At 47.6% G+C, this 130,082-nt stretch overlaps 5 protein-coding genes and 1 non-coding gene across 11 annotated transcripts; 3 read left to right on the top strand and 3 right to left on the bottom strand.

Annotated features, from left to right (window-relative positions):
* The first annotated feature begins 22,976 nt into the window (after positions 1-22,976).
* On the top strand, positions 22,977-25,134 carry LOC133343698 (cholesterol 25-hydroxylase-like protein 1, member 2). Its single transcript, XM_061553444.1, has one exon. It carries the CDS (start codon positions 23,145-23,147, stop codon positions 24,081-24,083), a length of 939 nt encoding a protein of 312 aa, XP_061409428.1. The 5' UTR covers positions 22,977-23,144; the 3' UTR covers positions 24,084-25,134.
* Positions 25,135-29,131: 3,997 nt separating this feature from the next.
* LOC133343697 (ATP synthase subunit alpha, mitochondrial) lies at positions 29,132-41,720 on the bottom strand. Its single transcript, XM_061553443.1, has 12 exons — positions 41,560-41,720; positions 39,731-39,809; positions 38,783-38,952; positions 36,402-36,575; positions 35,815-35,981; positions 35,025-35,173; positions 33,605-33,756; positions 32,659-32,883; positions 31,925-32,032; positions 30,659-30,803; positions 29,946-30,096; positions 29,132-29,359 (listed from the first exon to the last, which is right to left on the bottom strand). Exons 1-12 carry the CDS (start codon positions 41,620-41,622, stop codon positions 29,278-29,280), a joined length of 1,665 nt encoding a protein of 554 aa, XP_061409427.1. The 5' UTR covers positions 41,623-41,720; the 3' UTR covers positions 29,132-29,277.
* A 1,086-nt stretch (positions 41,721-42,806) lies between these two features.
* On the top strand, positions 42,807-48,856 carry TRMO (tRNA methyltransferase O). Of its 5 annotated transcripts, none has more exons than XM_061553439.1 (7): positions 42,807-42,842; positions 43,866-44,125; positions 44,785-44,945; positions 45,719-45,893; positions 46,502-46,659; positions 47,347-47,811; positions 48,286-48,856. In XM_061553439.1, exons 2-7 carry the CDS (start codon positions 43,980-43,982, stop codon positions 48,534-48,536), a joined length of 1,356 nt encoding a protein of 451 aa, XP_061409423.1. In that variant the 5' UTR covers positions 42,807-42,842; positions 43,866-43,979; the 3' UTR covers positions 48,537-48,856. The 5 variants fall into 5 exon arrangements, with proteins under 5 accessions (XP_061409423.1, XP_061409421.1, XP_061409420.1 ...); XM_061553437.1 differs by having other exon boundaries at positions 42,836-42,937; XM_061553436.1 differs by lacking the exon at positions 42,807-42,842 and adding an exon at positions 42,859-43,129.
* Positions 43,078-43,150, top strand: TRNAR-UCG (transfer RNA arginine (anticodon UCG)). The gene has a single exon. It is a non-coding gene; the product is annotated as a tRNA-Arg (tRNA).
* A 2,183-nt stretch (positions 48,857-51,039) lies between the features above and the next one.
* RGS7BP (regulator of G protein signaling 7 binding protein) lies at positions 51,040-72,360 on the bottom strand. 2 transcript variants are annotated; one of them, XM_061553441.1, is made up of 6 exons: positions 71,068-72,360; positions 56,334-56,500; positions 54,021-54,151; positions 52,889-53,039; positions 52,273-52,343; positions 51,040-51,201 (listed from the first exon to the last, which is right to left on the bottom strand). In XM_061553441.1, the coding sequence occupies exons 1-6, from the start codon at positions 71,185-71,187 to the stop codon at positions 51,107-51,109; spliced, it is 735 nt and encodes a 244-aa protein (XP_061409425.1). In that variant the 5' UTR covers positions 71,188-72,360; the 3' UTR covers positions 51,040-51,106. The 2 variants fall into 2 exon arrangements, with proteins under 2 accessions (XP_061409425.1, XP_061409424.1); XM_061553440.1 differs by lacking the exon at positions 51,040-51,201 and having other exon boundaries at positions 52,133-52,343.
* Positions 72,361-86,228: 13,868 nt separating this feature from the next.
* On the bottom strand, positions 86,229-111,925 carry RNF180 (ring finger protein 180). The gene is made up of 9 exons (XM_061553310.1): positions 111,919-111,925; positions 109,192-109,244; positions 101,944-102,063; positions 101,624-101,728; positions 99,947-100,879; positions 98,304-98,390; positions 95,290-95,515; positions 94,337-94,474; positions 86,229-91,586 (listed from the first exon to the last, which is right to left on the bottom strand). The coding sequence occupies exons 1-9, from the start codon at positions 111,923-111,925 to the stop codon at positions 91,393-91,395; spliced, it is 1,863 nt and encodes a 620-aa protein (XP_061409294.1). The 3' UTR covers positions 86,229-91,392.
* Positions 111,926-130,082: the final 18,157 nt, after the last annotated feature.

Raw genomic sequence — 130,082 nt, 5'->3', positions numbered from 1 at the left:
TACAACAAGTTTGCTCCAAGGAGAATCATTAGAGGGATGTCATTATACGTAGGTGAATTATTGATGGCAATTGGACTGAACATAAACCAAATAAATAAACGAGAACAAGATGGAGGAATGTGCCAAGGAATACCTAGAGAAGTAAAGGTTTACATCAGTACCTATTACGTACCTGCTATGACATATGAGTCCGAAAAATTGACACCGACAAATAAAGTGGGATAGAGACTGAAAGTGTGCCAATAAAAACGGGGAAATAGACGTTGCGATTACACTGAGAAGCCAAAAGAGGAAGTCATTGAAAATATGCCAAAAGCAAATTAGAGACATCACAACGACTGTTGCGGGAAGTACGTGGACTTGGGCAGGACACGTCACTGGTGGGATTGATGGGCAATAGACGAGCCCGATAATGGAATGGCAACCCAAGAGAACACGCCCAAGGGGACAACCACCCTGGAGATAGGAGTGACAAGATGAGCTCAGTCCCCGATAGCTTGCGACATTGCAGGACCACGAGCAATAGGCGTTAGTCTGGCGATCATGGTTGATGATAAAGATGATACTAATGCTGGACTCATGATAAACGTAGTTTATAAGAGTTGTGCGTTTATAAATTTACTTACCTAACTCAACTCCAAATCTTGACATACAGTTTTCGTGACTGCAGGAATTAATATTATTTGAGTCTTTCTGTAGAGTCATGTAGATAGGTTCAAATTAGTAAAAATATATAGTTTCGATGTAGTTTCTTTGTTCACCAAAGTTCCTGTGCCCGACAATATTGGTTAGACACTGCCTCACCAATACATACTTCACCTGGAATGGAAAATTTTACAAACAAGTTGAAGGCACCCCAATGGGTTCTCCCTTATCTCCGGTTGTAGCTAATGTTTTCATGGAAACATTTGAGACAGATGCCATCCACTCTACGTCCGTCCTTGTGGAAGAGGTACAGTACGTAGATGATACGTTCGTCATCTGGCCACATGGCCGACCAGCTCTGAACCAATTCCTCAAACCACATTAATTCCATACACCCAGCCATCAAATTCACCATGGAGGTGGAAAAGGAATGCAAGCTACCATTTTTATATGTTCAATTCGAAAAGAGACCAGATGGCTCAATGGGACACTGTCTACAGGAAAGCAACTCATACGGATGCCTACCTAAAACCTGACTCCCACCACCATCCATCCCAGAAGAATTCCGTCATCAAAACTCTACACCATAGAGCTCGATGTATCTAAGACCATCATCACCTAGCCAGTGAACTGAAACACGTGCACCAAGCTCGCAAGATGAATGGATATTCGGACCACACAATCCGTAAAGCTATCACCCCAACCGTTGGGAAAGAACCATCTGAGGACCCACAAAATGCTCAGGCTATATGGCACTCATTCAGTTTGACTTTCCGTAACGTTTTAACGGGAAAATAGTATAGGGCAGCTGTTCTATCACTCGTGATAAGATGATTGTCCAGATTATGGAGAAGGAGAGTTTTGAAAGACTGCAAAGCAAAAAAAAACACATCACGATGCGGTCAGCTCTTTGCCAATCATTGTTTTGCCAATTAGACAATAAATAGAAACAGCTTTAATGTTTCAACTATTACAAATATAATTTACGATGCTTTCAATGAATGGCCGTTTTTCACTCATGATCAATTGTCCTCATGTCACGTAAAACATACCACAAAGAATTGTTAGTTTCAGAAACATTCACAACATTTTTACAATCTTACCAAACGTAATTAACTCGTCAATAGACCTGCAAAAATATTACTTCCAAGCAGTGATATTTTTACAACGACTAGGAATTCCGAATCTCTTTTCAGCGCTTGCAAAGTAAACCTGTTCATCCTCCCCAGAACCAGGACTGCTAGGATAACCGAGTTCTAGCCAAACATTTTCTATCATGCAGTTTTAAATTCACTCATGCGGCTACGCTGTCGGACATGGGACAGCGTTGTGCTTGCGTACTGTGGGGGCTACTCGGCAAGCAGCTGTCTCGTGCTGTTTCGTTTTGTACGCGAGCGTTCGTAAGAGCGCATCTACTACCGCATAAAACGAGGGAAACCTGTACAACGATCCTCGTTAAACTGAGGGGGGGGGGCGGGGGGGGGGGCGTACTGTCGATCCTGTAATCCCTGGCGCACTGCGAATGATAGACCTAAAATTCGTGGAGAAAAAAAAGACGCTATAGATTTTTGGAGGAATTAGCCACGCGATTCCAATAATCCGTGAACAAAAATCTGGGTTATAAGGAGGATCAGCTCATTTGTACTCGAGTCTACTCCAGTTGGATACTGCAGCACATGGAAACAAAGTATAGTCTTATTCTTTGGTTCTTTCGGTAAAGTCACGTATAAAGATAAAATAATAAATTAAATAATAGCATACGACGTTTCGATTGCAACACAAGCAATCATCATCAGGTATAAATGAAATAGCAACAAAAAATCTAACCAGAAAACTATAGACAGACATATAAGCAGACAGATATCACCAAGATACATAGAGAGAGTAACACAGGCACAGAGAGGGAGATCGTCTCTGTGGCGAGGCCTTAAATAGACAGAGGGGGCGGAGGCAGAGAGAGGGAGGGGTTAGAGAAAAAAATGTACATGTCAATGAGTACGAAGAACGCGTAGTAAAGTACGCAGGCTTGAACATTAGGAGAGAGGGAGAAAGAACACACTAAATTAAATAACCTAGCAAAATATCGAAATGTTATGTAATACAACACAGAGAGTCGGTCAACACACAATTAACGCATAGCCTGGTCGATTACGTATTTCAAAGATTGCTAAGTTAGAATTTAAGTGTGAAAATTCCAAAGAAAGACAAAACATAAACACAAGAGGAACGGAGACACACAGACAGAGCAGAACATAAGAACGACAAAAAACGAGTGTAGACAGAAAAAGTACACTAAATACACAGGCAGAGAGAAAAAACAAAAAACCCAGAGAGAGTGAAAAAGGTAAACTTGGAACTTCCCCGTAGAAATTAAGAAAGTATAGTCTGTTCTCCTAGAATGCGGTAGTTGCTTCCCTGAAGAACACCGCGTTATGAAAAAATCGCGTTACAATAAATTATATATCATTTAGGGTAAAGCACAGTCGGCGATAACACGTGAGATGCGTTTGCAGGCTGAGCAAAGACTGAGGCGTGTGGGCACTGGCGGAGCCAGTGGGGGGGGTGGGTGGGGTGGCACGTGCCCCCCTCCAATGATCCGATCGAAATCCCTAATTTCGATCGGATCATTGGGGTTTATTATTAATACATCGGCATTTTGCGACCCCCACTGCCACTGTGTACCATAATTTTTATGTGCCAGGGACTCTATCAGATGGTATGAAAATAATCCATAATTGACAATAAGTAACGGCAAAGCAATTATAAGTGACTTATAACTGAGAATTGTGAGCAGTTGCGTATACAGTACACGACTTCCCTGAAGGCATTCACCTTCAGCGAGCGCGATGCCGATCACACGACGCGGTTCGAATTCGACCCTCGATCGATGGCTGCGCGATCGCCGCATACGCGTCGAATAAAAAGCAAGGGACAAGTCCTTACTTACTAACAACTCCTCTATCATTTTTCATTGCTGGAGGGGTTGCCTCCCCGCTACCTGAAAATATTGGCTCCGCCATTGCGTGTGGGTAGTATTTAGAAGAATCCAGCAGCATCCCAATGCCTTGTGTGATGCTACGCCGAGGCAGCCGCACAACTGCGAATTCTTACTCGCGCGACGTAGTTATGTTCACGCAATCGCGTTATATCCAATTCGAATCCACGTTATAGAAAATAAAAGTGTCCCCTCATAAATTCATTGTGTTATATGCAATTGGCGTTATGAAAACACGCGTAATAGGAGAACAGACTTTGTACCGAACATCTCCTCCCCACTTGGCAAGATCACCTTCAGCTTTAATGTCAACAATCATTTCTATGCTGACGACCACCCCTCAGCTCTTCGTCGCTGTTGACATGACGGATCCAAAGCTCACTGTGCCCTCTCACATCATCTCTGCCTTTGACGTGGCCGGCCCCGGTAGCCAGGTGGTGGTGGTGGCGGCGCATGCCTGTCGTCCAGCACCCTGGATAGCACGCGACCTCGTGAAAACTCCCTTCCTGCGGGCGTCGAGGTGCTGAAATCCTGGCTCTGCCGAGAAAGATGCAGTACAGCGAATGTGTGGTTCCCACCTGTTATTCCCCCTGGCACGCGTGGGTTTTCTCCGGCTACTGCGGTGTACTCCCCGCATGTAAACACTGGTTAATTATCAGATTTACTGATGAGCGCGTGGGTAATTGTAACACGTCGGCTTTCGTGAACAATATCATTCATAAAACAGGTTTTTTTAGGGGGGATTAGATCGCGTAAATAAAAATGTGTTATTAAACCCGCCACCACCCGACAATTAAAGTTTTTGTCACAAATCTAGCTGTCCGCCTGATGAAGCTAGTTGTAACTACTGGCGAAACGTCGTAAATGTTGTGGCTTGGCTCTCCACCACACCGGTGTTGCTGTACTAGTGACGAATGGGCCACGTTCTGTTTACGTGACAAAAAGCTTCCTAATTGGCTGTGTCGGGTCGTGGCGGGTTTAACGACACAACATTTATATATATTTACGCGATGTAACCCAAAAAAAACCCTCTATGATGACCTTGGGTAGTTTTGACACCGACTGATCGAGTGGCTCACTTCCTGCTGTTTGTCAGGGCCTCGCGCCTCTGAGTCATTCACTCACTTTGACCCTTTTTTTTTGTTCTTACCAGAAGAGACGTGCATTATTTGTTATCCAAGACTTCATTAATGTCATTGTATACTTTTCCAGATCGCAGCTATTTTAAGCACTGATTTTTTTACATAACAGCTGACTGTGCATAGCACACGTGACTAAACCTCTGGGTAAACATGTTTACAAACCGCCCTTAAGTGTTTTGGGGCACATCTACTTACGTAAGATTCTCTACATGTATGTTAAAATATCAACATTTATTGTCAGTACCTTTACAGCACCTCATTTGGGAATCACATTAACAGGTGAAACGTCTTTACCGCTTTACGTTTAATCAACACTCCCTCTCCTGCACCTCACCAATGTCATCATCTGCCCGCTCTCCTCACCACTCCCACGTATCAGCATTTATTGTAGAAAAAAATCGGCAGTAATTGATATACTTCTTACAATTTAAACTTATACCCTTTTTTGTTTATGTATTCATTTTTAGTGATTTAATTACAATTTCCTATACTTTGCACTCTAATCTTTTTTTGTGTTGTTTGTTGTTGTAACGTTCTGACCCACCCCCTACTGGACACCTGTGAAAGAAAAAAGCTTCATAGCTCATCGGGGTTCTCCGTGGATAAATAAAAATTCAGATTCTGTCTCTGGACGTCATCACTCCCTGACGTCCACCTCACCAATGTCGTGTGACCTCATCACCCTTCAATGTCCAGTGACATCACCCCCCCCCCCCACCTTCTCATCCTCCTCCTCCTCCTCCTCCTCACAACATCACCCCGATCTTTGCGTGACGCCAGTCCTCCTCTCCCCCAACAGCCCCAGTGTCTCTAAGCTCATCAGCCCCTCTCCCATCAGCCCCTCCCGTCCATCTCACCATCGTGGCTAAACTAAACCCACCCCCAACTCCCCACCCAGACAGACAAACGCGCGGTTGATTCGTGGTAAAACACAATCTCCAGCCCTTCTGTCAGTCTGCGTCTGGACCAAGGCCTCCCAATGCTGTTTCAGTCATGGGGATTTAACCAAACTTCACGGGATTTCACCAGTGTGGTTAGTCACCGTTGTATGTTGAATTTCTTTCGCACCGTACGTAGCCACCCGTGCACATCGGAGGTGCGGAGTTCAGTTTGGTAGTTTCCAGACAATTCGATTTTTTTGGAAAAAGTGAGCGAGCCAAATACATTGAGGGTTTTTTATACGTTGAAAACCAGTTCTCATTTTCTGTTCATATTTCAACCGAAGGTGGTGCTTGGGATTTTTTAGACGGGGTCATCGGCGTGCAACTTTAATACGAGAAACCCGCAGCGAGTGTCACAATCTCGCAACACGCACAGGCGTGTCTCGCTTAACGTGCGAGATACGTTTCCGCGAAGATTGCTGGGTCAGTGAAAACTCGTTAAACGATCATCGTTTTCTCATTGTCCCACATGTTAAATGCTGAGCTACGTTTCAGCCTCAAAGATATACCACTCTTAAACAACATTTTAAACGTGATAAATACAAATTATTTTGTGAAAATAAAGTAGTAAAACATAAAATGTAACGCCACACATGAAGAACCACAGCGAAAGATGCCCTGTATGGCCTTAACAGACTGTTGGGGCATGTGTCGTTAGCGAGCACCTATAAAGGCCGGCACGGCACACGAGGGGTGGGTGGCCAACGCCACACCCAGCCGCCTTTTGTCTCCATAGTGGCTATATTTACACACACAGCACTAGCTACTAATTTGAGGCTGAGTCGACCTAGGAGAGACCCAGGACCAGTTTACATAATCGTCACTGGTATCGGCTGTGAGTAGGCATCGAACTCGAGTTCGCCGGGTTCGTAGCGCCTTGCGCGAACCGCTACACTACCGCTCCCCACACCTAAGCCCCCGTGCCGTCCACCCAGTGACACCATGAGGCCCCCTTCCCCCACAAGTCCAAACACGAGGCAATCACATGACGGCTGGTAAACAACCAGCTGCGAGACACCATGGCGCCCCCTGCCGCCAAGGGACACATTTTTATCGATCAAATCTCTGCTCGATAAGCGAAACATTTTGCTCATTTGACGAGCAAATGGGTCTCAGATGAAATTTCTCTTTGTAGCGAATTTTCGGAGAGAGAACGCTCGTTAAGCGAGCCACACCTGTACTGAATAAAACTGGGTTATTAGAAAAAACATGATATGTTTAAATGTGGTAGCCTTCAAAAAAATTCAGTTCCAACTTTTAGAATTCTAAGTTAAAAAAAATCATTTACGCGATCTAACCCAAAAAAAACTCTTTTGTAAATATTTGGCTTACCAAATTTGTATTTTTTTAAACCTGATGTCATGAGTAGATTCAGCATCCTCCAAAGCACAGTGCCGCCCATTGTAACCCCAATGCTGCCCGCTGCTGCCCACTGCTGCCCAATGTTGCTCGCTACAGCCCAAAGTTCATGCTTCTCACTATTGCCCACTGTTGCCCAATGCTGCCCACTGCTGCGCCAATGCGTTCAAATACTGTCGAATGTTTCCCAGTTCCTGCCCAACATTGTCCACTGATTCCCACTGCTGCTCACGCCCCGGCATTTATAGAGCCCCTTGACAAAAGACGTTACCTTGGCGACGCCTCGAGTTACTGGGTCGTGATGCATTAGCCCATGGCAGTGCATGCACAGGATCATGGTGAAATGTATTCTACACCTTGATGAAAAATATAACAATCAAATTTGCCGGAAAGGAATGTCTTTTATTTAGCTTTCCTGCTTCTTTCATTATGACTGAGACAAGATAACAGTCATGTCATTTCCACGATTATACTTGTTTACTCAGAAAAAAGCATCTCAGTGAGTCTCATGACGCTGTTTCAGGGAAGCCCTGCAATGCATTTGCAGTAGGGAGTCATGATATCTATGAATATTCCAAAGGAGTAATTTGCGGATATTTTTATTATTGTATTTGTCATCTTTTGACCATGATGCTGGCACACATTGTCCTATTCTTGCGAATGATGTCACGGGATCTCTAACGGCCACTGTGAAGCAGATGGCGCGGAGTATTTTTACGGATAATAAAACCCGCAGGATTTACCAGGGCGGCCGCTGGTTTCGAACCGTGAACCTCTCTGCAACAAGCTATGAAAGCGCTTCCGCAAGACAGCCCATATCACCATTCACGTGGAGGAGAATGATCCCAGTCATGGAAATGTTGAATTTCCACTGCTGGCTCTGATCTTCAAAGATGACCAATTCTAGCTTGAGCAGCGACACTCAAAGAAAACCAAACCAAAGTTATTTATTCCGTATGCAGCAAAAATAAAGGTTTAAATTGTGCCTTCGATATTAAAGAAGCGGATTCCATCCACACGTACATCTCTCTCGCCACCTGGTGGCCACACGGGTTTCTCTGCAGCAAACGCTACATCAACAGCAACGAGTTCAGCGAGATGAGCGTCAGTGCTGCTTTACAACTCCACCTGGTGTAATTAATTAGGTAGTGGCGTAACATGGCATCCGTGTGACCTTCTGTGATACAGCACTGTACAGAGTGGTCCAGATGTCTTGAGACCAGCAATTAATTGACTCCAAACTTTTTTTTCCTTTGCAAATTAATCTATACTCTTTGGTTCTTTCGGCAAAGTCAAGTAGGTATAAACATTTTTTAAATCTATGTTTTAAATAAACTTTACGTAAAAAAATATTAAGTGTTAGAGCATTAAATGGGCGTCACAAGACATCTGGACCACCATGTACTGTAATGATGTTGAGGAGTGGAGTGCTGACGTCGGGTCACACTCACCTCGGGGGGAATGCCGTCAAGGAAAAGTGACGTCATGCCACCCGGGGTATTTGAGGGGAGACCCGTGACGTAGACGGGGTCTTCGCGGTGAGCCAGGAAAGTGAGTGTTAGGGGAGTAGGGGGCTCCGGGATAGAGGGTTGAGAGCCAGGCTAAAGGGCTGCTTTACCTGGCTGGCCGCGTTGGATGAACCCTCGGTCAGTGCTGTGGGAAGAGCCTGATAGCCTGGTAGGGTGTAGGGAACTCCCAGTACCCTTCCCCTGGGGAGATTAGTTAATAACTTTGTGTTAACCCCTTCCCCCGAGTTAGGCGCAAGCCCTTAAATAAAGAGTTGGTGTCAGCCCCTACACGACTGGCTTCAGCGTCCTTCTTACCACGCAACAACTGGTGTTAGAAGTGGCTTCCGTACGCGCGGAAATGTCAAAATCCTGCGCGAAACGGAAGACCATGCCTGGCATACCTCCAGTGGGGGAGGACGAAGCTGCGGCTGGCCTGGCGGAGACCCCAGAGTTCGGAGCCCAAGAGATGCGGCGACTGGGGGAGCCGCGGCGCCGCCAGCTGACGTCTGGCGCGACATGGCGGCCCAGTTGGAGCTGCTCCAGTGGTCGGTGGCGCAGCTTACCGTCGCGCTGGCGGAAGTGGGAGCGTGCACACACGTCGCGGGCGGGGGGACGCGCGATCATCGTGATTTGGCCGACGTCGTGCCTCCCGCCACAACTCAGGCTCCCGCCATTTTCGCATCTGCTGCGCCGGAGCAGGGCGCCGCCATTTTTTCCGCAACGCCGCCAGCGGCCGCCATTTTTTATGCGCCGCCGCTGGCGGGCGCCATTATTCATGCTTCGCCGGAGTCGGGCGCCATGTTTTATGCGACGCCACCATGACAGGGCGTGGGGGCTGCGGCCGCGCTGACGCCGGCGACCGCCGCTACGGGTGGGTGTGCGCCGGGGGATGGGGCTCACCTACGGCTGCCTCGGCTGCCCCCTCACACGCCGTTTGTGGCTAAGGATGGGGACTGGGCGGACTTCCAGGTCCGCTTCGTGGTGGCCTACCAGTCTGTGCGCTGGCCAGAGGATGAGGCCCTACTAGCTCTGCCCACATGCTTGGACGCTAGGGCCTTGCAGACCTTCTTGGGCATTCCACCAGCGCTGCAGTCTGCCTTTGATCAGATGGCTGAGGTGTATGAGCCACCATCCGCGGCGCGACTCAAGTTTACGGCGCGCTGGCGGGAGGAAGGGGAGTCGCCTCTCGCGTTTCACTGCTCCCTCCTTGCGCTGGCTCGGGCCGCATACCCCGATGTGGAGGGGGCCGCGATGGACTCCCTGGCGTTGGACAGGCTGCTGGATCTTGCGGGGGAGTTAGGAGTCGCTCTGTCCATCGCGGCAGAGTCCAAAATTACGCCGCTGGCCACCGCCCAGAACATACAAACTCAACTGGCGCTGCGGCCCCCTCTGGCGATGGCGGCGTGCGCGGGTGCTCCGGCACCTGCGGATGTGGTGGCGACCTGGGAGGAAGAAGCCCTTGCGGCAGCGGCGACCTACGATCGCCGCGGGGTCGGCGGATCTGCTCGCCGGACAGGGGCGGGGCGAGCGGCTCCTTCCCGTTCGCAAGTCCTGGGGCGGGTCACTTGCTTCCGTTGTGGCCAGCTGGGCCACTTCGAGAGGGGGTGCAACAACGCCCCCGGGGCCTACACTAAGGCCTCACCTCCCGCAGATGTCCCTCCAGCGGCGGGACCTCTCGGGCACCAGGCAAGTCGCGACGCATCCATCGCACGGCCGCTCCCTTCACCTCAGGCATCTCGCGGGGTTAGGGTCCATCTTCACGGGCCCATCTCTGGGGGTCCAACTCGGGGTCCGCGGGAGTGCGGTCGACGACTGGCTGACCCAGACGGACTCGCCAGTGGCGGGCCCTCACGCATCGCGTGGTGGCCGGTGCTGCCGGGTCCTCGGCCGTGCTGGGGCGCGTGCAGGGGGTCGAGGTACGGATCCTGGTGGATACGGGGACGTCCGCCACCATGGTGTCTGAGGCCATTTTTTGATTGCTGCCGTGCAGTGTGGGGCCGTTGCGGCTGGTTCGGGGGGCGTGCGTGGCTGCAAACGGGAGCAGCCTGGGTATTTTGGGCCATGTTATTGCATCTGTGGCGATCGGGGAGATCGCGTTGCGGGGACCCGTGTTGGTCTCCAAGGCTTTGGCAGTGCCATGTCTATTGGGCACGGATTTTTTGGCCAAAATGCCCGTTCGGATCCTGGTCGACCAGGGGTGCGTTGAAATGCCGTCGGGGAACCGACTGCATTTCCTGCAGTCCCCCTCTGTGGTGGCTCCCTTGGCCGTTAGTGTTCGTGTGCTGACCACGAAATGCGTGACAGTCCCGCCAGGGTCACAGATCCTACTTCCCTTGAGGCTGCGCGGCCCGCTGATGTTGGAGTCCCCAGAGACAGGCATCCTCCTGTCTCCCTCCAATTATTTTTCAAGGTTCGACGGGCTGGTGGGTGCTTTCACTGCAGTGGCGGCGGGCCAGGATCTTTTTTTGCAGGTCCTAAATTCGGGGCCCACGCCGATCACTGTCCCTGTTGGTGCGGTGTTGGCTCATGCCACCCCAGGCCCTCCTCCCGACGTCCGGAGGCCGCCGGGAGGGGTGGTCATGGGTGTGCTGCCCGTGGGGAGGGCCGATGCATCGTGGATTGATGCGTTGTGCACCGAAAACACCTCGTTGTCCTCCAAGGAGCGCCAGCGGCTCCGCGATTTCATCGTCAGGTTCGCCGATGTGTTCAGCCAGGGTAAATTCGATTTGGGACGTACCACTCTTCTTGAACACCATATTGACACGGGCGACTCTGCCCCTATTCGGCTGAATTCACACCGCTTTAGCTTAGCGGAAAAAGATCATGTCCGCTCTGCAGTCGATGACATGTTGGCGGCGGACATTATCTCCCCTTCCACTAGCCATTGGGGAGCCCCCCATCATGCTAGTCAAGAAACGGGATGGGAGTCTCCGATTCTGCGTCGACTTCCGTAACTTAAACAAGATTTTGGTGGCCGATGCGTACCTTTTGCCTCGCATGAATGATTCCCTCAACGCCCTCTCGGGTGCGCGGTTCTTTTTGACCCTCGATTTGTTTTCGGGCTTCTGACAATTGCCACTGGATGAGGCCTCCAAACCCAAGACCACGTTCCGCATACCCCAGGGGCTGTTTCAATTCAATCGGCTTCCTATGGGTCTTCATTCGGCCCCGGCCACCTTTCAGAGCCTCATGGAATTGGTCCTGGCAGGGCTGTAGTGGGATTCTTGCTTAATTTACTTGGACGACGTCATCATTTTTGGTCGTACATTTGACGAACACTTGCAGCGGTTGGAGGCAGTGTTTGCCAAAGTGCACTGCCGCTTGAAATTCAAACCCCAGAAATGCCATCTGCTGCAACCATCGGTGAAGTATTTGGGCCACATTGTGAGTCTGTCAGGTGTGGCCACGGATCCGAAAAAGACTGCTTGTGTCCGGACGTGGCCGACTCCTACATCTGTCGCTGAGGTTCGTAGCTTTGTGGGCTTCGCATCGTACTATCGCCGGTTCGTCCGGAATTTTGCGACCATTGCGAAGGCACTGCACGCACTCTCTGCCATAGGACAGAAATTTCGCTGGGAGAAAGAGGAGGAGGCCGCTTTTGCGGCGCTTCGTACGGCCTTGGCAGACGCGCGGCCTCTGGGGTACCCGGATTTCTCCCGGCCATTCCTCCTCGACACCGATGCCAATGATATGGGCATCGGGGCTGTCCTGGCTCAGATTGTCGATGGGGTGGAACGAGTGGTGGCCTATGGTAGCCGCGTTTTGTCCACCACTGAGCAGCGGTACTGTGTGACCAGGAGAGAGCTGCTGGCCATTGTCTTCTTCGTCCAATTGTACAGGCTATATCTGTATGGTCGCCGGTTTACCGTCCGGACCAACCATGCAGCCCTGCAATATTCCCTCCGAATAAACCAGCCCTCGGGTCAGCTGTCCCGCTTGCTCGAGGTGCTCCAGGAGTACCCCTTCGATGTCATCCACAGGAAGGGGACTCTGCATGGGAATGCGGATGGCCTTTCCAGGCGGCCCCCGGAGGGCGAGTGCACCTGCACCCTGCGTTCCAGCTGCTGTAAGGCCCCAGTGGATAACGCGGCCCAGTTGTTTGCATCGGCCGAAGCGGCGCCCGCGCCGGGTGTGGCATTGCCTGTGGATTTTGGCCTGGGGCTCTCCCGGGAGGTATGGTCCCAGATGCAGATGGAGGATTTCTCTCTGCTGAGGCTGTGATACCGTGTGGGGACTAAGGGCTGGAGCTCGGCTCCGTCGGTTGCCCCGGAGATCGCCATTCATGATGGCCTGCTCATGCGTTGGGATGCCCAGTTGGAACGATATTGTGTGGTGGTGCCCATTGGCTTGCGAGGTAAGTTGACCCGGGCCATTCACGAAAAACGTATGCACCTCGGCTACCACAAGACCCTGTTGACCCTTAAGCGGGACTACTATTGGCCGGGCTGGGAGGATGATGTGGCGCTCATTTTGAAGGGTTGCCACGACTGTGCGCGGAGGAAGGCCCCAGTTGGTCAGGATCGGGCCCCGCTGCAGTCCAAACCAGGTTTCTCGTATAAATGAGCTCGTGGCGTTCAATATCTTAGGGCCCTTCTCTGCATCCCAATGGGGACACAAATACCTCTTGGTGGGGGTGGAATACCTCACACGTTGGCTCATGGCATGGCCCCTGGTGGACCAATTGGCTTCGTCCATCACGGAGGCATTTGTACAAGGGTATGTTTTTGATAAAGGGGCGCCAGAACGACTCTTAACTGATCAAGGGCGGAATTTTTCTTCACGATTACTCAAGGAGGTCTGTGACCTCCTTGAGTAACGAATGTGTTGAGTTTTTTATATTGTGGTTAACGTTCAGCCAGTATGAGTATTCATGTATAGCTTTAATAAAACAATAATACTACTGTATTGGTGCTGAGGCATTTTCAAGTTCAATGTTTTCCAGACCAGTTATGAAACGTTTAAACATACCGAGTTTGCAAATCACGATAACCATTGCTGCTCAGCAGGATTGTAAATTTGTCAATGAAAATAACTTGCAAAGTCCTTTCATTTGTTTGTGTTACTCTTCTAAATTGAGTCGTCGTTTGCCGCTGTGTCTTTGACGTCTCCTATTTGGCCTTTTTTACGTGAATTGTTTTCCCCATGTAAATATTTTCCCCTTTCGGCCCTGATGATGTGTGGGCATTCATGTAGCTCTGGTTTGTAAGGGATTATTCATAAATCGTGCCCATTGTTGCGAAGGGGCTTTGCCTGCCTTAAACTATGTAATTGCAAGTAAATACAGCGCTGTGCAAAAATAAACCAAGCCTTTTGTGATGTGCTCTACAGTGCAGTTAGATATGCACTGGAAAAGCTTTAAAGGTATTCATGTCCCCGAGCTCTCAATGTCCTGATAGTGCATTGTCTTTGTGCTGTTCGCCTTTTAGCGTCCTCTGGTCTAACACTGTTTGAGACTTGGCTCTATAGAAAGCTGTCCCTGGTGTGGACCAATCAGTTTCAAAGACAATGCATATACTACCAGAGCATGTTTTTTTTGTTTGCATGTTCACCACAAGTATATGTGGTTAATGCAGATGTAGTGGGTAAGCAGGGAGAGCGAGACTTGCTGGAGGCAACACATTTTTATTATAACTAAGGGTGCATAACACAAAGGGGTAACGGCCCCTTACACCCGATACCCTTAGGAGGTAGCCCCTCTGGACTAATGTGCCTCACTCTGGTTATAGCTCTACCCTAGACTGGTAAGCTCTGAACCCGACCCTTGCCAGGGGTTTGGGTTCTGCCTTTGGGCTCTTAGCTTCATGTCTTCAGAGTGGTTCTTCAGATCCCCAAGTCTTCAGGTCTTCAGGTGGACGATGACTGCTTGACCCGTTCAGAGGTCCGGCTTTTATACCCGTTCCAGAGTTTCTCCGCCCCGAGCCACACCTTCCTTCTCGAACTCTCTAGGGGGCCCTGGAATGTAACGGCATCCCCCCCCCAGCCCCCCTCTTGGGGTCTGGGGTCCCTGGTGGCCCAACGGGCCGACTCATCCCACCTATCCTGTCTACCACCCTCTGTTGGCATATGTCCGCTACTGCAGGTAAGAATCAATGGTGATAACCATACCGCCCAACAGTGGCACAACACAACAGAGGTCGCAAACGGGTTTTGATTCCTTACCCGTACCCGGCCGCACCAGGGTCGCAAACGGGTACCCGTACCCGGCCGGGCACCCATACACTACCCGTACCCTACCCGAAATGAGTGACAAACGGTTATTTACCGATGACTCACGGCCTACCCGTACCTGTACCCGGCCGCACCAGGGTCGCAAACGGGTACCCGTACCCATATCCGGCCGGGTACGGGTAGCCGGGTATCGGGTAGGGTACGGGTATCGGGTACCCGGTTGCGACCTCTGCTACACAGACATGATTCCTTGCAAAATGTTTGAGTTTTGTGTTTTAACATCTTAACACAACTGTTTTATTGCCAGAAAGGCTAACACCTATTCTTATATTTTGATACTGACAAGAGAGGTCCCATGATGTGTTAATGATTGTTAGACAATTCGAATGTATTATTAACAAGTCACCGATCATTATCTGGCATGTATGATATTCTTAAAAAAATTAGTGGTCAGCTTCATACATATTGGCTGTCTGCAAACGCTGATTGAAGACGCTTTTGTGCGTATCAATTCATGTCCATGTTGACGTGGGGTACCTTTGCGCAAATGTGGTTTTCATGGCGTAAAAAAACACGACCGGCCCCGTGGACGTCACGAGTGCAAAGTTGCGTGCTTAGGTCAGATTTGACGATAGCGGCTGTGGTTTATTGCCTTAACATGCTGGCAATCAGTTCTTCAACGTGGCCACAAGGCTCTGGGGTTACTCTAGGATATGCCCTGGAGTAATCCTTTCGCCCTACCAGCGCGGCCCCCATCCAAACGTCACCATCGACGTGACGGGTGGTCGGACAACCAGAAGCAAACGAAATAAGTATAACCCGTAAAAACAAAGTTTTTCACTCTAAATCCTTTATATGCGTGGCGGCTAGAGTCCTCTCGTCCTCTGGCTTGAGATGGCTGCCACCTATGGGTCAGATGATTGTCTGCAGTATTAAACAATTGGTAATTAAATATTTAATTTGTTTTCCCTAAACAGCGTAAAATTTTTAAAAAAATTTTCACGAACATTATTTGTCTCGCACAACGAGTCTGTGTACAAAATGTCAGCTCGATTGGATCACGGGAAGTGGGTTAAAAAACGACCGAAAGATTTGCACGGTTGTAAGCAAGCAAGCACGCAAGCAAGCAAGCGAACTTAATATAAACGATTTTAAAAGAACTTTTTTTGGGGGGGGGGGGGGTGGAATTCGGTGAAACAAGAAATAACCACCCCTTCAATATTTTGTGAAGCATCAACATATCTTGGGGCCGACGTCGCTCAGTCCTCTGCATTCCCCGTGCACACCAGAAGTATATTTGTATATGAACGAGGAGTAACGTAGACACTAACGTCGTCCCAAAAACCTGGTAATGGACTATTGACCCCTTCATACAGTATGCTGCCCATGCATGTTTTTCATGGACTCCTGAAATTCCTTTTGAAGACAACAAAACAACAACCAGAATGCACCGCATTGGCGAGATGTTAACTACGTTGCCTGGTATGCAGGAGGTCGTGGATTCGATTCCGATCCTGACGATGTCGAAATATTTGGAGATTGCATTGTTCTCAACGCGGCCGCGTGGATTTTTCTTCGGGTCCTCCGGTTTTCCCCCTCCACATTTATAACATGCATTTACAGCATTAGACCGCTATACATTTCAACACGATGAGCCACTTCGTTGAGCTATTATTGATCGCCAGGTCGCTTCTAAAAAAATAGTTTCTTTAGCTCAGTGGGCTTTACCTGGTAAAATAAAAATGAAACTAGATTTGAAGCTTTCGTGACTGCAAGGATTCATACTCTTTGGTTTTTTCAGTAAAGTCACGTAGGTAAAAAAATCAAAGTAAATAAAATAAATGAAAACAACTAAATTAAATCACGACGTTTCGGGCGCAACACAAGCGTCCTTCTTCAGGTGGGGACAACGTGATTTAATGGAGTTGTTTTCATTTATTTTTTTACCTACGTGACTTCACCGAAAAAAACAGAGAGTATAAAAACCCCTTAGTTTAATAGTTAAGATGCAGGTGTTTGAGGCAAGCATGGAAATGCCTGTGTTACTGAACAGATTCGAGAATTGGACTCCAACATTAACAATGCAATGCAATAACGTGCACAATATTTCACGCGCGTAAACGACTGTGACCGAAGTAGGAAGCGAAGCTGAGTCTCGCTCGAACGCCACGCGAGAGATGTGTGGGGGCTTTTAGTGTCTTCAAAGTCGGTGTGAGTGTGAATGCTGTGCCTGTTCCAGCAGCGCAACGGCGCTCCAGACGGCGGGGACTGACACGGAAAGACGGCGTCCTGCAGTGGCCACGGTCCTGGCTCTGGGTGTAGAGGACGAGGAGGTTGTGAGTCGCGCTGCTGCTGCTGCTGCTGTGGAGGAGCTGTAGTGCAGGGTGACAGGAGCTGTAGTGCAGGGTGACAGGGGCTGTGGTGCAGGGTGACAGGAGCTGTAGTGCAGGGTGACAGGAGCTGTGGTGCAGGGTGACAGGAGCTGTAGTGCAGGGTGACAGGAGCTGTAGTGCAGGGTGACAGGGGCTGTGGTGCAGGGTGACAGGGGCTGTGGTGCAGGGTGACAGGAGCTGTGGTGCAGGGTGACAGGAGCTGTGGTGCAGGGTGACAGGAGCCGTGGTGCAGGGTGACAGGGGCTGTGGTGCAGGGTGACAGGAGCTGTGGTGCAGGGTGACAAGAGCTGTGGTGCAGGGTGACAGGAGCTGTGGTGCAGGGTGACAGGAGCTGTGGTGCAGGGTGACAGGAGCTGTGGTGCAGGGTGACAGGAGCTGTAGTGCAGGGTGACAGGAGCTGTGGTGCAGGGTGACAAGAGCTGTGGTGCAGGGTGACAGGAGCTGTGGTGCAGGGTGACAGGAGCTGTAGTGCAGGGTGACAGGAGCTGTGGTTCAGGGTGACAGGAGCTGTGGTGCAGGGTGACAAGAGCTGTGGTGCAGGGCGGCAGGAGCTGTAGTGCAGGGTGACAGGAGCTGTGGTGCAGGGTGACAAGAGCTGTGGTGCAGGGCGGCAGGAGCTGTAGTGCAGGGTGACAGGAGCTGTGGTGCAGGGCGGCAGGAGCTGTAGTGCAGGGTGACAGGAGCTGTGGTGCAGGGTGACAGGAGCTGTGGTGCAGGGTGACAGGAGCTGTGGTGCAGGGTGACAGGAGCTGTGGTGCAGGGCGGCAGGAGCTGTAGTGCAGGGTGACAGGAGCTGTGGTGCAGGGTGACAGGAGCTGTGGTGCAGGGTGACAGGAGCTGTGGTGCAGGGCGACAGGAGCTGTGGTGCAGGGTGACAGGAGCTGTGGTGCAGGGTGACAGGAGCTGTGGTGCAGGGTGACAGGGGCTGTGGTGCAGGGTGACAGGAGCTGTGGTGCAGGGTGACAGGAGCCGTGGTGCAGGGTGACAGGAGCTGTGGTGCAGGGTGACAAGAGCTGTGGTGCAGGGTGACAGGAGCTGTGGTGCAGGGTGACAGGAGCTGTGGTGCAGGGTGACAGGAGCTGTGGTGCAGGGTGACAAGAGCTGTGGTGCAGGGTGACAGGAGCTGTGGTGCAGGGTGACAGGAGCTGTGGTGCAGGGTGACAGGAGCTGTAGTGCAGGGTGACAGGGGCTGTGGTGCAGGGTGACAGGAGCTGTGGTGCAGGGCGACAGGAGCTGTGGTGCAGGGTGACAGGAGCTGTAGTGCAGGGCGACAGGAGCTGTAGTGCAGGGTGACAGGAGCTGTGGTGCAGGGTGACAGGAGCTGTGGTGCAGGGTGACAGGAGCTGTGGTGCAGGGTGACAGGAGCTGTAGTGCAGGGCGACAGGAGCTGTGGTGCAGGGTGACAGGAGCTATGGTGCAGGGTGACAGGAGCTGTGGTGCAGGGTGACAGCAGCTGTGGTGCAGGGTGACAGGAGCTGTGGTGCAGGGTGACAGGGGCTGTAGTGCAGGGTGACAGGAGCTGTAGTGCAGGGTGACAGGGGCTGTAGTGCAGGGTGACAGCAGCTGTGGTGCAGGGTGACAGGAGCTGTAGTGCAGGGTGACAGCAGCTGTGGTGCAGGGTGACAGGAGCTGTGGTGCAGGGTGACAGGGGCTGTAGTGCAGGGTGACAGGAGCTGTAGTGCAGGGTGACAGGGGCTGTAGTGCAGGGTGACAGGAGCTGTGGTGCCGGGTGACAGGAGCTGTAGTGCAGGGCGACAGGAGCTGTAGTGCAGGGTTACAGGAGCTGTAGTGCAGGGCGACAGGAGCTGTAGTGCAGGGTGACAGGAGCTGTAGTGCAGGGTGACAGGAGCTGTGGTGCAGGGTGACAGGGACTGTGGTGCAGGGTGACAGCAGCTGTGGTGCAGGGTGACAGGGGCTGTGGTGCAGGGTGACAGGAGCTGTGGTGCAGGGTGACAGGGGCTGTGGTGCAGGGTGACAGCAGCTTTAGTGCAGGGTGACAGGAGCTGTAGTGCAGGGTGACAGGGGCTGTGGTGCAGGGTGACAGGGGCTGTGGTGCAGGGTGACAGGAGCTGTAGTGCAGGGTGACAGGAGCTGTAGTGCAGGGTGACAGGGGCTGCAGTGCAGGGCGACAGTACCGAATAGAGATTTGGTGGACGACCGAAAGCAAGAGACGTGTTGGCACAGGCAGGAGGAGATTCTGTGTTGGCTGACCCTGTTGGTGATGGGAAGCCAGTGGAGGGAGCAGATGGAGGTGAGCGAATCTAAAACTGAGGATGAGAAACACCAAGTACGATGCGGGCGATGACCGTGTTTACAAACTTTGGAGTTTTTTGAGGTTTTCTCGATGGGGATCGCATTAGGGACGGAGTTTGCAACAGTCGAGGCGAGACCCGACTATGCTGCACGCAAGGCGCTTGGTGAGTTCAGTGGCGATGGGTGACAGAGGGCCCTGGGGTGGCAGTTGCAAGATCTGACGATGAGTGGGTTGGTGGAGCTGTCAAAGGACGTGCGCGTTGCTCGTGACAAGAACTCGCCTTTCGTGTTGAGTTTCGTTTGTACCCCCCCACCCGCACACTCCGATGAGCACGGTTGACAACGTACGGTGCGAAAGAAGTTCAACATGCATAATTCAATAATGATACAAAACAGTATTGGCAGATTACAACAAAATGCCCGAAACACGTAATACAGAAGGACCATTCGCCAAAATGTCGCCTGTTATGTTTTCTTTTCTTTTCAGAGGCAGCGCAATTGACAAATGTGTAACGTTTTTCTTCTTCTAATAATTTGTGCCAAATGCGCCACTGCCAAACCAGTCTCGCGCACTTGTTTTGTTGGGGCTTTAAATTGGCACGGCACCTGTGCACAGAAAGAGTGAAACCGCTGATTGGATGCCACGCATACATTAAGCAAATTAATGTACGCGGACAAAGGACCGCGTTGAAGCACGAATGGCATCACGTTTCACTTGGGACGATGTGGGGGGGGGGAGGGGGGTGAAACCGAACTCGATGGCTCTCTGTTCCTCCCTAGACGGGTTGTGTGTCTCGATCTACATTCATCATCGTCGTCAGCAATCGCAGCACGGAGGCCCTGCTTTGTTAATGTTTAAATGTCCCCGACCCTAGCAAAAATAAAATCTAAATGTAAATTTGCGCACCAGCGATAGCACCAATGGCTGGATGTGCAATGAACTCACGGACTCAACTGAAAGTTTAATATTTGCTAAGAATTGTACAGTCGAGTTTTAGAAATGCTAGACGCAGCAGGAGGGTGACGTGCAAGAACGTTGCGTTGAAGTGGGCGATCGTTTACCCGAAAGCTCATGCCAATCACTATTCACGCAGCCGCTACACAACGCGGTGCCGTTTACGCTGCTGTGACACTGGACCCTGAACCCAGAGATCAACTCCTAGCCAAGGCTACTCCACGGCGGGGAGCGATATCTGATCGGATCACGGACAACCGCCCCCCCCCTCCTCCCCTGTGACCGACAGGTCAAGAGTGGGCCTTCATCCAGTAGAGGATTGTCATAGGGCTGCAAATATATCTATTCAAGTCGTATTGGTACGTACATAATGTATTTACAGTTCTGATGCCATACTACTTTTGCTTAATTGGAATGTGTGTCGTTCCCACGTAGATCTCGTGAAAAAATAATGAAAATAATGTAGAACTTGTCACGTGCACAGTTTTGGTTTATTATTCCTCCTGAGTGTGTGGGAGAGAGAGCGCTTCTGGGGTGCGGGAACTACCGTAGTGTCGGAGGTATGTGCCTGTAAACTCTCTAGTCTCTACTGATGGTTAAACACAGCTGGGGGGGGAGGGGTTAAGAATGGGAGGTGGGTTAAGGGGGGGGGGGGGTAGAAATGGGAGGGGGGGGGTTAAGAAATTGGGGGGTTAGAAATGGGGGGGGGGGTAAGAAATGGGGGGTGGTTAGAAATGGGGTGAAGGGGTAAGATATGGTAGGGTGATAAATGGGAGGGGGGAGGTTAAGAAATGGTGGGGTCATAAATGGGGGGGGGGGGGAGGGTTAGAAATGGGGTGGGGGTGAGCAATGGGGGGGTGGTGGTTAGAAATGGGGGGAGAGGTCAAGAAATGGGGGGGGGGGGGTGGTTTAGAATCGGCGACCTCCGGATGACATGTCCAGCGTGCTAACTCTGACATCCCTGCCAAGACAAACCAAGCGTCACCAAAGCAAGTTTATTTAAATGACGACGCAATTTTACATTGAAAAATACTGTACGTTGAAAGATCAAAACATATTTAACCTTGCATGCCAGATTAATGCGTAACCTCGTCGGCAATGGCTGTTGCCAAGATCGCGACTTTTTTCTCAACTAAACCACCCATTGTGCCCATTTGGCAGGGCACGAATGGTCGTTTGTTCAACTCTAATTCGCACGGATGTCGCCAGGGAAACCGCAGCTCGCTTCTGCTTACACATTTAAATCACCTAGCACCGAACACCAACAAACATTAGTCATTCACGCTGATGACAAAATGTAATCATCGTCATCAGCCGCCATGGTCAATCCACTGCTGGATTCGTGCCTTCTCCTCCTTGAGTCGTCGTCGTCATCCCTTGGGGTCCTGTGCTGCTCCAGCACGTGGACTTATCTCGTCGCTCCACCCCTCCCACGGACGAGCGGTCTTCTTCGCATTGCACCTCAGGGTGCTCCAAATGCGCGGTCCCCAGGACATCTGGACCACCCTCTAGCAGGAGCTCAATTCACATTCTATTCATACTCGTTGGTTCTTTCGGTAAAGTCACGTAGATTAATTTTGTAATATTAAATTTTATTTTATTTTTCATTTTTTATTTTTATTTTTCATCTACGTTACTTTACCGAAAGAACCAAAGAGTATGGATCCTTGCAGTCACGAAAACTTCAAATCTAGAATTCACATTCTATCAGCGCGTAATACGAATTGGAACACCAACAAAACCTGCGCACATACAAAATTAATTTGCAAAATACTGTAAACTATCTTGATTTGAAGCTTTCGTGACTGCAGGAATCCATAATCTTTGGTTCTTTAGGTAAAGTCACGTAGATGAAAAATAAAAAGAATAATACATTTGTATTATTTAAAAAAATGCATCCTTTTTTTATTTTTCATCATAATAATAACATTTTATTATTTTTATTATTACTTTTCATCTACGTGGCTTTACCGACAGAACCAAAGAGTACTCTATACTATACTAAATGTAATGTGCCTACGTACGGTTAATAATCGGCCATGATATATCCACTGCTGGAGGAATGCCTCCAAAAGCCGCCACCACTACCTCTGGTGGCCTGGCAATGTCAATCCACCTGGAGCACGAGTCGATTTCATGGCTTCATAGTCCCAGGATTATAGCCTCGTAACCATGATATCTGCCAGCGATATGCGATGCACTTTAAACGATACCATCCCGAAGTAATATAAAATAAGTTCCAGCCGTTAAGTGCATTCGTGCACTTTGCAAATAAACACACCGGGAGACAAAACACAAATGTCATGTTTGCTTGCATCTAAATATGTCTTTTTAAACCGTAGCAAAAAAAAGTAGCATCAGCAGGAATATTGTCCGAAAGCAACCCCTGTCGTGACCAGCAGTACACTCAGTGCCCAGCGCACGCACGCAACCATACACCACGCGTCCTGCATTGCACTATGCGAACATCCCTTTATCAGCACCAAGGTTGCAATGGTCAGATTTCTAGCAATCAGAGTCACACCTTTAAACCGATTGTTTCAAGGTCGTTTAGCCAGAAAGAAGGGTGGGGGGAGGGGGGGATCACACAGAGGTTCGAAAGTATATAACGCTCATTCGCTACAGGCATTATTAGGTCGTTGATCCGCCCTCCCCGCGATGATGTCAGCCGCTCTCGAGTGACTGTGAGCGCATATATAGTAGCTGGTTGGTTGGATGCCCGTTGCTGAGCCACGCCGAGGAAATACGCCAAGACGCGCAAAGCCACCGCGCCGTGCGGAGAGAGATGGAATTCCTCAAACTCAACGACAGCGACTGGCTGAGCCGCTACTACGCCAGGAAGTCGGTGCTGCAGCCGGCATGGGACCACCTGCGCCTCAACTACACCGACCAGCTGCGCTCTCCCGCATTCCCGGTCGTCTTCAACGTCGCCTTCTACGTCTTCTGCTGCCTCTGCTACATGCCCTGTAACCTGCTGGGCAAGCGCTGGGCTTTCGTCCACCGCTACAAGATCCAGCAGAACACTCAGCCCACGAGCACGAACTTCGCCAAGTGCTTTTGGCTCACCATGTACAACCACTGCATCTTGATCTTCCCGGCCGGAGTGGCCCAGTGGTACTGGAGGCCACCGATACCCCTGCCCGAAGAGGCGCCGAACCTCGGCGACTTAATTATGGGCGTTGTGGGGTGCCTGCTCCTCTTCGACTTCCAGTACTTCGTGTGGCACATGGTGCACCACAAGTTCCGGTGGCTCTACAAGACCTTCCACGCCGTGCACCACGAGTTCATGTCGCCCTTCTCGTGGTCCACGCAGTACCTGGGCTGCTGGGAGCTCTTCGTGGTGGGCGCCTGGACCACGATCGACCCCGTGCTGCTCCAATGCCACCTGCTCACCACGTGGGCCTTCATGGCGTTCCACGTGTACACCTCGGTGGAGCAGCACTGCGGCTACGACTTCCCCTGGTCGACGCGCCACTGGTTGCCCCTCGGACTCTTCGGCGGCTCGCTCCACCACGACATGCACCACCAGAAGCCCATGTCCAACTTCGCGCCGCACTTCAGCCACATGGACAAGATTTTCGGGACCTTCTCCGAGTGCGTGCGCATCCCGGAGGGCGAGAAGCCCATCCAGGAGACGCACGCCACGGTGCATTCGTACGACAAGTCCGAGTTCAACTTGATGCACGTGTTTGGGAAAACCAACGAGGAGAAAAAACTGGCTTGAACCTTTTTGGCTCCGACATCGGCAGCAGCACACCCCCCCCACCCCCTCTCTCCATGAGCACGGTTGGCTAAGTACGGTGCGAAAGAAGGTCAGCATACATACATAGAGGTAGCAGCACGTGATTTGCGGCTATAGATTCAGGGTGAGAAGGAAAATTAATTCGGCCTGAGGTCTTCTCAGATTCGGGCGATGACTCGTCACACGCGTGCACTAATTGGTGAATGGAACACCGAAGGCAACGTGTGCGATGGTGACGATGGTGATGATGGTGATGCACCAGTGCTGGGCTCCCACCAGATCGGTTCTGTTGAGAAACTGTGTGGGCCGCGTGCGTCAGTTTTGGCGGAGAAAGCACCGACAACGACGACGAAGATGATGAAGATGATGACGACGACGATGATGCTATGGCCGGCGCCTTTCAATTTCTCAACGAATCTACCTGATTACGCGTTAGCAACCGCGGGACCGAACAACCCAGAGCTAGAATTCATTGCCTCCTCATCCTGGAGCTACGATCCGTGCCATTGTTGCTCAAATGCTCGCAAGAAGTGACCCTTGCTCGGGTTGCTAAGAGGCAGCCTCTTCCTGAAATGCACAGTTATATGACGTCTCGAAAACGCATTTCTCAGATTGCGTATGGGGTTTTAAGTGGGTTGTTTTATTCGTGAAAGTGTAAAGTAGCAAGCAGCGCTGCTGAGTAATGTGAATGTTTAAATATTCGATTAAAATCCGAGTGGACAGATCTGATGCAGCACTGCATAGCGGCAGTGAAAATATGATGTAGCAATCTCTACTGATGCGATCTTGTGAAAATGTGTTCCTTCAGTAAATACCAATTTTTTTAAGTATATGTGAAACGTGTACACAAACGACATTGTTTTTACACCATCAGTACTGTCACAACACTACAGGTAAAATGTTAACGCGTAGGCTTTAGCGATCATTATTATGATTCATATATTTTTTTAGTTCAGGTCGCGTGAGTAAAATGTGTGTCGTACACCCTCCTCCACCCGATATAACCAATTAATAAAGTTGTCACGTGAACAAATGTGTCAGTGTTTTACTATTTCAGCAGCGCACCAGTATGGGCACCCGATAGTTAAATACGTGTGGAGGGGCGCCACGGTGGCTAGGAGATGTTAACTACCTCGCCTGGTGTACACGAGGGCGTGGGTTCGATCCAGACCCTGACGCCTGCTGTATATTTGGAGTTTTCGTGTCTCGCTCTCTCATCATCATCATCACGGTGGCCAGGAGATGTTAACTCCCTCGCCCGGTGTACAGGAAGTCGTGGGTTCGATCCCGATCCTGACGCCTGCTATATATTTGGAGTTTTCGTGTCTCGCTCTCTCATCATCATCACGGTGGCCAGGAGATGTTAACTCCCTCGCCTGGTATAGCAGGAGGACGTGGGTTCGATTCCGACCGTGACGCCTGCTGTATATTTGGAGTTCGCATGTCTCTCTCCGTGGTCGCGTGGATATTCTCCGAGGTCCTCCGGTTATTCCATCCACGTTTAGAAACACGCGTTTAGAGTATCTGGCTGCTATACATTTCCCAATGATAAGGCGCTTCGTTGAGCCATCATTTGTGGCCATGGTCGATTCTGAAAAAGCGCTATTATAGCTCAGCGGGCCTTACCCGACACAATAAAAAATATTTAGTTGTAGTGAGTTAACCTAATTACCATTTTAATTGCGCGGTTTAAAATTGTTAATGGAGGATAATTTAAAATATAGCGTCCCTGGATTTTTTTTTAAGGCGCCTTCAAATAAATGAAGTTCGGTTGATGGAGAGAAGGGCGGCTTGCATTTCAGGGGGCTCTCATCTCCTTACCAAGTCAAAACAACGTGTCAAGTAGTAGCTCGGCAGTTTGTGTTTGGTGGTCACGGAGCCAGGTACGTGCGGGAACGCACCGGTGCCGTGGACTGTGCCATGTGAGCCTGAAGCTTGGCGAGAGAAAAACAAAACCCCATCGCTTCATTGACTTTTGTTTCAAAATGCACGGCAGTGACATCACTTATACGCTTTTAAAAGGCACACTTTAACGGCAACTTTGAAACAAATACTTTTTCATTAATGAAGCTTCAAAACCTGTCGTCAGAAAGCACGATGAATTGTAAGCTATTGAGAGCATTAATATAAATATCGACCGTTAACCCGAGTACAGGCCAACGCAATCACATTTAAAAAGAATGATTAAAAAACTCCTCCACTCATATATGTTGAACTTCTTTTGCGCCGTACGTAGCCATCCGTGCTAATCGGAGGTGCGGGGGAAGGACAACAAACTAAACACAAAAAGCAGTTCCGAAGAAATTCGTTTTCAAATTAGATTAATAATACTCTTTGGTTCTTTCGGTAAAGTCACGTAGAAAGAAATTAAATTAAATAATGGAATACGACGTTTCGATTGCAACACAAGCCACCGTCACCAGGTAGAACTAAATTTGAGAGACAAAACACAGACACGGAGACACACAGACAGACACACAAGCAGAGAGAGACAACACAGAGACACAGAGAGACACACACAACATAGACACAGAGAGACTCAATGCCTCTGTGTCGAGGCCTTAAATAGAGAGAGAGGGGGGGGGGCAGAGAGAGGTGGGTCTGTTAGATTAACATTTTTTTATATTTCTGGCCCTCAAACGTCAAGTGGCAGACAGAAGGACCCTTCGAGTTTAAAACTACATCCATTGCCATTCCACCACAGCAAAGCACTGTACTAAGAGAATACAGCCCTTTATATTCTGCAGATAATGTTATTCCGCGTTTCCCAACCAATAACATTCCAACTGGGCAGTCAGCATCACGTCACAAAGCAAAGACATTTTCACTTGAAACTCCTCCTGGAGAGCGGTCCTCACCATCCTGTTAAAGAACATGTCACTAACCTACTGCCCTCAGTGACTTCAACAGGGCTGGCTATTCCACACAAGGGGCATGTCACTTTTTTTATCACGTGTCAAACATTTTTTAATGGCATATGCTGACTTTTTTTTTGGATCTGATGGTAAGTCACTAGACAAATTATGGTACACTGGGGAGGCCAGATTAGGGGTTTGGTTGACCCAAACGCAGATTTGAACCCAGCTTCTCAACGGTGCCACCTGTCAAGCTCAAACGCAAGCAGCGTGCAACGAAACTGTCAACGGTTACTTTAACGACCCCAGCGGCGATAAGCTCACACGCGTTAGCAGTGGGCGCAGTGCAAAGTTTCATTTGGAAAAGCGATAAAGGATTTATTTTTAGTTGCTCCTCTTTCGTGTAGTCGTGCCGTTACTGGGCGTGCACAGCCAGTGGGACACACGCTTCACATCCATGGACTGCAGCGGCTTGGGGCCCAGTTGCGTAGGGGCAGGGGGTGCCTTGCCCCCCCTCCCGCCTGGTGACCAAAGCTACAAGTTGGTGGGACCCCCTTGACAGGCACCCATGTTTTCAAAAGCAGTTAAAAAAATGTATTTTTCTGAAATGTTTTCATTGACGTTCCACGTTTTCCTTTAATTTAATAAGAGCGGTAATGTTGGGTTTGCAATAATCAAACATTGAAGGGCCCCAATCTTGATTTGAAGCATTCGTGACTGCAGGAATCCATACTCTTTGGTTCTTTCGGTAAAGTCACGTAGGTAGAAATAAATCACGTTTCGATTTCTACACAAGCAATCGTCATCAGGTGGGAAAACCACAGCAAGAAAACACATTCCTGCGGAGGGAGCTGGTAGGAACGTTGGGTTGCTCGGTCAACGGCGGCGTGGTGTATTCCGCAAATATGCCCGACTGTGAGGGCGGGCACAAGCCGGCGTGAGTAGGTTAAACGTTGAGTTTTATAAGGGCACCACGGGGTGACCAGCCCCTCCCCACCCAGCCCCTCCCCACCCAGCCCCAGCCCTCCAACCCCCCACCCAGCCCCTCCCCACCCTGCCCATCCCCACCCAGCCCCATGCTCCTCACCCAGCCCCTCCCTGCACGACGGACACAATAATCCCCTGTGGGCTGGTGTAACCAGGAGGTTCCTACCAGTAAAATGTTTTTGCTGAAGTGGGAGAGAGCTCGCTCAGTCTCCCACTTTAGCAAAAATGTTTATTGTAGGCCCCACCTGACCGATTGCCGCACCCCTTGAGCCGATGTCGTTACTACCCGAGTGGGCAGCACTGTTTAATTCGTTGTCATGGCCCATACAAGCCACACCACACTACCGACAACGGAGTTGATGAGCATAATGGCAAATAGGCATTCACGTATCAAAAAACACCGTTCCGACGGACTAGCGTTTGTCGCCCAGTGCGCGGAGCATTCTCAAGAGTGCAGGAGGGGTACCTGTAACCCGGATGACAAGTTGGAGGCAGTGAACTGCACTACACGCTCAGCAAACAGGGCAACTACCGACTCTGAGAACTCGGTGGGCGAGGGGACGACGACTATCAGGAAGCAACTGGAGCCATGCACTTTTAAATCTTGGCCGAAAATTTTTTTCTTTAAAACTGCTTTGTGTATTTGGTTTGATATCTTTCCACCGCACCTCCGAATAGTACGGTTGGATACATATGGTGCAAGACGTTTAAAATGCATTACATAAACCTTGGTATAATTCTGCACGCACAATTTTGCTGGAAAAAAGTGTCACATTAGACATGAGTAGGCAGTGTGAATAGGCAGTTGGAGCAAATAATTGATTAAATGTGTCAATTTTATTGGCCAATATACCAATAAGAATTACAAAGAGTTTAATATTCTTTGGGTCTTTCGGTAAAGTCACGTAGAACAAACATTTTTTTACAAAAAACTACGTTTCGATCGCAACACAAGCAATCGTCATCAGGAGAAAAAAGACGTCGCGATCGAAACGTCGTAGTTTTTTGTAAAAAAATTGTACGTGACTTTACCAAAAGAATATTAACTCCTGCAGTCACGAAAGCTTTAAGTCAAGATTTAAGTGTTTTATATTTATACGTGGAGTTTTAGAATGGAGCCCAACTGATTTATTTCAATGTCACTTAAGTCACACAATCCAACCAACAAAAACCACCAACAACTCACGGTTCACTGTAGGTAAAGTTTTATTTTGCTTTCCTTCCGCACATAAATACAGTCGGGTCTCATATGACAGACGTGGTGCGTGTCTGAAAATTGGATTGAGCTCCTTTCGAGGAAACTCTTCGGCAATGTGTTCCACATGTGCATGCGATCAAGCCTCGAATGTGGACAGGAAGGACGTCACGATCTGCTTCAGCTTCACGTCTGTCGCCTCGGAGATCTTACCCTCAGTCCTGACAGCAAGAGAAAAGAAAAGGTTAAAAAATGTTGTGGACGTTATAAGTGTCACCAGGAGATGTGCAACGTTTCACGATTTCGGTCCAAGAATCCGTTCCCTGAAGCTCGTTTGTCCCATGCCGTTTGTTACATCGGCGTGATGGTAACATCAGCTTATAATCTGCATGTAATGCTGAACTTCTTTCGTAATTGGCATAAAATGTGAATAGATTTTTACGAGCAAATTTGGGAGTGTAAGATCAACAACGCTATAACCTCCGATTAACACGGTTGGATGCGTACAGTTCGAAAGAAGTTCAACATACAAACATATAACCCAAAGAGGAAACACATTTTTACTTTTAAGAATAGAATTTAAAAGGGAGTTTTATTAATTGCAACCTCAACGATTGCTCTTCAATATCACAAACAATATTAGTACCACGCCCATTTTGAAGGTCACTCCAAAGACACAATTCACGACAGTGTACACATTATAAGACCGACGCATTAAAAACGACGACTCGCTCTCATTCCACACGACAAGAACGCGCGATCCAAAGGGTCATCTCAAACGTGAACCTGGCGTCTGTTAGGACCTACCTGATGGTGGCGAGCACCTCCTTCTGCTGGCTCTGGATGTGCAGCAGGAAGGCGCTCTCGAACTTGGTGATCTTGCTGGGCTCCAACTTGTCGAGGTAGCCACGCACGCCCGCGTAGATTATCGCCACCTGCTCCTCGATGGCCATGGGAACTGCTCGCAGTGCGGAGAAACGAGGGGAGGGGGGAGGAACAAACGTTAGGGAGTTAACGGCACAGACGGTTGGGGGGGGGGGGGGGGAGTGTTCCATGCTTGTAATACATATGCATTAATTCCACATCTCCATTTGTTAGCAAGAAGTCCCCTTCACTTTCACAGCACCACAGTGGCGAGATGTTAACTCCCACGCCTGGTATGCAGGTCATGGGTTTTGATCCAGACCCTGAGTTTGCATGTCCTCCCCGTGGTGGTGTGCCATTTCTCCGGGTCCTCCGTTTTTTCCCCCTCCACATTTAGAATCATCATGCGTTTAGAGAATTCGGCTGCTATAAATTTCCACATGTTAAGCCACTTCATTGAGCCATCATTTGTTGCCAGGTCACTTCTGAAAAAGAGCTGGAGAAAGCTCAGTGGGCCTTACCTGGTAATACAAGAATAGTTTTATCGTTCATAAAAAACACAGCATTCCCTGGAACCCTTGAACTCCCTTCGCACGGCTCGGTCCACCTTGACGGGGGGGGGGGGCGATGCAGGGGATGTGATGCAAGGGACGCACCGTACTGGCCCTGCTTGAGCAGCTCGGTGAGACGCACTCCACGGTTCAGCAGCTGCTGAGTGGACGCGTCGAGGTCCGAGCCGAACTGGGCGAAGGCGGCCACCTCACGGTACTGGGCCAGCTCCAGCTTCATGGAGCCGGCGACCTGGGGCAGACGGGGAACGCGCGGATGTCAACGCACATCGCCCGTTCCACGCCGCGGACGACGTAGAACTACCGCTCTCACGCGAGCCACGCAAATGTCCCGCGGGCAGCGGCGGTGGCCGGCACCAAGCCTCTCGTCTCCGCATCGGCAAAGTTTTACACGGCACACGACGATCAAAGTGGGGAACTTACGGGCACACAGGCCGGGATTTATCCCTCCTGGCCTGCAATTCATGTTAATCCGTCAATGTGGGCATCTAAGCCGCACCAATCGGGTACTAGAGCGGAATGTCTTAGACATGGCAAGAACACCGTTTATAAAATTTTTGCAGTCAGTCACTTCTGACAAGACAAAAAAGTGACTGAGGTGTGTAAATTATTGGCCTCCCTTAAGAGGTATTTGTAAGTCCCTATTTGGCCCTCAGAAAGTAAAATGTTACCCACCTCTGCTGTACATTCACGGCCCAGTTGACTTAGAGGCAGCTCGGGACAGGTTCACGTAACAATTTGCCTCCGTTTACCCATAACTAGGGCATCACGGCCATGTTGCTAACCACTGCACAATCTTTACTGCCACCTGGTGGTAGGCGACTTGAAGTACCACAACACACATTGAAAGCACCACAAGTGTCTCAAAACGTATCGGCGCCATTTGTTGTTGCTAGATGCGATATTCAGTGATGAAATTCCACTACGCCACAAAGACACTGCACTCCTGTTGTCAGATACCCAGGAATCTACTGGATATCTCTGAAAAATAACTTTATAGCTCATCGGACTCCGCCAGTGTAAATATTCTGATTCTGAGTCCACTGCTGGACGAGGGCCTCCCCATGCCGCGTGGGAGATATTTGACCATCTTTCGCCATGCTGATCAGTGCGGGCTTATGAAGGTGAGGAGCACGGAAGGGACATAGCATAGCACAAACCATACGCCTTCCTCTACTATCCACCAAGTAGCCCATCGGCAGTATACACCTCGTGTCAATATTCATGGTGGTCGCCCATTCAAGGCAATAGCAAGATATCCACCATGCCTAGCTTCCGAGAGCCGATGAGATTGGCTGCGTTGTGGGTGATTTGGTTGCAGCCGTTGCTCTGAACACGTCGGGGATAATTCACCTGCTTCATGGCCTTGGTTTGGGCAGCCGATCCCACACGCGACACGGACAGACCGACGTTGATGGCTGGCCGGATGCCCTTGTAGAAGAGCTCGGTCTCCAGGAAGATCTGTGGATGAGAACAGCCAGCAAAAAACAAATTACAACCTCTCACAACCAACTCGGTATAAACCAACACTTAATTAAAATTAATAACTACCAAATGGGATATATATATAAATAACAAAATAGCTATTCCCACATACAGCATTAGAGATTGTAAAGGCAGCGAATATCTACAAAGGCCAGCATGACACAGAAACGGGTGGTGTCGCCAGCACTCTGCTTAACATTTCCCATTCTGACGACGTTCATGTATGTCATCAGTTTTTCTTCCGATTCTGAGTACGATGTCTTTAAAAACAACGGCGCTAAGCCTCTCTGAATAAAATTAACGCCAACCGCTTGCGCGTTCCAAGATTCAGCAGTGAACTGACCCACCATGCAACTTGCAGAGGTCTCGGAATGGGAAAGGGTTAACAACATCACAGGCAACAAGGTCTCAAGAACTGGGCCCAGCTGTTTCAAGTTGGGGATAATGACCTTGCTCTTCTTGTCTGCCTATGACCGACCGCCTCTTTCTCACTATAAACATGCCCAACGTTTCTGTACAGCGTCTTGAGATGCAGTCGCATTTTGACGCCGTACGCATCCACGTCGTCGTATAAACTTGAGAGGCACACGAGCAAGGCACACCTGTCCATCGGTGATGGAGATGACGTTGGTGGGAATATAGGCAGACACGTCGCCGGCCTGGGTCTCGATGACGGGCAGAGCGGTGAGGGAGCCGCCCTTGAAGTTGTCGTTCATCTTGGCCGCGCGCTCCAGCAGACGCGAGTGCAGGTAGAACACGTCGCCGGGGTAGGCCTCGCGGCCCGGGGGGCGGCGCAGCAGCAGCGACATCTGACGGTAGGCCACAGCCTGCGGGCGCGACACAAAGATCCCCCACCATGTAGCCTTAACAGACTGTTGGGGCAAGTGCTGTTAGCGAGCACCTATGAGGCCGGTACTGTTGCACACAAGGAGGTGTGGGTGGCCAGCACCACGCCTGGGCCACCTTTGTCTCCCGAGTGACGATGTTTACACACCGCACCAGGTACTCATTTGAGGCAGAGTTGACCTAGGGGAGGCCCAGTACCGGTTAAGATAATCCTCACTGGTGTTGGCGTGAACGGGTGCAACACGCACACACACACAGAGACGCACGTAAAATATTTGAAGTTGTGGAAATGTTTCTGTGCCGTGTACTAGACATGTACTGATTCACCCCCCTAACCCACTCGCTCCCAGAAATTTGGTGAACGGTCACATGGTTAAAGTCATGCACAGTTCAATTCAAGAACTGTTAAATGTCTGTGCCCGTTTGCTTACTCTGTGCTGTTTATACAGCTCTCTTCCAAATGCAAACTTTGTACCTAAAATGTGCAAATATCAAACAGCTGATCCTTACGCATGAGCGTAATAGTTTACATTTCAATCAATTTACTGCCGCATCATTACATGCCCTGTGTACGCTGCGTGCTGAAATTATTCACACACTCAGATAGCCAACTCAAAGCGTTGCTCTCGTGAGCATGACGAAGAGGCCTTTATCTCCATGGGCGACCCCCGAGCTGACGAGGATGAAGGAGTGCGTGCGCACCTGCTTGGATAAGTCGTCGTAGATGATGAGCGCGTGCTTTCCGTTATCGCGGAAGAACTCGCCCATGGAGCAGCCAGAGTAGGGAGCCAGGTACTGCAGGGGCGCGGCGTCAGAGGCCGTAGCCGACACCACGATCGTGTAGCGCATGGCGTCTGTAAATCGGCAAAGCCATCAACGGGCAATTAAATTGGACGTCCGTCTACAGGCGTCTGACCATGAACAAGAAAGAGGTAAGTGGGCTTGGGGAGTACGAGACGCTCGAAGGGATGATGGCCGGTGGTCAAGACTACGCATTTAGAATCAATATGCGTTTAGAGTATTTGGCAGCTGTACATTTCCATGTGATAAGCCACTTCATTGAGCTATCATTCATAATCGCCAGGTAGCTTCTGAAAAGGAGCTGCATACAGCTCCCTTGGGCCTTAACTTGTAAAATTAAAATCATTTGTAGTTTTAGTTTTTACTCATGTCTGAGTAGCGGCCAAAGGAGGGAAATGTGCCAGAGAGTACATCGAGTGCGGAAATGGTGATATCAAATAAGCCCATGTGCAGGATGCAGATGGATGACAAACGTTGCAGCACAGTGAGACAGCAGCGAGAGCTTGGAGAGGCGTTCATCCATCAGTGGATTGATTGTCACTGATAATGGTGCATCGCTACAGCTCATCGAGACACCCTCTTTAAAACGCACAGTGCCAGTTAGTGATATAAGTAACAAAAGTCAGCTCATCATGTGATAGATTACAATGACATATTTTCAGTAGATATCAATACATACGACTCATCATCATCATCAGGTAGTATTGTGTGTTTGTGTACATGTTGTTGACATTAGTGATATTTCGATGCCTTCTCTGCTGTTGTTATTGTTAGTCTCCGCTATACCCATCTACATACGAATACATAGCACGCGACTGCCGGTACATGTAAACGATTGCGACCGAGCGACCCATGAAAGAATAAGAACCAGAAACGTTATCATTTTATCTGAACGGTGGGTTACCGAGCATTATTAGTCTTCTTGGTTCTTTCGGTAAAGTCACGTAAAAGGGAAATAATAAAATAATAAAAATTTTACATAATAAAATACAATTCTCACGACGTATCGGCCACAACACAAGCAGCCGTCCTCAGGTGAAGAACAGGTCTGTCGGAAAGACAGCGTCTGAATGACAGGTGAAGAACAGGCCTGTCTTTCCGACAGACCTGTTCTTCACCTGAGGACGGCTGCTTGTGTTGTGGCCGAAACGTCTTGAGAATTGTATTTTATTATTATTTTTATTATTTTATTATTTCCCTTCTACGTGACTTACTGAAAGAACCACGAAGATGAATCCCTGCAGTCACGAAAGCTTTAAATCGAAATTATTAGTCTTATAGGAGTCGGCGGTCGTGCAGCAGAGGTTGTGGGGAGTTTTACCAGCGTCTGTGAGCCTCTTCACCAGTTGGGCCACGGTGGATCGCTTCTGACCGATGGCCACGTAGATGCAGTACAGCTTCTTCTTTTCATCCGTACCCTCGTTGAATCGCTTCTGGTTGATGATGGTGTCAATAGCAATGGCCGTTTTCCTGCAAGAAACAAGAATAGTGTGTAGCACAAATTAAATTTTCAGACCTCGTGTCCTTAACAAATTAAGACTCATAACTTTTCACCCTCTTTAAGATTATGAACAGTATAACCATTTTTGAAGCCCTATATGTATGAATGTTAAACTTCTTTCGCACTGTACGTAGCCAACCGTGCTAATCGGATATGTAGCCGTTTACAAACAAGGCAGGCGCACAAGCAAGTTTTAGGATAAAAATATAAAGATTGCCCGAAAAATCCTTGCAAAAAAATCGAATCACTTCTGCTACGCAGAGGAACTATGTATGGCCTATAATGCAAAGAAGGCCAGAAACAAAAAGATATAGAGTTTAAACTATGCATGTACATTTTAAAGTGTGCCAACAATGAAAGAAATAGCACGCTTGAGGAAAGATTAATTTTCGTAGGCTTTGGCAGCACTCACTACCGTGACCATTAGGAAGAGGAGCGGTGCTCCCATTTGGCCCAGTTGCTCGTCGCAAGATGCTGACGCCTGCTCATCTCTGAGAGTAACGGCCGTGGTTGTTGGCTGCCAAGCCACATTAAACGAGAAGCATCGTCCCTCTGAGAAAGATAAACAGTGGGAATGTCCAACAGCCCAGCAGGGTTCCTTGTTACACACCCGGTCTGCCGGTCTCCGATGATGAGCTCGCGCTGTCCACGGCCGATGGGCACCAGGCTGTCCACGGCCTTGATGCCCGTCTGCATGGGCTCGCGCACGGAGATGCGCGGGATGATGCCCGGAGCCTTCAGTCCCACACGGCGACGCACCTTGGCGCCAAGCGGACCCTGTCGAAAACAAACGCCAATTTTTTTTACGACTTGTTCTGGTCGGCGTTCGGCCAGGCCCTTGGTCAGAAACTCGACTTATTTGAGAAAAAACAGGGCGATGTTAATTCAAGTAAAGCCAAGTTATTTTGCCTAATTTTATTTTAATGAGTTTATTTCAACTCTACGTGAGCCCGCTACAAAGTACCCATCGCAGAACAAGAAGGGGGTAGGAGGGCAGGAATTCTAAAAACAAAAGCCCGAGATCGGTGCGGCAGGGGGGAGATTGGGCTCACTACCCCACCGAAGTGGGGGGCCTCTAGCAGAGAAGTGAAAGTTCATATGGGGGTTAAAGGTAAGGGAGGAAGATATCTCGTATATAGTCTACTTCTTAATGAAAACTAATTGAACGTGACAGCATTTCTCAAGCGGTGCCCTGACCTTCCCATCGATGGCGTTTCCCAGGGCATCCACGACGCGTCCCAGCAGTTCCTCTCCAACCGGCACGTCCACGATGGCCCCGGTCCGCTTCACCACATCGCCCTCTTTGATCAGCTTGTCGTTACCGAACACCACCACGCCCACGTTGTCCGGCTCCAAGTTCAAGGCCATACCCTGCGAATCAAATCACGAAGCTCTTGTCACCATCTGCCATGGTCAATACATTGCCGGGTGAAGGTCTCCCCAAGTCGTTGCCATGGTCTCACAATGCAGTAGTCCACCAAGCATAGGCACGCAAGAAGATATGTAGTCGACTTCCCCCTGGAAGCCGTCCATTCCTTGGCTGCCACTGTCGCTATTCTTATTCATCGGTCATCACCCTGTTCTAGCGACGTATTCCTCCTCAAACCCACTTACTGTTCAAAACGGTTTAAATTATGCCATTAACCTTCATATGTTCTCGAGCTGTTCCTCTCTATACCCAATAGAAGCTGCCATCACACAACTACTTCTTGAATTATGTTAATGCACCTAAATATCAACACTCGGTGGCACAACTGCCCAGATGCATTGCAGTGTGTTTGTCTCGTCAAACATATACGTATGTTAAACTTCTATCACACTGTACGTACGTAGTCAATCGTGCCAATCGGAGGTGTGGGGGAAGGATAACAGACTAAACACAAAAATCAGTTTTAAAGAAATTAGTTTTCAATCTTTATTTAAAAGTGCATAGCTCCAGTGGCTTTTGAATGTCAAAAGGAAGAGCGTTCCAGACGGCCGCAGAAGCACATCTGAAAGCGCACGATGCAGTGGACCATCTTTGTTCAATGGCGAGCCAAAAGCCGCTGCTGCGAGGTTGACCGGGGGTTTTTGTGATGGTTTATGCTCCTTGACGAGATGGAAGATGCCAATTAAGTAACGCAATGTAACATTATGAGCCGATACAATCACCTCGCTACATTTGAGCACCTGGTTTAATTGTAGGCGATTGAAACCGGGATTTAAACCCAGGATCTGATTAGTGCGCGGCCAATTCCTCTGATGCAGTGTAAGCCTCCTTGAGCCGCCCAGCCGCCTGCAACGAGAAACTCTGTGGCCCTGTGATCCACCTCACTTACGCGCCGGCTAACCCTATGGGCAATATCCCACCTGATCTTCTTTAGACATCCTGGCTTTGCCTTGTTCTTCCACATTTTATAAGATAACGGTTTTAATATCTTTAAAAGTCCAACACAAGAATGGGAAGGCAGAAGAGTTAATCTGCTCCTGTAAAAAATTTTTTTCAATAAAACTACGATAAATTGAACTCCGAGAACTTGGTTATTGTAAGTAATCAACATATAAAGACTTTAAATAGTTGAGAAAATTAATTACACTACCATTGATTTACCTATTTATTCAAGACACTTTCAGATTGGGCAGGCATTGGGCCATTTTAAACCGGAGCAAACTGGAATGCTCAGAAAAAAAAAATCTGCCACGCATATAAGAGAAAAGGTGTGCAGCGATGCATTTACTAACCCACTTGCTGTGCTGTCATCTCCTTGCTAGCTCGCAACTCAGCTGAATTGAGAAATTTTACAACTCTATGCGATTCACAGACCCTTGCCTCTAAAGCAGTGGTTCTCAAAGTGTGGTCCACAGACCACCAGTGGGCCACGATAGTCCTCCGGGCGGCCCCGTGTGCTGTGATGCAAACGCAGGTTGATCCGGAAATAATGAGAATGTTATTCTTGGTTCTTTCGGTAAAGTCACGTAGAAGGGAAATAATAAATATTTTTCTTGCTGTGGATTTCACACCTGATGATGATTGCTTGTGTTGCAGTCGAAATGTTGTGATAATTTTTTATTGTTATATATTTTATTAGTATTTTATTATTTCCCTTCTACGTGACTTTACCGAAAGAACCAAGAATATGAATCCCTGCAGTCACAAAAGCTTTAAATAAAAAAACGACAATGTTGATACGTTTTGTTTTGGACATGAATTAATATTTGACTTACGATATTTAATTTAAAAATGAAGTTAGATAAACTACCCTAATTAAATCACCCTAGCCCTACGATCTAAATGACACCTCTAGAAAAAAACGTCTAGCTGCATTGAAACAAATACTTTTTTTTGTTCTAGTTATATTAATCATTTTGTACTACTGGTATTTAGAGAGATAGGCGAATGCCTTGGGTCACCAGGAGTGGGCAGCTGTGTGGTCTGCGGAAATGTTTGCATTGGCTAAGTGGTCCGCACGCCAAAAAAAATTGAGAAACACCACTCTAAAGCATTGAATCACTATGCCCCGGGGTGGTTGCCAAAGTACCGGTCGAGGTCTGTTTCTGAGAGCTGAAGCCACGACTCTGCGCATGTCGCATCGCCATACCTTCAGGCCGGAAGAGAACTCCACCATCTCCTCCGCCTGGATGTTACTGAGGCCGTATACACGAGCGATACCATCTCCGATAGACAGCACACGGCCTGTCTCCTCCAGCTCAGCTGACATGTCCGTTCCCAGGATCTTATCCTCCAGGATTGACGACACCTCAGCCGTGCCTGGGCAAAACAACATTTCCAATAACGTTACAAACACCACTGCCCCGCTGTGTCCGGGGCTCATTGCTGTTGATGCGAGGTCCCAGTGTTGCTCTCTCCTACGTTCCTACTGCCTCTACTAACACTCCTCCTTGTTAACTCTCGTGATTTTCTTTTTCCAAAGCTTCTTGAGAAACGACTATATTTAAATGAAAAAGGCTGTCGTTGATTAATTGAGAATTATCTAGCCGATTTGTGCGATGGTAAGTAAGCATGCTTAAATCAATATTGGAAGGCTTTGAGTTCAAAGCCTACTTGGGCAGCCAAATCAGTCTATCATAGGTTTGGGTTGATACAATAACTACCACTCTGACAGCAATTTAAGTGGTAAACACATTTGGCAGACTTGTCACTGCCATGGGAATGTGTAATTTCCACCAGTGACTTTGTCCTATCAACGTTGTAAATTAAATGCCCCTGACACCTACATTTAATTGCAATGTTTGGTGATGTATTTTTCACTAAACCTGAATTCTGGTTTAGTAATTCAGTCCAGCCTGTGAATTAAACTTGTCTGGGAGAATTCGAATATTATGTGCTCTAGTATAAAGAGGTAACTCAAGTACAGACTCGAGTTCTGTGGTTTAAAGGCAATAGTGCACAAGCTTCCTGATGGAAAGCCACACAAATGAGAAGCTCGAATACTGTACTCCAGAAAATAGGCCAAGGTCATTAGTCCCAATGCCCCTTTTTTTTGACATGGTCACAGGCACGAAGGTGAAACCAGCACTGCCCTTACCGATCTTCTGGAAAGCAGCAGCGGAAGAGTGGACATCTCTGCTGGCCACAAACCCAGCTCCCAGCGCACCCCTTGCCACCTGAATCACAGCCACGAGCAGTAAAATAGTTAGCTATACCAGTACAGTATAAGGCAGGTCACAAGGCAAATGGTTCCCGTTTTTGAGCGATGGGTGACACTAACCTTAGTTGTCCATCCTTTTTGTGGTGACAACTCCACATGACTATGGTAGGTACCAGTTATCCTATAGAGCAACCACCGTTGATTTCCCACATCAAGTTCATAAAGGTTTTACTCGGCAGTGTTTATTTAATGGTTATGCAGTGATTACATAATGTTGGCAATGGTTATGGCAATTACGTTGATGGTATCGGTCATGATGATCGTTATAACAGTATCACAATCGTGATGTTAATGGTGATAGCAAAAATTGTGGTAATGTTCACGGAAAGCCACAATTTTTGCATAAATAACAATCTAAATCTGTCAAACAAGTGAAAATTCCACGTCAGGTGCTTGACACAACTGTCCACTAACCAATGACCTTAGCACCGACATACCAACAAGCACTATCTCCAGCCAAAATATAAATTGTGAATGAAAACCGTATCACGACAATAATAATGCAATTTCCGTCTCACGCGGTCCGACATTGCTACCATCTTAAAAAATACACATCCACGACGCAATGACACAATTTCGCAGGCTTTTCAAAAAGGTCACACTGTATGAAACATATGCATACAGTATGTACATGCCGTGTACATATAATCGCCAGGCGTGAGCCAAAGTCCTCTATGAAGTCAGAGAGGAGAGCGAAGGGCATTTGCCCCTTCTGACCTTCCCAAGAGCAACACCGTGCCTCTTGCCATTCATTTCACACAACAACAAAAAACTAATTTTACATAATGAAACACTCATCACATTACGAAGCAGCACACCACACACACACACAAGTGAACCGTGGCAAGGCAGCTTTCCAGATACAACCATACGTGTCATTCTAATCCAAAGCCCGGCGAATCCCTTGATCAAGACAATGGAGATAAGGAGCTAAAATACCACGAGGCCAAATCCGTGGCCACCACGAACCTATTATGGGGCCTTGGGCTGGCTCAATGAAGGTCAAGGGACCATCATCACACCTCGCCATCGCTTCCTTCCTTCTGTCAGATCCCGTAGTTGTTGCAAGGTCGACATCCGACATGCAAGGACCACTGTTTTGTTAACGTCCTTCAGACTTTGCAAAGACCACCAATCAAACCCAATGAGATCACGAGATGGTCACGACCAATATCAGTGGTGTCACCAAAACCTCGCCGTCGCTCCCTTCCCTCTGCCAGACGCGTGACCTCCGAATTGTCTAATCTTTAAATGCAGCCGTGGTCTTGCAGTCTTATAAATATCATTAATCACGAACCGACCATCTGAGATTACAAGAGAATATCAACATCAACACGAAGCATAAGATGTTGATATTATATTGTAATCCCTTCGCCCTATTTTTCCCCATGTCAGGCACCTGACCTCCAAAATGTAATTATTTTCACTGCGAATTAAAAGAAACGGCGTCACGAGATTAATCCTAACCAAACCTTGACATTACAAGAACAATTATCACGGCCAAACGCCACCACCGCCACCAACATCGCCATCGCGTCTTCCCCCTTGCCCGGCTCGACGCGACCTCCAAACAGCGGTACCCGGTCCGCTCCGTCACAACCACGAAGCTTCAACACGCCATTTCACCTCACTCCATTCATTCGTTTGTTGTCATTCCCCCACACCACCACCACCACCACTCTCTCCTCGTGTTTCTCTCCCCGTACCGAGCGGCATGAGTGGCGGGCGAGCGCCCTTGCGACGGAGGACGAGAGGCGAGCGGTGAGCATTGCGGCGCGGGGCTGGCGACCAAGAAGAAGATGGAGGAGACTGAAGGCGCGTGAAGGGCGCCCGGGAGACACTGCCACGCCCACGCCCCGCCCCCCGCCCCCACCCGCTACGCCCCGCCCACCACCACCCACGCCCCGCCCCCCACCCGCTACGCCCCGCACCCTCTACGCCCCCCCACCCTCTACGCCCCGCCCCCACCCTTTACGCCCCGCCCCCCACCCTCTACGCCCCGCCCCCCACCCTCTACGCCGCGCCCCCCCACCCTCTACGCCCCGCCCCCCACCCTCTACGCCCCGCCCCCACCCTCTACGCCCCGCCCCCCACCCGCTACGCCCCGCCCCCCACCCGCTACGCCCCGCCCACCACCACCCACGCCCCGCCCACCACCCTATACGCCCCGCCCCCACTCTATACGCCCCGCCCCCACCATATACGCCCCGCCCCCCACCCTATACGCCCCGCCCCCCACCCTATACGCCCCGCCCCCCACCCTCTACGCCCCGCCCCCCATCTCCCACGCCCCGCCCCGACACAGGCGACGTCACTCAGCACCAACACCACAGCCGCCATCTTACTCAGGGGGAACTGTCGGCCACTCCCATTGGGAACGCGTGGAGGTTGTGTTCCATCCCTCCCCTCCTCCCCCCCCCGAGGCGCTATGAATTTTAATTTTCGGGGGGTGGGAAGGGTGAAGGTGGCTGCGACGTGGATGTAAAGGCTCGGCGGGGCGTGCTTCGTCGGCGACCGTTTGGCCTAATGGATAAAGGCGGATCAGAAGATTGCCCACACTACAGCCACGGTCTAACCCCGCCATCTTACTCGGGGGGGGGACTCACGGCCACTCCCATTGGGAACGCGTGGAGGTTGTTTCCCCCCTCCCCCTGATAACGTCATCGATTTGCGGCAGGGAGATGCGTGGGGTGGGGGGGGAGTAATAACCACCCCCCTTACCCCCCTAGCAAAGATGGCGGGCGAATTGTCATCAACCCTCGGTGACGTCATTGCAGTACTCGGCGGTGTCGAGGTGGGGGGGGGGGCACCGGCACCGCGACCTCCAAATCCGTACAGCGGTTAAGCGATGAGCGCGTGGTCGTCCGGGCGCGCGAGCGCCTCCGATTGGCGGAGGCGGCGGCGGTCACGTGCGTCCCGCGTTGAAAGCGGGCGGGGGGGGGGCGGCGGCGGCTTATCAATAGCACGAAATGTAACGTCCCTGCTGAAGGTGACGTCACCGGAGCGTATTTTAACTCAAATAAATTGGCGCGGCGCGTCGTTGCCTCGGGTGGCTTACGGAGTAGTCGCCGAAGCGATTAAAAAGTGGGTGTTTTGTGTGTTTGTCCTATTTAGCACCTCCCCTTCCAGGCGTATCGGTATAATTGTACTTTTTGGGGGGTACGGATAGGTGACGGTGGCTGCGACGTGGATATTAAAGCTCGTTTGGGGCGTGCGTCGTCAGCGGCCGTGTGGCCTAATGGATAAGGCGTCTGACTTCGGATCAGAAGATTGCAGGTTCGAATCCTGTCACGGTCGAACATTCTTTTAAAAGTGTCATTTTTCTCGCACTCCCTTTCCCAACACCCCCCCCCCCCAACGTGTACTATATGGAGTGTAAGGGGCGAATGTATTACGGAGCTAAAAACGAAACGTGAGTTCAAAAACAACGTGGCCACGGGTGCCACGCGGTGACTTGACAAATCGGCCTTCCCCCCCCCCCCCTCTGTACGTGAACGATTTCGACCAGATGAATTTCTTTTTTATTTTTCCAAAGTTGGTGGGTTGGTTGGTGCGCGTTACATGCCCACCCCAAACACCTGTGTGGGTTATTTACGGCGCAGGTAACGGCATTCACAGTGCTGCTGCTGCTGCTGGCATTCACAGCTGCCACATGTGTCCCCCACGGTCTGGCCATTCCAAGATCCATCTCGCTTCAGCGCCCGAGGTTCGTCTCGTTACGAGCATCCCTCTCCTTTGGCTGCGATTCCAACACCAGCCGTCAGCCAATTCATCATCCCGTCTTAGCCCCATGATGTGCCCTGGCCAAGCACACTTATCAGCGGTGAATATAATATCTGGAGTGAGTACTGAGCCACTTTTTGGGTACATCAACAACAGTTGTGCTATGGAATGTGGAATTTATACCACCAATGTTGGACAGTTGTTGGAATCAAACCATGCACAAACCGAAGCAATGCTGTCCTTACCTTGTGATTGATCAATTTAATGTACGAAATGCATTTGTTCGCAGGCGGTGAAAAGCCACAAGCTGCTACCTCTCACTGCAAATCGCCTTGCGGGCAAGACGGCTTATTATAAGTTGCATCGAGTGTCCCAGGGACACCCAAGTGTTATACGGAACTCTATGACCGGGCACGGAGAGGTGCAAGAGCAGGGCCCAGAGATGACGTCTCCTGCGGGGAAGAACGACCAACATTTCGTGGGCAGGGACTCGACTGCACAATTGCTTCAACAAATGGCTGTTTTGCGTGCGGAACTCAAAAATCTACGGTAAGTCCCTCGGAAAGTCGTCTTGCCCGTGAACGTCACCCATCGATTCCCCCACCCACGTTGTGGTCTCCCGTCGACCAGACCGCGTGTCGTCTCTTCCACCCGGTGTTCAACCACCACACCGCAGGTCCTCTGGGCAACACTTCCTCCATCACACTGCTGCACTTTCGAATGTTCTTTAATCGCCTCTTTTCCAAGTTTGTGTAACCTCGCTCGGTAAAAAAAAAGTATGAACGGTTACCTGCTACAATTTTAATCATGCGGCGTTACGTTGGCCGTTTGGCATTTTTGGGCCTTTGGATCTGTGTTTGGTAACTGCAGTAAAACAAATCTATCTATCACTTGAGAGTTTTGAGGATTTGTCATGATGCTCGTATCTAATTGTAACTTTCCAACCCGCCCATACTGGACATCTGTGAAAAAGAGCTTCACAGCTCATCGGATTCCTCCAGTCTAAATTAAGATTCTGATTAATTTTCATTAGCTAGATGCCATTTAATGGTGTGTACATTTTGGTGATAACTCTTATTTCAAGTGGACTTATAATTGTTTTAGGCGTGCCAGGAATACAGAGATTTTTACATTTCATAAAGATGATGTGGCTGCACCCGCACTGATAAGGGTCAAAAACGCATTGCACCCTACGTCCCCGTGAGCAGACTGCAGTTGGATCAGGCCAAACGAGTGCACCGCAAGGACGTGGAGGGAATCAAGGCCACGCTGCGCCAGGAGGTGTCCCCAGCGGTCGGCAACGAGACTGAGGCTCAAGTGGCAGCGCCGAGACGCTCTCCGTCTCCAGGTGTCTCCTCCCTAGAGACAGGTACATCACACCTGCCACATGCCTGCCACGTGCCAGACGAGATTCCCTAACGGCAATCGCAAAAATAACACGTTAACGGCACGACTCGCTTTAAGTGCATCGTAGAGCGTTACTCAGAGTGGTGTAGTGAATGTAGTGCTTTTGAGGCAAGGATCATATACGTTTATGAAACTCCCAAACCCACAGAACTGTGGTGACCAGTTCATGGCAGTACAGCAAGTTGGTTGTGAACCCCCTTTGACTCTGCCTCAAATGAGTACCCGGTGTGGTGTGTAAACATCGCCACTGGGGAGACAAAGGCGTCCGGGCGTGGTGCTGGCCAGCCACCCACTCGTGTGCCGTGTTGGCCTTCGTAGCTGCTCGCTAACAGCACTTGCCCCAAAAGTCTGTTCGGGCTATATGGGGGATCTTTGTCTTTGTGTACCTCTCAAATTTTAACTCCTCGTTTATTGGTGGTGAGTTTTCTCCTAGTGTCCCACATTATCTCTCGCATGCGAAACGTCTTGAAACTCAGTGAAGCTTTCCTGGATAAATAAATGACGTTATAACAGTGAATAAAAAAACAAGGAGATGTTGACTAAATATCAACTGGATGGTACATGTGATAACATCGAGTGATGTGCCTGTACAGCACCTAACAGACTATGAGGGAAAGGCAACAATGGAGAGAGAGTGGCGCCCCCACAATTATGGCGGTGAAGGGATAGATGCTGATGATATCAATGATGACGGTGATTTCCGTCGAGGTAAACGGGCGATTATATTATGTGTAGGAAATCTTATGACGCGGCCAGTTGGCTACGTGGAGTCATGTTTCCCGACCAAGAACGGAACACCTCGACAGCCCTCCGTGTGCGCGGCCTCGCGGGCCCGCGTCCGTCTGGACAGATCCGTGTTCAGCAACGCGGAGCACTCGCTCGCTGGCCTCCAGCACTTCTCACACGTCTGGTACAGCAGCCCACGACACCCGATGCAAATGCTTACTGCCACGTGACAAACATTCCTCACTGTTGGTGCCCGCGTGGGAAAGTGCACCCCCGAGTGTAATCGTTTATAATTTGCAGGAATGTTTCGGTATACTGCTGGACGAGAGCCTTTCCCGCACCATACGGGTAGTGGCCGTTGACCATACTTCACCACGTTGGTCGGTGTTGGTTGGCCAAGTTGGGAAAGGCCCTGGACCGGCACAGATATCATTCTCCACTGATCTTTGCCATTTCTGGGAATCTAACTCGGAACACCGGGTTCATAGCGCAGTGCGAAAAAATACTCTTTAATTGTTCTTAATTTGCAGGAATGTTTCAATACATTGCTTGATGAGAGCCTCTCTGCACCATACGGGTAGTGGGGTTATTTGACCATACTTACCCACACAAGTCGGTGCAGCTTGGTAAGAGTGCACGGATTCATTTCCTTGGCTGCAACTTCTTTGTTAGTCTCGACCACCTGCCACCATCCTTCCTCGCGACACGTGCTCAACAGTGGTGTATAAAATACTTCATCCCTGCCTTTACGTGGTTGCTTAAGTGCATCCTCCGTGCTCTTGTGTCACACAGGATCCTGTTTGTGTTCCACAAGAATGGCCCCTCCGCAGCTAAAGCCAAGGTTAAGCCTCCCAGGCTAAACGGGCTCAAAGTCGGAGTGTTTTCAACGAGGAGTCCTCATCGACCCAATCCCATCGGACTTTCCCTGGCCAGGCTCGAGAAAATTGAAGGTACGGACACAGCTAGAAGATATGTGTGTCCCATATACATAATGTCAATCCACTGCTGAGGGTTATTTGACCAAACTTCACGATGCCGATTCGTGCGGGTTGGTGATGGCAGGGAGCGTAGTTGTGGGTGCATGGTTCAATACAATGGATATCGCTTCCTGGGCCTAAGTTATCTGCAATTTATCCCTTGAGGAGTCGCTAACAATATACTCTTTGGATAGCTGTTTCCCATCCAAGCTGTCTGTCCAACATCAATTCTGCTTAGCTTCTCCGATATGATGAGATCGGGTGCATTTTGGGCGATTCGGTCAGAAGATACAGATACAACAGAAGTATTCAGCTGTGTGTCATGCGAATAGGCTCACCTGGTTAGTACCTCATCGAAGTCATTCATTCTAGCTTACTTAACAGATTGCATATTGTCGGCAATTTGGGTGAATTGTCATGATTTGCGGTCACGATTCGATTCAAGAATCAATATTTTTTGGACATTGTGGTAAATGCTGCCCCAACTGGTAGCAGCAAAGGGTCACGTGATCCGAAAGCATGCAACATATACGAATTTATAATAAATGATTATAACGTGCACGATTTGAGCGTATGAACTGATTAATCGATGCATGCCTGGTTATGTTGTTTGCATTTACGATTGTGATTGTTGACAGTGTGTGTTTTCTTTTATCATAGGTGGAACTCTTTACCTGTCTGGAATTGACATGATCGACGGCACGCCGGTTTTGGACATCAAACCGTATATACCGGAGTACGATGTGCCCGTTAAAGCAGTCGACGGTCACACAGCGGCAACGGAGGACCCGGAAGCGAGAGATGCCAGCCCTGATGGTGAACATCTTCGAGTATCCGACTGCGTTGACAGTGACAACTATGGTAACGTTCACTCATGTGGCTCAGGAGAACCGGTTGTGACTGCCGAGGAAACGGGTGGTTGCAGTAAAGAGCCTCTCGCTCGCGAAACCCTCGAAGCAAGAGAGAACTCGCGTGCGAGCGCTGCGGACCCTGCGACGCCGGCTTCCGAGCAACAGAGTGCGGTGGCATCCTGGGTCAGAGAGGCGCCTGTCAAAAATTTGGCGGTACGCTTCACGCCACACGCCGAACAGGAGCTGCAGCAACTGGCCAACGCTGCCGACAAAGGTGAGAGGTGGCCGCTGCAGGAAAAAAACCCCTTTAAATTAAAAGCTCTGCAAGCCAAGCCTATGATATCTGGTGTTCCCAGGTGATCTATTGATGTACTAATCAGGCTGCAACCTGCTTAGCTGCCTGCCTACCTCCCGCCCTCCAATTTCAATCTTCTCTCACGCGTAAGGATTTCTGTTGAAGCCCCCAGTCACCCTTCACTGAATGGAATATTGCTCATTCTCCTCTACTGTCTGTCGGCTTAGAATTCCCTTCCCCGGCTATCTATGCTGTCAACTCTTTGCTCCCCCCCACCCCTGTTTAAGACCAGGGTCAAGACCTTTTTTTATTCTTCTTTGCCTATGACAAACTGCTTTTCTCTCAACTATAAACATACCGACCGTATGTTTATATGCAGCTTTGTACGCATTTCATTTTTAATACGCTTCCCTCCGTGACGCAGTTTGTGTGAACGTCCACCACTGCTGGCAGGGCGCTCTGCGCTCCGCCACTTCGGCTCCGCGGAGGAGGTGCGGCGCGCGGCGACGGCGGTGCTGTCGGCGGACCCGCGCTCCGCTTACCGGCGACGCTCTTGCCAGGACCAGCTCTTCTACTTCCACCTGGACGGCCTGCACCTCACGTGCTGGTTCGGCGACGGCTTCGCGGAGGTTCTGCACGCGAGGCTCGCCCGCCCCGAGGCCACCGCCACTGCCGCCGTCCCAGAGGGAGAATCGAAGGACTAGCGGTGCCCCCCCCCATCACCGGTGGCCCCCCCCAACCCCCCAAACGTTACTCCCCAAGGAACCGGTGGCGCGAGACATGGCTCGTCTTCATGGTAGACGCAATCCAACGAACAAATGGCTCTTCATTTGTGGATAATTATACAAATGATTAAATAAGTAATCATTCAATATCTTATTACATTTTAATTGTACATAGGCTGTGTGCCTCAGGCTGTTATATGTGAATCTCCAGCTTCAATGATAAGAAATGACTAAAGTTAGGGTCAAGCGTTGCTATTACGGCGCTTTTGTGACGTTACTGTGATGTCGCTCCAAGACATTTGGATGTTGATGCAGTTGACCTTGTGTGGAACCACGACAGGTGAACGTTATTTGCTGTGACCTTTAGAAACGAGTGGAACAAATGAAACGGAACAAACTAAACAGTAAATGAGATGGGCAATCCAAATGAGAGAAAATATTTGAAGAATTTAATGTTGACTCCGAAAATTAAAGAATGAATCAAATATCAGTGGAGGCGGGGGTGAATCATCATATTAGTCGTTGAAATGTGTAAAACTTACATCAGTGACATCACAAGAGTGCTTTTATAATTGTATTTACTCTAACTTTTGGGGGGCTTACTTTAAAAAAAGAGAAGCTTCAAACATGTGTTTAAAAAAATAAAGTGTCCCTTGAGAGGCTTAACAGACTGCTGGAGCAAGTTCTGTTAGCGAGCACCTATGAAGGCCGGCACAGCACAAGAGGGGGTGAGTGACCAACACCACGCCCAGCCACCTTTGTCTTCTAGTGCTGATGTTTACACACCGCACCAGGTACTCTTGAGGCTTAGACGACTTACGTCTTTCGAGGCTTGGACGACTTACGAGACGCCCAGGACCGGTTCAGATAATCGTCACTAGTATTCGTCGCGAGAGTAAATCTAACTCGCGACGCTGGGTTTGTAGCGCAGTGTGCTAACCACTACACATCCCAGGACACACAGCATAGGTATGCATGTACGTACGTAGCTGCAAGGTAAGAGCTGCTTGATTTTTTAGTCATGTATGTTGAACTTCTTTCGCACCGTACGTAGCCAACCGCGCTAATCAGAGGTGTTGGGAAACGGTGTCATCTCAACACTGTCATCTCAATAGGGTCAACAGTGTCAATCCCAGACACTGGTGACTGGGATGTTACTTTGACTTCCGTTGACTGTAAGAACCCACGATCGCTGCCGCCTGCGAAATGACATCTACGTTTCCTGGAAGTAAAGAAGGAAAGCCGTGTATTCAAATAAGCAAAATCAAAGTGTTATTTGGAACCTTAGTTTAGAAACAAAGCATGACATTTATTTAAGGTAGACCTTGGAAGACGAAAATAAGTGATATAAATATGTATGTAAAGAAAGGAAGAAGGAAGCAGCAAACATTCGTAAAAAGACTGCGATTCTGGTAAATTCCTGGACATTGCTCAATTATTGGTAAACTATTGTAGGTATGGTACATTCCCAAATGTGAAACTGAATATCCATTGGCATACTAAAACAGTACAAAGGCCCAAATAAGTAGTTTTTAAAAAAGGTTGAAGTACTTTAATGTTTAATGGTAAGAGAGGAAAACCTGTATCATGTGTTTAATATAGTTTAAAAAATAAATAGGCTTGTCGTATGATTGCACATATGCTCAGTCTATGTTAGGCTTGTTTCAACAACACAAACGAGTTGCCAGGACAGCCCCTCTTGCCATCCGTTAGCCAACACACCCATGCCCTGTCTGGGTGAAGAGAACAGGACGGAGTAACATTTATAGTCGAGAAACAAACAAATAAAAAATATCCACGGACTGTACATTGAATATTGCATATTGCAAGTACATTAAATCTCGTTAGATGCTTACACAAACATGCAGTGGGAGAGTGTAGATGATTGGCATTCACATTTTGGCCCAACTTGAAACATGCTCGAAGCCAGTAAAAATGTTGATTACTGTAATTTTTGATAATATTGTTACATGTGTGTGTGTGTTTTAGGTTTTCTTTTCTGATATGAACACTTACAACCGTGTCCGAAAAGTGGCCTTCAAGGTTCGAGCTGTGTAGACGCACGTTGACCCAAGTGCTGTGAACCCAGTGAATGAGCACAAGACCCCCGAACCTTTACCCTTGATGCGACGACACACCCTCTACCAAAAAGGCACCAACTGGATCCACACATACGCAACACGTTTCCTTTTAAAGTTGAACTTTTCCACGATTTTAAAACGCCAGATTTCCAAGTTCCTTTCCGATGGATCCACAGGTACTGTTTTGATAGAAACTTAATCATTTAGTCGGTGGGGGATCAAATTACACTCCCAACTTTCGTCAACGGCCAAAGGTTTGATGTATTCGGCTAAACGCGTGTGCGAGTGAAATGCATATTCTCTTGAACGATACGGTAATTCCATTCGTGTTCAATGTTCGTCATTTGGAATTGTTTTTGTATACATTGCCTGATGATGATAGCTTACATATGTTTTGTATTTATTATTTGTAAAGCGTTTTTTTGACCTGTGACCTGTACAGCGTAGGCCTGACGTGTGCCGCCCAGCCTAACTGGCGAGCAGACAGCACAGCCTTAGCAGTTTTCTCTTCCTCCGCCTCAGTGGTGGGTAAGATGGTATTAGGCTGAGTAGGGCACTGTCATCTAGAACAGAGGAGGAAAACAACTGTTATTCAATAACAATATGGTAATGGTGCTTTAATATAATTTGACCGTTTGTAAAACATTATGGCTGTACTCTCGTGACCTTGACTTTTAGCCTGTCAAAAATGCAATATTCAGATTCATCCTTAATGATCACCCTGTAGAGGTAATTGAGTAATGAATTACAATCTGGTGGTTTTGTTTTTACTAAAGCAGTTGCTAATTTATTATATGGTGGATTCCTTCTGCAGAGGAATTATTTATCAAAATGTACATGGCTCAGCATTACACCTCGTTTCTGAGTAGCTACATTTTACTGTTAAAATAAAACTTAATGCTTCCTAAACCACCAGTGCTGCTTGTATTTTGGAACCCATGAAATAGCTATTCGTAACCCAGAAGAGAGTATACGATGTCTTTTTTTACGTTTCATTTAAACAATATAATTTAAACTTGTAACTTTGCCACGTAGAATTCATGCACTTTTGATGAGAGAAAAACTCGGAGGCACGAGGAGTTGCAGACAAGTGGGAAAGGCAGTCACTCAGTGAACTGGTGCTAACAATTGCCAACGCTCTGCAGTCCTCCATATATTAAGTTCTTTTCAGCCAATTAATAAGTGCTTAGAGATGTGGGAGGAAACCGGAGCGTCTAGAGAAAACCACCGCATGCAAAGGAGAAACACTTCTATAATAGATGTAACAGGTGGAGTCCACATTTGCTGTTCTGAGCCATGGTATGGGTCCTCGACGCCCACGGGAAAGGGAGTTTCAAAACATTTGTGATCTACCAACCATCGTCTCCACAGTGCTGGATTACAGCTGCCACGTGCGTAGCCACCACTGACCGTCTACACATTCCTCTAAGTAGGTAGTGATTTAAGTTCGTTGCTTTAGTAATTAAACGCACTTATGAATATCAGAAAATGGGATTATGTAAATTCTCGATACCGCACTGATCTTATTCCATTGATCTGCCTTGCCTTAACCTCATGTAAGGGAGAGGAAATTAAAAAGGTTTTAGTTTGCCAATATTTGCCAAAACAAGGTAAAATGTAAGATCTTTGAGTACCTTGGTTTTTAAGTGGAAGTGGCATTGACTCCCTGAGTTTACTGAGCAGAGCTTTCATCTCTCTCAGATCCCTGTAAAAATAAATACATTCAGTTTTAGACACAAAACTGAGTACTGTAATGTCACATTGAAAGTATTCTAGTGTGTGCAATGTACAGTATGTGCAGAAACAATTGTGCCAAACAAGCGTCAAGACATTTTTTAAAAGATTTGATAATTGTTTGCAATTCAGAAAGACAGATCCTTTGTTGATAAACCAGGTAGAGCCCATGGCCAACAGTCTAACTTTGAAGAGGAACATTGTATGTATGCACGTTTTACATGCGAGCTTATGCATTGTAAACTTCCATGTATAACTTTTTCTCAAAGCGTTCCAATTTGTGTCTGCTTAGAATAAGGGCTTTGTGTCTCTGTCTCCATCTATATCAGTGTCACCCTGTGTGTTTCCTTTTTACGCCCATCTGCACAGGGCCCAACATAGTGTCCATCTGACTTGTGTTAAATGCATAACAACTTGCATAACCCCTGGAGTCTTCTCCAATTGACGTGTTCTCAAAGTGCATCTAGTTGATTTTTTTACTGCTCCTAACTGCTGCTGCTGTGCCCGCAACCACACCTCTGGGTGTTGTGGATCTCCATCGGCGTGGTCCAGCCGATCTCGGCGAGGTTGGGCGTCTGCGACGCGGCATTCTCATCGAGGATGGGCGTGTGTGACGCGTCCTGGGCCCCGCGCTGGCCACTCACCGGCGTGCCCCGAGCCTCCCGGCCTGCAACGCCGACCACCAAACAAAGATTCCCCCGTGTAGCCTCAACAAGCTGTTGGGGTGAGTGCTGTTAGCGAGTAGTGCCCTATGAAGGTCGGCATGGCGCACTAGGGAGTTGGTGGCCACCACCACGCCCGGTCGCCTTTTGTGTCCCTAGTGACGATGTTTACTAGACACCGCACCAGGTACTCATTTGAGTCTGAATCGAACGGGGAGGCCCAGGACCGGTTCAGATATTCGTCACCGGTGTTGGCTGTGAGCAGGAATCAAACTCAGGTCGCCGGCTTCGTAGCGCGGCGCGCTAACCACTGCACTACCCCTCCCCACGCCAACCACCACCATCGCCACAAAACGTAGCTGCTCACCCTGAGCTCTCATTACTCTGATAGTGCATTGTCTTTTTGCTGTACGCCTTTTGGCATCCTCTGGTCTAACACTGAGACGAGGCTCAAAAGAAAGGTGTCTCTAGTGTGGACCAATCGGTTTCAAGGACAATGCATATATTATCAGAGTTTGTTTTTTGTTTGCATTCTGACCACAAGCATTGTGGTTAATGCAGACATGCTTCCTTGTAAAAGGTTTCAAAGGGGGAAAACATTATTTTATTTCGGTACTGGCAAAGGAGGTCCCATGATGGTGGTGAAATGTTAACTACCTTTGCCTGGTATGCAGGAGGTCGGAGTTTCGATCACGACCCCTGGCACCTGGATATTTCGGGTTTACATGTTCTCCCCGTGGTCGGGTGTCCTCCGTTTTTTTTACATCTACATTTAGAATCAACATGCGTTTTAGAGTATTTGGCTAAAATACATTTCCACATAAGCCACTTCGTTGAGCTATCATTTGTGGCCAGGTCGCAACTGAAAAAGAGCTATACAGCTTGGTGGGCCTTACCTGGTAAAATAGAAAATAGTAATAGTTTATCCAGGAGTGTATTGATCATGGTTGATGATAGTTTTCAGCCTGATCAGTCTAATGAAGTACCTTTCCCTTGCAGCTGGAAGGACTCCATGAGGCAGATGGACTTGAGCATCTCTGAGATGTACATTTCCAGGCAGCCGTGAAACTGGATGTAGAGCCTGTAAATGTCGTACTGGATCTCTCCTTCCTCGGGCCTGGGGTGGGGCAAAGGGGAACGGCCAAACAGGAGACAACAATGGACCCAGGTTGGTTAAACTTCGGCAGTGCTGGCTCAATGTTTGACTGAACACACGGGCCTAGCGATCACGCTTAGGAGCATATCTAGCATGTCACATCGGTGCAGAGTGCACCCTTAAAATACCCCAACAACCACCACAACTACACTACCACTATCAAAATGGCCATTATTTCCACCAACTAAATCACTCCCACCAACATCACCAACACCATAACTATCAACACGACTACCCTCAACGCACTTACCACTACACTTACGCCACCATTTACAACCATCACCATTATCAATAGGACCACCACTCCCCACGGCATTAATGTTGTGATTGCGCATTACCACTGGCAAAAAGGGATTTACAGGAATTTGAATCCCAGAGGTGTCATAGATTTTGATTGTTGAGCTTGGCCCCTGACCAACGTGGGTACCTCTTGAGGGTGGTCATGCTGGTGAGGGGCGGCCATGCTGGTGAGGGGCGGCCATACTGTTTTACTAACACAAAACAAATAGGTGATGAGGGTGGACACCAGTGGCGGCTCGTCAATAGAGGGCGCAGGGGCGCCGCCCCCATCAATATTCAAGAAATATACATATACAAATTTTATATAAAAATACATAAATAAAATATTTTTTTCATACGATGTGCCGGCTGGTAGTAAGAAAAGCATCAGCATTTAATAAAAACTGTCTTTAATCGGTCAACTATTTTTTATGTTTTTCAATGTGTTTCATGCGGGGCGCCGGACAAATGGATGTCTATGTGAGACTTTAAATTTTCGGACAGCATGTGACCTGAAGCTGGTCTCTAATTGGTTTCTTAAAGATTCTCCTCGGGGCGCAAGTCGTTGCGTCCCTAGCCAATCAGAATTGGATACATGTTATTTTATCCAATCTGATTGGTTCTCGTCACCTGTCATTCAAATTTACGCTCTGGGCCACTACTGCGAGTGCGCAGGCGACACCACTTTGACACTTGCTAGGCTGATCAAATTTTTTGTGTAAACAATGGCAGCAGTTCATCCAAATTCTGTAATTTATTTACAAAAAAACCCTTTCACAAGGCTTTCGCTGGAAGAAATAAAAAAGATAAAGGATCTCGGACCGGACCAACCCGATTTACAAATCCAGCAGCAGGCCAGTGACAGACGACGAAGCTACACACGAAGCTTCACCCGCGCTTGTTATGAGAAACGCAGGTGGCTGGCTGGATGTGATGTTAGCAATTCTCTTTTTTGTTTTCCCTGTCTTTTATTTCAAAGTGTCGGCACTGAAGTTTTGTGGACAACGACGGGGGTAAGAGACCTCAAACATCTCTCTGACAAATGCAAACGTCATGAAAGTAGCCGCAGCCATATTGATAATAGCATGAAACTAACGTTTTTATGTTCAAGTAGGAAACATGCTTTTTGGTACTTTGGTCTGAAATGTATATAAAAGAGAAACATTTATGTTCAAGTAGGAAACATGCTTTTTGGTACTTTGGTCTGAAATGTATATAAAAGAGAAACATTTATGTTCAAGTAGGAAACATGCTTTTTGGTACTTCTTTTGGTCTGAAATGTAAATAAAGATCATCAAAATTTATATTCAAGTAGTCAAAATGGTTTTTGGTACTGCTTTATATTTATTTGCCCCCCTCAATAAAATAAAAAAAATGCGCCCCCCCAAAAATAAATATCACCAGCCGCCACTGGTGGACACGTCATTGTGGGGTGACCATACAGGTGCAGCAACACACCACGACTACCTGTTGAGGTTGAGCATACTGGTGTGCAAACGCAACAGGGCTAACTGTTGAGTTCAGCCATACTGGTGTACTAATGCAACACGGACAGCTGTTGAGGGTGGCCACGCCAGTGAGGGGTGACCATACACACGCCATACCTGTCAACCCACACGGTTTACCCGTATTCTTGTACAGGGAAATTGAGTTTTCAGGTCAATACGGCAAACAGCCGTTTAGAAATGGGCAAAAAAAAGTTTCGTCTATTTGTGTTTCTCCTTTACGATGGGACTTTGTAGGATGAACGTTGAAATTTATAAGGGCACAGGGTGACCAATAAGGTCTGAATTGGTCCGTAATAAGGTAGGCACTGATAAGGAGTTGACAGGTATGTATAAAGGTGCACCACCAACACGGCTACCTGTTGAGGGCCGCCATGCTGGTGCACGTGTCGGTTGCCATGGACGAGCACTGGCCCCGCGAGCGGCGCAGTTGGAGGCGTCCGGCGAGGCTGTCGCTGCTCGCGTCCCCGATGGAGATGACGAGCTCGCGGAACGTGGCGACGTGGGTGTGGAACTCCTCCACCATCTGTGCAGCGGAGGCGAGGCAGGAGTGAGCCATGGAGGAGGAGGAAGAAGAAACCAAACAACGTTACCAAAAACATCCTGGCTTCACGAATCTGACATTGACAGGATCGTAACGAGCGTAGGGGCAGGGGCTAAATCTACGAGTTGGGGCCTCCTTGACAACCACCATTAGATGTATTTTCAACAACAGTGTAAAAAAACAAAAACGTATGTAATGGTGTGATTAGACAGGAAGAGCCGCCGATATTTCATAGCCTGGGTGCGACCGTGCGAGACATTCAATATTGGGGCCCCACCTGACCAATCGCCGCACCCCCCAAGCTGATAGTCACTACTACGCTACTGGCCAATCCATTGTCTCCCCGAAGCGACTGTGAAGTTGTGGGATTTTGCTTCTAGTCTTAAATGTTCTGGCCTCATGCTGGACTTACGATAAGGGCAAAGAGTGAAAGTGGTCGGGGTTGGCAGAGCAGTATCGTGGATAAGTGTGGGGAACACAGTATTATGTGTTATCCATGCACTCCCGTTTCCTTATAAACACATTCCTGCGGAGGGAGCTGGTAGGAACGTTGGGTTGCTCCGTCAATGGTCAGGGTCAACGGCGGCGTGGTGTATTCCGCAAATATGCCCGACTGTGAGGGCGGGCACAAACCGGCGTGAGTAGGTTAAACGTTGAGTTTTATAAGGGCACCACGGGGTGACCAACCTCTCCCCACCCAGCCCCACCCCTCCCACCCCCTACCCAGCCCCTCCCCACCCAGCCCCTCCCTGCACAACCGACACAATAATCCCCTGTGGGCTCGTGTAACCAGGAGGTTCCTACCAGTGATAAACTTGTAGTGATGTCCAACAAGGAATTGGCAGAACATTCTGAGAATATATGTTAACAAACCAAACAGATCCATCAATATAAAAAAAAATCCAAAGTGTCTCTATTACAATATATCATTCACAATTACCATTAGGGTCGTTGTGAATATAACAAAACAATGAGCAGACTGTCTCCGTCATACGAATATTTTATCTGTGTCTCCACATAACAAAATAATATTTTACACAGCCCCTTCGGCTCCACGTTCATTCGGGGAGTTCACAATCCCAGCAGCTTTGACCCGGTACCAACAACACTCTGGGTCGGGTTCGACTCACAGTGCTTCATCATGCTTGCTTGTGACAATAGTGATAAACCGCCAGATGTCATAGGCAAGGACCATCTAAAAAATGTTTGTACGTGTAATGACCGAAAAATTACCACAAGCCATATGCAGCCAAACGGCAATTTAAAAATAAACGAAAGTCTCCGATTGGAAGAAAGGGGCCTCCACGGTGATTGGTCGGGAGGCAGACTTTTAAAGGGATTGGAGAATAAGGTGGTTAAATTTCGATTTAAAGCTTTCGTGACTGCAGGGATTCATATTATTGTTTTTTTTCGGTGAAGTCACGTAGAAGGGAAAAAATAACTATAAAAAATGAAAAAACAATATATTGTAATAGACACTTTTATTGTTTAATTTGTAGTATTATTTTATTTCCCTTCTACGTGACTTTACCGAAAGAACCAAGAATAATAAGGTGTTTGAACGAGAAAACAGGATCCGTTAAAGGGAACGGACAGGGATTGGCTAAAGGTACAAACAAGGACAAGAAGGTTCGAGAGGGGGGCCGAGGGATGAAAAGGGAAGAACACGCGGAGTGGGGACGGACGGAGGAAGTCTTTAGTAGGTCCCTGATTGTGGAAGTCTTTAAACAAAACAGGCTCCTCTTATTACTTTGTTATCGGAGTCGTTATATATGTATGAGGAAGACGTGGTTCGCTTATCAATTGTATTGCTGTATAAATGTTTTATTCTTAATACGTGCGTGCCCGTGGGGACTTATACAAACACCCAGTCGTGTTACATCATGACACACTCGTGCAGCGCTCCAGTACCACAACCAAACACAGCTGCTCTTCGCAAAGCTGACGAGACACGTTTCCTCTCGTCTTGAATCAATGCTGCTGAAATTAAGCGCTCCCAAGTAGCCAATGGCGGCTGACGGATCGTGCAATAAACACGTGGAGAGACGCGCGCGTGATGGAGACGTCTCGTCTCCCTTATTTATATTTGTTATTTATATTTTACGGAAAAAACCCCCACAGACACGAACGAGCGGCCACCCGTCCATGAAGGCGAACTAGGGCTCGCCAAAGGTGTGGCAGGTTAAGTGCCGAATTCGAGGAAAAAAAAAATATGAGCACTAAAACAATACAAATAAAATAACGGAGATGTCATCATTTCAATTCCCGTGTGCGTACAGAGGGAATTAGAATTAATTTGTCAACATTTCTGAGAATGTATTCGTTGGGCAGACGCACGAACAACCCAAGTAATTATGCCTCTGTTTAGCAAACAAAGAAATACGCTTAAAAAACACGTTAAACGTAAAATAGGGGGCAACTTTTTTCCCATTTTACCAAAAACCTCAGCCGAGATCTGCCCTTGGGGGTGGGAGCGCCGATTTTCGCGGCTTTGGGGAGTCCCGTGAACGCACTCCCCACAATAACAAAGACAAAGATCCCCCGTGTAGCCTTAACAGACTGTTGGGGCAAGTGCTGTTAGCGAGCACCTCTGAAGGCCTGCACGGCACACGAGAGGGTGTGTGGCCAGCACCACGCCCGTCCGTCTTTGTATCCCCAGTGGCGATGTTTACACGCTGCACCGGATACCCATTTGAGGCTGAGTCGACCTAGGGGAGTCACAGGACCGGTTCAGATTCCCGTGAACGGGAATCGAACTCGGGTCGCCCCAATAACAAACGGCACCATTAACAGCAGCGGCAACAACACCGCCAACAACAACAACAAGAACCAAAAACATCCCCTTGCCAATTCCCTGGCGTTCATAGCCAGAATGTCCCCTTATTAACGCTCCCCAAGGGCCATCAGCCACTGGGGTCAGAGCGGTTTGGATGAACTCTTCGATGCAGCGGCCAGACGCACGTGCGCCGGTGGGCACGGCGGCGTTGCTGACGAGTGTGCAGGCGGTGCAACTGCACTGGGGCACCACGGAATGTGGAGGGAGGGGGGGGCAAGGGGGAGGGGGCATTTGACTGCTTGCACCAAGGGCCATGCCAACCCACGCAAACGCCATCCGAATAACGATAATGGGAGGCTTGCAGTATTGTAAGCATGAGTGGACAAAGAAAAACTTAACATACTTTCACAAATAAAATATGGTAATGATGAATTAGCCTTTAAATATGAAAGAGGCAGCGGTTTAAAATCCGGGAAGATTTATGAGCAAATTAAATGTATATTTTAAAACATGTGCGTTCGTATTGTCTGTTTCTAGTGGATTCAGTAGCCAGTGAGGGAATGGCTTGTAAGGCCGATGCGATATTTTTTTCAAAGTGCGGGCGGGCATCACGGTTGAAAGAATAATCTCCATAATTTGACATTTACTTTTTGCAATTTGACATATTTACTGGCACGCCTCAGATCGAAAGGGTCTATTTTTTTTAAGACGGGCAAATTGAGGGTAGATCGATCTCTCGCGATATCCGAACAAAAGACGTCCGGTGTGGAGATGTAACCAACCAAGTTTAAAATAGGTACCGGCTTCTCGAAGACGTGATGTCCGTGACACGAGCCAAGTTAAATATAAAACGGCAAAGCTGTGAACAAAGAGGTGGTGCAAAAGTGTCCGAGTTGAAAAGGGATACAAACCGTGACAACTTTTACCGGTCGGTTCCAATGATCGTAATTGGCGTGCCTGAACCGATTTGTTTTGGCTGTGCCCGGTGATGGAGGGTTTCTGATTACACATATTTTGTCAGACGGTGATGTCGCCTAACCCCAAACATCTACTATCTGTAATCATAACATTGGCTGCGGAAACCTACGGGCAAAACAAAGTATTAATGTAATTAAAGATAAGCTTGCGTCCAATTAAAAGTTGTCCTTACTAACAATGCATATACCTGTTAACACCATCATTGCTCAGCGTCGATAATTGCTAAGGAGCCCCACTTTGTGGAGAACAAATCGTGATTGTCATGTCATGTCTAGTCTCTGTCATAAGAATGTGGACTTTCCACTGCTGGCTCAGGACCACCAATTGATATGAGCAACGTTCCACAATCGTCTTAATACGCGTGACCTATTTATTCAGCAAAGTCCGAAGATGATTTGTCAGGAGATTTCTGCATTATGACGTTTAGGCCAACATGGATTTCAATGTAAGAAGCAGAACATTGGTAGGCGAAGAACAGTGGCCCAGAGGCTAGGGATGGAGACAGAATTCCACGTGTTGTGTTTTGTTTATTGGCATACAAAAGGTGCAATAGCAGTCGATTAATTCTGGACACGCCATGTGCTCTGCTGGAACATAAGCTTGCACAAAGTGTTTTTTTCAGTCCAGTGTTAAACCTGCATGGTCAGCCACCATGGCGAGATATAAACTACCTCGCCTGGTATGCAGGAGGTCGTGGGTTCGATTGCTGTATATTTGGAGTTTGCACGTTCTCCCTGTGGTGGCGTGGATTATTTTCCGGGCCCTCCGATGTTTCCCTCCAAATTTAGAATCAACGTGCGTTTAGAGTATTTCGCTGCTAAACATTTCCACGTGATAATCCACTTTGTTGACCTATCATTTGCGATAGCGATAACCCATCATACACACAACCTGAAAACACTTTTAAGGTTTGTACAGATGGATTCAGGAATCCATTTTTTGTACTGCCATTCTTTCAGCAACTCATCGCCCAGCGGATTTGGGAGTTTCACAAATCTATGTGTGATCCTCAACCCTTTTCTCCAACGCGCTGGATCACAGGACGTGCGCCACCACACACGTCTCATAACAGAACGACGTATGATTATTATTAATAATGATCATACGGACGTACGGCAAGCAATCCACTGCTGGATGTGAAGCCTCCCCCCACCATGTTGGCCATCGAGGTCTCTGGGCCATGCAAGTTGGCGACGAGGGGGACCCCAGGACCTTTTCAGTTATCAATCATGACTGATCTTAGTCGTAGCAGAGAATGAAACTCGGGTAACTAACCGGGTGCAGGAAAGCTGACCGCTCACTGTTAACTACGTCGGTATGAGTATCACTAATTGCCTACCCATGGTGTAACAAAGCAAAGCGACATATTATTTTATTAAAATCCACTCACGTTCTCCCAGAACATGAATAGCGCACGGCACGTGTAATATTTATGAGGCAACCTTTATGAATAAACCTTGATTAATAAGGGGAATTTGTTTTTCCTTTACAGAACATTGAGGACTCGGTCTAGCAGACTCACTCACCACACTGCCGGTCACAATAACACACTCATCCACTCACTCACCCACTCACTCACCACACTGCAGGTCACAACAACACACTCACCCACCCACTCAGCACACTGCAGATCACAACAACACACTCACCCACTCACTCACCACACTGCAGGTCACAACAACACACTCACCCACTCACTCACCACACTGCAGATCACAACAACACACTCACCCACTCACTCACCGCACTGCAGGTTACAATAACACACTCACCCATTCACTCACCCACTCACTCACCACACTGTAGGTCACAACAACACTCACTTACCCACTCACTCACTACACTGCAGCTCACAACAAAACACTCACCCACTCACCACCATGCAGGTCACAATAACACTCATTCGCTCACTCACCACACTGCAGATCACAACACACTCATCCACCCACTCACCACACTGCAGGTCAGAACAACACACCCACCCACTCACTCACCACATTGCAGGACACAACAACACACTCACCCACTCACTCACCACCATGCAGGTCACAACAACACACCCACTCACTCACCACATTGCAGGACACAACAACACACTCAACCACTCACTCACCACCATGCAGGTCACTACAACACACTCACCCACTCACACACCACACTGCAGGACACAACAACACACTCACCCACTCACTCACCACACTGCCGGTCACAACAACACACTCACTCACTCACCACACTGCAGGTCAGAACAACGACACACTCACCCACTCACTCTCTCGCTCACATCACTTCTCTTTTCTCTTCTGCCCTAGCACTCTGGAATTCCCTCCTGCGCCTCTTTTCTCCCGGCTCCGATTCTACGCCGCTATCCTTTCGCACGCCTGTAAACTGTGCGTTTAAGAGCCATATGCCAATGTCGAGGTCTGCGAGCGACGAGATGGCTTCACGAGAGAGAGAGTTCGTGTAGTTCTGCCACTCCTCCGTTAAGGTGGCTTACTATGTAAAGGCAGGGCCGCACATAGGCGGGGGTCGGATGGGTGCGGGGCCCGGGGCAACTCACACCGCGTAGGCCTCCCGACCCCTTGTGGCTCTTTGGCTGCCCCCTTGTGATTCTTTGACTGCCCCCTTGTGACTCTTTGGCTGCCCCCTTGTGGCTCTTTGGTTGCCCTCTTGTGACTCTTTGGCTGCCCCCTTGTGACTCGTTGGCTGCCCCCTTGAGACTCTTTGGCTGCCCCCTTGTGACTCTTTGGCTGCCCCCTTGTGGCTCTTTGGCTGCCCCCTTGTGACTTTTTGGCTGCCCCTTTGTGACTCTTTGACTGCCCCCTTGAGACTCTTTGGCTGCCCCCTTGAGACTCTTTGGCTGCCCCCTTGTGGCTCTTTGGCTGCCCCCTTGTGACTCTTTGGCTGCCCCCTTGTGACTCTTTGGCTGCCCCCTTGTGACTCTTTGGCTGCCCCCTTGAGACTCTTTGGCTGCCCCCTTGTGACTCTTTGGCTGCCCCCTTGTGACTCTTTGGCTGCCCCCTTGAGACTCTTTGGCTGCCCCCTTGTGACTCTTTGGCTGCCCCTTTCTGACTATTTGGCTGCCCCCTTGTGACTCTTTGGCTGCCCCCTTGAGGCTCTTTGGCTGCCCCCTTGTGACTCTTTGGCTGCCCCCTTGAGGCTCTTTGGCTGCCCCCTTGTGACTCTTTGGCTGCCCTCTTGAGACTCTTTGGCTGCCCCCTTGTGACTCTTTGGCTGCCCCCTTGAGGCTCTTTGGCTGCCCCCTTTTGACTCTTTGACTGCCCCCTTGTGACTCTTTGGCTGCCACCTTGTGGCTCTTTGGCTGCCCCTTGTGACTCTTTGGCTGCCACTTTGTGGCTCTTTGGCTGCCCCCTTGTGACTCTTTGGGTGCCTCCTTGTGACTCTTTGGCTGCCCCCTTGAGACTCTTTGGCTGTCCCCTTGTGACTCTTTGACTGCCCCCTTGTGACTCTTTGGCTGCCCCCTTGAGGCTCTTTGGCTGCCCCTTGTGACTCTTTGGCTGCCACCTTGTGGCTCTTTGGCTGCCCCCTTGTGACTCTTTGGCTGCCCCCTTGAGGCTCTTTGGCTGCCCCCTTGTGACTCTTTGGCTGCCCCCTTGAGGCTCTTTGGCTGCCCCTTGTGACTCTTTGGCTGCCACCTTGTGGCTCTTTGGCTGCCCCCTTGTGACTCTTTGGCTGCCCCCTTGAGGCTCTTTGGCTGCCCCCTTGTGACTCTTTGACTGCCCCCTTGTGGCTCTTTGGCTGCCCCCTTGTCGCTCTGTGGCTGCCCCCTTGAGGCTCTTTGACTGCCCCCTTGTGACTCTTTGGCTGCCCCCTCGTGACTCTTTGGCTGCCCCCTTGAGGCTCTTTGGCTGCCCCCTGGCGACTCTTTGGCTGCCCCCTCGTGACTCTTTGGCTGCCCCCTTGAGACTCTTTGGCTGCCCCCACGAGAATATTTGGCTGTCCCCTTGGGGGCAGACATTTTAAAAAGAAAAACACTTAACTCTTGCACCAAATTTAACGTAGAGATAATTGCTTATCTCGGGGAATGGGGGGACACTATGGAATATCTTGGTGACAACAAAATCTACAGTCAAACTGCATTGTTAAATAATAACCGGGAGGGGGGGGTCGAAATATACGCAGTTTATTTCATCACCTATTTTGTTTATTGAAGTCAGAATGTGTGTTATCGTCTGCTGTTTACCGGCTGCTGTTTGTGTAGTTCTGCGCGTGATGCGGCTCGTTAACTGTTTTGATCAAAGACAAAAAACGAAAACTCACCAAATGTCACTCTTCTTCTTGGAAAGGTTGCCGACCCCTCGCTCTAATGGATGGCGAATGCAAACGTCCTCGGCAGTGAGTGCACCAAAACAAGCACCTTGCACCTCTATCGGCCCATACATAGTTAATCGGACGGAAGCGAAAACCTTGCGCACAGCCCCACGCGATACATTAGCAGGGTCACAGTTCACTCCCCCACCACTCTCAACCCCGAAAATTGCACGAGGATGATCGCAATCTCAGGGGCACTCGCTTGCATTGAGTTAAATAATCTAATTCGATGTCATCACACTTATACACATCTTGTTGTTGTTGTACCATAATTTTAGTCTGTATCGAGTATATATATCTAATTTTAGTTTTGCTGCGTGAGTCAAAATGTATAATCGAGGCATCATATGAGTACAATGTATGTATCATGAAGTAGATCGATAATCGCATAAGCAACAGTACTCGTTGTACATGTAAATACTAAAGCCCCCACATTTTTCACAGTTTGTCCCTTCTCAAAACGGAGTAAGGCTCTGAGCTGCCGATGGAAAAATTGCAATTTTGCTGTTTAAAAAGACAGTTATATTTCAGGTGTTTGTAACTCTACTGCTGGATGAAGGCCTCTTCACACGCGTGTTTGTCACACGAGATTGTTTGACCATATTTCACCATAGAGATCAATGCGGCTTGGCGAAGACTTGGCCCAGGTGAGGTTTAGTTTCTACTCGCCACTCATTTTAGCCACCATGGCCTTGAATAAATCTCAGGTGGGCTGGGTTTATCGCGGGAGACACGACTGCACTGGTTTGACCTCATGTTGAAATGTCACGGCGTTCAATGTTGTCTATCATAAGTCGGATTTACATTTGGAATAAAAATAATAATAGTATCCATGTTCAAAGCAGTAGATGTTAGGAATGAAAACACGAATGTCTTTTTTGATACGTGGTATTGGATCGATCGCCAAAAAGGGGGATGTGTTCAAGCCCCAATTACACGGCACCTACAGGACCTCTGGGTCATATGCATGAGCATTAGAAACTCAATCCCAGCTGACCGTTTCAAGTTTCATTCATTAGGTATAGCCCTGTGAGCCATTCGGCTCTTGAATCGGGTGCAACCGCAACAAACAAAAACATGAACAAGAAAACATCTTAAAGTGACTATGTGCAAACAGAAAATCCAAGAAAAGACAGCAAAATATTGCAGAAAATGCATACAGACCATGGCTTGCTCCATGTAAAGGCTGAACCCAGGTAAAGCGACCAATATAGATGGCACACACTCACACACACATGTGTTCGCTCTCATCTCCACACACGTACACGCATACTTTAATTACTTTTATGGCCCTTCGTGAGTCCACTGCAGGATCGTCTACTAATTGTTTCACCGTACTGGTCAGTACAGTTGTAAAATGGGGGGGGGGGGGGCGAGACTGGTTCAGACATCGCTTGCTATGGCCAGGAACCACACTCAGGTAGTCAGGTTCAGAAAGCAATAACAGATGCATCCGGACTCTCCATGCTACTTGCACCTTTCAGAAGTAAAGACAACATTTGGTAATTGTTCTTAATTCCAAGATCGTGGTGAATCAAGTATCATCGCATCCCGCGTATGTTTGAAAACTGTTATCCCTTACCAGTCCGACTTTTAATCGGCGATTGGACTCACGTTGCCATCGATTGACTGTGATCGCGTAGGATTACTAAAACATTACTGAAAATGAAATGTCATAACTTCCTTAAAGAATGAATGTCCAGCCTCCCCTCACATCCATGGTCAATGGAACTCCCACTCAGTCACACATCTCTAAGTACATCTATATACATTATTTCTGTACATCAGCACACGGCTGTACCCATAACCAGGAGCAGGCGGCGTCCACTTTCTGCTGTCTTTAGAGTCGCACTCCGCGGGAGGCTAATTACTCGCTTCATTGATAATGCAGCATGACACTGATCACGCTCGAGAACACGAGGCTCGTCCTGTCCTATGAGTGACGTAAATTTCTGTCTCTCTCTCTCTGGGCTGCAGTGTTTTGAAAGCAACGTTGTTATGTTGGTTTTCGCATTTTGTAAATATAGTAGATGCAATTATATTTTCGCCAAATTTCAGCTCTTCTAAGAACATCCCGGAATTTAAACCGGCCACTAAGCTGTCTATTTCTTCGAGAATATCTCAGAATTTAAATCGGACACTCAGCTGCATATCTCTTCTAGAACATCTCAGAATTTAAATCGGGCACTCAGCTGTCTATCTCTTCGAGAACATCTCAGAATTTAAACCAGGCACTCAGTTCTCTAGCCCTTCTATAACAGCATCAGAAGCTACTCTATAATTCTCGTATGTTAGTATTCGGTACAAAGTGAAAAAAAAATGTGTTCCATAATCAATGGGGTGGCCGCTCATCTCCACGAGTATCCCTGATCCGGTCATGGAAATTCCACATTCCCATTGCATAATACTTTCTCTCCATAGGACAACCTCTGTTGGGGTGGTCGGTCTCCTCGATGTTACCTCCTCCCGGGCAAGTAGATGATTGGCCTTTCTGATTGTGAGTCGAGAATTTTTAGCATAGTTGTCACCGCGCCTTATCATACCATAGAGAGGATTGATGTTTTCTGAGGGGCTAACATGCAAACAACATGCAAACAACATGTTACAAAGTGACCGCAAACATCGGAACCAAACGCAAAAAAACCAATGCAGTATTTACTTTGCATGCAAAAAATCGTGCGATTTATTATTTAATACGATATGCTATATAAAACAGCGATAATATAGACATTTCCTTTGTAAATCCACTGCTGAACGAATACCTCCCCATGACGTGTCGGTTGTGGGGGGTCGTTAGTTCGACTATACTTCACCACGCTGGTCAGTACGAGTTAGTGAAAGGGGTACCCCAGTCACGTTATCCCGTGGCCAGGCATCAAACCCAGGCGCGCGAACCACTGCGCCACTTTTCCCTCCCCCCTCCGTATATAACACATTGTCCTGCGGAGGGAGCTGGTAGGAACGTTGGGTTGCTCGGTTAATGGCCAGGGCACAAGCCGGCGTCAGTAGGTTAAACGTTGAGTTTTATAAGGGCACCACGGGGTGACCAGCCCCTCCCCACCCAGCCCCACCCCTCCCACCCCCCACCCAGCCCCACACTCCCCACCCTCCCCACCCAGCCCATCCCCACCCTCCCCACCCAGCCCCTCCCCATCCTCCCCTCTCCACCCAGCCCCACCCCTCCCATTTTTGGATGCACGACGGACGGACGGACACAATAATCCCATGTGGGCTGGTGTAACCAGGAGGTTCCTACCAGTAAAATATTACTTGTAATATAATGCCGGAGATTGAGCGACGGGCAGGACGAATCGCTGTGTCTATGCAGGGGGACAATGACTCGTGTCGTAACTGAGCACAGCTGCAGTCCACCTCCGATTAGTGTCAAATTCCGATGTTGCGCCTCGCTCGGGTCAATCATCATCACCACCACCATCACCACCATCGTCTCCAACGCACGCACGCACGCACGCGATGTGCTCGCCGCTCTTGTCCGTGAGCGTGGCGGCGAGCGAGCGCGGTCACGTTTACAGGTGCGGGGTTTACAGGTGCGGGGTTTACAGGTGCGGGGATTACAGGTGCGGGGTTTACCTGCGGCACGGCAACCCCCCCCCCCCATACGCCTCCAGGACGCGGCCACATCACTTGGCTGGATACGTGCCATCGTTGTTTTAATGTTGTTGTTGTTGTTTTGACTTAAAACTTTCGTGACTGCAGGGATTAATATTCTTTGGTTCTTTCGGTAAAGTCACGTAGATAGAAAAATGAAAAGTGAATAACAGCATCAGGCTACAGTCTACATTATAGACTGTCAGTACGCTCACCGAGGTTAAGAACCAGGCTACACTCTACATTATAGACTGCCAGTACACTCACCAATCTTAATAGCCAGGCTACAGTTTACATTATAGATTGCCAGTACACTCCGATTAAGAACCAGGCTACAGTCTACATTTGTGTTTTTTTTTATTATTTGTATTTAATTTGTTATTCACTTTATTTTATATTATTCTTTTTCTATCTACGTGACTTTACCGAAAGAACCAAATAATATTGTTGTTGTGAAACTTTTTTTTTGTAAATTAACATTCACATTGATTTTCTTGCTCAAATGAGCATTGATATCCCGTTGTTCAACTCCCGTTTACAGCTCCGCAGAGGCGGTGGTTGAAATTCCACATTACTATGGTGGGGGGCGAGTCTATCCATAAAACAACCATTTCCACACAAAGTGGTACTCGCTCTTTTATATCGATCTCCGGACGGATGATAGGCTGAGTTGACCTCCCAAACTGGGTTTTATTGAACTTGCAACCTTCAACTTGCGAGCCGCTCGCTCGCTTTACCACGGAGTGACCTGATGATGGATTCCCTTACTTACCCGGGGGGACCTCACCGACTCGCCAGACTTTTTCAGGAGGGCCCTGCGAAATTTGCGATGTTTGTCCAAATTCCAAAGCGAAGGAAACGTGAGTAACCTGGAGGGAATCCACCACGTGCAGGGATGGGAATAACCCACAAACGTCACCGCAAAGACGTTCTTCACGAACCCACTTGCTCTACTGCCATCTCATGGCCACCTCGCATGCAGCCCCAGCCGGGGTTGTGAGCATTTCACAAATCTCGACGCAGTCCACCAACTCTCGCCGCCACAGCGCTGGATCGCAAGCGTGTGCCCACCACGCCTCCTCGCCTAACGATTTATTATTTGGGGGTCAATGAGCCTCAAGACTCTATTTCAGGAGCGTCCTGCATGGGGGATGTTTGGCCAATGCCAAACAATATTGAGAGTTTGAATTCGTGCCGTAAAAATGCCCACTGTTAACCGGAGAAAACGCACCGCGGATACGAGGGTGTTCGCGCTCAGAGTTCTGCACCGATGGATTTAATAACTTCTCTACCCTGGTCACCTCGCAGCCTATAACACCTGTTATTCCCCGAAAGTCTTCCCATCGGTTAATCCCGCTGTAAATGGTTATAAACGATCCCCTGGTGCGGAGCGGTGGTGCAGCAGTTAGCCGCGAACTGCATTTGCAAACCCACACATACCAGCGTGGTGAAGTATGTCCAAACAAACCCGCACGACCTATAGGGCGTGTGGAGACCTCAATCCTGTATCGCATTGAGAAAAGGGCTGTAAATTGTTATCACATGTAATTATAACTACGGTATTGTTAGATCGTACTAATAGGGGGAGTCGTTATTGGCAAAGCACAGCTGGGTAAGGGAGGGCCTCTGCACGCCATATCCGGGTTGTGGGGGGTTATTTGACCATACTTCACCACGCCGGTCACGGCGGGATGGCGAACGCGGGTAGCAAACCCGAAGCGGAGGCATGACGACGTTGCTCCATTGCTCCCACTACCCTTAGCCACACGAAGCCTAGAACACCTGTTATGCATGGTGGTCGCCCATCAACCCCCTGGCTTTAGCTTCCGATCAACTCCTATTAACTATTTTTTAAATAATAGTAGGTTTTTACCCTTTTAACTGGTACAAAACTGACACCTTTATTCAAGGCATCATGTTTGCAATGACCACAACACAAGTAGTCAAAAAAGCAAAAAAAAATAAGCAACTCTGATAAGGATGATAATATGCACTGTGCATATTATCATCCTTATCAGAGTTGCTTATTTTTGTTTGCTTTTTTGACTACTTGTGTTGTGGTCATTGCAAACATGATGCCTTGAATAAAGGTGTCAGTTTTGTACCAGTTAAAAGGGTAAAAACCTACTATTATATTTTGCCACTGGTAAAAGAGATCTCATAGAGTATTTTTTAAATGTTATTTTTACCAAGTAAGGCCCACCGAGCTATACTATATATCTTTTACAGAAACGACCAGCCTATCACAAATGATAGCTCAACGATGAGGCTTATCAAGTGGACATTTATCGCAGACAAATAATCTAAACCCGTAGAAAAATCCACGCGACCATGGGAAGCAAGAGAGAGACACGCAAACTCCAAATATACAGCAGCAGGCGTTAGGGTCGGGATTAAACCCACGACCTCCTGCATACCAGGCGAGGTAGTTAATATCTCCTAGCCACCGTGATGATGATGAGAGAGAGACACCGCAAACTCAAAATATACAGCGGGCGTTAGGATCGGGATCGAACCCACGACCTCCTGTATACCAGGCGAGGTAGTTAACATCTCCTAGTCACCGTGATGATGATGAGAGAGAGACACCGCAAACTCAAAATATACAGCGGGCATTAGGATCGGGATCGAACCCACGACCTCCTGTACACCAGGCGAGGTAGTTAACATCTCCTAGCCACCGTGATGATGAGAGAGAGAGACAGACACCGCCCACCCCAAATATACAGCAGGCGTCAGGGTCAGGATCGAACCCACGACCTCCTGTACACCAGGCGAGGTAGTTAACATCCCCTTGCCACCATGGTGCCCACAGATGATTTGATGACAGTCGTGAGGTATTCATGAACCCTACCATCTGGCATTCTTCCACGTCGCCCTTGGTCATGTCAACGGCACCGTGGCCTTGGGACGGAGGCTTGCGGACAGAGGGTCGGGGCCGCTGTGGTCGGCAGCCATGCAGTGCAGACGTCATGCAGACGCATCTATGAGGAGGAGATGGAGGTGGAGGTGCAGATGCAGGAGACGGCGACGGAGGTGCGGCTTGAGAAGCGACCGTCACTGACGGGTCTCTCTGCAACAGCTTGGTCGAGCGTGGCAACCTTGAGCAGGTGGTGGCTGTGGTTGCTGTGGTTGTGACGGTTGTGGCAAAGGGTGGTGTTGGTGGTGGTAGAGATGTCCAAAAGAACAGGGCTCCTTTAAGGGACACGTCCGCATCACCCCAACGCTCGCCGCAGCATCAGCGACGACACCCAAATCGCACCTTCTGCATGACCGCCTCCTTCTCTTGCTGCTGCTGATGATGATCCTGCTGCTGATGATGATGCTGCTGCTTCTGTTGTCGCTGCTGCTGCTGATGATGCCGACGATGATGATGTTGCGGCTGTTGCATGAGAGGCAGCGAGGAGCGAGGGTCGACTGCAGGCGACTTGGTCGGGACGGCCCCAGGCTGGACGAGTCGCTCGTGCAGTAGCGGACGCAGCAGCAGGAGCAGGAGCGTTCAGTGCAGCTTCTTTATCAGATGTAATCCGGGCCTTGATGACTTTACGTGGCTGCCCCGTTTAATAGTCATTTAATATCGCCGTTACTGCGACTACTACTGCTGCCACCACCGCGCAGCTTGCTCTTCACGTTATTGTTGAAACAAATCTCTCCCGTCCAGCCCGTCACGTCTTCCGAAAGATGCAATCCTCGGCGCAAAAACCATTTGTTGAAATGTACACGGGACACCACGTTTCCTTCTCACTGCACGCGCCACGCGCACGGCTCATATATATAATAGAATAGATACACGGACACACACACACAGAGCCTACGTTTCGCTCGGGTGTATTCACACGCACATTCTTCGATCATAGACGTGGTTACAAAAGAATATAAAAATAACAACAACCGTTCAGCCTAAACGCCACCCTCACCTACTGCTGCTGCTGTTGTTGTTGCCGCTGCTGCTTCTTCACTGAAACCACGTCCATTATACTGCTGCTGCTGCGATCGCCAGGGATGAGGGTGGAAATGAGAGAAAGCATTGGACATGTGCAGCAGCAGCAGCAGCGGCGGCAGCAGCAGCAGGGGAGAGAGCGATGGAGCGAGCTGGTCGAGGAGGAGGCGGAGACGCGTGCTATGCGAGAGATGATGTCGGAGGGGCTATGCCTCTCAGCGCGCCGGCCGAATGCTAATTCTGCCGGAGTAGGCTCGACCCCAACCCCGACACACGCACACACACGCGCCCCCCCTCTCTCTCTCTCTTAGAGGGGGGTTTCGTTTTGGGGGGGGGGGGGGGAGGAAAGAGGTTGGGGGTAAAAGGAGGTGAGATGGGTAGAGAGTGAAGAAGAGGATGATAATGACCGTGGTGGTGATGGTGATACGGCGAGAGGGGGTCGTGAGGATTACCTATGAATTTGGAATTAGTGAATCGTGATGATGATGATGTCAAATGGGATTGGGATATAGAAAGTTACTCGGATGATGACGATGGTGATGATGATGTGAATTGTGCATTACTGAATTGGTGATGTGTATTGCACATTACGGATAAGATCATGATGATGATGTGAATTCTGCAATCTGGATATGACGATGATGATATCTGTCGTGCATTGAGGAAATTATTATTTTGTGAAGAGATGATAAGATACAAAAAAGTTGTCGTAATGATGATGTAAATTACGCATTATGGAATTGGTGATGTGAAGAGATGATAAAAGAGAAAAGTTATTGGAATGATGAATTACGCATGATGGAACTATCGATTATTTGAAAATAAACTGGGATTTGATGATTATGCATTATAGAAAAATCATTATCGCAACGCTTTATTACCCCTGGTGGCGATAATGATGATGATCATAATAACGATGTTAACAATGGGTATAATGACCATGATGTTCACAATGATGTTCATAACGTTTATGACCATAATGATGTTATCATGATGGAGTTGTCTGTGGCGATAACGACGTTCAAGATGGCTTTCATGATAATGATGATCAATCATAATGATACGTGATATTGGTTTGTGGAAACAAAACACCGATCGCATTTAATGCGTTATTACGAGTTCTCCATCCATCTTGAAGATTAAATAATAGATGAGTGAGCACTAACATAACGTGTCATCACGTCACATGATATATATAGTTCAATGTAATGCACTACACTACGGCGGGTTGGAGAGCTCTTCATCCAGCAGCGGATCGACCATGGCTTCACTACACGACATCTGTGACGATATTTTGGTTGTCGTCGTGACCCCCCCCCTCCCCCAAACCAGCCCCACCCCCCGTGCTCAAGGGAAGGGGCGCGAACTTAAACAGAAACAAAAAGGCGGGGCCTAAAATAAGAATAATAGACGGGTCCTGAAAAGGAAAGGAGCAGGGTCGAAAGAAGAAGCGGAACCAATGGGGCGGCCTGATTCAGGCAAGGGGTGGGACCGAAATCAGGGAAGAGGCGGGGTCTAAAGAGGAGTAGGCGGGGCCTACATCATGGAAAGGGCGTGGCTTAAAAAGGAAAGGTGCAGGGACCTAGGAAATGAGCAGGCCCGGGCATAAAGAATGTGCAGGGCCTGTAGAAGTTGCAATTCTTTGTTGAGTTAAACGTATAGAGTCAGAAAGGCCACCCCACAGGCCAACTAGCAAGCTTCGTCTCAGTCGAATGGGGTTCACAAAACCACACTTAGTGACCACCTCCCTCGGCAGCTGTGCTTATGATCATCATCATGCACAACCATGTTTGTCTCAATCCACTGCTGGATGAGGCCATGTTTGCTTGCGGTGGGGCAGGGTGTGTGTGCATTATTGTGGCCTTGCGTGTATATGGTGGGGCTATATGTGTGCGTGGTGGGGCTGGGTGTGTGTGTGTGTATTATTGTGGCCTTGTGTGTATATGGTGGGGCTATATGTGTGCGTGGTGGGGCAGGGTGTGTGTGTGTGTGTATTATTGTGGCCTCGTGTGTATATGGTGGGGCTATATGTGTGCGTGGTGGGGCTGGGTGTGTGTTTGTGTATTATTGTGGCCTTGTGTGTATATGGTGGGGCTATACGTGTGCGTGGTGGGGCTGGGTGTGTGTGTGTATTATTGTGGCCTTGCGTGTATATGGTGGGGCTATGTGTGTGCGTGGTGGGGCTGGGTGTGTGTGTGTATTATTGTGGCCTTGTGTGTATATGGTGGGGCTATATGTGTGCGTGGTGGGGCTGGGTGTATGTGTGTGCATTATTGTGGCCTTGCGTGTATATGGTGGGGCTATATGTATGCGTGGTGGGGCAGGGTGTGTGTGTATTATTGTGGCCTTGTGTGTATATGGTGGGGCTATATGTGTGCGTGGTGGGGCTGGGTGTATGTGTGTGCATTATTGTGGCCTTGCGTGTATATGGTGGGGCTATATGTGTGCGTGGTGGGGCTGGGTGTGTGTGTGTGTATTATTGTGGCCTCGTGTGTATATGGTGGGGCTATATGTGTGCGTGGTGGGGCTGGGTGTGTGTGTATTATTGTGGCCTTGCGTGTATATGGTGGGGCTATATGTGTGCGTGGTGGGGCTGGGTGTGTGTGTATTATTGTGGCCTTGCGTGTATATGGTGGGGCTATATGTGTGCGTGGTGGGGCAGGGTGTGTGTGTGTGTATTATTGTGGCCTTGTGTGTATATGGTGGGGCTATATGTGTGCGTGGTGGGGCTGGGTTTGGTGTGGCTGCTACTCTGGTTATGTAAGCGGAAGGATCCACTCTGCTCCTCGCCATTAGCATTCGCCTCGTAATCCGAACAGAACCTGCTACTGCCTCCCGACCCAAACCACCAAAATCCGAGTCGTCGCTCAGCCTCTCCAGCCTGCCCTGCTCTCATTCTCACCATTCGTTCAGTCACTTATTCATTCATTTACTCATTATTCAATTAATGGTGAATAAATTACTCAACTTACTCCTTTACGTATTTATTCGCTCACTGGTTCCCCCCTTTTTCATAATTGGATACGTCATTAATTGCCTCGTTAATTAATTAAGTCATTCATTTATTAATCAATGCACTAATTTCTCAGTCATTCGCTCGCTGGTGTAACTTCAGTCATTCGCTCGTGCATTCATTCACTCCTCTACTCATTTGCTTTTTCACTTTTCCATGCATTCACTTGTTAATTGTCTTATGCGCGCTCATTCATAAACCTTGTTATTGACTCAGGTGGTGTGGTTGTGCATTTCTCTGTTTGCTTTGCAAAGATACAAATCAAATCGCCTCCTGTGCTTCAATGGGCCTGGGCCGAAGGAAAGGGAAAATTCACATTCCGATTGTGGAATCCAGTCCGCTCCACGAGACAAACCGCCGTTGACCAACCCACATTGTGGCACTCACTCGCCTGGTATACAGGAGGTCGTTGGTTCAAATCCCAACACTGACGCCTGTTTATTTGGAGTTTGCGGTGTCTCTCTCGTGTGGAATATTTTCTGGGACATCCGATTAACCGCTCCACATTTAGAAATACGCGTTTAGAGTATGTGGCTGCTATACATTTCCACGCGATAAGCCACTTCGTTAATCTATCATTTGTTATAATAGACAGGCCACTTTTGAAAAACAGCTACATAGCTCAGTGGGTCTTACCTGGTAAAAAAAAAAAGTTTAGTTTATAGTTTATCGACACCCTCTAGGGTTTGATTGGCTGAATCGACCCTCAACCTGCATTTGAACTCACAATCTTCCAAGTTCACATCAGCAGTTGAGTTCATCCCACATACGTGCAGTCGCACAGATGGTTGTTGTCAATTCCAGTGATGCGCAATAACGCTGAAACGTAGCACAAATGTCTTCCAAAATACGCGTATTCCAAAACTATATTTTTTCGTGGACTTTGACGTCTCAGAGGGTCGATCAATTGGCTTCACTTCAAGGGCATTCTCAGCCTAAAAGTTAAAACATCGGCGCTCTCAGTCCCGCGCCGAGCACTCGCAGATCAACCATGGCCCATCGTCGGTTGACCGAGTAGTTCGCCTCCCGGGGCACGTGACGCTAACGTCAATATAGAGGCGTGGACAAACATCCCACGAGCCGATGACTCTTGACCGCTGTCAATCAAACTGCCGGATGAGTGGCTTCTTCGCGCCGTTACGGGTGGGTTTCGTGGCTCGGTTTGTTCGATCATACTTCACCACGCCGGTCTTCGCGGGATTGGTGAAAGCGGGGGAGGGGCACATGTGGGAGGCACGGAGGTGATAGAAGTACGGTACAACACCGGATGAAGGAAGACACTCCCCGTGAAAGGACACGCGATGTGACATTTCATGTAACCTGGACAACAACGCCATCCGCTGGTGGCTGGGAGAAGTCTTCATAAAATGGATGGGGATCCAGTGCCGGATTGAGTTAGTGCGGGGCCTGTAGCATATGATATAAAGGGCCCTAAATAATAAAAAAAGCACATACATATTAAAAACACATTTTGTACTTGCATAGCAAGGTAATTGTATTTTTTCATTCGCTATACAGCCAGATAATACGACAAATCGCTAGCCTTAAACACCCAGTCGTTCGTAAAAGTTGAAGGCGGTATAGTACTATAGTAATAGAGCAAGTGCAGAATCACTGAACCGGAATTGATTGCTTGAAAGCATTTAGCGTGGGGCCCTTCAAAGTGCGGGGCCCGTAGCTACTACGCATGTAGCTACTACGCATGTAGCTACTACACGTGTAGCTACTACACGTGTAGCTACTGCACGTGTAGCTGCTGCACGTGCAGCTGCTACACGTGCAGCTGCTACACGTGCAGCTACTACACGTGCAGCTATTACACGTGCAGCTACTACACATGCAGTAGCTACTACACGTGTAGCTACTACACATGTGCCACGAGGATAATCCGGCACTGTGGAGATCCAATCTCTCATCTCAACCTCGAGATGTGGATCGATCCTTCTCTGATGGTCGGACAACAACAGCCGCGTTGAACTTCTTCAAAGCAGTTTTCAGATTGTTCGCAAGAAAGATTTAGAATTACATGGTACTAACATCAGTACAGAACGTTCGTCATCGTCATCAGCCGTGGTCAATCCACTGCTGGATGAAGGCCTCTCAATCCTTAATCCGTCACCATCTCTCGCGATGCCGACACCTGCACACGACAAGGAGATGATTGTATCGCTCCGTCTCCTTGGCTGACGTCTTACAGCTCTCGGACGCATTTCTATTCCTCGGCCGCTGGGATATTTTAATTTTAAATTACAGTCATCTAAAAATAAGTGCGTACAATTTTATCTGAATTAACAGCACAGAGTGGTAGGATTGCAGGAAGCCAGAACACGTCGATCTAAATAATATCCCTGCGGCTGATTACATTATGCGGTACAAAGATCCCTTTAAAGTATTAACAGACTCTGGGGGCAAGTGCTGTTTGCGAGCACTTATGAAGGCCGGCACGGTGCACGAAGAGGTGGGGTGGCCAGCACCACGGCCGGCCGTCTTTGTCTCCCTGGTGGCGATGTTTACACGTCGCACCCAGGTAAACCATTTGAGGCCGAGTCGACCTAGAGGAGGCCCAGGCCTGGTTCAGAGACTCGTCATTGGTGTTAGCCGTGAGCGGGAATCGAACTCGGGTCGCCAGATTCGTAGCACAGCGCACTAACCCCGACGCCACCGCTCCCCACGTAACACACCAATTAATCGACATCTGAAAAAATAATCAGACAATGCAATTACTTCACGTATCCGTCTCTCCACATGAAGACAATAAAAGTATTTCCTGCACAATCCACGCTCAGCCGCACAACCTTCTGCAGAGAGCGCAATAATTTCAGCAGCGCTTTTTCAAATCCAAGCCAAGCGCTGATGATGATCGCAGAGGCAAAGTTCACCGGCATTGATTCAAGCGAGCCTGACTGCTGATGAGACACCGGCTTAGTGTTTTGCTTTTGTATTTCAATTAATGCCGCTGAAATGATGCACTCACTGCAGGGTTGTGTAAGGGGCCGTCCATAAATGAAGTCAAGCACCTGGGTGGGGGGGGGGGGTCAGACATTTGTGACGATGTGTGACGAGGGTGGGGGGGTTAAGAAATGTGACGTCACATCAAAATGCGCAACTTTAAATAATTATAAACACGTTCTATTTAATTAAATAGACTTTTCAATAAATGTTTTCTCCTACAACATCAGAGTGCAGCGCCACATTAAATACGCACTACAATGACAATAGTTTAAAGAGCTTTAAAGCATGTTTTATTTGGGGGGGGGGGGCAGAGCTTTGTGACGTCATATTTGAGGGGGGTCTGACATTTTGTGACGCCGTGTGACGAGGGAGGGGGGGTCAAAAATCGTCCAAAATCGCGTAACGTCATTTATGGACGGCCCCTAAGACGGACTTTTATGTTTTTCGTGGAGGGACAGAGGTATGAATGAGACATTGTCCGCTTATTAGTTTTGCTGAAATTTTGCACAACGACGCTCAGAATTATTTCGAGTTATATTTAAATGAGAATCCACGAACTATGTTTTTTATTTGACCAGGTAAATTCCACTGAGCTATGTAGCTCTTTATCAGAAGCGACCTGGCCACAAATGATAGCTCAACGAAGTGGCTCATCATGCGGGAATTTATAGCAGCAAAACACTCTAAACGCGTGATGTTGATTCTAAATGTGGAGGGAAAACCCGAAAAACTCGGAGAAAAATCCACGCAACTGCGGGGAGAGAGACACGCAAACGCCAAATATACAGCAGGCGTCAGGGTCGGGATTTAACCCACAATTTCCCGTCTACCAGACGACGTAGTTGATATGTCGCGACCCACCGCCTTTCCAAACGTTCTTCGTATGGCCGATGTTGATATTGACTGCGAAGCAACAGCTGTCATGTTACATTGAGCTGGGTGAGCCAGATCATTGCGTCAGCAGTGGCGGAGTGCATGATGAATCGCTGTGATGACGTCTCCTTGGTATTATTTGTGAATCGAGAATTGAGTCGCGTTATTTGTTCCGCGGTCTGCTCTGGATGACAGCCACAGCAGTCGCACGCCGCCTGAGATTCGTGCATCAAATCTCCGCATCTGCTGCCGTTGCCACGGTTTGTGAAGTGGATGCGGTTGAGGGGATGTGGTCCCCCGATCTTCGCGTAATATCAACGCCGGGTGATTGTGGTTTCTTGTCGACTCGATTTCGGCGTTCCAAGCTTCGTCGTCGTCTTTATATCAAGGATTTCACGGAGCGCTTTTGTCCAAGCGCTCTACAAGAATAAAAAAATGGTACATTCGTTATTGGCTGATGGGGAAAAGGGATGCGATTTGAGCGTTAGGGGGGAGGGATGATAAGGAAGGGTGATGCTCGGAAAATGGGGGGGGGGGGGGGGGGGGTCGAGGTTAGGAAGGAGAAGGGGGAGGATGGTTAAGAGGTTTTAAGGAGGACAGGAAGTAAGTAGGAGAGGGATACGCTCTTGAAAAAAGACGAGTCTCAAGGGAGGAACGAAACATAGTTCATGAAGTTGTCTGCGTGATGTGGAGTGGGAGTTTATTCCAGTGGAGGGGAGCCAGGAGGGGGAAAGGAGTGGAAACAAGTACTGAGCACAGGGAGGGAGGGGGGGGGCTTAGTAAGGGACAATGGATATTGGGAACGCAGGGGCCGAGATGGGACATAGCCAGAAATAAGAGAAGCGAGATAGCCCCGCTCACTGACCCTTGGGCTACACCCATCTCAAACCGTGAAAACTCCCTGCCTTAGCAGCGCTCCCACCATATATTCTCAGCAGCTCTCCCGCTATATTTCTCACCTGATGACGATTGCTTGTGTTGCGATCGAAACGTCGTGATATTGTTATCATTTGTATTATTTGTTCTATCTACGTGGCTTTACCGAAAGACCCAAAGAATATCAATTCCTGCAGTCACGAAAGCTTTAAGTGAAGATTTAAGCGAGATAGGGTGGGCCAGTCGCGTGTTTTGACGGTTAAAGCGCGTGAGTTCCAAAAGGGATCGTAGCGCGACATCACGGAGCAGCAGCGGCGGCGGCTGAGGGACCTCGCTGAGACCCTCCTTGTGGACGGGGAGTCGCGCGTTTCCCACGATTCGCTGCGCCTCCCGGAGAATTGCGGCGTCAGATGCATATTGAACTTCTTTCGCACCCTACGTGGCCAACCGTGCCAATCGGAGGTGCGCGGGGGGGGGGGGGGGGGGGTAGCGCCCTGCGACAACAACCACACACACGGGGAAGCCAGGGAGTTGGGGTCGACTCGAGGGTTCCAGTGATGGACCACTGCATTGCAACGTCCGGTTGGGCATCAACAGGTGGAGTGGTGTGGGATCATTCTGCTCCGTATCGGTGCTGCGCGGCAAGGCCGTCGCCATGGAGTCAACATTGGGGGGGGGGGGGACCAAATCTTCCAGGGGGTCTAGGGGGTCCCCCCCCCCAGAAAAAATAAATCGAAATTTGAAAACGAATTTCCTGTCTAAAATATAAAAAAATGCACTAATACATGGGATGGACTTTTTATTAAATGTTTCAATAATGTCTAACAGTGTATTGTATTACATTGCTCTGTTTTTACTTGTTTTACCTTTTCTTGTTTCATTGTATGTAATGGCAGAGATTAGGGATTCATAAAGTACAACCATAACCGCAATCATATAAACAGAAATCTATGCATTGTTATATGAAGACAAGTCCAGATATTGTGGCCAAGGTTTAGCAAATTGTTCTTTTTTATTTACATAGCAATTATATATATATAAAATTGTTTATAGCAATATATTGGGGGGGAGGGGGGGGAACATTTAGAGCATATTTGAATATTGTACCCATCATCACGGTTGAAATTAGGTCTGTGTTTGTATATCTGAATGGCTTCGTGTACAAACCTTTGATAGTAGCCAGAGGGTTTGCAGAGCACCTTGGTCTCGGAAAAAACAATATCATGAGAGCCCACAGCATTGTAGCAATGATCGGCAACGACTGTGGGCTCTCATGATATTGTTTTTTCCGAGACCAAGGTGCTCTGCAAACCCTCTGGCTACCATCAAAGGTTTGTACACGAAGCCATTCAGATATACAAACAGAGACATAATTTCAACCGTGATGATGGGTACAAACTTAGTAATCATTGGAAAGATGTTATTAACCATGCAAAAAAGATTTAACTACACATTTTTGGACCATCTTATTTGACAAGCACTATTTTACTTTACCGAGTGTTAACATCTCTAGCGTTTAACAGTACTCTCCTTTTTTGTATTTGATTGTCAGCCAACACTGGGTAAAAACAACATGAGCATTTTCGTTCTCTTCTAGCATGTGCACCAAAAGGTGCTTGTGCACAAACAGGTCTACGTACACCTTTTGTTCTCTTTTAGCCCCCCCCCCCCTCCCAATACGTTCCATTCATTGGCTACCACATTCTGATAAGCTCCCCCCTCCTCTCCCTTAACTTGTATTTAAGAACTTGTATCTCGGAATCTCTGCCTCACTTGATACAGCAAATCCAGCTGTGACGGTCCCACCTGATGACGGAGACTTGTGTTGCCTCCGAAACGTCGTGATTTTATTACTATTTTATTTCTATTATTACTTTTATTAATTTTAATTTTATTTTTTACCTACGTGACTTTACCGAAAAAAAATCTAAGAGTATGAATCCTTGCAGTGACGAAAGCTTCAAATCTAGAATTGATTTGATCACGGGAACAATTGTACATAATACCTACACGGTCTAAGCCAAACGAAACTCATTGTGAATCGGTGATCCCTGGATTTAATACATTATAACAGCGATGAAATCATCGAAACACAAAAGCAATCTTGTGAACTACAAGTCTACTTTTTTTTGGGGGGGGGGGGGGGGGGAATGTCATGGCATGTGATCATTCATATCCCGTCGGACAACGAAGCGACGTATTATTTCGGCCCACGCGGCATCGACAACCTCGCGCCGCCAGTTGCATTAATAATGCAGAATGAAAGTAATGCATTAAGTAACGGCGGCTCGTGTTTCAGCGGTCAACGTTGGACCCCCATTACAGCCGGAGCCACTCTCACCACGCTCAACAATTGGCACACGCTAGGTCTGGGAGTCACTCTCGTACACCTCTCAACGTGTTCCGACTACCGTTCAAAAGCCTGAATGCATTAGCTGCCCTCCCCTCCCTCCCCCGCCTGTCATTGTACACGTGGGACCACGGCAATACTATTCGTAAAGATGATGCACTATAATTATTCGTAGTATATAGTTGCATTGCTATTATGGCATTTACCCTGGAGAAAATCGGCCAAGTTAAACAAAGGATTTCTGCACCCCCCCCCACCACCGCCCCCAAAACTTTGGGATAAAACCAGCGCTAAAAGGATTCACCGTGGCGCCCAAGGCGATGGCGTCATGTACCGCTTGCAAGTCACATGGCAACGTTCTTGTCGCCTATTGAGCACTCCATTAAGTACGTGTTGGAAAGCGTTCCAAATTCCACGCGCGTGTTGCAGCATTATTTTGTCGTCCTCGTTTAATATAACGCCACTGCGGTGACGTCGCTGCAGTGTTCTTGGCCGTGATTGTTAACAGTTTTGATTGTCATCTCCATATATATAAAAGGCAAAGTTGTGATTATGTGTGTCTGTTCAAAATGTTTAGCGTACTTCCCGACATGCAAGAAACTTGAAATCTGCCATGTGGGTACTTTCCAGACTGTACACCATGCAAACATGATAACATACACTTTTTTTTGGTGGGGGGGGGGGGGAGCTCAATAATGCATATATTTTTTGCACGGCAAGTGAGCTGTGACGTCACATGTCATGTGACCCGCGCATGTGGAAGCGTAACGCATTGTAGTGTAGTGGTTAGCGGGCTGCGCTACGAACCCAGCGACCCGACTTCGATTCCCGCTCACGGCCCCCACCGGTGACGATTATTTCAACCGCTCCTGGGCCTCCCCTAGGTCGACTCAGCCTCAAACGAGTAACTGGTGTAGTGTGTAAACATTGCCATTGGGGAGACAAAGGCGGCCGGGCGTGGTGAATCCAAGTCCCGGGCGTAGCCGGGTAGTCAAGCTAGTCTATTATAAAAGCCCGGCGTTCTGTTTGTCCGTATGTCCGTTTGCCCGTTAACTAAATTATAAGAGCCTTTCAGAAGGCCTGAATCAAAAAATTATAGAAAGTGGACCCCCCCCCCCCCTCCCATATATAGGGGTAAAAAGTTTATCCAACAAGTTTCCCAAAATTGTAGAACAGCCCCCACCAAAACAAAATGTGACTCCACCTCCCCAAATTTGTTATTTTAATTTTGTAGGCATATATGCCTACACACCCTACGTACAATAAAGTCCTGATTAATTTTGTAGGCAGGAGCTAGAGTAAGGCGGCCGCAGGCTGCCGACATTCCAGTTATGAAAAATGCTTCTATACATTATCAGCCGTTTGATGTCTGCGCGTGCGTCATCCGTTTTAGGAAATTAACTGGAGGCGTCCCCGACAGCGAACGGATGAGTGTGCGTTCGCGATCCTTACACCAAATTCCATTATACAAGTGGCTTAGCATCCATACATTTATGAACTGCCGTCGTCACGTGTGTAACTGACGCCGTGCTTGCTTCATTGTCGACGGCTCGTTTCCGCTGATGGGCCCTGAGCCGGCGATGGGAATTTCACATCGCTGTGGTGCGGGAGGCAAAAGCATTGCGACGGCATTGCCACGGTTCACTGCCTCCGTGTTCCCTCCATTCGATTTCTCGCGACCCACCACGGCGTCTCTTTACGAGTTTGCAAAACCTTGAGACCTCTGCTGACACAATGTTTGACTTAAAACTTTCGTGACTGCAGGAATTCTAATTCTTGGTTCTTTCGGTAAAGCCACGTAGAATTAGTTTAAAAAAAAATAAAAGCAAAAAACCCACGACGTTTCGATCGCAACACAAGCGGTCTTGTGTTGCGATCACGATTAAGTCGTGACACACCACATGCGCCTGATGGTTGTTGAACACGCCACGCGGGACGCACGCGAGCGGGCTCTCTACGTCACGTGGGGGCAAACACGGACGCAAACAATCTCCATCGTGACGTAAGCGTCACGTAGCACGTGTTTAGCAATCATCAGGTGCGCACAACTACTTAATTCGTATTTGACCAGCAATGCGCACGTCCATCCGTCTCTCCCACCAGCCAGCCAGCAAAACATGTTACTTTTTTTTTTTATAACACAGTATGAAATTAGGTACATTGGAATATATTGCATTATAATCAATTAATAAATGTTATTGAGATGGGAGAAAACAGGAACACCAAGAGAAAACACCCAATGCTCCATACGCATAGATTCAGGAATCCGTTCGTGCACAACCATTCCATGCCCACCTGGAGGAAGCAACGTTTTCCGATTCAAATTAGAAACGCAGCTACTCGTTTTGAAAGAGAGTATCATCCGGTGCTTTTAACAGACACCCAGCTACCCTGACGAGGGACCCGTGCCATATGTTCAGGCAGGGGTTTGTAGGCTATTAGTGGTTGCGTCTGTTTGTCCTCCATCCCTGAAATCATTCATTCGTGAGCGTCTTCTCTCCCCGCCGTGTCGTCCACGAGCCAGAGCGGAAATCGGTACCACCTAAGGTCGTGGAACTTTCGTAATACCGATGTATTTATATGGCCGATACAGGTGAATTACGTAACCCCACTGATTTCAGGTGGTTATTGCGTAATACACTATTGTTGGCCACATAATGCATGATAACCGTGGCGTGGCGGTCAGGTGATGGGAGTTTCACTTCCCCACCCCATCATTGGCACCACGGTGGGGAGATGTTAACCAACTCGCCTGCTGTACAGGAGGTCGTGGGTTCGACCCCGACCCTGACGGTGCCAGTATATTTGGAATTGGCATGGTCTTCTCCAGATCCTCCGGTTTTTTTGCCTCCATATTTAGAAACACGCGTGTACAGCATTTGGCTGCTATACATTTCCACATGATAAGCCACTTCGTTGAGCCATCATTTGTGGCCAGATCGCTTCTTAAAAAGAGCTACATAGCTCAGCGGGCCTTACCTGGTAAAATAAAAAAAAAGATCTTATAGTTTATACAGAATCTGGAACCGCTAAAATTATGCACACTTCTGGCGAAATCAACGAGTGAAATATCTGGTCCGTCGTGGGTTCATAGCTACCGTTCAAGGATCCACGCACACCATGCAGTTATCTGCACAAATCTCAGGTAGCGATTCACGCTCTTGGATACATCAACGGTCGGCATCGATGCACATACAACGATCCAACGTATAGCCTTAACAGAATGTTGGGGCAAGTGCTGTTAGCGAGCGCCTATACAGGCCGGCAGGGCACACAAGAGGGTGCGTAGCCAACACTAGATAAACACACACACACCATCGCCCAGTTAATACCGCATTACATCATCGCGAGCCACAAGCTCTATCCACGTGGTCACCATCTCTGATGGTTGTGCGATGGCACAGTCCGTCTCACGTCTGCACATAGACTCATCTCTAGAAACGATTTCATTTGACCAGATCAAGCCCCACTGAGCTGTTAGCTATTTTTCAGAGGCGACCTGGCCATACCGTGATGATAGCTCACCGAGGTGACTTACATTATACCATCACACGTGGGAATTTACAGTAGCAGCGGAATCATCTCAACGCATGTAATTTCTAAACATGTGGAGGGCAACACCACGCGCCCACGGAGAAGAACATGCACACCCCGAATACACAACAGGCATCGTCAGGGTCGGTATCGAATCCACGCACCCTCCAGGCATGGTGAGATCTCGCACCCGTGGCGCCTTATCATCATCTCATCGCTCCAAGGCCGTAATTATAATATATATTGGGGGACACACATCCCCCCCAATATTCAAATAGGCTCAAAATTTCCCCCCAAATATATTGCTATAGATTTCTGTTTTTATGATTGTGGTTATGGTTGTACTTTATTAATCGACTAATCTCTGCCATTACATACAATGAAACAAGAAAAGGTTAAAAAAAGAAAAAACAGAGCAATGTAATACAATACACTATTAGATATTATTGTAATAAATAAATAAGTAAAACCCATCCTATGTGTTAGTGAATTTTTAAAAATATTTTAAGCAGGAAATGGCAGGAAATAATTTTTCAAACTTAGATTTTTTTTCTGGGGGTGATCCCTAGACTCCCTGGAAGATTTGGTCCCCCCCCAATGTTGACTCGATGGCTACGGCCTTGCATCGCTCCCACCTCCACACTGGTTGCCTTCTCCGGTGCCTTCTCCTTCGGCTTCCGTCAACAAGTCTCGCCTATCGGTCATCATGCCTGCTGACCATAACGGTTCCTGCCAAAAGCCACTTTACCTCCCTTAACAGTCGACATGACGCCGAAAGCAGCGCTCCACGATCCACGTGCTTCTTTCTCCCCTTGTCCTCTGCGTAATTCCAAGCATCGATCTCTCCACGTTTACTTGCCCACTTATCAGCCCCCCCCCACCAGTTTGTCAGTGCTCACGTTAACAACCAATATGTTTAACACGTAAATCAAACTAATGACATCTTACACAGCAGTGCTATCGCTCCGTATTGGTTTTTTTCTGTTGCACCTTTCGTAATAAAACTGCAACGACCCAAACCTTGAAGCTAGGCAAAGGGTTAACGCAATGCCGAGCGTAATGCAGTGGAGGACGCTTCATTGCGATAGAACCCGTGGGATATCATCTAAATAGACCTCAATTAAAGTGAATGGTCTTCCTTTAATTGGTCTCTATGAAAGCGAATGGAGGTCGCTTAAGGTACAGCACCACACTTTAGCGTGGGGGGGGGTTCCTTAATTTCCCAAAGCGGCCAAAAACGTCACACTTAGACGTGTTGTTTTTGAAAGCAAAGTGTTTATTTTACTATATCATGCAACTCCAAGTTGTTTGCAAAGGGTGGCAGTTTTGTAAACGTATTACTAAGAAAACGACATGTGTATATGTACTGCCCAAGGCGTAATACTATGGGGACAAAAAAACAAATACGGGACTGGTGTTAGCATTGGTGCACACAGCACAAACCAGAAACAATAACGGCTACGACGTTCATCATTAGCGCTGCCTTTACAGCAGAAATAATAGTCGAACATTTCTGGAAATGGCGCGTATTCACAACAGAAATTTGGTACTGGCAACATGAATTTGCCGTGAAAGCATTCACGAGATTAAATTATCCGATAACGGTGGCATGATGGCACGGAATAAATGTGCGTAGCTGATTGCAGTAAACATCGAATCGTAGCAACAAACACTGGATAACCTGTGTAGTGTCAATGGTAAACGTGGACAATTCAATCACTTAAAAATATATTCCTACTTTTAAAAGATACCGTACATTTATTGAAATGTGTGCGCAAGAATAATGTAGCATTTATGCCGAAATGTATGCAATGTTACCTTTAGGAACTGACAATACACAAAACACACGACAGTCGAGATGAGGCAAAATACAAACGATAGAAAAAAAATAATCGATCCACGGACTGAATGATGCTCCCAAATTATACCAATTCATCAAATTTGGAGGCTGGTTAAATCATTACACGCCGACTAAAATGGTGCCATAAAACACTTATGTACTTACTGAAAGTAAACCATACACGCAACCTAATGGTACTAAAGCACTCTTTGCAACTGCTGCCAGACCCTCTACCGAATATACCAAAATCAATATACGCGTAAAATAATTACGTGGCGTCACGGTGGTTTGCAAGTCATAAAATAACAGACAAGTGTCCGCTTCGTAAGCAAAAATATTAAATAAAATGTAGAACCATCAGGCATCGTCATATGGCAACTCGGCAGCATTTGTTTAACTTGATGATGACACTCAGAAAAAGAGAAGAAAAAATCACCCGAGGTTGCTTCGACAAAACAATGCGTCTCAACATCATCATCAGCAGCCGTAATCTATTCACTGTTGCATGAAGATCTCTCCCAAAGCCGTCGCCGTATCTCATGGTTTGACGATGGCAGATGCACCACCTGTGCCCCCTACTGTGCCAACTTGCTGCGTTTTAGTCGCCCGGCACTCCGCCCGTTGTTGTGAGCGTCGCTCCTCTGCCCTCCGTTGTTGCTGGAGGACGACTGCCTCCATCTGCCCAGTGGCAGCGTCCTCCACGAGCTGCCTTGTTGACGCACCCAATGCTGCCTATGCAGGGCTATATTGAGATGATGCAGTTGACCCACATGGGTGGATTATTTATCTGGAGTGTGTAAACACACAAAAAAACACAACAGGACTTCGAAGCGTCTATTTCCATTATGAGCTCGTTATAATCAGCTATTCATTCGCAGGCCGTTTCAAGTCTACAAAAAAATAAATGGTACTATCAGCTCTGTTGCATCCACTTGCAAGGCATGAGCGCTTCGTTTCGTTATTTGAGGCATTATATAGATAAACCACAAATATCTGTCCCTTCCTTCAGCTCATTAGCAAGGATGGGGCCAAACAAATTCCCATTATTCTTTCTTTAGCCAGCATCAACGATTCGTTCACTCTCAATCCTTTTCTCTTCTTGAACTTGTACCCCTGCATCTATCCACCTTGTTTGTCCATCTTTCCACAACTTGCCTTTCCTTCCACTTTTGTTGGGTGGCATCGCCAAGAGAGGGACTCCTGTGCGGGCTCATTGCAGTTGTTTTCAACAGACAGTTTTGGCCACCCCTTTCTTCTTTCGTATGGCTCAGGGGTTGGCAACATGCGGCTCTTTAATGACCGCATTGCGGCTCTTGAAACAATGAGTTTATGTTATATATCCCGAATCCGAACAAAATGTCTCTTCTTGTTATTTTGGTTGCCGATGCCTGACCATGAGAGTCCAGTTTACCATGGAAAGCTCAGTTTATCATGGGCAGGGGTCGGCAACCCGCGGCTTATTACGCACTGCTTCGTAACGATATTTATTCGGGATTGTCTCGGATTCACGTGCATTGCGGCCTCTTGAAATATAGAATTTTTCTTACCAAATTCGAAATGGCTCTTCTTGTTATTCGAGTCGCCGACCTCTGGAATGGCTGATGACGTAGATGCCGAGCAACGACTACAATTTCACAATCAGATGGTCAAGCCAGACAACCGCATCAGCAGCCACCCTTACATATTCCCCGTCTCAGTGTGGTCCAAAGGGCTTATTGAACCAAATATAATTCCTGCGATAGATTTCATGGAATCAGAGGTTCCAGTTGAAGGGCGTTATCTATGTACTTAAATCTTCCATAAATTGGACGCTTAACCTATTCAATTTGGAAACCACCTGCAATTTGGGAATTAAGAAATTATGCGGATCATAATTGTTCGTTGCACACTTTGTGCGGTGGACAACTGCTGAGCAAGCAAAGGTTTATCATTAGGGCATTCTGCAGCAAATAATTGTAAAATAAGTCTATTTTACTGTGTATATATTTATATTCACCCTCAATAAGAACTAAACATAAAAAATATACATTTCAATATATTGCAACTAAACTGCAAGCCAAAGTACAAAACATCCCATGGCTGGGAGAAACAATGCAACTCAACAACTGCCACCATATCCATGCACATATACGTTGAAATTGTGACTGCAGACTTCACTCCCTATGTTTTGTAAACACGAGGTCACAAGCAAACATTGTGCTGTGGACTGGAGAACTCGACGACTGAATGTGCTCTGTATAATTTTTCTCGGGGGCAATCCATGCTTACCCAGATGCAGGGACTGCGTGTGTCACAGACAAATCCCAACCACCCTTCAGACATGCTGTGCGCATAAGCCCTATCTTAATAATAAAAGCCTACCGCATAAGTAATCACTATGTTTATATTTGTAAATAAGGCGTGTAAATAGCTAATATGCTTCACCAAAACTGCACGGTTGTATCACGTAGTCCTTTACGTAATCCAATTAACAAATATCTTGTAGATATGTACCTAGGCTGTGTTCTGGGGTGTCCAGCACGACTCTTGGACTTCATTAATGAGAAAATAGACTTTAAAGCTAAGGTCACGTGTGCCATTATGGGACTGTACTTTAAAGCTAAGGTCACGTGTGCCATTATGGGACTGTTATACCAGTCTTCAATTTTAATTCAATGTTAAAACAGCCACATTAGCAGAGTGCTATCTATTGTAATGATCTTAAACATTTGTCTTTTTTCTCATGAATGAAGTTGCACACTCAAAAGTCACCGGTGAGTGAAGTGTTTGCAAGCCTGGGACATCGCCTTGACATGTATCTACAAGATAATGGTGCCACGATGGTGAGACATTAACTACCTCGCCTGGTATGAAAGAGGTCGTGCATTCGATCCCGACCCTGATGCCTGTGTATATTTGAATTTGCATGTTTTCCTCGTGGTCGCGTGGATTTTTCTCCAGGTCTTCCGGTTTTTCCCTCCATATTTAGAAACATTAATTTAAAGGATTTGTCTCCTATAAATTTCCACATGATATAAGCCAGTTCGTTCAGCTATCAGTTGTGGACAAGTCGCTTTTGAAAAAGAGCTATATAGCTGAGTGGGCTTTACCTGGTAAATTAAAAAAAAAGTTCAATTTGAGTTAATGTTTTTTTTTGTTTAAATTTCATTTGAATAGGCTCAAGCAAAATCATATTAAAATGAACAAAAGCTTCCAGCTAAAACCCACGGGAAGAATACTGCAGCGGCATGACCATTACTCCACAAAACGGGGTAGGCCACGAGAAGGCTGTCATCTTCAACCACCCGAAACCATGAATGCCCATGACTCACGCAAGCCTCCCGGCAATGCTCCCTCAGAACTTAAGGCCACGAAGCTCCTACCTGCCACAGGTACACGAGTCGCAAACGCGGCCAGAACCGGCCGCCAAGATCCACCCCGCAAAACCGGCATGGAAAACCTTTTACTCAATGCAGGAAGCGATGTAGGACTTTGAAAATATTTTTGGCGGGCCGCACGTGAACGCACACCTTAGCGTTATTTCATAAAGATGCGTTAAAATAATGCGCATGTTGACCGACTGTCGATACGCGCTAAAATCAGAAACACAGTGTTTCCAGGTCGAATAATTTATTTCCTCTTTAAGTACCCGATTTGTGTGGCGAAGATGCTTGCAAGACGACAAGCATTGTTTTCGGGGCCGTTTCAAAGTATTAGGTCTCACGTAGCCGCACAAAATAAACCTGGGGGGTGGGTACGGCTCACGGTGGGGTGGGGGGAGGGGACAAGGGGTCCCCCCCCCCCCCCCACCGTTGCCTGCCCCTAGAATATGGAGGTGAAGAGCAGGTAGCAAAAGCAGCAGAAGGTGACGAAGCCAATGAGCCAATTGATGGAATAGACGTAGATGATGATGCGGTCCATGTCCAGCCAGCCTCGGCTCTGCTCCTCATCCTCGTCCAGGCGGAAGGCGTGCGGGAGATGCCAGCGCAGCTGCGTGCCGGGACGCCCGCTCGCTCCTGCAACTCGGAAGGTTGTCCACGATTAGCGCTGTCAGGCGGTGGCACACGGGCGGCGTTGTGGCGCTGCGGGGTGTCCCCCCGAGCTGCCGCCACGAGAGGCGCGGAAACAATTCCTGCCTTGCGCGATTTGATGAACCGTCACGATTCGGGGTCACAATTCCATTCTAGAATGTATTTTTTTTCTCGTCTCGTTTGCATAAGACATGTACCCCACGGATCAATTCATAGACTAAAGCTTATTCTTACACTCATGACATGCACCGAATGATGCGTAAGAGCATCAATTATTTATGATTTGTGCAAATGATATGCTAATGCAACATTTATGCTAAGGATCTGCACACGTTTTATGCTAATGCCGCATGCATGTCAGAAACGATCATTTGTATTTGTTTGTATTGCATTGTTTTTCAGTACCCTTTGGGTACATCGCAATATGAATTTCAAAACTGACCATGAATCGCAATCATTTATCAAATCACGAGGGGTTGCAAAACATTTACATACTTTTCTACGTGCAACATAGAGCTGCTTGTTGCTTGGCGTTCGCAGCGTTCTTTAATCAACGAACCGGAATCACACAAAATCAGAAAAGCCCATGTCGGCTGTTTCTTAATGGCAGCTTTGGATCTTTAAAACGCACGCAAAAAAACACAAAACACAGTATTACAGCGTGTGCTCCGTTCATTGCCCTGTCATTTATTGAGATTTACGCCCAGGATCACAATAATCCGTTTGCAGCGCAATCGTTTTTCCCGCTATAATCTCCATTCCGGATGAAAAATGCCACTCAGGAATAAGGGTCACGGTAAGATTCTCTCTCGGTTTCCCCGTGACAAGAAAATCGCAAGTCAGGAGGCTAATGCTCCTAGCCGACAAGATGAGCTCTCACAGTAGTTGGCACCACTGCCGTGTCTTGCCACGTCTCACCCTGTTGTTTTCGGGCTAACTAATTCATTCAGACACCGCCTGGTTTGAGACAGTGACCCAGGACAGCGGCAGTTTCGTTCCAGCATTTTCACATCCGTATCACAGCAATGACAAGTAGTGATAACTTAATAAAACCATCCATAGTCTTCGACATTTAAATTATAGGCGTTTACAGGTGACTGCTAAAAACTTTTGCAAACGAGATTAGATTGTTACTCCGAATCTATTACTGTCATGCTCTGGGTTATTGCGCACGTAAGTAATAACGTTAGCGTCTGAGCCACTCGCCATTTAGTAGTTCCGCGAGTCTGTTCATTAGCTAAGCTATTACACAAACAACATTGTGCAATGTTAGGTTAGATCTGTCGCTTTCACTTGACATTGCACTGCGAATGCTAAAAGCTGATGCACATTACACTCCTATGCTGCGGTGCAACATAGCACTGGTTATAATTACAACGGGACTGAACGCTCTGCTGTAAAATGCTCCTGTAATGAACTACATGATCAAAATGGCGAGTATGAAATTACTGCAGTCCACAAGACACAGACCTTCGTTCAAGGGAATATATTCAGGATGGTGTACGTCTATTAAAGGCGAATCTAACAATTAAGTGAACCAATGTTCCATTAGAAAACTCATTTTGCCTGGCGTATGCATGCCCCACTATACAGATCAAAGCAAAAGTAACTGTTCGGAAATAGGATCTCATATGACATGGATAGGAGGTAATGTCTTTCTCTTCGAATGCAACACTATTGAAAAATAATGAAAATATTGACGCACACAACCCACGGGCAGTAATTATCAGGGTGGGCATTTTTTAAATCATTTGTAAAAGTATGCCAAAATTACCTGTAATGCGCAAAGCTATGTTCTACTAGTTTATGAGCTTACACCGAGCTCAGTTCTACCTCGGCCTTAGTATGCTATAAATATTTCCATTCAGTCGAGCTGAATGAAAGAGTTTAGTCGAAGCTTTGAAGTAAATTCATACATAATTGCTTTTTGAAACGGAAAATTTCCATCGGTAAACAAAGGTAAGCTTTGTCGTCAAATCGACAGGACACATCTCGCACACACGTGGACGAGCGCATAATCGCGCACGAGGACCTGTCGGATGTAATGCGTGGAGGAGAGACTCAAATTGAGCTTTGATATTACGAGTTGTGTCTCACGTAAAATATGCAGAAACACACATACAGTGGGGCACTGCTTGTGTCCCGTAATGAAAATCTCAAGATTGGAAAATTCCCTAAAATTAAACAGCAAATAAAAACAACCTGTATCTGTCACAAGGTAACCACCGTTGCTCAAGTCTTTATGGTCAGAGAAATATAGACAAAGTGATTAATTAAATTCTCACTGTGCGGGGTCACAATTCGAATCAATAATGTACTACTTTATAAATCATTGGTACTGTTTAGTTTGCACTCTCAAATTGTTCTGTTTCGTTTGAAGAATGATGTCCTCTCCAGTATTAGCCAGTTCCATGCATTCGATTTTGTCGGTGCTGCTTCGTTCTCTCACACATTATTTGAATGACGTATCGTGAGCACAAGAATCAAGGCAGTGTTACATGCCTAATAAATATGGAATCTTCAATCCGTGAACATCTCCCAAAACTACGACTGATAATTTATTTACTGAACAAACAACTGCGAGGTGCCAACAAGGGCTCATCCACTGCGTCATTTAGCTCTCTATCTGCCCCTCTCGTGGGCTGAAATCTCAACTACAGAACCACCGCATGCCCTGTGTGATGCGTGCAGATCCATCGCATGAGGCTGGCGTGGGCTGTGCGACAGTGCCGTACCTCTCAGGGAGGCCATGATCGTGCGCAGTCCCCCCTGCCTTCCCGGGAGGGGCCAGTCCGGCCCGTGCAGCCTCAGGTCGGAGCGCTTGCGTGCCACATACGCTCGTGGGAACAGTAGCTTTGCCGCATCGTCGAGGGCTGCACAGACCACACAAAGACAAAGATCCCCCATGTAGCCTTAACAGACTGGTGGGAAAAGTGCCATTAGCCAGCACCTATGAAGGCCAGGGCAGCACACGAGAGGGTGGGTGGCCAGCACCACGCCGGCCGCCTTTGTCTCCCGAGTTGCGATGTTTATACACCACACCAGGTGCTCATATGAGGCTAAGCCGACCTAGGGAAGTGAGCAGCAATCAAACTCGGGTCCCTGGGTTTGTAGCGCAGTGCGCCCACCGCTACACTATCGCACGGACCACACACACACGCACAACAACAGCCCCTGATTAGCCTCACAGAAAAAGAGCTGTTAGCAAGGATCTATGGAGGTCAGCATGAAAAATTACCATCTTCATCAAACTGCCTATATATAATACATAGATAGGCATGCATACAGACATAAAACAACCAACGTTAACCACTAAGTGGCAGTGACGTCACCACGACACTTGTGCCATGCTAGGTGCACTTTGAGACCATGTGAAGTGTCGAAGGCCCGCTGGCAAGAGGTCAAGCAACAGACCCAGATGCCAAGGATTGACTTAGATGACTGGCAGATGCACCAACTGTGCTTCCCACTGTGCCAACTTTCAGCCATATACAGCCGTAACAGCTGTTGGGGAAAATGCAGCAAGCAAGCATCTACAGTGGAGTACGTCAAGCACTGATGTGTCCGCATACACAAAGGATGCAAAATCTCCGGACACAATCTACCATTGAGGTTCACGACCTCGAATCGTGACGACGCATCGAATCGCCCAGAGGGCAAATCAAGCTGTCCCTATGGTCGCCGTTACCCGGCTGGTAGGTGACGCGGCGGATGAGGACGCGGCAGAGGGGGCACGGCGTGCTGCCCGGGTTGTCGCGCGCCAGGCTGCGGAGGCACGTCTCGCAGAACACGTGGCGGCACGGGTGGCACAGGTAGGGGCTGCAGTAGACGTCCAGGCAGACGGCGCACGTGTGACCCTCCATCTCGGCGTCGCCTTCACTCTCCTCCGCCGTGTCCCCGTCGCGTTGGGCACGCTGGGAGACGGGAAGCGCCGTGCGTGCAGCGGGCGCGGCGGTCATTGCGCGACACGTGGGGACACGCCTGGGCAAGGTGGCTCGAAAGCCAGCGGTGAATGACAACATTACATTACATTTGATAGCTTATGCAGTGTCGAAGAAACGTAATGCTATGCTGCTTGAATGTACCTAGGATCAAAATAATATGGAAAAATTAGATGGAAAACAGCATCTCATTTCAAAGACTCCACACGTCTCCCATAAATCTAAATACAATCATTAAATCTTTTAGCACTCTCCTATGCAAGGTATGCAGCCATCACTTTCACAATGTTCAATTCCGTGTTTAGAAGTAAGAGGTGCATTATGGATGAGAGGGGTATCAATAATCGATCACCCTCTGCTGCTGAAATTATGCACTTCCAAAAGGCTATGTGTCTGATGGGTCGCGTAAAGAATCCTTTAAATATTTAAGTGGAGAGACAGATGTATGAAAGGGACATATATTGTCTGCTAATTTATGTTATTTATATACTCCACGACGCTCACGATTATTTTTAGTTATTTACTGTATTATATAATGTTGCATAAAACTAGGAACCACATCGTAAAAAAGGGGCCCTTGCTTGTAAGATCGGCCGTTTAATTGCATTTATTCACGCAAGCCTGACTGCGCATGAGACAATGCATGTCGAAAATAGTCCAGCATATTGCTTGTATTTGAAACAACGATGCTGATATTATGCACTTCCAGAAGGCCGTGCGGCTGATGGGTTGTATAAGATATTTTTTTATTTGTTATGCGGAGAGACGGATATACAAAGAGACATGTTGTCCACTTAATCATGCTTATGTTCTACATATTTGTTAATTGATAGTGCAGTGGAGTGGTAACGCGCTGGTTAGCACACTGAACTCGTTTGATTTCTAGTCACAGCTACCATCAGTAGCGAGTGATATCAGACCTGGTCTTGAGTGCTCCCAACACCAACCCACACTGACCAGCGTGGTTATCGGTTTCACAGCGCAGTGAGCTAACCAAAGCGCCACCGCCCCACTATTACTATAAAATAATATCAACTAAAAGCACACTTTTTGAGATATGGCCATATTATAATGCTACCTAAGTTCAAGCAGTATAACGTTACATTCTTCCATGTTGCACAATATGTATAACGTAATGCTGAACATGTGTGTTTTGCACATTGGTGTAGTGTGCTTATCAACACATGTTAATGTACATACGATGTGGATTAATCATGACTGCTTCCATTTAGGTTTCAAATCGAGTCAGCACAACAGCTGACAAAGCCTATCCAGTTCAGCGCTGCTGCCTACTCCCATTAAGGCCATTCAATCAATCAAGTCCTTGAGAGTGAAACGTGGCCCCCCCCCCCCCCCCATTAGTGCATTAAGATATACGCAAACTGGTCTCGTTTATCGCAGTTGCTGAGCAGAGGTCCAAAGGTCGGCAAGAATGGGTACTTGTGATAGCGTGGCAGAAAACAAACACATTGAGCGTGGCTATTGCAACGTGGGGAAATAGTTGACGGGAGTGCGTTCAATAGTCCAGCGGCACGCGGAAAGAAGTAAGAAGAGAATTGTCACGTCCGACGATATGGCAAATTAACATGGTGTATGCGGACGAGAATAAACATTCGATCTAGTCGGAAGAGTCGCTGATATCGGCAGACGTATCGAGGGGTTAGATTAATGAGAACAATGACTGTGGTAGCTGCAGTAAAAGAGAAACAAGGAAATAAACAAACAATGGCGAGAATGACTGGACTGCATTCTTCGAGTGCAGGGTTAACCCATCGAGCTAGCTGCGTGGCAATGAATCCTCACATCAAGCAGACTGAGGTAGCAACTGAGAGCTCCCCTCCATATGTGGCAGCGAAGCAACGACACTTGTCAATAGTTTCCCCCAGCAAGTGGACGTGACATTTAGAGCGCCGACTCAAGCGTGCTAAATTTGAGAACTACTTTGCATGGATTGCCATCATATTATATTGATCACAATAATGCTTTATAGAAAACACTTCGGATCACTCTCTCGCTAACGCACGGACACCACCGTGCTACCGAGCGCATGCAATGCCAGTGATTTTCAGCTGCGACCTGAAAGGTCATGATGGTTACAGCCACTAAGGTTACAGTTAGATAAGAAATCAATTATCCTGAATCCACTTTCAATTTATCTTGGGGTGGACAATTATAAAACCAATTCATGGCGACTTGAATGGCACCATTATGTACACAGCTTTAGGCCACACTTAAAACAGCAAGTTAGTTCACGCTGCACTGCTCTGTGTACACATCTTCAGGTCAAGCGTTATCGTTTTAGCTGCCCTATTCTCAATTATCATTGCTTAAGAGATATCGCACCATGTGACTTCTAACAGTGGATTTGCATTACTTTGTGTTTTCACATCCACCTTTGTTAAGTTAAAACATCCTCTTGATGAATTTATTCAAGAGTTGTACTGCTTTAATTCAAAGGACTATAGCCATTGGGCATGCATTGATGATTCACCCTCCACCAAAACGGCAATGCAACGTCGCATATTGATTCAAGAATGTTTGTCTTGATTGTATTGTCTGCCTTGATTGCTTTGTTAGACATGTTTCATTCGTACCAAGGAAATATTTGTATGTGCCCGTAAATATACGAATCTTAAACTCACAACTTGACACACGTACAGTGAACGTGAAAATATGTTTCAAACGCTGAATCAATGAATGGACAGATCGTTACATGCCTAACCATGAGCTGTAATCCCACCGAGCCGTGCAGGAATCTGACCTTTCCTCTGTCCGTATCCTGCTTTTTCTGCAACCATCGATCTCCTTTGCGCCGATTTCTTCCAACTCTCTTCATGCGACTTCTCTCCTGCATGGAACATGTAACAGATGGCAATGCCCCCTCAGTGCCATGTGCCGTATATTCTAATGCCGTGCCTACACTGTAAGTAGTTATCCGTCAACAACATTCACGTAGATCATGGGACCTCCTTTGCCAGTACCAAAATATGATAATAGGTTTTCCCCCTTTTTTCTGGCTACAAAACAGGTGTTAAGATGTTAAAACACCAAACTTAAACCTTTTACGAGGAATCATGTCTGCATTAACCACAATGCTTGGGGTCAGAATGCAAACAAAAAACATACTCTGATAATATATGCATTGTCCTTTAAACTGATTGGTCCACACCAGAGACAGCTTTCTTTGGAGCCTCATCTCAAACGGTGTTAGACCAGAGGACGCCAAAAGGTGTACAGCCCAAAGAAGCACTATCAGAGTAATGAAAGCTCGGGGTGAGCAGCTACGTTTTGAGACTAGGCTAGAAAAGAAAGCTGTCTCTGGTGTGGACCAATCAGTTTCAAGGACAATGCATATATTATGAGAGTATGTTTTTTTTTGCATTCTGACCACAAGCATTGTGGTTAATGCAGACATAATTCCTTGTAAAAGGTTTCAGATTGGTGTTTTAACACCTTAACACCTGTGTTTTGTTGTCAAAAAAAAGGGGAAAAACAACATTCACGTAGTTTTTGTTCTATTCTCAACCAAACTGGCAGCAAAGCACATGTAATTTATTACAATGTCCTCAGTGGAGATCCACTATTTCTGATGCACATTTAAACCACTTTAAAAATGTGGGGTATCATTAGTGTAATCATGAATCAGCTTTGTTACTGGGGTATAGCATGTTTGATTAATCAATACATCTTTATTTACGTGCCAATATCGCCCTCAATAAAGAGGGCATCAGTGCACATTACAACGGAACGGGAACGGTACAGGGGGGCATATAGCAACAGGAATGAAAACAGAAGCCCGTCACGACCTCAGTGGCTAACACTGACGGAGTAAAATAAAGTGCAACCGTGCGCAATGAATAGTATCAGAAAGGTGGGTGGCGAATAAAAAGTATTCAAAAGTAAAGGAACAATTTTTTTTATTTAAAAAAATTGATTTTATGGCAAGGCGAGTCTGAATAGATGAGTCGTGTACAGACCACGGAATTGGGAGACACTCGGCGTGTTTCGGATCAGGGAAAAATGTTTAGGCAAAAATACTACGGTGTTTGCCATACTCGGACAAATTGACTTCATCATCAACGCATTAAAAATACCAAGCGACCATTGATTTAGCCCATAAATAATCCATATTTTCGAAAACTACAGATGATTTACATAGCAATCTGTATGCATTATTTTTTAAATGTTACTGTATGTGAGATTGTATTTGCCCAATTTGTGGAACTACCCATTAGTTACTTTCAATAATACGTCATAAAAATGTATTACATCTAAATTTATAGCTACATAAATCACATTACATTAATTCAATTACGCTAACATTTTTCGCTAACGCAAGCAGAATCGTTTTTACATGGGTGAACAGTGAACAAGCACAACGTTCCAAGAGGATAAAACAAATACCTCGGACTGCACACGTTCCTCCGCGTCAGCCTCCAGGAATTCACGATTCCGTTGAAACTCCAAGGGCAACCGTGGCCGCTCAAGGGCAACAGAGGGCTGTGCTTCATCTTCACAATCAGACTCGCTGCCAGAGCCACTGCTGCTGTCGCTGAACAACATCCGTGCTGCCACTCCTGATGCCGACCCAACAGTCCCGTCCGCTCCGTCCGACCTCCTGAGCGTCATCCCGTCATCGTCATCGTTCCGCGCCCGATTCCGGAGAGAGCCGGTCACGCCACACATGGCGGAGCAGGACAGAGTCCGCCGAGTGTGCGTGTTTTCCTGATCATCTTCCAGAATGGCCGATCGTTCACCATCAGCAGGCTCCCTGTGAAAGTGAGCCAGCAAGCTGGACATGCAGGGAGAGCTCCCAATTTCCCTCTTACCCCAAACCGCCGTCGCGCTCCGCGACCGCCTGTATGCAAGGGGAGAGTAAACGGCAGGAGGACTCCCGCCACTGTTTCTCAGGTCCAAGCTGAAGCATTTCCTGTGCCTTCTGACGACATGTGTGGGAGGAGGTCCTGTTGCCGGGACCGACGCCTGAAGAATCTTCTCGATTGTGCACCTCTCAGCCTTGCCCTGCTCAGTCTGCGGCATGCACAGAGAACGCTGTAAACAGGCTTCCAAGCTCGTTTTGCTGGGAAGTGACTGCGGTGGCTCGGTTAAGGGGTCCTTCACAGCCGGGCACAGGTCCCTCCGAATGAAATCGGGCTTCGACTGCGCGTCGATTGAGTTTGGTGGGGAAGTCAGTTCGTAGTCCACTCGGCTCTTGCAGATTTGCACAGCGGGGACCATGTACTCACCGCATAGGCATCTGGAGGGAATTACAAAATTGAATGATCCCAAACGGCCACCGCAGTGTGGGCAATGAAGCTTACCCTTTGTCCACTGACCCTGCAAGCCGGCAGAATGGAAAACAAATAGTCACAATGCATAAATTGTCAGCAGGGCTCTGCTATTCTCGTACACGAAAGCTCGTTCCATAACGCACTGCAGCTTTTGAAAATTGCCACCATCAGCCGCAGAGGTCATGTGAGTTATGACTGTAATGTACAAAAAGGATGGTCATCAACTTAAAAAAAACACATATTCAGTATGTGTTCTACAGAAGTGCACATGTGCAGGTATGAGATATGTGCATAATATTTACATTTCAATAACTTTTTTCCCTATACAATTTCATCATGTTACTGTGGAATATCAGGATATTTTGCTCTATGCAGAAGCACAGAAACGATGGTTTAAGTGCTGCCTCTACCACGTAAACACGGTGAGTGTTATGAAAACGGAAATCAGCATTTTCATTATCCGCGAATACAGCACGCTTGTTGTGAAAAACACTGGGGAAGTGCATAAATGATTCATCGTGGTTTGTTGACAAAGGTATTGTTTGCTTCATAACAAATATCTAAAATAGAATATTTTTGAAAGCCACATGTGAGTACATTATATAAATAAAAACAATCAGTACAAAGAGATATCCCTTAAAGGTCTTTATTAAAATGTGGTCTATTCGAGTTAGAGTTTTGTTGCATTATATTAAAATACTTTACTAACATGTTTTTGTAATGTGTGCGCATATCTAGCAAACATGGTTACTTTCCTAAAGTGTGTAAAGTTTGAATAAAGCGTAGATACCCTGTCCATTTCTGTCGTCAGCCAGGAGGGGACGTTCTCTTGGTTGATGTACCAGATGGAGCTCTCGTCCTCTCTCTCACACTTGCCTTCACAATCACGGGGGTTCTGTAAAGATTTGCCAATGAGGTAAAACTGACCTTGCGCCGGTTTCAATACAAACACTGCCAAGTAAAATCATCTGGCACAATGAATGGTTCATAGATTTTTAGAAATCGGCAAACATAAAAAATCAGTATGCGGTAACTGTGATTTGGCCATAGCCTTGGCCAGTATTTACATGCAACTGTGGGCCATGGTTTTAGGATACATGTGGTCGTTACCAGCTGTTCTCCATGCGAGCTCAGCAAGTTGCTCGAGTCCATTAGTGGCCGTCGGCATTTCCAACAGCGAAGAATTGCTGTCTGAACCACAGGGTGCCTTCTCATGTCCTGAATGATCAACTGCAGAGAACGCACTGATAAATAACATATTGTACAGGGCAAAGAACATATGGCAGGCAGGAAGAGTTACACAAACCTGCATCATTTTATGTATCGCGCAGTTTCTTTTTTTATTAAACCCCATAGATGTTGATGCTGTTGAGATGTTGTAGCATAACAATTGCAACACAGCACCAGACAATTTTACCATCACAAGATTTACACATTCTAAAATTGCATTTTCTGTTCTGGGATTCATTTAGGAGCTGCACATACTAAATCACAGGTGACACATGGATGTCTTAGTACATACAAGCTGCCCCGAATTGCCCTCCTTGAAGTCACATGTCAAAATTAGGACAGAGACAAAGTCCCAAGGGCATATGGCATTTGCAGAATAAACAAGACGGGAAAACTGTTTATTTAAAGATCGTGTTTACATTACCTACATCAATATTATATGAGACCAAATGTGAAAACAAGCATAATTCTGAATTTCAGTCAGAGTACGATGTCTGTAAGGCACATGCATAACAGTTTCCATGGTTATATTCAATACTTAATCTGGCAGCATTTACTAGTCTCATTAAAGTTGCAAAATGGCAAATTAATTCCATTTATAACCGTCAATGACCACTTTTTTTGCACAAAATGGAGTGAAAACTAAACCAATATACGATGCCTTCACTCGGGGGAATTTTATTTGCTATAAAAACAATTACACCGACAATAGTACTAATTTGAGATGAAGTAAAGTTAAATGACAGATATGAATCCACAGGCCTTGATAGTGCAAAGTTAACTCGATGACAGGGACCTATTCCAAGCACTTGACATGTGTCTGGCCCATTTCAAGAATGTGTTACTTCAATGTACAACCCTCATAATTACATTTCAAGGTACAAAAAAAAGACGTTCAACACTCTATATGTTAAAAGCAATTAACATATCACATTAACATGCAAATATTGTTCAATCGAACCCAATTTTCTTTACTCAAGACAAGGTAAGAGCCGACAAAATACACAAGAAATCTTTTGAAATAAATCTCTAGGTCACCGTACATTGACCAATATTATGGTAATACGTATATTATTTAGTAGAAATCGATCTTTAAATTACTGATGTTTGCTATAAGATTTAACAAATCCTGTGCATCAGTGTTTGGCAATAAACCCGAAACATGACCCAGTGTCAAAAGGATTGAACCCTGATCCCATTTAAGCTGTCACATAGGCATCCACACTGACCACTATATTACCGAAGCTGTATCACACTGTTGCCATTAAAATGTCGATTCAAATTAGCTGTTATACTCATGTAAAAATCAACAAGTTATTTGACAAAATGCATGGGTAATATTGGCATGTGGTTAAAACCATTGGACTAACAATGACTCAGCATTGGCCCAACATTTCATGTTTACTTGGATATGGTTGCTTTGTGTACACAAAACCCCATTTTCATTTGATAGATTGCAATCATTTGCAATCTATCTAATGAAAATAGATTGCAAATCATTTGCAATCATTTGCAATCTATTTCATTGCATACGAATAGATGGCAAATGATTGCAAATTGCAGCTTTCGAAATGCACGAAAGGTACAGCATAATTCAAAGGTTTTATAGACTATTGTGGCATTTTTGCATGTTTATTGAAGCACATTTATCAAACACTCCCCATGGAAACAAAGCCAGTGCTTTATAAAGGGAATAAAAATAACGTTTTCAAAATCCAATACAGAGAGGTTATTCAGCAAGAGCAAATTTAACTTTTGGCTACGCGCAAACAGGTAAGTGGACAGAGGAGAGGTAAGCACGGAGTTGTAGGCAAGCTCCAGACAACCCTTATGATTCAAAGCAGTTAATTTTCAACATTGCAGGTTTGTGGATGGCTACACCATCCAAAAAAGTGAACATTCAGGCTACGGCTATTACAGAGAGCCCCTAACCTCATGGAAGATCACCGACACAAAGTATGCATTTGTAATCATGAACATGTAAACATTTAAATATTCAGATTCCAACTTCAATCTTATCCACATTATGCTGAACGACAAAACCTATTAAATAAACTACTGAGATTAGAAACAAAACGTGTATGCATGTACAGCCAGACACACACTCTGTCTTAGCCATGTCTTGATAGATTCCAGTTGAAGGTTTTGAGATAAACTACATATGTAAACCCAAATTGTATTGTTTATCGCCAAATCACTGCGTTTAAACCACCAGAGGCAGCTTACATGTGTGTCAAATGCCTACAGAGGAATGCACATTCCAAAGGGTAGAATTCCAAAAAGCCTTTCACATCTATCACTGCACAGCTACCTTTTAACATGTGACAGCTGGCAAAGGGGTGAAGGCAACTTAAAGGGAGTATGTGAATCTGTTAACACCATTGAATAAGCTTTCGTGTAAACAAGCATATGTCCTCTCAAATTGTGTTGAATGTTAAAATATGAAGCTGTTACATAACACTTATAAAAATACTAATCTTGAAAAGCCTCACTTAGTCTTAAAGCAATTTTCAGCAGTTTTATGCAAGAGCACGTTTGGGGGGGGGGTTATATTTCTATAATTTGCATATGAGAGGAAGCCTGAATACCCTGAGAACATCCACCACACATATGTGGGCATATAATTTAAGTGTCCTCACTCTGCACAGACAGGTTCAGGAAACGATTGGAACGCATTCTCCTGGCCACTTTGCAACAGTGGGTGTGTGAGTATTCCACCAAACCTTACTTCCTAAGTGCTGAATAGTTAAGTAAACAGTCGAGCATATGGCCAAATTATCCGGAATTTGTCCAGTCTTGGAAGATGAGCAGGGCTGCGCTTGGATAGTGCTTGTGTAATGCGTGTGTATGTGGGTTTGCCGCCCCAGCCCCTAAGCGAATCACGTACCACAAAGCATCGGGGGCAGGGTCTAAGGGCGGAGCCGGGGGGTGTTAAGGGAGGGGTATTATCTGGAAGGTTCTTAAGGGGTGTGGCGAAGGGCGGAGTATGGGTGACGTGGAAAGTGGATATAAGGGGGAGCCGGAAGGGGCTCAGGGTCAGTTGGTGGGAGCTGGAAGCTGGGCCACATCGGGAGTCTCCGCGAGCCATTGGCCACGTGGCGACGCGGAGACGGCTCCCAGCGCGCCGTCTGCCAGTGGTGCGCGGGAGCGAGGGGGAAGCGCGAGAGCGGCGCGGTAGCGGGACGTCAGGTCTGCGACGTGCCGCGGAGTGACCGGGAGAGTGGAACGTGAGCTGTCCATAACGAAGAAATATAGAGACGGTGACACAGTCCCTTGTCGTTGACCCGTTTTATTACAATTGGGGTCAGAAGTGGTTCTTGACATGTCCAAGCATCTCAAGAAAAAAATTCCGCCTACGCCGTCTTCCGACGACGACGAGCTCACCCAGGACCTGGCGGTCCCGGGAGCGGGGGGCCCGGACGGGGCGGCTACGGGCGGCTCTGCTAGGGCGCAAGAGGTGGTCGCCGGGGCCGGGCCGTCTTCTTCCCCGGGTGCTGACGACGGCTGGCGGCACGTGGCGGAGCAAATCGACTCGCTGCGTGCCGTACTGCTCACCTTGGTGACGCTCATCGCGCCAACGACAGCGCCGGGACGTCCACATGTCACGCTGCCGAGTGGGGAAGATTAACTCGGGCAGGAATCTGCCGCCATTGCGGCCTCTGCTGGGCTTCCCGCCATTTTGATGGCACCACGTGATACCCTAGCGCGTGGGGGATAAACCTGATGGGGGCAGCGGCGCGGGGCGCAGCCATCGTCTGCCGAACTTGAAAGAGTTCAGCGCAGGAGGGGACTGGAGCGTTTACGCGTGACGCTTTCAGTCCGCTTTCGCTCCGTTCGGTGGACGGAGGGAGAGGCGTTGCCTTGCCTACGCTCCTCGACGATGTTTCTCTCGTGGTGTTCCGCTCCATTCCTGGTCATGTCCGCGATGGCGGATTCCGCGGACCCGACCTGTCCGGGGCCGGCTCACGGGGTGTTGAACTTGCCGCGTTCGGTGTGGGTCCGCGAGCAGCTGTTGGACGAATCACTCACCTCGTTGCGGAGTCAGGCGGGCAAGCCGCAGGGGTACTCGTCTACGGACACTTTTCCAGAGCGGCCCTCCGGGACGGGTTGCTCATGTGGAGGGATGATTTTGCTGGGCCGTTGGCGCTTTGTGGTTCCGGTCGCGCTGCGGTATGAATTGGTTCGGGTACTCCAAGATGTAACAACTTCTCGGCGTGCAGAAAACCTTGTTCACGTTACAGCGAGACTATTTTTGGCACAGCATGACGGCGGACGTCGCCAAGGACATTCAAGCCTGTCCCGAGTGCGCTCGTCGGAAGCCACCGAGACAGCGTTATGTTCCTCCCTTGCAATCGATCCAGGTAACGCGTGTTAACGAGCTGGTGGCCCTAGACATCTTTGGGCCCTTTCCCCCATCCGCCCGGGGTAACAAATTCCTGTTGGTAGGGGTGGAATATTTCTTGCGTTGGCCGATGGCTTGGCCCTTGCCCGATCAGTCGGCGTCATCCATCACGGAGGCATTTTTATACGGGTACGTGATGGACAAGGGAGCGCCCGAACGGCTGCTTACGGACCAGGGCCGCAACTTCTCGTCTAAGCTGTTGCGTAATGTGTGTGACGCATTGGGCACCAAGCAAATACGTACTTCGCCCTACCACCCACAAACGGATGGGATGGTGGAGCGGTTGAACCGGACCCTGTCGGCTATGCTCTGCCATACGGTTAGCGAGAAGCAGGCCGATTGGGATCTGCACATCCCTGGGGTGCTCTCTGCCTACCGGATGGCACCGATCGCGTCCACTGGGTATTCACCTTTTTTCTCACGTACGGGCGTGAGAACGTGCCGCCTGTTAATGTGCAGTTGGGTGTGTGCGCCAAGGAGCCCGCGCTGACTCTCCCCGAATATTTTCGCGACACGGTTCGCCGCGTCACGGAGGTGCGGGATGCGGCACGGTTGGCCACGTCTAAAACCCAGGCCCGTAGCGAGCGGTGTGCTCGGCGCTCCCAACGCGCATCGCCATGGCATGTGGGGGACCGGGCCTGGCTCAATTGCCCACAGGTGCCGGTGGGGACCTCTCCTAAGCTGCACAGACCTTGGCAAGGTCCGGTGGAATTGATTGAGGTTCCTAGTCCCCAGTGCGCACGCATCCGGGTGGGGTCGCGCCGTTGGTATGTCCACACTTCCCGGTTGAAGTCCTTCTTTGGCCCTCGCGTCGGTTCGTCATCCCCAAAAGATGCCTTGCCGGTGTCTGATATGTCCGGCATGCCACCCCCCTTGCCTGTTCAACCTCCGAAGGTGCCTGTTGTGCCTCCCACAGGCTCGGCGACCTTGAGCCAACCTGACGCAGGGGATCCTGCACCGGACGGGCCTCCACCAGCGGCGAGGGATGTCGATCCCACCGCTCTTCGGCGAGGGCCCCTAATCTCATGAAGGATGGACTGGCGTCCCGTACCAGATCAAAGTCCCTTCCCTTCCATTGATTGCTACCGTTTTTATTGTTGTGTGTTGTTCTTTATTCCGATTGTCCGTTACGGTGTTACTGTCGCTCGCATTGTTGTCTCGTCTTGATTTAGCCGGGACGGCTAGTCTTTTACACCGTGGGAGGGGGGAGGGTGATGTAATGCGAGAGTATGTGGGGTTTCGCCGCCCCAGCCCCTAAGCCAATCAGGCGCCACGAAGCATCGGGGGCAGGGTCTAAGGGCGGAGCCGGGGGGCGTTAAGGGAGGGGTATTTTCTGGAAGGTTCTTAAGGGGTGTGGCGAAGGGCGGAGTCTGGGTGACGTGGAAAGGGGATATAAGGGGGAGCCGGAAGGGGCTCAGGGTCAGTTGGTGGGAGCTGGAAGCTGGGCTACGTCGGGAGTCTCCGCGAGCCATCGGCCACGTGGCGACGCGGAGACGGCTTCCAGCGCGCCGTCTGCCAGCGGTGCGCGGGAGCGGGGGGGAAGCGCGAGAGCGGCGCGGGGGACGTCAGTTCTGCGACGTGCCGCGGAGTGACCGGGAGAGCGGAACGCGAGCTGTCCATAACGAAGAAATAAAGAGACGGAGACACAGGTCCCTTGTCGTCGACCCGTTTTATTACACTTGTATGGGAAAACGCGACACCTAAAATAGGAGTTATAGGCTGCTGTGGGCAGCGAAGTGCAGGGAACTCCATTGTCCTACCGTACTGAGTATGGACTCATGTCCACGCTGCCAAATAACCCCCACGACCCCGGGGAGAAGTACGTTTGCAATGTTTTTTTTCACATACCAGAGCAGAAAAATAGCTCAGTTCGCCTATGGTCACTCAAAACTATGCTCCAAACTCGCAACAAAGTCCAACAACAACAATGCCGGTTAACAGATCTCTGTGCAGACCAATTCCTGTCACGCGGACACGGTGGTGGCAACTTCGGCGGAGAGGCGGCCTCGTGCAAAGCAGTGAAGATGTTTGTTCTTCATGTGCCAGGGCGGTCAGTTCGCGTGGCCGTGAGATTGACGAGTGGCGGCGTGTGAGTGCAGCCGGCAAAAAGGGGAAATGATCGCCGTTTAGTTTCTCCACACAAAGCACGACCCAGCATTGAGACACCGAGTTACTGTGGCTGCGATTACGTTCCACGCACGCCGTGGCATTTGGAGATTAACCGACTGTACGCGCCATAAGGGTCAATTTAACAACAAAAAACCAAATCCCAATTGTCAACATTGGTAAAACAAAAAAATCCACAGCCGCGTATAACTGTAGCTGTTTCCCATGGAGATGCAAATAATTGCCATAAAAGAAGAGATTTCAAAGGGCCCCTTACAAGTTGTTGTCACGTATCCTCTGGACATCTCCCCATTCGTGGTCAGTGCGAGTTCTCGGTAAAGGAGGCCGAGACATTGACGCTCAACACCGCACGCTCGACCCGGACCTGCGAGGGGGGTTGGCCGGCAGGTGTTCCAAGCGAGACCGAGGCTGACCGAGGCCCGCTAGGCCGCGACCCTTTCGACTACCTTTCACCGCATTCAAAATACAGCAAACTATCAGCGCGTTAATCACCAGACAAAAGATAACACGCACACGGCAAGAGCATGAACTGCACCAGATACGTGTTGCTATTACGGAAAGCAAAATAATTTATGATTACAGTATAACAAAACACTGACCGTGATCGGACGGATGACGATGGGAGCAGAAAGTTGGAGCGATGTATCACGACCTGGTCTCACTATTGACACGGGTGACGTGTAAGTTTAATTTGAAATGTCAATAACTAGCAGCTTTAGAGCGCTTAATTATTAACTTAGACGAGACAGCGATTGCACATTTCGGCTCAAGCGAGGAATGCGAGCGAGCGGTGTACGCGCTCAGATCAGCCCCGTGCCATCACAGCCACTGCTGGCACCCTCGCATATAATTACAGCGTTTTTATATTAACGTCCTCGGTTTTTTTTACATTACAAACACATCGTTTTACAGTTGAAATTGACTTGACGTAAATATATATTTTGAGGGGAGAGAAAAAAAATCGAGGACTTTAAAGTGTGTATTATGATGTAAAGTTTCATACTCGAGGTTAATATATTGTGGATGAAAAAAAAAACTTGGCAACAACTCTTTACATTAACATTTTTTAAACGCAATTAATAAGCAGCAATTTAGAAGAGATACACGATTTATCGTGATAAACTAGATTATTTTCACAGAGGACTGTGCATGTAAACAAATGCGCTCCTAGTGGGCATTTGTAATGATGGCCTCGGACCTTGCAATTTGTAAATACCATCATCCTGACATCACGAGTTTTGAGTTCATTTTGTTACACAGGTGATCCCGTTTAACCAGTTTGCCCAGGCTATCTTACACGGTGTTTGGCATTACTAAGGGAGGTATAATCTGCAACTAAGACCATTGTAGTGGACGGAGAAGACACATTAAACACATCACCAATGCCACTGTCACCATCGGCAGGGGAATGGCAAACTCCAGTGCCTTTCTATACATTTTGATTGAAAGCTTTCGTGACTGCAGGGATTCGTATTCTTGGTTCTTTCGGTAAAGCCACGTAGAAGGGAAATAATAAAATAATAAAATTCTCACGTTTCGACTGCAACACAAGCAATTATCATCAGGTGTAAAATCCACAGCAAATCATCATCAGATGATGATTGCTTGTGTTGCAGTCGAAACGTCGTGAGCATTTTATTGTTTGATATTTTTATTATTTTATTATTTCCCTTCCACGTGACTTTGTCTTTCTATACTTTACTCATCTTATATGTACAACCATAAATTATTGCTTTGCACCCCTAATTATTGCTTATCACGTGCTACGTGACAGATGGCTTCTTCAAATTAATAGTGAGATTGTGAGCGTGTGTGATTTTGTGTGTGTGGTGTTGGCCAGTGTTGTCGTGCCAAGCGCACATTGCGCCACGAACCCGTCCACCGGGGTTCCAATCACAGCCCACAAACAACATCGCTGGCGAAAAAATATCTTGAACGGGTTGCAGGTTGACTCACCTTTTAAATGAGTACCCGGTGCGGTGTGTAAACATCATCACTGGGGAGACAAAGGCGTCCTGGTGTGGTATTGGTCACCCACCTTTATAGTGAACACTTGCACCAAGAGGCTGTTTCAAGGCTTTACGGTCACAGTCCCTATGATCGCTGTTACATTGCTTTTATGGCTTTATTTTGGTGATTTCGAAAACGTGTTTTTGGTTTGGCCATATTTGTTTGTTGTAGTACGGAGTTAGACTGATGGTCTTAATCTAAGTTGTCTTGTGGTTGTTGTTGTTTGACTTGCATCCCACTGGGATTTTTGCACAGAGCGTTGGTGTACGGTACTTTTTCTGCAATATTTTGCTGTCTTTTCTTGGATTTTCTGTTTGCACATAGTCACATAGTCACTTTAAGATGTTTTCTTGTTTATGTTTTTGTTTGTTGCAGTTGCACCCGATTCAAGAGCCGAATGGCTCACAGGGCTATACCAAATAAATGAAACGATTTTGTTTTATGTTACTAGGTAAGGCCCACTGAGCTGTATAGCTCTTTTCCTGAAGCGAGCTGGCCACGAATGATGGCGCAACGAAGTGGCTTATTACGTGTAAATGTATCGCAGCCAATTTCTCTAAACGTGTGATGTTGATTCTAAATGTGGACATAAAAACCCCGAGGACTGGGAGAAAATTCCACGCGACCGTGAGGATAAAGCCATGCAAGCTCTGAGTTTAATTAAGTGGCTTATCGTGACAGCTTCATTAAGTGGCTTATCGTGTGGAAATTTATAGCAGCCAAATAATTTAAATAATGTAATTTGTTTTGTGCAGGTGAAAATCTCTGTCTGTGACTGGATTTTAGTGACGCTATTTGATTTTAAGCATTATTTATTGCTTATCCGGCTTGCAGGAAGTTGTGTTATGCAGCTCGTGTAAATAATTTGTTGTTGTTTTAGCTCTTGTGAACTTTCACTCTTCCCACCCTGCGATGACCTTTGACTGCCGCCACTGTCAGCGGTTCTTGGGTTGTGGTCGTCCAGGTAATACAGTTGCTTAGCTCAATGGAGATCTTTCCAGTCCCAATAAGGATTCGGAGGTTATTTATTTTATATATATGTATTTGCAACAAATATATATTTGCAACATTTTGGCTAGCCATCGAACAAAGACGGCCACTGCATCGTGCACTCTCAGATGCGCTTCTGCGGCCGTCTGGACCCGGAGAAAAATCTACACGACCATGAGGAGAGAAACATGCAAATATATAGGAGTCAGGGTCGGGATAGAACCCAGGACTTCCTGTATACGAGGCGAGGAAGTTAACATCTCGTCACCGCGGCATCCCTTTGCCATTGGTCCTGGCCACACCACCAATCCCCTTGTGCGCCGTACAGGACATTATAGCTACGTATTTGCGGGCAGAACTCCCCCCCCCCCAAAAAAAAAAGGCTATATTGGGGGAATCTATCTTATGTCTCCCACGTGGTGTAACTACCTCGCCTGGTATACAGGAAGTCGTGGGTTCGATTCCAAACCTGACGCCTGTATGCTTGGAGTTTGCGTCTCTCTCTCTCTCTCCTCGCGTGTCACGTGGATCTTTCTCCGGGTCCTCCGGTTTATCCCTGCACGTTTAGAATCAACATCACGCGTTTAGAGAGTATTTGGCTGCTATACATTTCAACATGATAAGCCACTTCGTTGAGCTATCAATCGTGACCAGATCATTTCTGAAAAAGAGCTACATAGCTCAGTCGGTCTTACCTGGTAATTTACATATACTAGCTTGTTTGCCAGTCCCAGGACGGAAGCTGTAATATTTACGAAAAAATGTAGCAGAGTATAATCGTATCTTGTGTAAATTTAATGGCAGTGAAGCGTGCATTAAAGTAAGTCATCAAACACTTCACTGCAGTTCACTGTAGCACTGTATATAACCGACCTTCAATTTGTTCAAATTCACTGCTCTGATACTTTATTCTCATCTGCTTTCGGTCGCTGAGGTTGAAATAAATTGGAATTCGATACAATATCTGGAAAATCACCGAGAAATTTATATTTTACCATAATGTCGAAGCATAAATTAGACTTGCCTTTTGTCTCAAGTGCTGAAGAAATAAATAAAGACATCAAATCCACTTTGTTACCGCGTATAATTATTCATTAGATTAACTTTCAATAAAGAAACGTCAAACTTAAAGCGAATTTGCGAAAAAAAAATTTTCCAAAAATCCACCCGCTCATGAATATTAATGACGGGGAGGGGGGTGTGCGGCATATGGAGGGGCGTCACGTGCGTTACACACAAACAGACGTTCTTGGCTAATTATAGTAGTAATATTTTTTGTTTAAAACGTGTATTTTCCACGTGACACATAAGGGCACTAATTTTAAATTGACAGATATGTATTGTGTGTGATCCACGCGACACAGCACAATGTCCGTCTCAATTTTGAATCAGCACTCTCTAAGTAACGCGTGGGACGTGTTTAGCAATCACCAGGCGTATTGAGTATTGTGTACCGACTTAATGTGTGTGTGTAGAACAAGGACAGATTGGTAAACATGGAACAACGGCGTGATGTGGTGGGTCATGAGGACTTGGGTCTTAAGAAACCCCGACTTAATAGTACAGGTTACATCAGTCACTTGCAGGACGCTGTCGAGCCCTCGTGTGTTTGGGTAGCATAAGAAGCACAGTGATTCGTTTAAGCTGCCAAACAGAGGAATAAGCTTAATTATAGCTGGCGTGATTGTTACTGCCAAGGCCAGCCAGATTAGACCCGTTTAAACCCTGAGACAAATTATCCACTGTATACCCGTGCGTGTCGTTATCGTTAAATTTCTCCCACATTCATTCATTCATGTTGTCAGCCTTGCTGTGCACGGCGCACTATTCTTGGCAGCTGTAATCGATTCAGAAATCGATTCTTCACTCCGTCTCCCTCTATATATATACACACACACGTACACTACTTGGAATCAATTCCCGTTCATCATTGCTGACAAGTTAAGGTCGCTTGGGTCTTGCAAGAGGACGTAAAGAGGAGCAAGTTGGCTTCTGAACATTGACAACACAGACGAACGAAGCATGTCATGCCACGGGCACATTACAACAAGCGACAGACCACCCCCCCTCCCCCACCAAGCCTTAACTAACGTTGTTTAATCACATCATGTGAATGCTGCTGATAATAATGTAATTTGTATTGTGACCAAATACTGAAAAAATATCAAAATTATGTGCAGGGCAACCACACACAGCACATTACAGACAGCAACATCAAATGATAAACCAACATTTATTTGAAGGTACGCGTTGGGCAGATTGAGCAGGAGTGACTCACACCATGCAATGTCATTGATGCCCTACATTGCCGACATGACAAGCAAACGCATTGACATTTGCTTGTCACAGTTGGGCCAATCAATAAGAGTATGCCGTTCATACTCCCAACAAAAGAAAAATGGATGAAACTAAAAGCATAGAGTAAGTAGGGCGGCTGCATGATAGATACATGCATGGTTAGGCACGAAAATGCAAGCACCATGCAATAAACATAGTAAAACACATTCCTGCGGAGGGAGCTGGTAAGAACGTTGGGTTGCTCGGTCAATGGCCAGGGTCAACGGCAGCGTGGTGTATTCCGCAAATATGCCCGACTGTGAGGGCGGGCACAAGCCAGCGTGAGTAGGTTAAACGTTGGATTTTATAAGGGCACCACGGGGTGACCAGCCCCTCCCCACCCAGCCCCACCCCACCCCCCACCCAGCCCCACCCTCCCCACTCAGCCCCTCCCCACCCTCCCCTCCCCACCCACCCCACCCAGCCCCTCCCTCCCCACCCAGCCCCTCCCCACCCTCCCCTCCCCACCCAGCAAATCCCCACCGACCCCACCCAGCCCCTCCCCACCCTCCCCTCTTCACCCAGTCCCACCCCTCCAATTTTTGGATGCACGACGGATGGACGGACACAATAATCCCCTGTGGGCTGGTGGAACCAGGTGGTTCCTACCAGTATTATAGTAGCACATTATTAATCCACTCCGAGATGTAGGCTTCGTCGGTGGTTGTCGTTCATGGGGGTTGTTTGACCATACTTCACCAAGCTGGTCAGTGCAGGTTGGTGAACAGATGCCCACGACTCAGTCCCAGTCCGAAATCAAACTCAGATCACTCACTGAGTTTATAGAGCAGTGACACACACATTATTGCATCATCACAGTCATGAGCATACTGTGCTATGAACATGTATATCAGCTTTCAAGTTCACATTGATATTCAAACAAATGCCCTTCATTAACCAAAGTTGTTTGGAATATAGATAGGATACATAGAATTGTTTTCACATGTGCCTTATATACCTAGATATATTAGACATATATCTAATAGTATGGCTTCTGAGTGACGGAATAGTATGCATGTTGAAATATTGTCCAGTTTATGATTATATATAGACAAATTCCAAAACCTCTAATAAAAAAATTTGGAACTGAAATATTGGACTTTTATTATTTTACTTTTGAACCTATGAACAACGAAATACCATGCCTGTATGATTCTTTGGTGCTGAATCGAAATGTAACATCTGACGACTCACATTTCAAGGTATTTTTGAGAAGAGTGTGACCCTAACACCAAGAGAGAGAGAGAGCGAGCAGGTGACGTCTGTTACTGATTGCGAGTACATACACGCATACATTTGGTTTGCAATACACTCGTCCAGCCCTCACGTCAATGCACTTACGAAATAATGCATTGCACTTATTCCACTCTATGATTAGTACACCATGACTGATGGTGCATCAAAATAAGGGTGGCATGAGATCGGTATGACTTTGTCAGTATAATCGAACCGGGATTATGAATAGGCAGTAAGCTCACGCATTATACCGAAGCTCTTTAATGCAATATAGCACGCAAAATGGAACTTAATAAGAACACATTTTTATTAATGTATGGTAAACGTCATTAGCATGTGAAATATTGCAAACAGAATGACACTAAATTACAGTCATACAATGTGTACTATACGTTCCATATGTAAGCTAATAGCATTACGTTGCCTGTGATGTTTACAGGTTTTAATCAATAGTCCATGGTGACGTCTGGCTCAGAGTACATCATCACAAACGAACACTGCCACATCGTTGTGAACATCGATTTTAACGATACGTAAAATATTTAACGAGTGGGAATCAATCGTCCAATTAAATCACTGTACTCGTAAGCAGGTGAAAATTACGTCTACGTACATACGTACCTGTGTTGAACTTCTTTCGCACATTACGTAGTCAAGCGTGCTCATCGTAGGTGCGGGGGGAAGGACAGCAAAATTAAACACGAAAAGCAGTTCTAAAGAGAAACATTTTCAATGTAGATATTAAAATGGATAGCTCCAGTGGCTTCCTAATATTGGAAGGAAGAGCGTTCCAGACGGCCACTGAAGCGCATCTGAAAGCGCACGATGCAGTGGCCGCCTTTGCAAATATATATATAAAAAAATATATAAAAAAAAATATATATATATGAAAATATATATATTTGCTAAAGTTAAATAATAACTTCCGAATCTTTATTGGGACTGGAAAGGTCTCCATTGGGCTAAGCAGCTATATTACCTGGACGACCACAGCCCAAGAACCGCTGACAGTGGCGACAAGTCAAAGGTCATCGCAGGGTGGGAAGAGTGAAAGTTCACAAGAGCTAAAACAACAACAAATTATTTACACGAGCTGCATAACACAACTTCCTGCAAGCTGGATAAACAATAAATAATACTTAAAATCAAATAGCGTCACAAAAATCCAGTCACAGACAGAGATTTTCACCTGCACAAAACACGAATGAGATTGTTTTAGATTATTTGGCTGCTATACATTTCCACATGATAAGCCACTTCGTAGCTATCATTTGTGGCCAGGTCGCTTCTGAAAAAGAGCTATACATATCCTTGGTTCTTTACGGTAAAGTCACGTAGAAGGGAAATAATAAAATAATAAAATTAAAACATAATAAATAACTATTCTCACGACGTTTCGGCCACAACGCAAGCAGCCTGCTTTTATTTTATTATGTTGTATTTGTATTATTTTATTATTTCCCTTCTACATGACTTTACCGAAAGAACCAAGAATATGAATCCCTGCAGTCACGAAAGCTTTGAATCGAAAAAGAGCAATACAGCTCAGTGGGCTTTACCTGGTAAGATAAAAAAAATAGTTTTGTTTGTGACTTGCTTACCGTTCCTAGACTTTACACTCCTATCGTGTTTTTGCATGTTTTGTTGTAACTTTCTATCCCGCCCCTGCTGGACATCTATGAAAAGAGCTTACATCTCATCGGATTCCTCTAATGTAAATGAAGCATCTGATTCTTATAAAAACATATTTCATCAGCGTAATCGGCCTTTCAAATGGACATAATGTCACGTATCACAAATTATTGAAGCAAGAAAACCCATGATCCTTTCCGAACCTCTGCATGGATCTCATTTTCCAGGTCTCTTTAAAACGAGGACAAACGGAGAGAGACATGCAGAAACAGAGATACGGAGACAGACACAGCCACATGGAGACACAGAGACGATGACAGAAACACAGAGACACACACGTGGAGACACGGAGACAGAACAACTTTGCAGCCCCACACCTACAACACCTGGCAAGCCTTAGTGGACACTAACATAAATATAAACCAAGCACACAATTCCACACAGCTTCTGAAATCCCGACAACATCGGGGGCGCATTCATGACGATTTACGTATTCGTTTAAAGACTATATACATACACTGAACATCATGAACTGCACTATCAAGGCCTTCATTTATAAAACGCAAGGTGGTGGTTGGTAGTGGCGGTGGTGGCAGCAATTGGTGGGTTAATGGGTGAGTGGGCGGGGAGGGAGATGCCTAGAATTCCTGTACGAAAATGGAGCGAGACACTCCGGGGGGGGGGGGGGGGGGGGGGGGTTATGTACCTCTAGCATACTCACTCGCCGTATGTATCGTGTGTTGTGCATAGTGTTGTATTGCGCGGGCGTGAATGATAAATGAAGGAAATGACTCAATTTTAGATGCTGGGTCTGCTTAGCCTAATAAAATGTCACGAGTGGTGTTTTTTTTGGTTTAACATTATTATAGTTTTTTATTACACTTTTTCGTTCTCACCATACATGGAAGATTGCTTATTTTGGGCGCATTGCATGCTGAATAATTAATCAGAGACGTTTGCGCTTGGGAAGGGAAAAACAGGGTTTCTGTTTTTCCACTCATGTTGTATAATTACGTTTTACAATGCACCACAATAATGTATTGTTTTAGACCCGACTGTCTAAACCTGGGCTGCCATGGTGGCGAGATGTTAAGAACCTCGCCTGGGTTCCATCCCGACCCTGACACCTGCTGTATATTTGGAGTTTCCATGTTTCTCCCCCCATGGTACGTGTTGATTTTTCTCCGGGTACTCTGGTTTTTCCTTCGACATTTAGAAACATGTGTTTAGTGTATTTAGCTGCTATAAATTTCCGCATAAGGGGCCGTCCATAAATGACGTCACGCGATATTGGACGATTTTTGACCCCCCCCCGTCGTCACACGGCGTCACAAAAAGTCAGACGCCCCCTCAAATATGACGTCACAAAACTCTGCCCCCCCTCCCCAAAAAAAATAAAACATGCTTCAAATTGCTTTAAACTATTGTCATTGTAGTGCGTATTTAATGTGGCGCTGCACTCTGATGTTGTAGGAGAAAACATTTATTAAAAAGTATATTTAATTAAGTAGAACGTGTTGTCTATATTTATTTAAAGTTGCGCATTTTGATGTGACGTCAAATTTCTACCCCCCCCCTTGTCACACATCGTCACAAATGCCTGCCCCCCCCTTAGGTGCGTGACGTCATTTATGGACGGCTCCTAAGCCACTTAATTGAGTGGCCAGGCCACTTCTGAAAGAGAGCTATAGCAATCAGTGGGCTTTACCTTGGGAAAAAATAGTTCCTTTGTTTAATTGACTTGTATAAAATACATATATAGAATATAAATCAATGTTTTGTCATACATATCTGCATTCTATTTATATCAGAGGCAGTTCGTCGATTATAATAGTTTAATTGTCGTAATTGACTATTTTTGGTTCTTATTGATTACACGATATTCGCTAAAATGTCAGCGGTAGGGCTGAACGATTTAGGGAAAATATCTAATTGCGATTTTTCTGACAGATAATGCGATTTGATTTGCGATTATATTTTTTAAAGTCAAGCTTCAGTTCAATATTCACTGTGTAATATATTTAAAACATGTGATGGAGCATTACCACATGATACCATTGAAATATGAGCTGCTCTATATATTCTAATGCAAGGATGAGAACTTAAAATATATGAATTGCTTCAAACATGTATTTATTAACATATTTTAATTGAAATAGAACAATCAAACATAATACAATTGTTAAGTTAAATAAATAAAGTTACTGTATAATAAAAAATAAAACAATTATAATAAGAAAGTAGTAGGACTTTTCAAATCGAAAAAATCGCAGCCTTTGCGAATTTCCTAATTGCATTGTTTCATATTCCGATTTCGATTTGAAATCGATTAATTGTGCAGCCCTAGTTCAGCGGACCCAATCTGCTGCCTCATTGAAGGCGGGAAACCTCCAACAAGCCACACCCAGTGTGTCACGGACGATGCCAATAACGTCATCAAGCCCTGCCCATCACCTCCAGTCCAGCACCACACGCGGGAACAGGCAAGACTTAAAACAAATTGCTATCCGATGAGCCGATAAATGGAATCGATTAATCGATTGAATCGTGAAACATTATAGTATATATATGTTTATGAAATAATAAAATTAGCTTAATTTAATGCGATAATCAACCATAGTTTACAGCCCTGTGTAAATCGAATCTTGGATCAAGGACTACCCACGCCATGTTAGTCATGGGAGTTTTCTGACCAAACCTCACCGTGCCAGTTGGTGTAGAATGAAGGGGGTAGGGGTGTCAGGGCCGTGGACCGGTTCGAATATCGATCCTCACTGATGATAGCCATGGACAGTAATCAAACTCGGCTTACTGGTCATCGTATAGCGTCACACTGCTTTTAACCCCTGCAACCAACTGCTCTCTCCCATTAACAATAAAAGTAGTAGTAGACTGTTTGTTAGTTGTTTGTTATCCAGGTGAGAAAGCCATTTGGAAAATCAGTCTCTTTTGTACGTGGCCAGCGGTGTGGTGCATTGCAGATCAAAGACAAAGATCCCTCGTGTAGCCTTAACAGACTGTTAGGGCAAGTGCTGTTAGTGAGCCACAATGAAGGCTGACATGGTACACGAGGAGGTGGGTGGCCAGCACCGCGTCCTCCTAACTTTGTCTCCCCAGTGGCGATGTTTTTACACACCGCACCAGGTACTCATTTGAGACCGAGTCGACCGGTTCAGATAAATCGTCACCGGTGTTGGTGGCCGTGAGCGGGGATTTAACTCGGGTCGCCTGGTTCATAGCGCAGCACGCTCGCCGCAACACTACCGCTCCCCACGCATTGCAGAGATAAATCAACAGAGATACATTCAATAAAACATGGGAGTTAGACACCATCGGCCATGCATGAAAAACGTAACAAAACAGTTTCAATAAGAATGACCAGAGTATTGTTTTTTTATTTCATTAAGTTTTACATTACTGTACATGTAAATGTTATGACATTTTGGCACATCCCATTGTAGAACTATGCATATAAAATCCTGCAAGAGGGCCAGGACATGGCAGCACTGCAGCAATGGATTCTCGAATCTTACCGTGCAGAGCTTTTTTGACCGTGAGCCCCTCTCGTACGAAACGAAACATTAACGCGGAATTGGTCAATCAGCTCCAATGCGGCAGAGTAACTCTCTTGCAAAAGGAGTTGCGAGACTCGAGAGAGGCTTTCCTGGTCTAAGGGGAATTCTTTACACGCGTTAAGAACGTTCTCCGAAAACATCTTAACTCGGCACGGCGTTCCAATGTGCCTACGTGCGCACGTCCCCCCAGCGGCATTTCACGCAAGGCGAGTGCCGCGTGAGCTGTGTCTTGTCATTGAAGTGCCTTTCGCAAAACAACTCCTTGGAGGCCCTCTTCAGCAGACGGGTATGCACGTTTGATAGACGAGAGTCATTGCTTAGAGATGTTGGGAGAGATATTGGGATTTTTTTTATTTTGGAGGTGGGGGGAGGTTAGGATGTCGAGAGAGAGAGAGAGAGGGTGGTCCCTGCAGAACCTTCGTCTGTGCAGAGAGATGGGCGAAGGCTCTAGAGACATAAATATGGAGAGAGTCAGCCATGCAGAGAGACAATGAGAGATAAATACGCAGAGAGAGAGTTCATAAAGATCGGTGCGGATTAAACGTGGGGGACGGAAATGCCACAACACCAACAGGGAGAGAGAGAGGGACAAACACAGAGGGACAAAGAGACAATATAGAGACGTGGAGGGATGTGCCAAAAGACAAGCTGACTGGCAGACAGAGACAAGGAGATCAATACAGAGAGGCGTGGAGAGAAACGAGGAGTTCGAGACACGCACAGACACGGAGAGGCATGCAGAGAGACAGAGATAAATGGAGAGACAGGGAGTCAGGGAGAGACATGGAGAGAGACGGAGATAGATCGGTTTATCAATACTGCACTGTAAATTAAATTATTAAATTCCTCAATGTTGGTAGGGTCGCAGTGCCCGGACTAAATAACTTTAGAAGGGGGCAGGGGCACCTTCCCAACCTCAAGTCCAGCATCCTGGACCGCCATGGATCCTAGCAAACTCAGTGCCTGGAACAATGTCACCCTGAACGTATCTATGTACATACCGCACGGAGCCAACCGTGCCCATCGGAGGTGTGGAATGCCCCCGTTTCTCGTCACGTCTCGGAAGAGAAGCGGGCTGGAGCCTGAGTCGGCACTTGGATAGGGGACTGCCTGCGAATAACGACAGGCGATTGTAGGCTTGGGATGAGCGGCGTTGTTCGGAGATAGCAAGTACGGCAGTGGACTCTTGAAAATATGCACGTGGTGCTTTGAATGTCACCTCTCATATGCCTCGTGGGGTGTTCTCCGCGGTCCAGTTTCCTCCCACATGCAGGCAAACTCTGAGCAATACAATTGGCCAAACATGCCAATTTCTTTCAGGATGGTCCTCATAATTTCATTGTATATAGCGTCATTCCTGCTAATTGCATCCCACAATGCTGTACATTCCCTCAAGTCGAGCATCTAGGACCTCATTGCTGTATTTATTTTAGAAGGGGGGCAAATCCTATATGGAGCTACTACGAAAGCAAGAACACTTCTCAGATTTTTTTTTAATAAACAAAATAAATAGCACCAAAAACAAGGCACAAAACCAAAAAAAATTCACAAGAGAGAAATTAGTTAATTAAGTCTCAACATCCCAGACCACACTCCCAACTTCTCACACAAGCCAGGACACATTCACAGACTCACTTATAAGAAAGTGACCTATCTAGTCATCTTTTTTGATAATAAACAAAACTTAATTATACATACGAATCAGGAAATATTAATGCGTTCATATGTCTGAATGTCAAGCATAGGCATGAACCCACGGAGCCGTACAAACTGTTCCTTATAAACCTTCTCACACGAAATGAATATTGGTTATGAACATCAAAAGAAAAAAAAACACGGGTCCAAAAAAACAAACGGCCCAGGGTGTGACGCTTGGCTAATGAGAATAAAAAACACGTTTTAAAGTTCAGCATATAATATGACGTTCCAGTAGCGTCATTGTCAAATGTTTTATGATATACGTCACTCCAATCACATCGCGAATGCCCCTTGTAGAATTGTATGTCTGTTGGAAACTTCAAACTAGTGTCAGACAGTCCAAAGTTAGGTGTACAGCCTCGGTGTACAGCTCCTACATCACAGCTTTGTTGTTAAATTTGGCCTGTCGCTGGGTTTTTAATGGTTGCAACCCGATAAAAACTAGAACAGGCTGATGCGCACATCTCCTTCGTGAATGGAAATTTAAAGGCAGAACCCACAGCTGTGTGCGATCATGGCCATACAACCCAAACTACGAACCATGCAGTAAACCCATAGAGAGACATACACACAGAGAGACACGTAGAGATGCATCGAGACACATGGTGCGGTTGCGGCCATTCAACCCAAACTATGGACCGTACCGTAAATCACTGAAGTCTGTGCTCCTTCAAAGAGGAAGAGAAAAAACTACGTTTTCTCCTGAAGCCCTCTCGTCGTGACCAGCAGACCTCCACAATGGCATTTAGCCCCTGGACGTCTTGCCATACGCAACGAATAAAATAGAATGGCTGTAAAACTGTTTTCGGGTTGACTTTTTACTTTTGTAGCGTACATTTTTTTATGTTTCATCGCAAATACTTTTAAATATTATTTCCAGCTCATGCAGTTAGACGACCAGCCACACAGACGAGATATGCACTTGCACGCATGGGGGGATACATCCACATCAGTTATTATTCATTAAGGTACTAAGCCACGCCAATGGCACCACGGTACAAGCCGGCACACCAATCTCTTAAGTTCATCGCATTACCACGCACTACATCGTTACATTTTAAAACACTAAAACAGCTTTGAAAAATGTATATAGTTTGACAATATTGGCCATAAAAGGCGACAGACATCTGGGCCGTGGTATTCGTGAGATGTGTGCAAGAAATTCGTTAGCGATTGCTTTATGGGATCTGAATTTTCATGAAAACACAAGTGTCATCAGACCGACGGATGTGCACAATACTTCCTGGGTTTTAGCAATAATTAGTCCATTAGCTCTCTCAATAGAAGTACACCCATAATTGATTTCTGATATATACATACAGACAGAATACATTTTCACGTTGGATGACAGAGTTTTGGTTTTGGCAAAAAAAAAAAAACCCCAGCTAGGCATGTGTGGTGGTTTGAAGTGATAATCAAACTTTAATCACCAAAAGCTCAGACGTAATTATATGTGAGCCAGCTGTTTCAAAAACATCGGCTGTTACGTCATGCCAGTGGATGCGTGTGCGGTTGTGTAAGTGTGGGGAGCGGTGGTGCAGCGGTTAGCGCTACGCTGCGCTACGAACCTGGCGACCCGGGTTCGATTCCCGCTCACGACCAACACCCAGTGACGATTATCTGAACCGGTCCTGGGCCTCCCCTAGGTCGACTCAGCCTAAAATGAAGACTTGGTGCCGTGTGTAAACATCGCCACTGGGGAGACAAAGGCGGTCGGGCGTGGTGCTGGTCACCCACCCCCTCGTGTACCGTTTCGGTCTTCATAGGTGCTCGCTAACAGCACTTGCCCCTACAGTCTGTTAAGGCTATACGTGGTATCTTTGGTTGTGTAGTGGTTAGCGCGCTGCGCTATGAACCCGGCGACCCGAGTTCGATTCCCCGCTCATTGCAACACCAGCGGCGATTATCTGAACCGGTCCTGGGTGTTCCGTAGGTCGACGCAGTCTAAAATCAGTACCTGGTGCAGTGTGTAAACATCGCCACGAGGGTGACAAAGGCGGCCGGGCGTGGTGCTGTTAGCGAGCATCAATGAAGGTCGTTGTGGTCTTCATAGGTGCTCGCTAACAGCACTTGCGCCAACAATCTGTTGAGGCTATACACGGGGGATATTTGTCTTTGCAGAGCGCCGGGCGGCTAATACGCAGCAAGCTGGCACAGTGCGAAACACAGGTGGTGCATTTGCCAGTCATCTCAGTCGTTGAAGCCATATAGCTCCTGGTCTGTCACGTGGCCTCAAGGTGCACCTAGCTTGGTACAGGCCGCGTGGTAACTTCGGCACTTAAGTGGCAAACGGCGATTGTTGTTGTCGCTATGGTTCTTGAATGGTACAACAAATCTGACAACCTGCGTTGTTGGTCATGGCGCTGACTGGATGGTTATAGGGTTAGGGGATGGGACGTGCGAGTGGCTGGTTGGTGAGGGTTAGGGGACTAGAGCGTGCGAGTGGCTGGTTGGCTACTACTGCTAATTTTATTTTACCAGGAAAGCCCCACTGAGCTATGTAGCTCTTTTTCAGAAGCGACTTGGCCACAAATGATAGCTCAACGAAGTGGCTTATCACGTGCAAATGCATAGCAGCCAAATACTCTAAATGCGTGATGTTGATTGTAAATGTGGAAGGGGCAAAAATAAAAGACGGAGCTCCCTGTAGGTAGGGTTGAAGGATGGGTAGTGCGTGGTGGCTTGTCATGCTCGTTGGCCAGTGATCTGCGGTCATGGGCAGTCGAAGGGACAATGCAAGCTGCTGGCTGATTCGTTAGTTCGATTTTGGTGAGCAAATCCAAGTGTTTAGCGCAGGGCACTCGCATCCCGGCCACCTCATCATCCACATGATACGAAAAGCGGTGTCTGAACGTATCCATGTCCTCCTCTCGTTTGACTTAGTCCTAAATGAGTAAAAAATAAAAACCGCGTAACTCGTGGCGTGGAACATTATTTAGCACTGGGAGAGACGAAGACAGCCTGGCGTGGTGATGGCCACACCACCAAACCCGTGCGAGTGTACCACGACACTCCCGTCGGTGTCCACTGAAACAAACGCCACCGTGTCATCCGGGGAGGGGGTGTCGGGGTGGGGGGGTCTGACTTCCGAAGCGTCTTATAGTCCGTACAATACGGTGGCGTTCTCACAAGCACAGGCTTAACACCCCCTCCCCCGCCTCTCCCGTGCGTACACGCTGTCACCTCAATGGTCGCATCCGTAAGATCCCGAAATACTCCGAGGCACGAGAGACAGGTTTATGGGTCCACGAGGAATGCGCGCGCCGCTAATTTCGCGATCCACGGCGTTACCAAAGTGCGTTCAGCACAACATGGATGAGACTTATCCACTCATTTTCATCTTTAAGAAGGCGTACGTCATCCCTTACAGCAGGCGGTATATGTACACGTACATCCGTCTAATTAAAGCATGAATGCACACGCATTAGTGTACTTGGCTACATTTCTAACTGATCATTTTTTTCTTCTTCTCGGGCCGCTGGCAGACTGCACTAGGCTTGTGGGAAAAATTAGCCGCAGCCGTAGCGAGAGATATACTCAGAGCCCGATTAAGGCACGGGGGCTTCAGGGGCTTGCAGCCAAGGGGCCCCCGCCAGCTGGAGGGCCTCCAGAGATTAAGTGAAAAGTGAATTCACTTGTGAATGCTGAATTGTATTTGTTGTTAGCCTCGTAACAAGTGCAATTTTAATTCTCTTTAACTTTGTTTTTCTTTTGAAACGATTACTGGTGGCCTCACACTGCCTGTAGCCCAGGGACCTACAAAATCTTAATCCGGCCCTGTGTATACTGGATGTGGTGTGTCGGGCCTGACCCGGACAGACCAAGCTCACATTAAGCCCGGCAAACGTGTAGCTATTAAACCGAGCGAGAATGAGCTGCATTCCCCACCGCGGGTCACATCAATGGCGAGCGATACGTGAACTCTTGTTGGGAACTCCCATCAGCAACTCGCATTGACCCTCGCGGTGAAGTATAGCCCGAGCAACCCCCATGACTGAAAGGTGGGAGACGGGGCGTGGGGGGCGGGACGGCGAGGCCTTCATCCAGCAGTAGAGTGATGAATGGCTGTACAGTAGATTACATACATGACGTCCAAGTTCCCCATTACTCATCTCCATTCTTGGGCCAAGTCAATGTTGACTTATTCCAACCCTGGAGAATCGATAGCGATGATTACGATGACGTAGTCTCGACATTGCATTTTAATTCATTACACGACTCTCTTGCGTAGCCTCCACGGACTATTGCGGAGTGGTGTTAGCGAGCAGCTATTAAGGCCAGTACAGCGCACGAGAGGGGTGGTGTGAGCATCACCACGTCCGGCCGCCTTTGTCTCCTTGGTGGCGATGTTTGCACACCGCACCAAGTACTCATTTAAGGTTGAGTCGACCTAGGGGAGGCCAAGGACCGGTTAAGGCTTTCGCCACCGTTGTTGCTCGTGAAGCGGGAATCGAACTCTGGTCGCCGGGTTCGTTGTCCAGTGCGCTAACCGCTGCGCCACCGCTCCGCACACATCGACACACACACACGCGCACACACACACACGTGCTCGCTTACACGCGCAAAACAATCACCGCGTCGTGTCGTCGCGAGCAAAGGCAATTGTGGGGTTGACTCGGTCTCCCCAATGCATTTCTTATGATTAATTCCCAAAGTGTCCCTGGCCCTTACCATCAAGCGCCTTTGCACAGTCGAGTCGCTGATTACTCTGATCAGCGGCGGTCGAGTCGACCCGACGACAGGCGCTGTTCGCGACTCACCAACTGAGCGAGCGAATGTTGAGGTTCGACTCCGGCTACGCGAGCCACGACATCGAGCACCATGAGCGCGCCGGATGCCTGGAATGCGGTCGTTCGAGGCGCCCGTGGCATCGTTCACAAGCGCGGGCCCATTGTGTGGCGCTGTTTTTCAGCACCTAAAGCCACAATGTTAATTATTTACCAGGAACTCGTTTGCGGAGGAGGAGGAGGAGGAGCCGCGGGACAGATGCGAGCGCCGCTGCGCTGTCGAATCCCGTCACCCAAATTTGATTCTTGGCCATGGCTAACATCGGTGGTAAGCGATATCAGAATTTAATTGACGTCAATGGTAGGTTGAGAAAGATCCCTGCTGAGACAAGGGCAGTTAGCGAGCACCTGTTAAGGCCGGAACGTTACACGAGGGGGTGGGTGGCCCACACCATGCCCGGCAAACAAGTGCTGATGTTTTAAACATCGCTCCAGGTACTCAATTAAGAATGAGTTGACCTCGCGGAGGTTCAAAACCGGTTCAGATATTCGTCACGGATATTGGCTGTGAAAGGTAATCGAACTCGGGTCGCCAGGTTTGTTGCGCAGTGCGTTAACACTACACTACCGGTTCAACACGTAGGCTTTCGTGATCAATATCATCCACAATAGAGGGATTTTGGGGTTAGATCGCTTAAATGTGTCGTTAAAACTCGCCAAATCTGTCTGTCGCCTGATGAAGCTAGTTGTAATTACTGGCGAAACGTCGTACTCAGATTGTAAATGTCGTGGCTTGGCTCTCCAACACACCGGTGTGCTGTACTAGTATACTACACTATACACTACACTATACACTACTATACACTACACTATACACTACTATACACTACACTATACACTACACTATACACTACACACTAGTGCCGTACTAGTGACGAATTGGCCACGTTCTGTTGACGTGACAACCCTTACTAGTTGGCTGTGTCGGGTGGTGGCGGGTTTTAACGACACAAAATTTATATATTTACGCGATCTAACCCCCCCCCAAACCCCCCCTCTACTACACTACCGCTCCCCACGATGGACATCGCCTGGTAGATTGAGAATGATCGGACTTTATTGTAACTCATTTTCAAATCCTAATTGTGCACGGTTGCACAGGTTTTACAAACAGGAGTCATTACAAATCTCGCGAGGCTTTTAACTGGTTGTATATTTATCTAGGGCATTCTTAATGAGCCGCATTTTTTTTCATGGATGGCTCCATATATTTCTATGGTTGGCCAAATTAAATAAGGAGCTATTTGGCTTTGTTTTGGGAGGAAACCGGAGTACAGTACCTGGATAAACCCACCACGCATTCGAGGAGATAACGGAATCAGAATCCGAATATCTATACTGGAGGAAATCCGATGAGCTATAAAGCTCTTTTCAACCGATGTCCAGTCTTCACAGATGTCCAGCAACGCGTCAGAGATCCGCACATACGGGTTCATGAACCACCTCCTGGTCACATGGAAAATTAGATCGCTTTGGGAGTTGAGCAAAACCTTCACTCAGCGGTTGCGCGCCATCCGAGCGCCCGGGTGAAATCAGTGCCGGATTAAGCTCGTGCGGGCCTGTAGCATATGTTATAAAGGGGCCCTAAATACAAAACAACACGTAAATATTAAAACACACATTTTTAACTTGCATATTAATGTAATTGTATTTTTTTCATTTGCTATACAGCCAGATGATACGACAAATCGCTAACCTTAAACACCCAGTCGTTCATAAAAGTTGAAGGCGGTATAGTACTGTAGTAATAGAGCAAGTGCAGAATCACTGAACCGGAATTGATAGCTTGAAAGCATTTAGCGCGGGGCCCTTGAAAGTGCGCGGCCCGTAGCATATGTAGCTACTTTTGCTACAAGGATAATTCGGCACTGGGTGAAATGTAAATATGACTTTGACTTGATATTAAATGGAGTTGAATGACAGCTTAATTTGAATGATTAGGCGACATTGTTTCTTTAACAATGAGCCTGGCGCACGAGTCAGAATGTGCATGTTATTTCACAATGGCTGTCCATATGCTGATGAAGTGATAATTCATGTCCAACATGCTGATATGATTGAGCTTGCCTATTGAGATGCATCTTGCAACGGGTATGAATTAGGCTGCGATTTACATGTAATAGCAGTTAATCATGTTTAACTGCTACCGTTATTTGCATTAGCATACTGTATTATCACTATCATATATATTTTTACAAAAGAATACACTTGCAAATATGTGCGCATATATGAATAACCTGCACACAGAAACACATGCGTACTACTGATGCAGTGATGCCAATACTACGCCGTTTGCATGTAAACTATCGTGACAGCTTGATTCATGCTACATTTTAACGACGTTCTAGAAGTGCTCGGCAGCTGAAACTTGGCACGGATATAAGTCGAGTCTATACTCATAAAACTAGACAAATACCAGCACCGGAAACTTCTATTTGGGCTGCCAGGAGAGATGATTGGTTTGCCACGTACGTGCAAGGTCAAGCTAAAGTTTGACATTGCTACTCTGATCTTCGTGCAAAACAAAGGCATAGATCTCGCGTATAGCCTCGAACAGATTGTTGGGACCAGTGCTGTTAGCGAGTAGCATCGATGAAGGCCAGCACGGCACACGAGAGGATGGGTTGTCAACGCTACGCCCGACTGCCTTTGTCTCCCCAGTGCTGACGTTCACACACCGAGCCAGGTACAGTATTCACTTAAGATCGAGTCGACCTCGGGGAAAGCGCAGGAGCCTTTTAAATACGAACATATATTCAGACCCCACCTCCAGTGGACCAAGTCATTCGCCAGCCGTGGCGCGTGACGCCGACGCCGACAGAAAGCGCTATTGTTTACTCAGTAGCGAACACATTGACGACGAAACAAAAAAGCACACACGCACCATTGCATACGGCCTAAGTGTCTGGTATTTACACTCGATACGCTACCAGCTGCTAATAGCGGGGGGGGGGGGGGGGGGTGTGCATTATAACCGATTTATTATGCGCGTTTTAACGGGGGCGCTTTAGCTCGGCGCTGTTAAGTGAATAATGTCGACGGCTCAGACGTAAAAAAAAAGAAATCCGAACACTGATCCGAGTGCATTACTCCGAACAATCGAACAGCGAGGCGCGCGGTTCCCAAACATCCATCCGGGCTGCTCCTCTCGTCTGCCACACAGCTCGTGTAAGCCATCGGGCGAGAGGGGTGCACGAGCACTGGGCTATGCCGACCTCTGCGGAG

This window comes from Lethenteron reissneri, chromosome 18 (genome assembly GCF_015708825.2).
Source record: "Lethenteron reissneri isolate LAM-NWPU_2019-01 chromosome 18, ASM1570882v1, whole genome shotgun sequence".
Taxonomy (NCBI): domain Eukaryota; kingdom Metazoa; phylum Chordata; class Hyperoartia; order Petromyzontiformes; family Petromyzontidae; genus Lethenteron; species Lethenteron reissneri.
Note: the sequence above shows the minus strand (reverse complement) of the source record. Positions and strands in the feature narration are given on the sequence as shown.

Excerpts from the sequence above, each read along its gene's own strand:
- LOC133343698 (XM_061553444.1), top strand. The coding sequence starts at position 23,145 with ATGGAATTCCTCAAACTCAACGACAGCGACTGGCTGAGCCGCTACTAC.
- LOC133343697 (XM_061553443.1), bottom strand. The coding sequence starts at position 41,622 with ATGCTCACCGCTCGCCTCTCGTCCTCCGTCGCAAGGGCGCTCGCCCGC. Across the intron at positions 36,576-38,782 it reads AGTTCTCTTCCGGCCTGAAG|GGTATGGCCTTGAACTTGGA; the intron begins GTATGGCGATGC and ends TTTGATTCGCAG. Across the intron at positions 30,804-31,924 it reads AAACCAAGGCCATGAAGCAG|GTCGCCGGCTCCATGAAGCT; the intron begins GTGAATTATCCC and ends CGTCTGCCCCAG.
- RNF180 (XM_061553310.1), bottom strand. Across the intron at positions 102,064-109,191 it reads TCGTCATCCGTCCGATCACG|TTGATCATTCAGGACATGAG; the intron begins GTCAGTGTTTTG and ends CGTTCTCTGCAG. Across the intron at positions 101,729-101,943 it reads GCTCGCATGGAGAACAGCTG|AACCCCCGTGATTGTGAAGG; the intron begins GTAACGACCACA and ends AAATCTTTACAG.
- TRMO (XM_061553435.1), top strand. The coding sequence starts at position 43,506 with ATGTGTCCCCCACGGTCTGGCCATTCCAAGATCCATCTCGCTTCAGCG. Across the intron at positions 43,560-43,865 it reads ATCTCGCTTCAGCGCCCGAG|GCGGTGAAAAGCCACAAGCT; the intron begins GTTCGTCTCGTT and ends ATTTGTTCGCAG. Across the intron at positions 44,126-44,784 it reads GCGGAACTCAAAAATCTACG|ACTGCAGTTGGATCAGGCCA; the intron begins GTAAGTCCCTCG and ends CCCCGTGAGCAG.
- RGS7BP (XM_061553440.1), bottom strand. The coding sequence starts at position 71,187 with ATGACGTCTGCACTGCATGGCTGCCGACCACAGCGGCCCCGACCCTCT. Across the intron at positions 56,501-71,067 it reads ACGTGGAAGAATGCCAGATG|ATGGTGGAGGAGTTCCACAC; the intron begins GTAGGGTTCATG and ends TCCGCTGCACAG. Across the intron at positions 52,344-52,888 it reads GAGATCCACAACACCCAGAG|GGATCTGAGAGAGATGAAAG; the intron begins GTGTGGTTGCGG and ends TTATTTTTACAG.